This window comes from Zeus faber (assembly GCF_960531495.2).
Source record: "Zeus faber genome assembly, chromosome: 20".
NCBI classification, from domain to species: Eukaryota; Metazoa; Chordata; class Actinopteri; order Zeiformes; family Zeidae; genus Zeus; species Zeus faber.
Window position 1 is genome coordinate 3155001 of NC_137207.1, and position 144179 is coordinate 3299179.

The following is a 144179-nucleotide window of genomic DNA, read 5'->3' on the forward strand; positions in this document are numbered from 1 at the left end:
TCATTCAATGGCCTCTGAGGTAAAAGGGAGAAGTAATTCCTCTTGGGATGGGGAAAAAGTTCATCATTGATTCAGCTAATATGCGGTGAAAAACAGTTGTCTAAAATGTCTGAGGGGGAGATCACAAAAAAATCAGCAGGATGGATTTTATTTTGAACGCAGGGCCAGTCAAAAACACGCTTTATCAAGCACCTTTTTAGAAGCACAGGTCTTTGATTGATGCAGCAGAGTATCTTGCTTTGATTCAGCAATGCTGTGGTCTGCAGATGGATAATTTAGCGGCCAGGACTGCTAGAAGTAGTTTATAGAGTGTGTAAGTCATGATGTCTTTTTGTCAGCTATACAGTTTATTTCACAGCTTGAGTTGGAGTTTGGGATTGATACCTGTGGCAAAGCATATATGTAACTTTTACGAGTGAAATGCAAGTACTTTGCTGAAATGACGTGCAAAACCCAGTGTCAAATGAGTCTGCACTTCTCACAAGATCAAATGTTGCGAGGCTTGAACCTCGATGTGAGAACTAAATGTTAAAGCTCAAGAAAGCCCTCTCTCTCCTCTCAGGCCTCTCATTCTGGTGATCTATGATGTCCTCAAACTGATACAAAGTGTCCAATTCAGACAATTTGGCGGATTTCTTTTGTGGGAGGGTTTTTACGTCAATTGGACACAGCCACAATAATTCTGGATTTCTCCTCACATCCTCAGGCCTCTTTTTTTGCCAGTGTATAGTGGAAATATTCCTCTCGGTATATGCTGACAAAACCTCACTCTTTGGTTTACAGTGACTCACAGATTGCAACAGTGGAATCCACACGAGTTGCAATTATTTCATGTCTTTCACAAGTCAGCCTGCCATGTGAAAGTCTGCATAGGTGCAGTCAAAACCAAAGCCGCCATCTGCCGTTTGATTGCTGGTGGCTTTTGGTACAGGAAGCTGTCCACTGCCACCAGATTGACAGTGGGATTTTCCTCCTTGTGCCTTCAGGGAAGCACTGTTAAAATTGGAACCACTTAGTGTTGCCTGAAAATAGAGTGGTGATGCATACTCATCTGGAGTCCACGGAGTGGCCACAGCGGTCTTTTGTTATACACGATCAGCCACAACATTAAAACCCCTGACAGGTGGAGTGAATTATATATATCTATATCTATATCTATGTATAGATATAGATATATATATGCAGCAAGGGACCATATATATCTCTGATATATATATGCAGCAAAAGAACAGGCAGTTCTTAAAATTGATGTGTTGGAAGCAGGAAAAATGGACAAGTATAAAGATCTGAGCGACTTTGACAAGGGCCAAATTGTGATGGCTCGATGACTGGGTCAGAGCATCTCCAAAAGGGCAGGTCTTGTGGGGTGTTCCTGGTTTTCAGTGGTTAGTACCTACCAAAAGTGGGCCAAGGAAGGACAACTGGTGAACCGGCAACAGGATCATGGGCGCCCATGGGCTCATTGAGGTGATTGGGGAGTGAAGTCTAGCCCATCAGGTCTGATCCCACAGAAGAGCTTCTGTCGCAAAAATTGCTGAAAGAATTAATGCTCGCTATGATAGAAAGGTGTCAGAACACACAGTGCATCACAGTTTGCTGCGTATGAGGCTGCGTTGCTGCGGAGTGCCCATGCTTATCCCTGTCCACCGCCCAAAGCGGCTACAATGGCCATGTGAGCGTCAGAACTGGACCATGGAGTAATGGAAGAATGTGGCCTGGTCTGATGAATCACCTTTTCTTCTACATCATGTGGATGGCCGGGGTTAGGGTCTGATCCGATCAAGTATCTGTGGGATGTGCTTGAACAACAAGCCTGATTCATGGGGGCCCAACCTCACAACTTGCAGGACTAAACAGGACAGATACCACAGGACACCTTCAGAGGTCTTGTGGATTCCATGCCTTGACGGGTCAGAGCTGTTTTCATGGCACGAGGGGAAGCTACACAATATAAGTTGTTATTAGTGGTCGTTTTAATGTTGTGGCTGATCTGTGTATATATAGCAGACTGCAAAAGATGAAGATGGCCCTCAGAAGGTGCCATTTTTTGTTTCATTTTTTATGAAGAATGTATTCTCGTAGTGAATGTAATGTGTTGTGAACGGAACCAACCTCAATGAATTCCTTTAACTTTAAAGGGCTAGGAAAATAGTGAAAAAAGCCCAAATTCACCTTTTCCGCACAGCAACTTTAAGGTAACCTTTAACAAATCCTAACATGACATGGAGGTTTTAGATAACATTTGACAGTTTGTTCCTTTACTTGGTGTTCACATAAAGCTTCTGTTGTCTCTGTGGAGACTGGAATTTTTTTTTTTCTCCACCTCTCATTGACTTAAATTGTTTTCACAAACAGCCAATGAAAAAAGACATTGGTCATCACATGGCCATTTTTTCCAATTAGCTCCTAAAAAAGACCCAATATTTCATTAGGGGGAAAACTGACCTGCAGTGGTAGCTGAAAAGGCAGTGGGTAATCTTGGGAAAATCTTTATTTTTCACATAGCAACCACAGAATCTTCTGGTAAAAAAAGTGTCATCTGCGTATGGACTTATATGGAGGTGAGGAACATGCAGTCAAATATTCTAAAAATTGCTTTAAAAACATTTTACAGTGTATGTTGTACGCACATTGTGCCTGAACTGTAGACCAGGGGTGGTGGGACCTTTTTCCTATTTGAGGCCAGATTGCTACATCCAGTGTAGGATAGCAGGCCACGGACCTCTATGAAGTAACATACAATAATAAACACCTACTTGCATGGAATATCGGCTCTTCAGTATGACTTTTAAGCACCGACTTCTCCATACTCAATGTTCCCAAGTAAATTAATTCTAAAACTCAACGTACCCTGCCTCGTTCTATTGAAGCCAGTTGGGCCATTTGAATGTGGCAATTCATGAGAAAAATTTCCTTTTTTTTTTGTTTTTCTCAAGGTGAGGTTTCGTAATTTTGTTTAACAAATTGTTAAAACATGACTAGTTCCAAACACAAACAGAAATAAAAAATATCAAAGTAATACATCAAATCTAGAAAAGCCCACCCTTGTCGTAGAGATCGTCATCAGACCAGGTAGTTTTATTTCCTTTGAGACTAATTTAAACATAAACGTGAGGCAAAAACAAAGTAAAATGGTGCATATGTTTTCAAGGCAAACACTCGCGGTTGTATGTACTACGGGCATTGCATGTGGTGAAATTGTTGTGTGAGCATCCAGAATGTGACAGGATTCAGCAGGATTTATTTCTTTGTAAACCCTGAAAGAAGTATAGTTCCAAGTTTAAATGTGCTTTTGATCAGGAAAAACTGTGATGGTATTTTTCCTTAAAAAAAAAAAATCTATATATATATATATATTATTTGTACAGAAGCTTATAGATAACATTATTTGATAGCCCTGATGAATGAGTAATGTTACAGTGTTGGTCTATGAGCGGACAGTTATGAGTGTAAAGAAATGTTTCCTTTGAATCTGCCGAGCAGCTATGGTGCTTATTTATTATGAATCTACTCTATTATAATGAATAGACATTTCTAAAAAAATAAAAAAAAATAAAAAAGGTGACAAGATCTACCTGTTGGGACTCATGGGGCAAATGTAAATTTGTGCATTGTTCTGACCGGTCTAATTAATAACTTAAATCTAAAGCAAAATGTTGTTCTAACATATTGAAGACAGACACAAGTGACTCCAAGTGTATTTTCTTTAATTGTAGTACATGTTTTCTATTTTTTTTTTTTACATTTTTTTTCTGGCATCATCAGATCCCAGTGCATGTATTTTAGTAGTGCACTTTGTTGTTGGTTGCGCTTTTTTTTTTTTCTTCCTCCCCCGGAAGACGCAGAGCCCATGAATTCTTAATACTAGTTGCATGGCTGGATTCACTAGCAAATACAAACCAGCACCTTACATATAACAAGGTTTTTTTCATTTCATCTTTTTTACTTTTGTGTGCGTGTATTTATTAACATTACATTAGAACCTTGTTTATACGAACCCCACGGCAATGACTGAAGGATTACACATGAGAACTGCCCCTAAACCAGTCCAAGTGGTTAACATATGATCACGAGCATCCTCAGAAGCAAACCTCTGATTTGGCCGGGAAGTTGGTGTAATGCCTAGTATACAACAAAGTCGTCAAGAGCCAGAAACTCTTGTGATTGGTCCCGGACTAAAGAGGAGCCCATGTTGGTTTGATATTATCTTATAAGTCTTGGCTTCTATAGTGTACGCCAAAATCCCAAGATGTGCGACTCCCCCGTGATCTCCGTCCTTGCTAAATTCTATAGTGTGTGCACTAACAGGATTTTGGTGGGGGGGGGGGGGGGGTCCTTCAAACGCGTGATGCTGTGTTTTGAAAGTATTCAGGTGTATCCCTGCCATCAGTGAGGTTTGGATAAACGGGGCTCTGCTGTATCTGGCCTTACCACTCAACCGAAAACAAAATCTTCCGGCCACACCCGAGATGAAGAACTCTAGCCAGATTCGATCGGCGGGTAAGACTTAATTATGTAACGATATGACTATAAACAAGTCAGAGAAATTGATCTCACTCCTAAAAAAGAAAAACCCATGGATTGACAGTACCAAACATGTTTTTTCTCTATACCTTCAGGAGACAGTTAACATGGCTAGGCCCATCACTTAACTAGCACAATTTGTCGAAGGTATTGCACGCAAACTGTAAAAAAAAAAAAGAGGGGTAAAGGGAGGGAAAAATATATACACATATAACAATTCTCTTACTTCTAGGTTAAGTATACAGAATGTACAAAACTAGAGGTCTGCTAAAATGAACAATAGTACACCTTTGAAATAAATAAATAATGACATCTGTTATTCACACGATTTCAACAGCTAATTCTGTGGGTAACCGAGTAGCCTGTAGCCAATTTGACAGCTGCGTTCGTCCAATTTCATTTAAGAATTTTAGGCGCGGGTCGGTAAGTCAAAGCCTAACTTAAGATCAGAAGTGGGAAATGTTCTCATTTCAGAGGTGCGGTGCAGCGCAACGCGACAAACCTGATCGAATCATTCTGTCCGCTTGCAGGTGGGCTACGGAAATGAAGGGCACTTTGAAACAAGCTTCTCAGACTTTAGTTTGGCGTTTTAGAGTAGATGAAGATAAGGAGTCTGAAGAAAACTTTTGTAACCCGATTTCGTCACATTCCACCAGCTACACTACATTTCACCTAGTACTCTGCAGTACAAACTTGGGATTGAATTGTGACGCCTGTCTATACATCCACTGTAGAAAGATACAAAAGGATATTCCGAATGATTTCCTCTCTTTTGATTCATTTTCATGATATAAATGATTAATGGATTCATGTTGTGTTAAGCTGCGGTACCAATTAGGTTTGAGACTTTGATGGACGACCTTGACGCAACCGCCCATTTAATGACCATCCAACCTGACTTTGAAGAGTCCGATAGTGACACATTATACACCCTGTGAAAGACTTTATGGCCGATAAGGAAACAAAATAAAAATAATAAAAAATAAAAATAACAGTAGAAAAATATATAATACATTTGCGAGGACATCCGCCTCGTTGTGTGACGTTTTTTTTTTTGGTGTTTTTTTTGTTTTTAACGTGAAAACCTCGTTCTTTACCGACCCTCGAAAAACCCGTCGCACATAAAAGATACTTAAGCGAACAAAACCTCGACCAAAAAAAAAGAGGCACTTTCCTTTATCAAAAAAATAAAAATAAATAAAACTCATAATGGGGCTGTTATTGCATACAATATGAACTTGTTTGCCTTTTAGGAAGAAATCCTATAATTTTGTTGTGTTCAATTTCTTTTCTTTTTTTTTTTTAACTTTACAGTCTTGATTAATTGCACTAACGTCTTCCATAAATTGTTAAAAAAATTTGTCCGAGTTTTTTTTGTTTTTGTTTTTTTAAACACCGGAAATCTGCCCAATGGTTTTGTTATGCTGAAACAATCATACAATTGATAGCAAGGACATGGTTGACCTGACAAATAAGGAGGATTTTGTGACTGTGAAGCAGAAGTCTGGAAGTCTATCTGTGCCGCTCCATCGGGCCGCAAACAAAAACAAACCAAACAAACCACCAGCACAAAGCGCTATAGACATCACAACGCCTCACATTCTATTTATACCGTGATGGACTATACAGCTCTGCACAACTCTTACATTTCATGTCATTTAACAAAGAAAATAGTCCTAATCTATGACGATGGAGCGACGACCTACGATCAGCCAGCTTGCATAAAACACCTTAAATATGTGTCTGAAGTTTAACACTTGAGGGGATAAAAGAGCAAATGTCCATTTACAATGACATGATACACATGAATTGTCTTTTTTGTTCATTTTACACCATGACCAGTACACGCTTATGACAGCGTAATAATGAGCTTCCTGTTCTGTGTGAAGGAGAACAAAAAAAAAAAGAATCTTTTAAGGTTGAAACGTTTGCCCCATTGGACTGTGTCCCAGCAGGGTGAAGAGCTGCAGCACGATGGGAAGTTTCTCAAGAGTAAAACTTAAGACAAGGGGATGTGTAAGTGAAAACTTAAGGTCAAAACCAACTTAAGATGTTTTATGCAAGTGGGCCGCCCTCTTTCAGTCACACAGCTTAACGCGGAAACTAGAATATAAACAGTTAAAAAATACCATTTTCACATCAAAAGGAAACATATTGGAAAGTGGGAAATCTAACAGCATATGCAGATTACCAGCAGCCGTCAAAACTAAACTTAACACAAAGTAAAAAGAAAAAAAAAGTATAAAGGTTAATAATCTTTTTACAAGTAAGGAAATAGTAGTGATTCACAAGTAGTGAACTGTTTTCATTACACAATTGAATCTGAAGGATGTTAATCCAACTAAATACATGGTTTTAAAACTGTTTAAGACAAAATAAGCAAGAGAAAGTTTTCCAGGGGAGTAATATGATCAAGAATTAATAAAAAATAATTTCCAAATGGCTCACTGCAAATTAAAAAGATTTATTTTTATTTTACTCTACATTTATATGGTATGTTGTAAAAAGCCGTAGCTTTGAAGTGAACCGAACGACTTTATAAAGAGAAATAGATCACGTCCAAAGACTAACTAACAAATTGCAATATATTTATTAAATTTTTTCTTACTCGTCAGTTAATACCAAACCCGAAACATAGTATCAGAAAAGAAATAAGAAAAGGTTTGCATCGCAGGATTCAAAATGTAAAAAGAGATGCCACAATAAATTATAGTGAGAACGGAATCAAATGGAAAAAAAACAAGACCAAAAAAAAAACAAAACAAGACTAGAGGCGCAAAAAATAAAATAAAAAAATAAAAAATAATAATAATAATAAATAAAAATAAATAAAAATAAGTGTCTGTCCTTTCAGAGCAAAATAAGAAAATCCAAACATTAACCCAAACTGGCCTAGAAGCTACATCACAGAGATCGAGGGAATGGGGGGCGGGGTGGTTTAAAGAGCCAGTGTTGGGCTAGCGTGCTTGGCTTGAGCGTGGCCAAGGCTCAGACCCAGACCAGAGAGCTGTTGATAGTCATCTGCAGCGGCCCGGAGCACCGGTGGCCACAGCAGCGGCAGCACTGGCGCCCTCCAGGCCGCGGTCCGTGTTGGGGAGCGCGGCTGCGGTCGACAGGGAGGCACCGTCTTTGGCAGAGGAGGAGGAGGTGGAAAAGGAGGAGATCGGGGGGTGGTGTTGCCGGTGCTGCTGGGGGCTACGGCTCACTGCTGCACCTGCGCTATAAGAGACAGAGGCAGCCCGCCGGTGGTCAGGTGCGTTTGGAAGGAGAAGGAACAACAAAAAAAAAAAAAAACGCAGCAAAAAAGCAACAGAGATCTTGTAGAAAATTTGGCTTTACTCCAGTTCCAACATGGCATCAACTTGACTGAAAGTCTTCACCTTTCTTATGGAGAACCAGAAACCGCATGCAAAAAGCTCTAAATGTTTTGAAACCTTAACTTACGCAACACATAGCCAACGGGGCACGGGGCAACCCGGGAGCCAATGTTGCTAAGCAGCTGTCAAATTGTTGTTACTGGGACTTGAACTTTGAGTACGTGAATGTAAACAATAATTCCCGGCCCAAGCACTGAAAACACAAGGTCCTGTTGTTAGGTCCCTGTGGAGGTAGTAAACCAGACTCCTCCAGGGGGCAGTAAAGGATAAATCTGACCCGGTTAGTAGAACAACGACAACAACAGATTAACAACAATAATCATAAAACGGCTAGACAACTGTCAAGGTATGTCGTCTTGTACTTACTGCAGCGGAGAAAAGGTAAATAAATAGAAGGTGGAGTGTGCCGCAACTCAATTGCTCTTTGAGGCTCTGGGGAATTTTCTAGAAATACTTGTGTGTTAAGGAATATGTCAACTGGCATTTTTTGTATATAAGGGATAAGATAAATAAATACAAATATAAGGGATATGAGATAAAAAAAAAAATTGGGAGGCTCTATGACTTCCTAGTTCCTAATGTTGAGCGCTGTAGTGCCCCCTTCTGCGATGCTTGGTACTGCATGCTTGAGCTGTCCATATACTTACGCATGATATGTTTTTGCCCTTGAAGCTAAGTAAGCAAGTTATGAATATATAATAATGTAGTTACTGAGGTTAACACTGGGAGTTATATAGTCACCATCAATAAATATATTTACATTAAAGAATTGTGTGTATTCATTAGATGTGTGCTCGTTGCAAATTTACTATAACAGGTATTTTTCAACTGTCTTTCATTCATTGAAAATGGAAAATGTCGATAATTGATAAGCTGTGTACTAGAGAGTAGATATACTTGCATGGGACTTTTTGACCGGTTTCATAACTGAGTCAGAAGAAGGTTTCTCAGAAGTATGTGACTCAATTTGTGAAAGCAATTCAAGTTGTTCTCCACACAGACACAATCACAACCACAGAATCTTCCGGTAAAGGTGAGTTGCAGTATCTGCACTTATATCGAGGTTCATTCACAGATAAATGTTAACTCCCATATCGCAGCAAATAACTTGCAACCATTCCGTGATTTTATTTGTTGCATATTGCAGTTGCAACTGTACAAATTAAGAGATACAATTCACTGAAGACAAGTCTTTGGAGATTTTTTGAGACGGACACTATTTTGTCCGTCTCAAAAAATGTCCTCTTGGTTGGAACATGCAGACCTGCAGAACATAATATAGCTAGTTAGGCTTTGATATGTCAAAGCCCATAAATAGATATAGTTAATAAATATATATGTAACACTGTCTATACACCGATCAGCCACAACATTAAAACCACCTCCCCAATGTTGTGTAGCTCCCCCTTGTCCCATGAAATCAGTTGATCAGTGCATCCTGGTGCCATCTCTTCCCCAGGGGAGGGAGGGGGAGGGGGGGGGGGAGAGAGAGAGAGAGAGAGAGAGAGAGAGAGAGAGAGAGAGAGAGAGAGAGAGAGAGAGAGAGAGAGAGAGAGAGAGAGAGAGAGAGAGATCAGGTCAGCATGGCCACTCTGACCGGTCTGTGGCTACGCAGCCCCATACGCAGCAATGCAATGCACTGTGTGTTCTTTCTATCACAGCCAGCATTAACTTTTTCGGCAATTTGCTACAGTTGCTCTTCTGTGGGATCGGGCCAGACAGGTGAACCTTTGCTCCCCACGCGCATCATGACCCTGTCGCCGGTTCACCGGTTGTCCTCCCTTGGACTACTTTTGGTAGGTACTAACCACTGCATACCGGGGACACCCCACAAGACCTGCCATTTTGGAGATGCTCTGAACCACTTGTCTGGCCATGACAATTGTCAAAGTCGCTGAGATGCTTACACTCATGCCCATTTTTCCTGCTTCCAACACATCAACTTCAAGAACTGACTGTTCACTTGCTGCCTAATATATCCCACCCCTTGACAGGTGCCATTGGAACGAGATAAGCAATGTTATTCACTTCACCTGTCAGTGGTTATAATGTCGCTGATCAGTGTATATCTCAGTCTCATCCATCAAAGTCAACTAACCTAAAGAGGCAGGCTGTCCCCCAATCACTCCGTTCTTTGTCCTCTCCTCCCAGTCGAATACTTCTTTGTATATTAACCCTGAAATTGAAGAACAATGGTTTAACATTTGGCACATTGGTCTGCATTTAAGCTCAGTGAAAAGCTGCAGCAGAGTGGTAAGTTTCTCGATAGAAAAGCGTTGTTGTGCTTTGATCGGTTCTAAATTGATGAGAGCCAACATTTTCATCAGGTCTGGGTTGAAAAACGATGAAAAAAAGACTTGTGTCTGTTAAGAAGATATTAGTTGGTTGGATTATGCCTCAAAACTGCACCCAAAGAGCACATATCTATAATCTGTAATGAGGTTTATAGTCTTGCATTACGATTACGGATTAGTTTTGAAACAATGATAATCATGGATTATGGTTTTTTTTTCTATAAAATGTCACATTACTGTTAGAGTATGTTCATGTACACTAAGAAATGTATGACTATAATGAGAATTTACTGTTTTTGAAAAGGAGAATTAATGTGTCTTTAAAGTCTGAAGCGTTGACCCCCTGGACTGCACATAAGCAGATTGGAAATTCCTCAACACCAAGCCGTTCCAAGGCCTCGGGATGAAAAATAGCCAACCTATCCTTTAAGGATAATACTCCTCATGACCTTATGCAACACACTGAAAAGAAGCAATGCAGGTGCGACAGGCACAATACAGAACTTAAAATACTTAAGAGAAGAGATCCCCCTACCTTTCCACTCTTCGACTGTGTGCTCTCTCTCATCCAGTTGTTTGTCTATGATTAGGGGTGGTGGCTGTGGGGGGAGAGACAACAGAGCTGATGTGATTCATGCACAGTAGAACCTAATTTATCCAAACCCCGTGGGAAAGAAATGCCATATCGAATGGACCCTGGAGAATCGTGACACTGCAGTGGTCCTGGTATCGTGAAACCTCTGCTTTCAAATATGGGTCAACACACAAACCCTTATACATTTCACGGCATTTTTAGACGTAAGATTATGCTTAATGTCCTAATTTAGAGCTTGCAAGCAGAGAAACAACATGGTTTGTCATCTCCTTCTGAACCTAGAATGCAGACACTTTCTACCCATTTCTGCTGCCTTGGGGTGCATATGCTTTTGTGGCTGACTTTTGAAGCTACCACATTTGCATTCACAGCACCAGGGAGACCGCAGCAAACCAACGCAAAGCCTGACACTAGGAGTTATCTTCCCTCGGTTGGGTCAAACAGTGATTTTATTCACTTCTGCAGGGACAGATTAGGCTCTCCACACAAATCTGCAGTTGACAGGGCCGGATTGTCAATTCTGGGAAATCTCTACATGCTGGAGGGGAAAGGAGATAATGGCGAGACGAGATATGACTACAGGAGGCAGCAGAGGAGGGGATGTCCTGAATGCCCGCTGTTCCGCCATTCTCCCTGCTCCTTCTGTCTCTTGCTCCCCCGTCTGCCCACCTCCTCGCCTTGCTTAAACATTCCCTCCATCGCGTCAGATCTTGTAGCGATCAACATCTTCATCGCATGGCAGGCTTTCAACACTGCGCGGGCAGCAGCTGGGGGATTATCACCTCAAAGTTACCTGCACCTTTCATTGTCAGCTACTGTCAAAGTCAAGGCTCCAGCTCCAGGACCACATTGATGTGTAGCATGTTGATTACGGTACCACATTTAGGTCGATTCGACAAACTTTGTGGTTTTGGCAACATGTTCATCGTGGCATGTCTCTGCTTCAGGAAAGAGCTGAATTTTAAGAGCTCTTACAAATGAAAGATTCCTGGGAGAATCGCACATAGGAAGCACACTTAACCCTAACAACCATTATTGGGAAACAAGGCCCTGTTTTTCTTTTGTTTTTTTTGTTTTTTTAAACACAACTAAAATAACCAGGTACTGAAGTTGATGGCCATTTTGGCGACCATACCTCTTTTTGACTGCTTTTGGCTGCGAAGGCTAACAAATTGGTCGGCGAATTTGAATAATTTAATAATTGAATGATAATTGATAGGTAGATCATAGTTTGATTTTAGATCAGCTTTACTAATGATGCAAGGTAAATAATGATAGATGTAGGTTACTATATCTACATTCACAATGTGAATTAAACAAATTAAGGGTACATTCTGCACGCCTGACCAGGTCTGTAGCTTGTGAAGCTATCAGATCAGAGCCGTGACCTGGAAGGTTTGAAAGTGGTTAAGCAGTTATTATTGGCCATTTGGAGGCAAAAATTGATGCATTTGTTCCTGTAACTGCAGATAGCCTTACAGACATTATATTTCACATAAAATCCTCTTCTTGTCCCTGAGATATTGTCCCCATAAGACTGCTTAAAGAAGCCTTGGTTTCAGTTGGCCCTAGCATTTTGTGTATTATAAATAGTTCCCTCACCACTGGCTCAATGCCACCTGACTTTAAGCGTGCCCTCATCCAACCACTTCTTAAAAAACGCAATCTGGACCCCTTAGTTCTTTCAGACCAGTCTCCAAACTCTCATTCTTATCCAAAGTTTTGGGGAGAAAGTTGTGTAACTTAGTGACTACTTGAACACCATGTTTTCGGCCATGCCACAGCACAGAAACGGCTCAATTCAAAGTCACAAATGATATTATTTTAGCAGCTGATTCGAGACAATGCTCCATTTTAATCCTCCTTGAACTCAGTGCTGCATTTGACACAAGTGACCATGCCATCCTCATCCATAGCCTTAGAAGTTCCGTTGGCATATCGGGCTCTGCTCCTAGTGTTTTTTATCTTACTATCAGATAGACAGTTTTCAGTTAGTTTAGTTAATTTGGTTTCCACCTCGGCACAGATGAAGTGTGGTGTGGTGAAAAAGTTTCTATTCTCTGCCCCATATGATTCTCAATCTACATGCTTGAATTAGACCAGATTATCCGTAAACACAACATCAATTTCCACAGTCATCTATATGATACACAACTGTACATGCCGATGATTCTTGGGACTCTGGTTGCCTAACGGCTACCAAAGCATGTTTAGATGATTGGCACTGTTGGACGGCTCAAAACATTTTACAGTTAAACAATAGCAAATCTGAAGTCATTTTATTCAGCCATCCATCTTCCACTGCAATAATTCAACATAATCTGGGTGATTTAGCTGCTAACGAAAAGCCTAAGGCCAGAATTTTTTTTTTTTTTATTACAACTACAATACAAATGGTATGACTGAAATACAGTATGCCAGTTGTATTTCAATCATTTTCAAAGTCATTTTTTGTAACATTTGAAAAGCTGTTGTCCCAAATCTGATTGCCCAGGGCAACTATGCAACCATTTTCGAGACTTGATAACCTTGGCACGAATTAGAGATGGGACTGATCTGATCCAATATCGGTACTGACATCATTCACGAATCGAATATCGGACTGATGTTGCCGATCCAAATTCCATTCCATAGCCTGTGCTGGACCATGAACCCGCCATTTTATTTTGCTAATATACTTGCAAATGTTTAACCTGTAGAAGCGAATAGGAAGTGGCAGTTCGAGATGGGCAAACCGTCACTGATTGAAGCAGTCATTCAGGTAGGTTTATCCTCAAAATAAGATGCCATGATTCTGCCGTATATAATATGCACTGCCATAGAGGTACTGGTAGTTGCAGTGCTATTTCGTGCTGTGGCACACTGAAAGGATTAAAAACTACACGGATACGTCCTTCGGCTCGCCGGCTGTTTCCGGTTTAAAATCGAAATAATCCTACATCAACGTGGCCGTCATATTGGAACGGGAAAGACATGCCTGTAAACAAATACAAGTAAACAAGGAAGCTGCGGTGTCACGTTTACATTTCTTTAGCAATTTCAATGACTAGTACATCCAAGGGTTTATAATCTATGTGGCATATAAAAAAGTTTTGTAAAAAAAAAAAAAAAAAAAAAAAAAGGTTTTTCCTACACAACAGCCATTCCAATATGGCGGCGACATTGACGTATGATCCAAAGTCCAGATCTTGATCTTTTTTTTTCCTTTTCAAATATTCACTTTGAAAACCTACACCTGTTTGTATGTTAAGGTAGTTCAGCAGTTCGGCAGTTCAAGTAAATTTAATTTAAATTCATTGATTTTTGCTGTGTGGTTTACTACAGCCTCATGTAACCTAAAGGATAACACCAACAACAACAAACTAAAAAAAAGCTCTGTATCGGAATCAGTATCGGCACATACACTACTCACAAAAAGTTAGGGATATTTGGCTTTCGGGTGAAATTTATGGAAAATGTAAAAAGTTCACGCTACAGTGATATTATATCATGAAAGTAGGGCATTTAAGTAGAAGCGTGCAATGGTGATTTCCTCATCTCCAACAAGTAATTGAAACAAAAGCCAACAACAGTGGTGGGTTTACCACAACAAAAAATGTCAATGTCTCAATAACTTGTCATGTGCCCTTGAGCATCAATTACAGCTCTACAACGACGTCTTATACTGTTCACAAGTCAACTTATTCTCTGCTGAGGCCTGGCACCCCACTCTTCTTGAAGGGCGGCCCTCAGGTCATTGAGGTTCTGGGGTCCCTAATGATGCCACCTCGATGAGCTGGAGCATTGTCGTCCGTGAAGATGAAATTAGGCCTGTGTTGTTCATGCAGGGGCACAATGACTGGATTAATGATGTTATTCAGGTAGTATGGGCTTGTCACTGCACCATTCACAAAGTCTAGGGCAGTTCTGTATTGACTAGACACACCTGCCCACACTGTAACACCACCACCACCAAAGGCTCGTCTGGTGACAACAGTGGCTGATGCATAGCGCTCTCCTTGACATCTCCAACATCGTTGGCGGCCATCATTTCTGCTCAACGTGAAGCGACTTTCATCAGAGAACAGCACTGAGGCCCACTGGTCCCTCGTCCAGCGTAAATGCTCCCTGGCCCATGCAAGACGATGATGCCTGTGCCTGGTGGTGTGGTCAGGTACCCTTGCAGGTGGTCTAGCACGCAGACCACGCTGATGTCAACGGTTTCGAATGGTCTGACGTGACACTTGGGTGCCTCTCATCTCCCTTAAATGTGCCTGGAGTTGGGTGGCATTCATCATGCGGTTCCGCAGGGCACTGTTCACAATGAAGCGCTCATCAGTGTGGGAAGTGGCCAAAGGACGTCCACTTCTATGCTTTTCTGTGACTCTTCCAGTCTCTGTATCTCTGTTGCAAGCTGCTGATGACACTCTGTGACACTCTAAGCTCAGTGGCCACTTCCCTCTGGGAACATCCTGTTTGAAGCCTCGCAATGGCGAGGTACTGTTGATCGATTGTTAGGTGTCGTCTTGGTCTCATGATGTCAAAATGTGAACAGCATGATGAAGAGGACTGTTTAAATACCAATTCTAATTGAACCAGGAAATTTATTGGTCGATTCATGGATCAAACACCTGTTGTGAATTTTGCCGTTCAGCTCCTTGTTAGAGAACAGCAAGTTGTGCAACAAGTACTGAAACATTGAACAGTTGGACAAGTGCATTCAAAAGTTTAGAGAAGGTCAAATTAAGTTCACCTGTAAAGGTTATAGTGCATTTTAGGTTCATCCTGAAATTTCACCCGAAAGGCGAATATCCCTAACTTTTTGAGTAGTGTATATATATCGGATCTGAAAAACAGCGACTCTGTGCTTCTTTTAGCACAATTACTTGTGAAAGTTTGCATACATGGGTACGTACACACGTACACACACACACACACACACACACACACACACACACACACACACACACACACACACACACACACACACACACACACACACACACACACACACACACACACACACACACACACACACACACACAGAGAGACCAAGCAAGAAAGAGCCTCACACTTTAGAAGTGAAAAGGCAATCAAAGCATGAAAGCCCAATTTCACAACACTTACGGCCTCCACTTCAGTCGGGTCGTACCACACGTTGATGTAGGGGTGCTGAAGTGCCTCGTCGACCGAGATGCGTTTCGATGCATCTATTACCAGCATTTTAGAGAGCAGATCCCGGGCCTGGCTCGCTGCAAGGCACAGGTGAGCAAGATCGGGAAATTAGTGTGTGGAGTAGAGTGTTTACAACATAACACCCCGCACACCTTCCTACTCAGCCAAAGATGATGCAGCTCTTACCTTTTAGCTTGTTGTGCTCAGAGTCTGCAGGGAAGAGTACGTCGGGGAAGAGCTTCTCAAAGCTGTAGCCAGCGTAGCGCGGTCTGTTTTCCACGTAGGTCCTGACGGACTGGTTGAGCTTCATGAGGAACTCTTGCGAGGGTGTACCTAGCTGCTCAATCACCTTATTCCATTGGTCGATATCTTAAGGTTATGGCTTTCAGGAAAAAACAGCATCGTCCATGGCTTGGCATTTGGGACTTTGGGACATTTTAGGTGGGGTGGGGGGGTGAAAAACACTACTCATTTCACATCTTTTCTTTTGCCAGGTCTCTAATCTGGCCTTGTAACAGAACACTTCCACTCTGAAAACCATTTTCAATAAAGTTACCGTGGCAGATATTTATAAAGTAGAAAATGACATTGTTTACAGGACTGTAGTTACCCTAAAGTAGAACTCAGTGACAAGTGGAGTGGCTGGAAGGTCAGCACTAGGGATGGGCATGATTAGTCGGCTCGGGCAGAGATGTCAACTTCTGAGAAACTATTCATGATTAATAAGTGTAGCACACGCATCACAAGAAACGCCGGCTGAACTCTGATAAGTGAAGCACACAGAAGAATGTGCTTGCATGAGAGAATGGTGGGGGTGAGACAGAGCGAAAGTGTGGTGTTACTTATTATTTATTTATTATTTATTTGGTGTCTTTTACTCAATTTGAGAAAAGAGTAGAGTGTTCACTGTATGGGACGAAGCTGTCGTACCACGGTTCTACTACTGTGATGCAATTTTCACCATTTTTGTTTTGTCATCTCTGGTAGAACTTGTTTTTGTTTGGTCACTGTATCACTTGGCCTATTTGGAAAAATGAAAGAATAATTTTAAATAGCACCTGTTGTAGTTATATAATTTATGTACTGGTGGTGGTCTATGATGGGGGGGGTAATGTCCCGGCTAGTGGACTAATTGACTGAAATTCTTGTTAGTCGTCGACCACAAAAAAAAAAGATGCCCATCCCTAGATAGTACAGTAGAACCTAATTCATCCGAACCCAGTGGGAATGGCGGTTGTACGTGAGACTCAAATGTTCCTTAAACTAAAAGGTGATTTATATAAACTCTGCCAGAGAAAAAACATTGTATCCTACGTAATTTACTCATAGTACAACCCATGCATTACACTACACACTGTAAGGTTCAGATGAAAGGGGTGTCCACTGTACATATAGAATATTTTTTTCTCCAACCATGCCACACTGTGTGTAAGAAATCTAATTTAAACTTCTCTTTCTCAGAGCCTTATGACACAAAAAGTCACAGTTACGTTTGAGGAGCATATCAAAGAATATCGATATATTCTGACGAGACCCATTTTATTCTGAATAAAAGTGGCCAAATAGCTTCACATGTATGGATATATATAATCCCGTCTCAATGATATGGCTGGCCGGACAATATACTCACATCAGGGTTGAAACAAATGCGATTTGAAACATACTGAAGTTTTTAAACACATGTAAGGTGTGGCTGTACATTGTGAGTACTTCAGATGCCAGAAATCTCTAGGACTAACTAGAAAAACAAACAAACACATACACAATCACAGAGGTTTGAACATAAATGGACCTACTTGGGGAGACAAAACAAGCCTTGTTCACAACTTATCAACACCCATATTTTACCCCTAAATCTGTGGCCCCGAGGCCTTGCAGGAACACCCTCACACCTGATATGGAAAGGTTGCCCCCTCCCCCTTTAAGCAGTCAAAATCTGTTTCTCTTTTTTGGTAAATAACTCGTACTCAAAGATAAACCTATACACTGTAGTTGGCTGTCAAAAATATTACTGGAAGATGAACAGGTAAAAAATATTTTGTTATAATGGCTGCTTAATGATACCTAAACGCTACTTTTGGTGACTTTGAGGGAGAGTGGAGCATTACAACAGAATCCTGCTTCACAATCAACTGACTTTCCACTGATAACCTGACAAGTGCGTTAAGGTGTGAACAAGACGTCTTACTAGAGAGACGCTTGGAGGTTCGGGATGGAGGTCCAGCTTAAGGATACGATCAGTGCCTGGAAACAACACACTACCCCGGACCATTTCAGCCATGATGCAGCCAATAGACCAGACATCAACTGAAAAAATGAATTGACAACCAGCAAATTAGCATGCAGGACAAATAAAACAAATAAAGTAAAACAGAAAAAGGCGATCCAAGACAAAAACAGAAAAAGACAGCGATGCACACTGGGGTGGGTTTTTTGTGAAACACCACAACAGAAAAGACAGGGATTCCAAGCAGTGTTCAAAAGTGCCAAACCTCGGCCAGTGTCCCACAAGATTTCGCTATATCATCAAAATTCCTCACTGGAACCTAAACCGCTTTTCCACCGAGGCAAAGGAACTAAACAAGGAACCATTTTGGCCCTTCTGAAACTGGAACCTGAGCAGTTCTTCAAAGAGTTCTTGGTTGCCTTCCCACCACAACTACTGTAGTAACTGTGGAGATGATTCAAATCAGGAGGAGGCGATATGCAGCCGTTATGTTTCATTTATGTCATTTTGTCGTTGGTCCATCGGCCCTCATATTTCAGGTTCTGGCTTTGCAAAAGTAGCGAGGGGGAGCGAGTACCATGAGTACCAGAGTTTGATCAATCAGTGTTGTTCAGTAATATAATTCAGTAGTTTTTTGGGACCAGGGACCAAGTGGAACCAATTTCAGAAGTAGGCTCCTCCTATGGAGAAAGGTCTAAGTTCCTTAGTACCGGGAACCAAGTTCCTGTCTCTGAAGTGGTCCTGCAGGCGGAAAGCCCCTCTACTTATACAAGCCAGCGCAAAGTAATACAATTTCCTTTGATAATGCCAATTTATTCAAATGAGTGAGACAATGACAATCAAGACCTGTCCAAACATTTTTTTTTTAAATATACCAGCAGAAATGCAGAACAAGGGCTATATTCTTATATATTCTCAAGGCTATTAGGTGACATTATACAGCATTTGGTCAAATTTAGTAAAATATAGTCCATGGATCAAGTTTTATTATACATATATAATCATGTTTTACAATGAAATTATTTTAATACGGCAGAAATATTTCAGAATTGTGTTAAAAGTAAATCAATAAATAGCCCAAAGGAATTTTGTGAATACACATGGACGTGAACAGAGATTTATAAAGCCAAGTCGAGCTGTGTTTTGTTTCTTTTTCCCCTTTTTCTTGCATGACTGCCAGGTATCCATTCTATGAAGTCCCATTGAAAGCAGTCTAAGATATCAGAGCATATCTTACACTGCAGTGCACTTCTTGGTTATGATAGAGCAAACAATATTCAATTCTATTTCAGGTTTTGTACGTTTTTGTTTTTTTTAATGTATCAGGTGCGCCCCAGTGGGTGGGTAGGTGTAGAGTAATGTGCACGTTTGCGTGAGTGTGTGTGCACACATCGGAAGAGGTGGGCGGTTACAAGTTGAGGCGCAAGGCATATCCAAGAAATAGAATTTCCATAGCTGATCTCAGCACGTGATTGCTTCGCAATATTATGTTGGATGACATAATGGTTTGGACAGAAGATTAAAAATATATATATACAGTATATATATACAAAAGAAGGATGCTTTGAAAAAAAAAAAAAAAATGTTTGTAACATTAGAAAAACGCAAAATTCTGCTGCAAGCAGCTCAAGGATACAATCCCTTCCTGGAAAAAGGATTTTGTGGCGAACCATTTCTGCCATGATGCAGCCCACAGCCCAAATATCCACTACATAACACGCAGCATTGAGGGCAGGGAGGGAGAAGAGAATAAGCAAAAGAAATTCAACAAAGCAACAAGTCAGCAAGAAAAATGAAGAATCAGTGTTTTCTTTTTGAATTAGAGGACTTAACTTTTTTTTTTTTCTCCAATGTATCTGCCTATGAATGCCACCTGGTTTCCGCAAAGATGTTCAACTGGTCTCACAAGGTTTTAAAAAGCAAAAGAGTTTTCAAGGATGGATTCCCGGTGTCGGACAACCTCACTGAACACTTCACTATTTAGAAAGTTACCACTGCTTAAATTCGGCCCATGAGGCAAAGCAATTTCACTCCTGTTTTGTGAATACAATTTAATTTAAAAATGCATTTTGCAAATGCCACAGTCCAGCTAAATTGTAATGCTGGCCACAGTAGATTGCCAGCATTACGTTGCGCGAGTTCTTATTTCTATCAATAAAACTCAATAGAACCCTGAAAACCGAGACCGTTTGCCATCCTTTCTTTTTCCTGTATAACAGATAAAGACCAACTATATTGTGAGCTTCCCATTTTCGTTAAAGATTAAATGTGGAAAATCATTAAATTTGGCTGTATTTCAGCAGTGAGAAGCTGGAGCAGAGAGATGAGTTTCTCAATAGTAAATTCCGTGTGGCTGTGTGAGGAACAGTTATAAATGATGAGAAACATCATTTTAATAAGGCCTGGGTTGAAAAAAGGCAAACCTATCCTTTAAATAAAATGTATTCATGGTTCCATCCAGTACATGTCTACTGAAACTGTGAAGTGCCGCAGGCCAGAGTGCTGAGTGCAATTGCTGAAGCGTGCCTAAGTGACTAGATTCCTAGGGAGCTGGGTCTTTCAGACAAGCTCTTAACAATCTCGGGGGGCCGATGCTCAATTGAACATCAAAAACGCAAGCTGCAGCTGCTGGGCCACCAGGAGCTTGAAAAACAGGAAGTGTCCCACGATGCACCGCTTCCCCTCAGCGTGCGACCTTTAAGAGCTGAAGGGAGAGACGGAATGTGTGTGCACGCTTGGAGGGGTGGATTGTGAGAGGGTAGTATGTATGTAGATGAGGTGCTCTGAAAACGCCTCACTTGGAGGGGCATGCAGCAGGCCAAGGCAGCGCTAAAGTAGCTCCTCGTTGGTCAGTTCAAACCTGCATCCACGACTCACCATTTGCCTGGTAGCCCATGCCCAGGATGACCTCGGGGGCTCGGTAGTAGCGGGTGACAACATAGGGGGTCATCAGAAGGCCCGTCGCGGCCGTCCTGGCCAGGCCAAAGTCCAGGATCTTCAGCGTGCAGTCAGATTTCACCACAATATTACTGGGCTTCAGGTCCTGTGGGGGCAAACCGAACGCACAAAGGTTGCAAGTATCACCTGAACAAAATTTCCATTATTTGCACTTGTTGAGGTAAGTCACACACACACACACACACACACACACACACACACACACACACACACACACACACACACACACACACACACACACACACACACACACACACACACACACACACACACACACACACACACACACACCCCCCCCCCCCGCCCCCCTCAGGGGGTAGAGCTGGTGGTCTAGTAATCTAAAGGTTGCTGGTTCGATCCCAGGCTCCTCCTGCTAGCATGCTGTAGTGTCCTTGAGCAAGACACTCAACCCCTAATTGCTCCTGATGGCTGCTTCCGTTGGTGTTTGAATAATTGTAAGTCGCTTTGGATAAAAGCGCCTGCTAAATGTAATGTAATATATATATATACACACACACACACACACACACACACACACACACACACACACACACACTACTCACAAAAAGTTAGGGATATTTGGCTTTCGGGTGACATTTATGGAAAATGTAAAAACGCTTCATGAAAGTAGGGCACAACTTTTTACATTTTCCATAAATTTCACCCGGAAGCCAAATATCCCGAACTTTTTGTGAGTAGTGTAAACATATACACACACACACAGTATATATACATATACATACATATATACACACACATACACACATAACATATATATATATATATATAAAACACATCTTCTTCTTCGCAGTTTCACAACAATGGCTCTGTGTGTATAAAAGTGGTACGATTAAAAAGTTGAATTCTATCAAAACGGTTTCACATTGTGACTTCACATCACATGGAATATGGATGAATGATCATCACCTGGACTGTCGCTTTAAAGGAAACAATCGATCGGCGTTGTTCAGTGCTGTTCTGCATCTCGGTAAGTGAAGTGCGTTTCCCCATGTAATCTAACGGTAATATTTAACTAGGTTTAACATTTTTCAACTATTTATAAATCAAACTCGGTTTTGAAAATACGTTGAGAGATAAAAAAAACCACAAAGGAATACAAATCTGGAAAAAATCTAATTTTCCTTCAAGAAAGGTTATTTTAGATTTAAGAAATGCGCCAGATGGTGGCTTTTGCTGCGGTGGGACACACACACACACACACACACACACACACACACACACACACACACACACACACACACACACACACACACACACACACACACACACACACACACACACACACACACACACACACTTTTTAATTTAGAATTATATTAATTACAACTATTTAACCACTTAAAGACAAAAAATTCCCTGCGATTAAAAAATTATATTTACTCAAAATATCCTGACCAACACCTAACTAAGTTATCTCTATCGTTAAAATCCTCAATCATATGTTTCCATCCCCACACAAATCTTCTTGCTGTGAGGCAACGGTGCTAACCACTGAGCCATCACAATTGAGTGTGAACTGAAATGTCACGATCGTGACGGACTAGTTTGTAGTGTTTTCGTCAGTGTGTCCAGCCTGGGAGAACAGGCTGTTTTCTGTGGGTGCCCATTTTATGCTCTTGAACCACTGCTCTGACTGGCCGCTGTATCAGGGTGTTGTGCTGAGACAGGAGAGAGAGTTCCTGTCCTTCTATACTTGAACATGGCCACTTCTCAACTCAAAACACTGGTTATTCACTTTGGGACTTTGTTCAGGGCTACCAGTCAAAATGGCTCAAGGAATCGCCTGATCACCATTTAAATAATGAAACTATTGGACGAACAGGAGGAGTTTCAGATGACACGAGCAATTGTTACTTACAAAGGAGGGGAAAAACAGATACCATACGTCACCATTAAATCCCTGGAAGCCCAGGGTTGTAACTGCCAGTGCAGTAGGTATGACCCGTTCAACATTCAAGATGGTTAATTGCAGAAGGGAAAAACCTGACTGTTATCGGCATCACATCATCATCCACATTATCATATCTACACTCAGTGAAAACAAAATATGCAAATTGACTATGCTGAAGTCTAGGTGGCTTCAGTATGATGAGCGTACTTAAAAGGCCCAATCGGCAACATTAGCCAATTACCGACAAATGAAAAAAGTGAACCTTGAGAAGTGCTATACAAATACAATGTATTATTATTATTCGGTGTCCAGCCTCTAGGGTCTGCGCCGCTATCGTTTTTGGCATTTTTGGCTAGAACCCTATCGTTTTGGGGGTCCAGCCTGCAGGACCCCCATGCCATTGCTTGGATTTTTTTTTTTTTTTATCTCCTCTTTTTAAATCTCATTTAATTCTCAGTTTTTTCGGTATCTAGATAAAAGTTATAAAAGCAAAAAAAGATAAAACTATCTAGAACATGACAACCGCAGTACGCACAGACGTGGTTGAGGTCTCGTTAGAACCGGGATGTTTCAGACATCTCATCTTTCTTTTTTTTATCAAAATTGTTGTAGATTTGGAGCAGAAATGAGTGGAAAAACTGTCGCAAATTCATTAGTTTCAGGAAGGGCCGCATTTTGACATCATCTACAGTTATATAAGACTCTCTGCTTCGACTTATAAGGCTTAGACTCTCATTCCCATTCCCGTCCAGCGACTTGCGCCAGCCACTTGGACTGCATAGCGTTCACAGACAACCCACGTAGACAGACAACCCGATCAGGGGTCTAGATTAACGCTGTCCTGCCATCCCAGGGACGATCAAAAATGTGTTCAGGACGAACAGAGATCTCCCCCGGTACAAGAGTGATTTTTGTATGTATGCATCAGGCCACCAGGCCAAAAAAAAAAAAAAAGGTGCTAGAACTTTCCGGGTCAGTTGGTGGAGCAAGATGAGTTTGTGGAATGGAATACTTTGCAACAATTGGTTATACTGTATATGTGCAGGTTGTGGCTCCAGACTCCCATTCGCATCGTGCGAGGTGCGTGGTGAAGACTCCATCGCTCTATAGTCGTTACAAACTGTGCGTGTGTGTGTATCGTCTTATCTGCTTGATGTCAGCGGGGCTTTTCGTTTTTGATATTTTATCCTTTTTGCCCTTTTTGTAAATAAACCCATTCTCTTTACGTTAAAACCGGTGCTGTGTCCCTCCTTAATTTGCGGCATTCAAGGCAGTCTTAAAATGTAGGCGTCGAAAACAGTCAAAAACATCTTCTGTGTTTGTCTCATACAGGGAGCTCGCTTGCAGCTCCAGAGCAACAGGTCTGAATCGTATCCGTCTTATTTTAGTCCCAAAAGTTAAAAAAGTTGACGAAATGTCTGAGGGACATACAGTGATTAATCCATTTAAGTTGAACCGCCTTGTTGGGAACTTACACACGGAGTGATTTCTTCTACAGAGACACCTTGGGGCAGGACTATGTGGACTACAGGTATTAGACAGCCATATTCAAATTTTTAGGATAAAGTAATAAGCCGGTGCTGAGTTCGGAAAAATTGTATCCTGAAAATAGTAAATAGTCGAATAAAATAAGTCGACCAGTTTCATGAAATTGTAACCCATCGAAAAACGTAGACACAAAAAAACATTAATCCACAGAAACTTGTGACCACGTCGAGTCCACCCCAACTATGGGAATGAGTGATGCGTTCATGTACTAGGAACTCGTTGGAGAACTAGAACCTGTGAAATTGTAATTAGTCACAGAAACTATAATACGTACCAAACTTGACAAAATGGGCCTGGTATATTGCTGCCTGCAGCTATATTTATTATTATTATTATAATTATCATGTATCACATATATAAATGTGAGTATGTATGGCTAAAGGAAGCCATAGAAACTTTACCAACATTCCCAAATGTGACTGCTCCTCCTCCACAATGCTTCTTAAGCTGCGTTCATACATGCACTCTGGACAATGGCCAGATAATCAGGTCCGGACATTGGCCAGAGTTACCCTTTTACACATGTTGTTCCCAACCGGAAATTGTCCGTGTTAGACATGTTTACACCTACAGGAAATACACTTACCTTTTTTGCGGTTGATACTCCATGTATTTGGATGTAACATAAACTAATGAGTGGAAAGGAATATGCACGATGATCCACACAAAGGTAAATAACTGGCGCATGATAGAGACCTCATCAACACGGGTAATGTGGTAATGCCCAGATAATGTCCGGTCTAAATGATTCCGACATTTGCTTCAGCGTTGCAGTACAAGTGTGAAAGCAGCTTTAGTCTCTTCTTTAAAAAAAATGATGACTGTAACAGTACAATTATTGCTTCTTAATACTAATACTAAATACTGTAAGCTAATATTTACAAAGCGTGTTCAAAGCAATTAATGATGATTATATAACAGACCCAAGAGCACACTGTCAAACCTGACAGCAAGTGCTTTTGACTTCATTGGAGCATCTGTCATGTTATAGAGATGGAGAGAGAAATCGTGTCTTCGGGGACCGAGTTGATATGTTCACTGCCAGTGATTCTCTTCACTTATTTGCTGACAAGCCTTAAGTCAAGATGCCTTTCATGCTGTTTACAGGGTATCTAATCATGCAAAGGACAAAAGTAAGATATATTCAAGAAAGGTTTTGTGAATGAGGCCTGGTACTTTAGTCATTGAGCAGCTTAATTTAATCTTGAGAAGAAAAACACAACAGGTGACCCAAGTCTCAGGACAAAACTGTTAAAAAAAGAGACCAAAATCCGTAGTCTTAACTGGGTTGGAGAAGATGGGACACTTACTGATTCTCGACTGCAAAGCGCAAGGGAAAACTGCAAACTACACAGAGCGAATCAGGTCACCTTATGAGAGGTTTGTGTGCCGTGCTGACACAACAAGTGAAGCTCCGTCACCGTTAGGCCAAGTTAGTTCTGCTTGGCAAGACAAGGGAAGAATGTGTTCCGCTAATCTACCCCTCTGTCCCTCTGTGTTGGTGACTGACACAAGGATGAAAGTGTGCGTGTGTGAGGCTTAGAGAGAAAGACAGACACCGTACGTGTGGGAGTGTGTGTGAATGTATTTTAGGCCCGAGGCTACCTGCTGTGGAGTCGTGTGTGGGTATGTGTGTATGAGTTTTTATGTATTAGGCTTGGGCGATTGGACGAATGTAACCCACCGCAGCAAAAACAGCTATCTCGCGCATTTCTAAAATTGCCAGGAACAGCCAAATAAGTTGAAAAAACCTTTCTAGAAGGAAAATTAGATTCTTCCGGTTCCTTTGGGGTTTTTTTTTTAACCTCTCAACGTACTTTCAAAACCGAGTTTGATTTACAAATAGTAGATAAATGTTAAACCGTGGAATTTAATATTCCCTTTAGATTACATGGGGAAACACAGTTCACTTACCAATACGCTGAACAGCGCTGAACAACACAACAATCTATGGTTTCCTGTAAAGCATCCAGGTGAAGATCATTCCTCCATATTCCATGTGACGTTAAATCACAATGTGAAACCATAGATAGAGTTCAAACTTTAAATCATACTACCTATACACACACATACACGGAGACTATTGTGTAGGGGGCTGAACCAACGAAGAAGATAAGCTGACGTCACAAGACGAGTATCCTTCGGTTTCACTTGTCTGTAACAACTTTCATCTCCGTGTTGCTATGGATTACGAGAAGCGGGTGGCGGAAGATCTAAATCATATCGCGGACCTTAATCTGACCAATGCGATAGATCCAAGTCAGTGTAAGGAGCGTGTACCAGACTTTATTTTCCGCGATGATAGTCAGTTCTCCGACAGCGATGCTGAATCTGATACCGGCGTTAACCTGGACTTTGAGAACAAATACTGGATTTCAACATGAATGTGACGATGAGAACCACCGGAGACCGACGATACGCCCGTTGTTGTTGTTGTTGTTGTGCTGTTGAGGTTTGTGATGCAGATTATGACCAAGTAGCAACGCACAAGATTCTCAAGTTTACCTGCAAATGCGGCCAGAGGCGAAAAGAAACTGGCAGGCTTGACCAGGAATCATGTACAAAGATACTGGGTCCTCATTGTATCTATAGATCACGCTACATGTCTTAACAAAACAGGAAACAGACATGTTCATCACAGAAGAGGCAGCCCCAAACAGCCCTCAGAGTGTAGCTGAGGTAGGGTTGGGGTTAGCCCACATAACTCCAAGAACTTTGAAGATATTTGGCATACGCACATTTATATATTAAATGACACAACAAGGTTGATATACAGAGACTCATTATTGATACTCTACATTTTGTTGTGTTGTCCGCACTTTTAAACTCCTCAGTAATTCCACTTTTATAAAAGATGTATATTCTTAGCCTTATTAAAAACAAAAGATGTTGTGTGTCGATTACACTGTTCAACATTCCCTCAAAACACAAGACCAATGCGGAGATTGCCCCATTCAACAGGGTGTCAGTCATTTGCATTCTGGGAGCTGGCTGAATGAAGCCAAGTGTGGGGGAAAACTTTGAGGTGATTATCTCAGAAACACAGTTTGCCACACCCTTGTAATTAACAAGTCATAGCTTTAAAAATATTAGCTTGATCTGCACAAGTGACACCTTGTTTTGAAGCTCTGATTCTTCACTTTCAAATGATGCCACCAAATGTCCCTAAAGTCTGCGGTGGGTCGCAAAAATTTTTTTGGGGCGATTCTTTACGTGATGTTTGTCCCTTTATTTTGCTAAATTAATGGTCTGTTTCCTTGAGAATTCAAATCGGCAAATAATTAAGCTGTCTTTAAAACCTACTGTGTTGCCGCCGACATTGATATGCGTCGCTTTGGGTCATTTACTTCCTGGTGAAATCACATGCACTGTTTATTTTATTGGAAGGTCTTTGCTTTTGACCAACCATGTGGCTTTGATGTCACGATGAATGATGTCAGCCAATCAGAAACTCGATTTCTATCCATCACAGTCCACCAATCAGAGGAGAGTTTATTGGACAGATCCAGTCAGCTTAAAACCATGTGCAGATTCTGTTGACGCTTTAGACCAGCAAAAGTTTTGCCAGTTTCTCTTCGGCATGATGGTTGCAAAGAATTGCCAAGTGTGATGGAGACTTTCTACACCCATTGGATAGTACTTTGACAGACAAAGGCGACAAGGAGCAGGAGATTTATCCAAGCCCGATCAATGAGAATGGTTTGCAAAACAAACATATATTTACAGTACATACATACATACAGTATACATACATACATACATATAACGGCAATGTGTGCGTGTTGCATTATGTGTTGCAGCATTTAAGGCAATGTGAGGGCCCCAAAAATGCATCCCAGCTTATGTGCATGTACTGTACAGTATCTGTTTTTACTAAACCAGAGGATTAGCAAACTGGCTGACAAGCCAGTGAAGGCACAACTGCAAGAGCGTGTGTGGGTTTGTGTCAGTCTGACTCACCCGGTGTATGATGCCTGCGGCATGGAGGTGTTTAATGCCGCACAGCATCTGGTAGAGCAGATAGGAGAGCCTCTCGTGGTCCAGTTCCATCTGGATCACCTGGCAGAGGTTGGCATCCATCAGCTCCATCACCAGATACCTGCGGGCGCAGCCAGGAGGTGGGAAAGTCCAGTCACAGCTTAAGAGGCCGAAATAAGCCGTGAAGTTATTACATTACATTTAGCAGACGCTTTTATCCAAAGCGACTTACAATTATTCAAACACCGACGGACGCAGCCATCAGGAGCAATTAGTGGTTGAGTGTCTTGCTCAAGGACACTACAGCATGCTAGCAGGAGGAGCCTGGGATCAAACCAGCAACCTTTAGATTACAAGACGACCAGCTCTACCATCCCCATGGTAGCTCAGGTAGGTAGCTTATTGAGTTAATAAAGTGCTCACTGAACACTTTATTAATGTGAAACCACAACGACTTCAAGATTCCCGATCACAAGACAGAAAGTTGTGTAGTGTGAACAGTACAGCGATATAACGACTTTGAAAGTCATGTAGTGTGTCCATGGCCTTAGAGGGAGTTCCTTGTTCCTTTTGTTGTGATTGTTAATGACAGTAATGTACTGACAACATAACTTACCTTCACATTTGTAAATTCATTACTTGGTGTCCATATTTTAAAAAAGCACAAGTTATCTCCATAACTTTTTCTGTTAAAGAACTACTTCACTTTGTGACTTATTTTCTTTAAAATAAAACAGCACATTGTTATTTCTGTAAATTGTCCATTAGCAAAGTATTTCAGTCAGTGATACAGTTAAGATGTGTAGGTATGTGTTGCGTTGCATGTTGGTTTCAGTAGTGCCCCTAAATTTTTTGCTGGGTTAGCACTAGTGGAAAAGTTAGTCTGGAGACGTGAAAGGCTATGGCCTTAGTTACTGTGGAAGGACAATACATTTTACAGTTATTCCTGGAATGTTGATATTTTTCGTGCTTTCAAAATGAAGTTGCTTATAGCTAGCTTAGCTTACCTTTTGTTTACATTCTCACCACTTTGAAATGCACTCCCTGATACAGATCAGACATTTCAAAAGGATTTGTATTCTACTCAGAAATATGTATCACAGACAAAAAGAAAAGGAAAAATAAAAATTTCCACAGCAAGCACAGAGGGTAGTTGTCGATTGGTTGTCAGAGAAATAATTGTGATTAATAATCTAAATTCAACTGAACTGAAAAATCAGAATTTCCTTGACATATTGATGAAAACGTGTAATTATGAAATGTAATGATTTTGCAAAATAGTGTCAGTATATGGACATCATCGAGATAAGGAACACGTACAATTATATTAGGTTAGGCTTTGGCCGATTTATGATTAAATCATCTATCGGCGATCAACTCCGCATCGATCTTGATTGACATTGATGACACGTTTTTCTTCTCGCATGGAAAAATACGAGCACTGAAACGGTGTTAGTGCAGTAAACCATGTTCTGAAACTGGAGTGGAGAGGGAGAGAGAGAGGGGGAGAGGGAGAGAGAGAAAGAGGAGAGGCTCTCCCCCTCTCCGCTCAGAGCTGTCGAATAACCACTGGTGGTCTCACTTCCCCACTCTACAGTACCATACAGAGACTTTGAGGGGCAGGTCCTCAAAAAATAAAAATAAAAAAAAATTTAAAAAAAAGGCACATGGACCTGGTTCTAGGCATTTTGCCGCTCTGGATAAATGGAGCAGCACAGTGGAGCGCAGATCATGGGTGCCCCGATGGTAGGCCAGACGCCCGTGATGTGGGCTCAGCTGTGTGCACATTGCAGGTGCACCGAGGTTCCAAGTCGCCACCCATTAATTAAAAAATAAAATAAAATAAAAAAGCGCGCCTGATAAGAAATCTTGTGATTATAATATAGCAATATATAAAATAATGTCATAGAGAAAGACTTAGATTTATTTTGTTGCCTTAGTTTCTCACTTGTATGGAAAATGAAAAACGTAAACCTAACTAACCAAGATTTAGAGCAGAGTTTCTCCTCCAGGCAGCGGTGCACGCAGGCTCACGTCCCTTTCTTTTTATTCGAGATCTATTTATTTTTGTTTGTTTCCAACGTGTATGAAACAATATTTCCAAAACTCAACTCACGGACTGTCCAAGTTCTTACTCCGTACTGTTCCAGAAAAACGATGCACGTCTCTCTGTTGCTTAGTAAAAACTGGATGTTTTTGTCTACATACTTCACTTGTAAATACTAAATCCCGCACTTCTGGAACGGGGAGACTGCATTTGCCACATAACATGACGTTCTATGCGCTCGCGAACCACCAATGCATGTCTAAGCACACGGACAAAAACCTTTTTGTTTGTTTGAGTCGGCATCTCCCCTTGTGGCTACCATTTGGCTATTTTTTGTTTGCAATGCAGCTCCAATCAGGCGAACACACTGACGCATGCAATCAAATTCAAGCGCACACACGTGTTCTCAGCAACGAGCAAATTAATCACATCATGCTCCACAATGTTCCAAGCCATCACTTCTCACCACATCTCACCCGACCACGCTCTGCGAGTTGGGCCACACGGACACTCACACAGCCTACTTCTAAAGGCACTGAGCACACTGCTAAATACATCCCAGTGCTTCCTTTAATAAAAATCCACCTAAAAATGAGAATTCCAGATGTTTTAGCATGCACTAAAGGGAAAAGGAGGGGGGGCGTACCCATAAAAAACGTCAGTGTTTGACTTTATTTGATTAGCGCAACGTGTCCTCCATCCCTTCACTGTACAAGCTGTAGTCTTCGCTTTGGTAAAGGCTGTAGAAAATGTGGAATGGTCAAAATTCAGGGTCAACGATGTCACATTTTATGAGACACTGGGGTTTTACAAACCCGATAAGTAAAATAGCAGTAAAATACCGGAACTAATTCCACTTTGTGCCGCACATGTTGACACGGTCATTAACCTAATTCAAATATTAGAGTTGTATTTTCATTTTAATAACCATCAATTACCCATTAATTAATGCCATGGCAGCAGTAATATATTCCTCTTACATACAGTGTTTTGCAAAATCGGCTAGTTGGAAGATCTAATAGATTTATAGGTGCAGGCTGTAATAGCGAGCCATTGGGAGTGACTTCCATTGAGTAGAGTGTTTTGAGGTTTTCACCGGGAAGTCATCTCTCTATTAAATGCAAATTCAAGATATATTGAAAATGGTGTCTAAACTACATCTGGCCCATTTGCTTATCTATCAAGATAAAGAACAGTTTAAGAAGACTTAAAGAAGACATTTTACCTGGGCATTGCAATAGTCCCATGCCCTGTGATCGCCAATCACGAATGGAAGGGCATATGTGTTGAAGCATTCTGAAGCAAGATTAATGTAACTGCTACTAGCTCCAGAATTGTAAGGGTGTCGTATAGAGGCATTTTCATCAGTGTCAGCCTTCTAACTTGTATGTAGTGCTGACGGGCTGGATTCACCAAATCACAATGTATAGGAAATGAAAAATAAATCCTGTTTTTAGAATGTTTTAAAGAGTGGTTATAGTGTTTGCCTCCCATCCACAAGAAAACGGCATTTTAGATTGCTCGAAACAAAGCTTTTGGAAAACGCCTTCCAGGGTGGAAATTTATCAAAACTTGTTTTGATAAATTAGACAATTAAAACGGAGCTTCTTGAAAACGCTGACGTCAGGACCTCAACTTGTGTCAGAAACCTACGAGCAATGGCTGACAACCATTGTGTTGTTCGCCATGTCTCCATAAAAAGTTTAAAAGTCACTCCAACTTTAGGAATCTTACCCATTGAGTGTTGTGTATGAATATTATTATCACAGCACTCAAGAAGCTCAAGAAGCAAGAACACATGTTCTTCTGTGGTGATTGACATCATATTTTATGGCATAATTGCCCCCGTGCTGGCCTGGCATGCTCATGTGAGCGTAATGAGAAGATTTATGGGGGGGGGTTATATTTTCGAAAATATCCATATCCAATATCCAAACTGAATTAGAATAGCATCATTTAAAACTGAATGTAATATTATGAAATTGAATTCATTTGGTTTGACACGTATTTGATCCTCATGGAAAATTCCTTCAGTTCTCACAATTTAAATTCAGTTGTCATAATTCAAATTCAGTTCTTGAAATGTAGTTTCAGTTTACTGAGATACACACCCGGGTCATTGAGGAAGACCAAGGATCGGCGAGTTTCTCACATTTCTTGATGTAGTGTAATAAAATGTTTTGGATTGTATATTGTATCGTCTTATCTCTAAGCATAATTTTGAAATTAGAAGTGCAGTATTTCAAGCAAAATAAGCAGTATTTCAAAGTCATGATACATTTCAAGAGGAAAATAGTGTCAAAAAGTCAGTTTTGTGTCACATGTCATATTCATAGTGGAAAAAAATTATAAAAAAAATAAATTTACAGATAAACGATGGCATGTTTTTGTAAGACCAAGTCAAATTTGACAAAAAAAGGTATGTGATGGTATGAACTTGCATAGATGTTGGCGCTATTTTTGCACAGTGCAGGGTCTTTTACACCCAACATCTAGGCAATTTGGTTCCAGGAGTTGTAAAACATTTTGTCGTCTTTAAAATACGTTCTGGCTACATTATACAGATAAGGATTTCAAAGCACAACCTCCACAATGTTGCGTTTGAAAGCCTCTGTTTTGCTTATAGCTAATGACAATGCTATATGATGCCAGTTCTTGTTGCTGTTGTTGAATGAACCGGATTACAAAGTTGAACTCCGGTTCCACAATGCCTTTCAATTGTGACGCAAATAAACATGTGATATTTAGACCAATGCAGACAGAGCAACGAAAATGAATCTAATGCGAAATAAAATAATGTAGTAGTGACTTCAACATTAGCTAGATCTATGGAAAGTTCTGTAACACTGCCCTCTGCTATGTTAGAAACGTGCTGTACTGTAGATTGCGTTTACATACTTTTTAAGGCACAGGAGTCATAACTCTAAGTAGAGACTTAATGTATGCTAGATCACCCATTGTAAGAGCCAAAGTCCAGAAACCTTTGCTGCATTATTTTACAAGGCTTCCAGTGTTGCTATAGTTGGCCGGAGACAGATACTCACACGTCTTGGAACTCTTCCAACGTCTTCTGTGGTGTGAAGACATTTAATAAGCCGATTATCTGCACAAATGAAAAAGAACGACTGTTATTTTGCAGGTGCAAGAAGGAAAGGGAAGAGCTGCAATGAATGGAAAAAAAACATTTGTCAGCATTTGAAGATCACTATCATTGCATTCCTCAACTTCAGCTACTATGGCATAGCTGAAACAGGTTCAACACCTTGGTGACAGATTAATTGCACAGCTTTACAGCACATATGGCAAACTCAAGGCCCATCTGTCCTATGCAATTGTCTGCGTCTTATAATAATATTGGCTCTGTAATCTTCACATCTTCAATACAATTCCAAACACGCAACGGCCCCCCTCCACCCCCAAAATTAGACAGACCCGTACAGCAACTGAACTTCTCACATCGACTAAAATATAAATAATGATCTTGGTGTGACAGGATGAGCCCATGTGACATAATTGTTCTGACAATTCTTGTTGTTTTAATTGCACAATACTTGGTGTTTGGTGTACTTGGTGTGTTTTAAAACCAATTAGCCACAACATTAAAACCAGGTGAAGTGAATAACATTGCTCATCTTGTTCCTATGGCACCTGTCAAGGGGTGGGATATAGTATTGGGCAGCAAGTGAACAGTCAGGTCTTGAAGTTGACGTGTTGAAAGCATGAAAAATTAGCGAACGTAAGGATCTGAGCGACTCTGACAAGGACCAAATTGTGATGGCTGGGTCAGACCATCTCCAAAAAGGCAGATCTTGTGGGGTGTTCCTGGTATGCAGTGGTTAGTACCTACCAAAAGTGGTCCAAGGAAGAACAACTGGTGAACCAACAGGGTCATGGGCGCCCAACGCTCATTGATGCGCAAGGGGAATGAAGAAGGCTAGCTTGTCTGTTCTGATCCCATAGAAGAGCTGCAGCAAAAATTGCTGAAAGAGTTAATGCTGGCTAAAAGGAAAGAAAGGAATCAGAACACACAGTGAATCGCAACTTGCTGCGTAGACCCAGACTGGTCAAAGTGCCTATGCTGACCCCTGTCCACTGCGGAAAGTGCCTCTGATGGCCACGTGAGCGTCAGAACCGGAGCATGGAGCAATGGAGGAAGGTGGCCTGGTCTAATGAATCACATTTTCTTTTAAATCACGTGGATGGCCGGGTGCGTGTGCGTCGTTTATCTGGGGAAGAGATGGCACCAGGTTGCACTATGGTAAGAAGTTAAGCTGGAAGAGGCAGTGTGAAGTTCTGGGCAATGTTCTTCTGAGAAAACCTTGGGTCCTGGCATTCATGTGGGTGTTACTTTGACATGTACCACCTACCTATACATTGTTGCAGACCAAGTACACCCCTTCATGGCAACGGTACTCCCTGCTTGCAGTGGCCTCTTTCAGCATGATAATGCACCCTGCTACACTGCAAAACTTACTCAGGAATGTTTGAGGAACATGACAAAGTGTTCAAGGTGTTGACTTGGACTCCAAATTCCCCAGATCTCAATCTAATCATGCATCTGCGGGATGTGCTGGAATAACGAGCCCAATCCATGGGAGCCCCACCTAACAACTTACAGGACAGAAGGATCTACTGCTAACGTCTTGGTGCCAGATAGCACAGGACACCTTCAGAGGTCTTGTGGAGTCCATGCCTCCACAGGTCAGAGCTGTTTTGGTGGCACAAGGGGGAGCTACACAATATAAGTGGTGGTTTTAATGTTGTGGCTGTTGTGTGTGTATGTACTGTGTATATATATATATATATATATATATATATATATGAGGTTGACACCCCTGCTCTACAGCCTTCATCAAGAGATGTCACTCAACAAGGTATTTAAGGTAATGATACTCTTTTCGAGTAGCTATGCAAAAAACAAATAAAAGCATTGCAGATTTGCAAGATAATAACCTAATCAAAGACAAACATATATTTAATGCATCACATCACATTGAATGCATGTGTTATTGAGGCAATTTTGAGAGCTAAATACCCCCCGTACACAACTAGCTTCGATTTCCCATTCCATTCATTCATTATCATATATTCACATACGCATATTCATTTACATATACTAAGAAATATAAAGATGGTAAATATGTTCCAAAAGTTTGAGCTTCATAAAGGACTCTTGGCTATTCAGCCTGAGCTAGGGGTACTTGTTGCACTGGATACTTTGGTCCCTGAAGGCCTGAATGAGGACTTCAACATTAGACGTTTTGGGTTTACACTTGGGTGTTTTGTATTTGTATTTTCCCCCTGTGTTTAGACACATGATATTTTTTTAATAGACAGGGGTACCTCTAGTAGTCAGTTATAGATTATCACATGATTTACAATATATCATGGGTATAAAAGATGGCTAAGATGCCTTCAAACATAGAGTCGCCATCACTAAATAAAATCCTTTAAAAACTTAATCCTTTTGAGCTATGGTGTATTCAGAAATGGCCAGCGCATAAAGCATGTATCCCTTGAGTACACAAACCATAAACCTGCACAAGAACGGGGGAAAAATGAGTGCTTCACTTCATTTCGAACCAAGCCACAGAACCTACAGACATACAGCATGCGTGGAACGCAACTGAAAGCTGGCACAAATGGCTTACGTTCTTGTGGTTGACGCATTTCATGAGCACCAGTTCTCTGTAGGCCCGTTTGGCATGGGTCTGGTTCTGAAAGGGCCGGCTCAACTTCTTAATGGCGACATTCCTCTCTAGGTTATGGTCATACGCAGAACTGCAAAGGAAAAGTTTGATTAGTTTGATGACTGACGAACGGTTGAGGAGATTACAGTTAAACCTGATTTATCCGCCGTCATTCAGACTGAAAGATTAGCTTAACTTAAACCGGAGTGAATACAGATAGAAACTGTTCCTAAAGATTTATTTAAACTCCACTGAAACTCACAGAGTAGTCAGTCAGTCGCAGTTTTCCTGGGAGTTTTCCTTGCCCGGTGGAGGTTTAGACTAGTGGAGATGGTTGATTTCTATGTGAAATGTGGTTAAGTGATTAAGGCTTTTACTGTATGGTTTTACTTAATGTTATACTTTCCATGTGCCTATTGTTTAGCACAAGGTCAGAAATATTGTATGGTTATCGTATAACGGATAATTAAAAATAAAAATTACTTCTGCATTCAATTCACATTTTTTCCCCAATTTCACACTCACACTCTCACATTTCTCAGCTCTTCGGACTTACCAGACAATGCCCTGTGCTCCGGATCCAATAGGCCTAAGATTCTGGTAGCGCTTTAACACTGTAAAGGTGGAATCCCCAACATCTAAACTGTAGTACTCCTTTTCTCGTTTATTCCGATTCATGATGTCCATCACGTCGTAGATGAAAAAAACGTTACGTTTCGACATCCAAGTGGAGTTGTCCTCGTAATACCTGCGGAATGGAACATAAGCAGATGAAAATTAATATAAGTCAAAGGAAAAAGGAGGATAGTCTGTCAGCTCAGCCACAGACAGATTATTCAGCACTTTGAAATAATTGAGGTGAGGTGCAACAGCAAAACTAGACAATATGTTGCTATGGTGATGTACAAACCCCAATTCCAATTAAGTTGGGACGTTGTGTAAAATGTAAATTAAAACAGAATACAATGATTTGCAAATCCTTTTCAACCTATATTCAATTGCATACACTCATAACACAAGATATTTAATGTTCAAACTGATAAACTTTGTTTTTTTGAAAATATTTACTCATTTCGAATTTGATGCCTGCAACACGTTCCAAAAAAGCTGGGACAGGGGCATGTTTACCACTGTGTTACATCACCTTTCCTTTTAACAACACTCAATAAGCGTTTGGGAACTGAGGACACTAATTGTTGAAGTTTGTAGGTGGAATTCTTTCCCATTCTTGCTTGACGTACGACTTAGGTTGTTCAACAGTCCGTGGTCTCCGTTGTTGTATTTTGCGCTTCATAATGCACCACGCATTTTCAATGGGAGACAGGTCTGGACTGCAGGCAGCCCAGTCTAGTACCTGCACTCTTTTACTACGAAGCCACGCTGTTGTAACACATGGAGAATGTGGCTTGGCATTGTCTTGCTGAAATAAGCAGGGACGTCCCTGAAAAAGACGTTGTTTCGATGGCAGCATATGTTGCTCCAAAACCTGTATGTACCCTTCAGCTTTAATGGTGCCTTCACAGATGTGCAAGTTACCCATGCCATGGGCACTAACACACCCCCATACCATCACAGATGCTGGCTTTTGAACTTTGCGATGAAAACAATCTGGATGGTCCTTTTCCTCTTTGGCCCGGAGGACATAACGTCCATGATTTCCAAAAACAATTGGAAATGTGGACTCGTCAGACCACAGCACACTTTTCCACTTTGCGTCAGTCCATCTCAGATGAGCCTGGACCCAGAGAAGCTGGCGGCGTTTCTGTGTGTTGCTGATATATGGCTTTCACTTTGCATGGTAGAGTTTGAACTTGCACTTGTAGATGTAGCGACAAACTGTGTTAACTGACAATGGTTTTCCGAAGGGTTCCTGAGCCCACGTGGTAATATCCTTCACAGAATGATGTCGGTTTTTAAATGCAGTGCCACCTGAGGGATCGTAGGTCATGGGCATTCAACATTGATTTTCGGCCTTGCCGCTTACGGGCAGAGATTTCTCCAGATTCTCTGAATCTTATGATGAGATTATGGACTGTAGATGATGAAATCCCTAAATTCCTTGCAATTGTACGTTGAGAAACTTTGTTCTTCAACTGTTAGACTAATGGCTCATGCAGTTATTCACAAAGTGGTGAACCTCACCCCATCCTTGCTTGTGAAAAACTGAGCCTTTCGGGGATGCTCCTTTTATACCAAACTCACATGTTTCCAATTAACCCGTTCACCTGAGGAATTTTTCCAGTCTTTTGTTGCCCCTGTCCCAGCTTTTTTGGAACGTGTCGCAGGCATCAAATTCAAAATGAGTGAATATTTGCAAAAAAATAAAAATAAAGTTTATCAGTTTGAAAATTAAATATCTTGTCTTTGTAGTGTATTCAATTGAATATAGGTTGAAAAAGATTTGCAAATCATTGTATTCTGTTTTTAATTTACATTTTACACAACGTCCAAACTTCATTGGAATTGGGGTTTGTACAAACGTATAAAAGTTATAACTTCAGACCTGCCAACCTTGGGAAAATATTTTGAGTACCACAGTAGTGTAAGAGGGAGTCTCCGTGGTGTTTGAGTTACTGCAGCTAAATGACTCCATCAGTTATTTACACCGTAGTCTTTTCTTAACAAGGCTAATCACATCGCGTTCAAGCTACTATGGCTAAATATATACAGTATACAAATTCATATCATTATGATATACCCCTTTGAAATGCATCATCCGGTAAAGTTACCAAACATGTTTACCAACTAGCGACGCACCGATAGCAATTTTCTTGGCTGATTCCTACGTCCGATTTTTTATTTCCAAGTCTGACTGCACATTCAGATTACCAATCTGCTGTATGTCTATGACAAATACATCACGCAATCTGATCATGCTCACGTGATAGGACAGCTGCACATACAGACTACCTCTGCAATTTTCAGTTACCACAGTAGTGAGATTGTTCAAGAAACCAGTTTGAGATGATTTGAGCTCTGTGATGGTGCATGATCCTGCTGGAACTAGCCATCAGAAGATGGGTACATTGTGCTCATAAAGGGATGGACATGGTCAGCAACAATACTCAGGTATTCTGAGGCATTTAAACAATGCTCAATTGGTACTAAGGGGCCCAAAGTGTGCCAAGAAAATATCCCCCACACCATTACACCAACAGCCTGACACAAGGCAGGATGGATCCATGCTTTCATGTTGTAAACGCCAAATTCTGAGCCTACCATGACCCTACCATCTGAATGTCGCAGCTGAAATCGAGACTCATCAGACCAGGCAACATTTTTCCAATCTTCTATTGTCCATTTTTGGTGAGCCTGTGCGAATTGTAGCCTCAGTTTCCTGTTCTTAGCTGACAGGAGTGGCACCCGGTGTGGTCTTCTGCTGCTGTAGCCCATCTGCTTCAAGGTTCGACGTGTTGTGCGTTCAGAGATGGTATTCTGCATACCTTGGTTGTAACGAGTGTTTATTTGAGTTTCTTTCTTTCTATCGTCTCAAACCAGTCTGCCCATTCTTCTCTGACCTCTGATATCAACAAAGCAATTTCATCCACACTGCCGCTCACTGGATATTTCTTCTTTTTCAGACCATTCTCTGTAAATCCCAGTAGGTCAGCAGTTTCTGAAATACTCAGACCAGCCTGTCTGGCACCAACAACCGTGCCACTTTCAAAGTCACTTAAATCCCCTTTCTTCCCCATTCTGATGCTGGGTTTGAACTTCAGCAAGTCATCCTCCCCATGCAATGAGTTGCTGCCATGTGATTGGCTGATTAGCTATTTGTGTTAACAAGCAATTGAACAGGTGTACCTAATAAAGTGGCCGGTGAGTGTATAGTAGTTAAATGTTTATGTTTAGCTTGTTGTCTTTGTTTCAGCTGTATGTCTAGTCCATGTAAGTACATTAAGAGTAATGAAAAAAATACCCGTCAAATTCTTTGTATGTATGTGCACGTACTTGGCGAATAAAGCTGATTCTGATTGTTCTGAATATTTAACACAGGTCTTGATCATTAAGCAAATCCCACAGCAACTCTAAACAGTTTAAATAGGAAGCAACACTAACGGCAGGCCGCACAGCACCCTTAAGCTGCGCCAACACGTCCAGTGAACTTCTACCGTGAAACTGTAACTCCATGGTTCACGCGTACGTATTGAACCGTAGGGGGCGTACCGAACGGTTCGATAACATACCGTGTACCGTTGCATCCATAATAAAGACTGGGCATGTCTGTGCAGTGCTCGGTGGTGGTAGTAAAAGATTATCACTGTGCATGTATGCATGGAATAATGGTAGGCTGAGGGTGCCGGGCAAACGTATGAAGGGGGCTCTTCTAGGAAACTAGAACTCACTGTTGAACCTTCTAAAGTTGTAGTGGGCATAATTCAATTAAGAATCTGCGAAAAAAAAAAGGGTGCCCACTCAATAGCCAGAGTGAAATAGTGCACTGGTCCTTGCGGTGGTTGTTGCAGCTTGGTTGCCCACCCAACCATTTGGAACTGGTTTATGGAGATGTATTATGGCAGTTGACTTGAGACACCCTCCTTAAGCATAGCAATGCCTAATTATCTCCCTAATTATCAGCACAACCGTCCCATTTGAGATTGGTACCTGTGTATTAGCATCCACTATTCGTTATTCGATCTTTCATGAGTCAACTTATTGTACATCGCTTTAAACAACAGCATCTGCTAAATGACATAATGTAATTTAATGTAACTAACAGAGGCCAAATAGTCTGCACCTGAATTGAAGATGTATCGGTCACAATAACTGCAAATTAATATAATGTGTTCAGGGAAACAGTCTGAGAACTAATGGCAGCATATGCCAAGTATGGACCAACTGCATGAGCTAAGAGGCTCAGTGGTCAAGTTGAACCTCACCAACAGGGATAAATGGACACTTAACAGGATAGTGGATGATTATGAATGCCATATAATGGAATGTGCTATACTTTATTTTGTCCACTTTATAGAGTGACTTGTTAGGTTGTAATCCATACTGAACCGTGAGCCCTATAAACTCAATACGAATTTGTGTATCCTTTCACCCCTAATCGCTAGGTGTGAAGTCCTGGGTGGTTTCAGTTGCACAGAAATGCTAGGAGCGACCAAAGTGAAACCTTCAAAGTGCCTTAAACAAAGAATGCAGGTGGCATGGCTCACGTTTCCCAATTGCTGTTTTTTTTGGATGCTGCATATGAATCAGCCCACAGAGAGTGAATGAGTCAGAGTGAAAGTGCATGAAAGAGAACAAGTAAGAACGAGAGATCAGGAAAGCAAGCTGGATCTGATGTGGCTTTTAAAAGACAAATCATTAGTTAAATTTGGAACACTGCACTGAGGAGATTGCCTCTTCAATGATAACTGCACATTTTCTCAGAGGGTGACAAAAGATGCCCCCCGTCCCCCAGCGTCCCCTTCTGTCGATTACGCTCTGGTTGGAGCGGATTTCACTGTGACTGCACACCAGGATCACCTTTTTCTATTCCCCTTTTCTTAAATTGTTAAAAGGCTCAACAATAGCTATCAGTAGCAGGCATTAAGCAAATCTAGCCACTGGGGGTGCACAAGCCAGTGTATCATCAGTGCCGGTCCCAAGCACGGATGAATAGAGGGTTGCGTCAGGAAGGGCGTAAAAACCATGCCAAATCAAACATGCGGATAACAAATCGGATATCCCTACCGGATTGGTCGAGGCCCGGGTTAACAACGACCACCAGGATGCCGTTAGCCAACAGGGTGCCAGTGGAAATTGTGCTACTGACGCCCAGAGAAGAAGAAGAGGGGAAGGCGTGTCTGGAGACAGCAGGAGAGGAAGAAGGGTAGGAGAGTAGAGTTGAGAGTAGGAACTTTGAACCCTTCATAGTTGGCACTAGGAAGGGTAATGATGGAGAGAAGAAGGGTAGATGTACTATGTGTACAAGAGACCAGGTGAAGGGAGAGTAAGGCCAGGAGTATCGGAGCCGGGTACAAACTGTTCTACCATGGAGTGGATGGCAGGAGAATTGGGGTAGAGATTCTTGAAGGAAGTCTTGAAGGAAGAATGTCAAGAGTGTTTTGGAGGTGACGAGAGTGTCAGACAGAGTGATGAGCATGAAGCTGGAAATTGATGGAGTGATAATGAATGTGGTCAGTGCATATGCTCCCCAAATTCGGTGAGATGGAAGAGAAAGAATAATTCTTTAGTGAGTTGGATGTAGTGGTGGAGAGCGTCCCCAAGGGAGAGAGAGTGGTCATTGGAGCAGATCTCAATGGGCATGTTGGCAAAGGGATCAGAGACATAGGTGACGAGAAGGTGATGGGTAGGTATGGTGTCAAGGAGAGGAATGTGGAAGGACAGATGGTGGTGGATTTCGCCAAAAGGATGGAATGGGCTGCTATATGGGCTGAATACGTATTTCAAGAAGAGGGAGGAACACAGGGTGATATACAAGAGTGGAGGAAGGTGCATACAGGTGGACTACATCATATGCAGGAGGTGCAATCTGAAAGAGATTAGTGACTGCAAAGTGGTGGTAGGGGAGTGTGTTGCTAGGCAGCATCAGATGGTGGTCTGTAGGATGACTCTGGCAGCCAAGAAGGGGAAGAGAGTGAAAGAAGAGCCAAAGATATAATGGTGAAGGTTGAAAAAGGAGGAGTGCTGCAAGCAATTTATGGAAGAGGTAAGGCAGGCAATAGGTGGGAATGAACAGTTACCAGATGACTGGGAAACAACTGCAGAAGTGGTGAGGGAGACGGCCAAGAAGGTACTCCATGTATCATGCGGGAAGAGGAAGGAAGACAAGGACTCTTGATGGTGGAATGAGGAAGTACAGGACAGCATAGAGCAAAAGAGGTTGGCTGAGAAGAAATGGGATGTCAGAGAGATGAAGAAAGTAGACAGGAGTACAAGCTGATGCGGCACAAGGCGAAGAGGGAAGTGGCAAAGGCAAGGAAAAAGGCATACAACAGGTTGTATGAGAGGTTGGACAGTAAGGAAGGAGAAAAGGACTTGTACCGATTGGCAAGACAAAGCGACCAAGCTGGGAAGAATGTACAGCAGGTTAGGGTGATGAAGGATAATGATGGGAATGTGATGACTAGTGAGGAGAGTGTGTTGAGAAGATGGAAAGAGTACTTTGAAGAGTTGATGAATGAAGAAAAGAGAGGGAGAGAAGAGTGGATGATGTTGGGATAGTGGATCAAGAAGTGCAGCAAATTAGCAAGGACAAGGTGAGAACAGCATTAAAGAAGATGAAGAGTGGAAAGGCAGTTGGCCCAGATGACATATCTGGGGAAGTATGGAAATGTTTAGGTGAGATGGAAGTGGTGTTCCTAACGAGACTGTTTAACACCATCCTGAGAAGGGAGAGGATGCCAGAGGAGTGGAGAAGAAGTGTACTGATACCCATCTTAAAGAATAAGGGAGACGCACAGAGCTGTAGTAACTAAAGGGGAATAAAGTTGATCAGCCACAGCATGAAGCCATGGGAAAGGGTAGTGGAGGCTTGGTTAAGACGAGAGGTGGGGATCAGCAAGCAGGAGTATGGTTTCATGCCAGGAAAGAGTACTACAGATGCAATGTTAGCCATAAGAATGCTGATGGAAAAGTACAGGAAAGGCCAGAGGGATTGCACTGCGTCTTTGTGGATTTAGAGAAAGCATATGATAGGGTGCCGATGGAGGAAGTGTGGTATTGCATGAGGAAGTCGGGGATGGCAGAGAAGTAAGAAGGTTGGTACAGGATATGTATGAGGGCAGTCAGACAGTAGTAAGGTGTGCAGTGGGCGTGACAAAGGCATTCAAAGTGGAGGTGGGATTGCATCAAGCATCAGCTCTGAGCCCTTTCTTGTTTGCAATGGTGATGGACAGGTTAACAGATGTCTCCAGGGACTATGATGTTCACGGATGACATTTTGATCTGCAGCGAGAGTAGGGAGCAGGTTGAGGAGAGCCTAGAGAAATAGAGGCATGCATTAGAGAGAAGAGGAATGAAAGTCAGCAGGAGTAAGACAGAATACATGTGCCTGAATGGGAGGGAGGGCGGCAAAATGCTGAGAATGCAAGGAGTAGAGGTGGAGAATGCGAATGAGTTAAAGTACTTGGGGTCGACCATCCAAAGCAGTGGAGAATGCAGGAGGGAGGTGAAGAAGAGAGTACAGGCAGGGTGGAGTGGGTGGAGAAGAGTGTCCGGAGTGATCTGTGACAGAAGGGTTCCAGCAAGGTCAGAAGGTCTACAGGACGGTAGTGAGACCAGCTATCATGTACGGTTTAGAGGCTGTGGCACTGACAAAAAGGCAGGTGGCTGAACCGGGGGTGGCTTGGGCACCCCCGGTGCCCAAGCCACCCCCGGTTGCCATTGAGATGGTTTGGGCACGTGTGTAGGAGAGATGAGAGTTACATTGGAGAAGGATGTTGAGGATGGAGCTGCCAGGCAAGAGGAAAAGAGGAAGGCCAAAGAGAAGGTTTATAGATGTGGTGAGGGAGGACATGCAGGCGGTTGGTGTAGGGGAGGAAGATGCACAGAACAGAAGGTATTGAAGGTAGATGATCCGCTGTGGCGACCCCTAACGGGAGCAGCCAAAGGAAGAAGAAGAGAAGAAGCAGGCATAAAGCAAAGACATCGCAAGCTGACCTTCACTCAGCACTCTGACGGGTCTGGGTCTCCGCAGCAAGTTGCAATGCACTGCGTACATTATGTACATCATATCCAGCATTAACTTTTTCAGCAATTCGTGCTACAGTAGCTCTTCTGTGGGATCGGACCAGACGAGCTAGACTTCGCCCCCCCCACACATCAATGAGGCATCAGGCACCCATGACCCTATTGCCAGATCACTGGTAGGTACAAACCACTGCATACTGGATCACCCCACAAGACCTGCTGTTTTGAAGATGCTCTGACCCAATTGTCTAGCCATCACAATTGGGCCCTTGTTGCTCAGTTGTCCTTATGCTTGCCCATTATTCTTGCTTCCAACACATTAACTTCAAGAACTGACTGTTCACTTGCTGCCTAATATATCCCACCCCTTGACAGATGCAAATGGAACGAGATGATCAATGTTATTCACTTCACCTGTCAGTGGTTTTAATGTTGTGGCTGATTGGTGTTTAATATAATATATATGTTATTATACCTTTCAACAAGCTGCTACTAGTAAATCATTACATATTGTTACTGTAGACTACTTGCTTCTTTTTTACTCATGACTCTGTGCTCCTGCAGTAACACTGACGTCCACACAGTAGCATCCTTGCTAAAGCTGTACCTCCGAGAGCTGCCCTAAACGGTCGTTCCCTTCTCTAAATAAGAAGACTTCCTCAACAGTGCACAGCTGTTGGCTAAAGATGAAGAAGAGGTATACATGATGCAGCTGTTTTGATCGACGTGTACGCACTTTGTACGTTTCCAAAGCAATAAATGTGAAATGTCCGTCATCTCCAGGACATCCAGGAGCTTGGAAAGCAAGTCAACACAACTCAACCTCTACCTAATTACAATTTCCTCAAGTACATATGCAAGTAAGCGCCGCCGCCGTTTGCTTTTCTGCATTGAATTGGCGCTGTATCTCTGGCGCTGATACACATTATGCCTTGTACCATATGATTTTAATTGAAAAATTCTTTCTATTCCTTAGGTTCCTGGACAAGGTTCAGTCCCATTGTAATGAGAACAAAATGAGCGTCCGAAACCTTTCCACGGCATTTGGGCCAAATATCCTCTGACCCAACATGGAATATCCAGGAGCTATCATGGAAGGTGCAAAAAACGTGTATGAATTTAGTCATGTAAAAATAATCACTCAAATTGTTTTATTCATAAAAAATAAGATAAGAATAAAACAAACAAATAAAAACTACCAAAATCTGTAAAATAATTGTTACTTTTAGGAGACTAATGATGCATGAGACTAACAGTCCTGTCCTGAAGCCATTCAAATTTGAATGTCCACACTCTAACCCAATTAGTTTTGACTTATTAGACTTATTTTGTCACCAAAAATGTGAGTTTGTTCTTTGATAACGCAGTGGCGGACGGCAGAGAGTTTTTTTTAAGGAGGAAAATATTTTCACATCATGTATAGGATCCCACACGTCCAAAATGATCTATGCCTGCATGCCTAATTCAACATGTATTCCACCCCTTGACAGGTGCCAGGTGCCATGGAAAGAGATCAGCAATGGTATTCACTTCACCTGTCAGTGGTTATAATGTTGAGGCTAATCCGTGTAATTCAGCGTTTCCGTTATCCAGTTATTGCCAGTTTTGGACCGGGAAAATCTGTTCAAGTCCGAAATATTTAAATCTCTCCAGTCTGGTGAAAATAATGCCTTCAAAGCACAATTTGAATAAGTGCTGGATGGATCATTTAGATCAAATAAATTCCGCGGATCTGCTCATTTCCGCGCTCGGCAAGTTGCAACGGAAGTCAATCAGTTTGGACGATCTAAAGCTGACCGTTCACCTCTGACCAATCATGTTTGTCGATATAGAACTAATCCCCGCCCGCTCCCTTGTGTACAGGTTGCACTTGTAAACACAGTAGTGACACACACACAGAGAGGAGACAGAGCCGCAGCATCTAGAACTCTGAGGAGAAGCAGAAAGACGATGTGTCGTTGTGACACTTACACATCCATAGTTTTGGCTTTTTTTGGACATTTAAGTTCTGACCCAAAGCAGACGGTAAATAATTATTGTGTAAAATATGTTGAAGGGACAGAACACCACAAACTATTATTTATTTAGACCTACTTGTCATATTAATTTTGTTTATAATCCAAATTTTATTTCAGTGAATTGTTAATTGAAGCGGATGCGCCTGTTACTAATTGTCCACTAATAATACTCATCATTTTTATTTATTTATTTAAAAAATGGCGTTACCTGACAGGACTGACAGATTTTATTTTGAATATTCAATAAAAATTATTATACATCTACATGCCTTGATGATTTCTTTCTCTATATAGCCTGCTTAACAATTGATTTGAAGCTCAATAAACACAGATAATATTTGACCAGAATTTCTCCCGTTTGTCCGGGAAATTGAAATCTTCCAGGACAAGTTGACCGGCACCAATTTTTTCTTACGAAAACTCTGGTGAAATTGCTAGGCAGCTTGGGTCAAATTGAGCACCCCTATCTCTCTTTCTTCTAGAAACAAGAACTGCATATTGCGAAATATAGTCAAGTGCTATATTATCCTCGGCAAGCTACTCATGCTTGCAGAGTTGGAGATCAGAATGTGACTTCCCTTATAATTTACGTTGGGTGCCATTTGTATTAGGCCTCTGTTTTCTGCTGAGCCAGGCAACATTTATTGTGAGATCTTGGTACGCAAATAAATGTTGTGTAGCTCCTCCACCAGGCTGGATATTAAATTAAAAATGCAAGATATGTATGTGATACAAAATAATGGCACCTTGCTTTAAAGGTTTTGCCTGTCGATCCTAGCTATCCACAGATCTCGCAGCTCTTCACTCTTTGAAGCCTCACATCTGCGGACTGTAGGTCTGGCATAGAACTAACCCCAGGGATTTTATTGCAGTCACGTTTACTGCTTGCAACCATAGACACCACAGTAAATCATCTTCCTAACAAATCGAAATGATTGATAAAGGTACTGTTAGTGAAATAACATAGATAGTATAACGTCTCAAATATTTATACAATCAATATGTTTGAATTTAAAGCAGCACTTGGCGCCCCTACATTTTCTAAGTGCATTTACCACTGTCGTAAAACTCGGTCCGGTGTCCGAAAATAAATGATTTTATCGAACAAATTTGAACCTTTTCGGTAACGTTTCAAAAAAAGTCAATGTTACAAACGTAAATTTAATGTACACCTAAGTAATAGCACCCCTTGGACCTCACCGCTTTAGCAAGCACGGTCCACGGAGCCGCAGGGAAAGACAGCGTGGGTAGGGACAGGACCCCCTTCTACCGGTTTAGGTACCAGATGTGCTCAGCCTGGCAGATCGGCTCACACGCGCAGGTCAGCGGATGAAACACACTGTGGCGCAATGAAAGTGAGGGCCAGCATGCGCTGCCTGACATGCGGGTGCCGGGCCCATCTTACCGGCCACACACACACACACACACACACACACGTTTTTTTGGCGTTGTGGCCAATGAAATGTGGCCTCTGCATTTAACCCATCCTGGCTTGTCCTTCCTCCGAGGAACCAAGTGTCCATCGCTGGTCATTGACATGGCCATTTTGACCAGTAAGTTTATAATTGATCCTTTATTTATTTTAACACACACACACACACACACACACACACACACACACACACACACACACACACACATATATATAATATACAGTGGGGCAAAAAAGTATTTAGTCAGCCACCAATTGTGCAAGTTCTCCCACTTAAAAAGATGAGAGAGGCCTGTTATTTTCATCATAGGTACACCTCAACTATGAGAGACAAAATGAGAAAAAAAAATCCAGAAAATCATTGTCTGATTTTTAAAGAATTAATTGTAAATTATGGTGGAAAATAAGTATTTGGTCAATAACAAAATGTCATCTCAATACTTTGTTATATACCCTTTGTTTGCAATGACAGAGGTCAAACGTTTTCTGTAAGTCTTCACAAGGCTTTCACACACTGTTGCTGGTATTTTGGCCCATTCCTCCATGCAGATCTCCTCTAGAGCAGTGATGTTTTGGGGCTGTCGCTGGGCAACATGGACTTTCAACCCCCTCCAAAGATTTTCTATGGGGTTGAGATCTGGAGACTGGCTAGGCCACTCCAGGACCTTGAAATGCTTGACCTTGAAGCCACTCCTTCGTTGCCCGGGCTGTGTGTTTGGGATCATTGACATGCTGAAAGACCCAGCCTTGTTTCATCTTCAATGCCCTTGCTGATGGAAGGAGGTTTTCACTCAAAATCTCACGATACATGGCCCCATTCATTCTTTCCTTTACACAGAAAAAGAGCCCCAAAGCATGATGTTTCCACCCCGATGCTTCACAGTAGGTATGGTATTCTTTGGATGCAACTCAGCTATCTTTCTCCTCCAAACACGACAAGTTGAGTTTTTACCAAAAAGTTCTATTTTGGTTTCATCTGACCATATGACATTCTCCCAATCCTCTTCTGGATCATCCAAATGCTCTCTAGCAAACTTCAGACGGGCCTGGACATGTACTGGCTTAAGCAGGGGGACACGTCTGGCATTGCAGGATTTGAGTCCCTGGCGGCGTAGTGTGTTACTGATGGTAGCCTTTGTTACTTTGGTCCCAGCTCTCTGCAGGTCATTCACTAGGCCCCCCCGTGTGGTTCTGGGATGTTTGCTCACCGTTCTTGTGATCATTTTGACCCCACGGGGTGAGATCTTGCATGGAGCCCCAAATCGAGGGACATTATCAGTGGTCTTGTATGTCCATTTTCTAATAATTGCTCCCACAGTTGATTTCTTCACAACAAGCTGCTTACCTATTGCAGATTCAGTCTTCTCAGCCTGGTGCAGGTCTACAATTTTGTTTCTGGTGTCCTTTGACAGCTCTTTGGTCTTGGCCATAGTGGAGTTTGGAGTGTGACTGTTTGAGGTTGTGGACAGGTGTGTTTTATACTGATAACAAGTTCAAACAGGTGCCATTAATATAGGTAACGAGTGGAGAACAGAGGAGCCTCTTAAAGAAAAAGTTACAGGTCTGTGAAAGCCAGTAATCTTGCTTGTTTGTAGGTGACCAAATACTTATTTTACCGAGGAATTTACCAATTAATTCATTAAAAATCCTACAATGTGATTTCCTGAATTCTTTCCCCCCATTCTGTCTCTCATAGTCGAAGTGTACCTATGATGAAAATTACAGGCCTCTCTCAACTTTTTAAGTGGGAGAGCTTGCACAATTCGTGGCTGACTAAATACCTTTTTGCCCCACTGTATACACACACACACACACACACACACACACACACACACACACACACACACACACACACACACACACACACACACACACACACACACACACACACACACACACACACACACACTTGAACCTTATCGGTAACCTTTCAATAAAATTCAATGTAACAAACGCAAATATAAGGTACACCTAGGTTAGAGAGCGCGCACACACACACACACACACACACACACACACACACACACACAGTCATTGAGGTTCTGGGGTACAGAGTTACGAGCCTCTACACGGCGACTCAGCTGATCCCATAGGTTTTCTATGGGATTCAGGTCTGGAGAAAATGCAGGCCAGTCCATTTGAGGTACCCCAGTCTCCAGCAGCCGTTCCCTAATGATGTGACCTCAATGAGCTGGAGCATTGTCGTCCATGAAGATGAAATTAGGCCTGTGTTGTTCATGCAGGGGCACAATGACTGGATTAATGATGTTATTCAGGTACTATGGGCTTGTCACTGTACCATTCATAAAGTGTAGGGCAGTTCTGTATTGACTAGACACACCTGCCCACACTGTAACACCACCACCACCAAAGGCTCGTCTGGTGACAACAGTGGCTGATGCATAGCGTTCTCCTTGACATCTCCAACATCGTTGGCGGCAATCATTTCTGCCCAACGTGAAGCGACTTTCATCAGAGAACAGCACTGAGGCCACTGGTCCCTCATCCAGCGTAAATGCTCCCTGGCCCATGCAAGACGATGATGCCTGTTCCTGGTGGTGTGGTCAGGTCGTCTAGCACGCAGACCACGCTGATGTAAATGGTTTCGAATGGTCTGACGTGACACTTGGGTGCCTTTCATCTCCCTTAAATGTGCCTGGAGTTGGGTGGCATTCATCATCCGGTTCCGCAGGGCACTGTTCACAATGAAGCGCTCATCAGTGTGGGATGTGGCCAAAGGACGTCCACTTCTATGCCTTTCTGTGACTCTTCCAGTCTCTCTGTATCTCTGTTGCAAGCTGCTGATGACACTCTGTGACACTCTAAGCTCAGTGGCCACTTCCCTCTGAGAACATCCTGTTTGAAGCCTCACAATGGCGAGGTACTGTTGATCGATTGTTAGGTGTTGTCTTGGTCTCATGATGTCAAAACGTGAACAGCATGACGAAGAGGACTGTTTAAATACCAATTCTAATTGAACCAGGAAATGTATTGGTCGATTCATGGATCAAACACCTGTTGTGCATTTTGCCGTTCAGCTCCTTGTTAGAGAACAGCAAGTTGTGCAACAAGTACTGAAACATTGAACAGTTGGACATGTGCATTCAAAAGTTTAGAGAAGGTCAAATTAAGTTCACCCGTAAAGGTTATAGTGCATTTTAGGTTCATCCTGAAATTTCACCCGAAAGCTTTATATATATATATATATATATATATATATATATATATATATATATATATATATATATATATATATATATATATGAGCCAAACATCAAGGAAGTGACATGGTGCCGTAAAGCGTAAGACTTTTCCCACGGTTTCGTACCCGAACACAGAAGTTACATTGTGCAAGAACAGGCGTTGGGGAGGTGTGGGTGGGAATGAAAGAGGTTCCATCCTCCATATTACAAGTCAGTGTACCATCAAAATTATTTTGAAGCTGTTATTTTAAGGTAAAAAAAAAAAAAAAAAAGATAAAGTGTTGCTTTAACGATGAATTTAAATTTGAACTCGAACCGTTATGTTCTGTTTGAATTCAAAATTGGCGCGCAGCAGCATTTTTGAAGCAGTTAGTAGGTAGCTAGTAGGTTGAAGTAGTGCAGTTGTTTTTTTTGTGGCACGGTGGCCCAGTGCATTGCACTGCTGCCTCACAGCAAGAAGGTCCTGGGTTGGATTCACACATCACCATCGTCTGACCAGCGATGGACACTTGGTTCCTCGGAGGAAGGACAAGCCAGGATGGGTTAAATGCAGAGGCCACATTTCACTGGCCACCACGCCAAAAAAACGTGTGTGTGTATAGATATCTATATATATATGCATATGTTGTAGTGTGGTCATGTGACAAATAAAGATTCTTAATTCTCTTAATATTAACCCATTACATGCACTATTGCCCTCTCAGTAAACAAGGTTCTTTACAAACTCTTTGATCATAATCTCTGAACCACCCACCCATCAAGCACTGTGTGACAGTATTTTGGCTCTATACAATGTAGTTTGCAAAATATGCAAGGAAAATGTATGTAAAGAAAATGCTGTTTGATGACTTGATTTGATGAAAGCATTATTACCACCATTACTACCATTGTTAATATATTACCACAACATTGAAACTGACAAGTCGGCAATAGAAGAGCAGCACTGGATCTCAATTAAGTAAATAGACTTATAATAACGGCAAATAATAAACAATTTCCATTGTTTACACCTCATTTTTGTGAGTTTTTAAACTTTTAAAAACTGTGATGTAAAAGGAACATTCATTGACACCAGATAATTTTTGCTGCTGTTCACAAAATAGGCCGGTATGTTGTATTGAATTTTGATCTCTGATCATGTTTTGGCTATGTCAGACGGCTATACTGACCTCCTGCTGTGCAGAGTGACCAACCCTGCTAGTATATGGTAAAAATAATCTACTTAAGTCATATTTATTTTCTTTTAAACAGGCACTACATGAATAGAGTTGAACTTTTTTTTCCGGTTCATTCCATTGTTATGAATACAATTCACGTTGCGTTTTCCTGACAGTCTTCTGGGAATTTCTTTACAGTATACTGCCTACTTAAGGGGGGACCTGTTATGAAAAACTCACTTTTTCTGTGCTTGTGCACATACATTTGGGTCTCTGATGGACACAAACTACAAACTGTGAAATAAGACAACCCAATCACTGTGAGCTGTCAATTTCAGAAAACGTGGTGAAATAAGCCGTTCAGATTTGCAACCCTTATCTACGTCATTCAGGGCTTCAGTAGAATTACAACCCCCCTACATCTGAGAGTAACTCCACCCACGGCTGGAGCGCCACCGGACCCGCTAGCATTGAAGCTAAGAGCTAAGCATGGAAGTGCTCTGTTGTTGACTGCAGAGACTAGCACCAACTGTCCATGACAAAACTGCAGACGAGGGATATGTAAGTATTAAGGATGTTAATAATTAACCGTATAACCATCAAACGACAATAGGAATTTTGATTGATTAATACTATCAGTTAAAAAATAATAAATAAATAAGTAAAACATAAATAAATAAAAAACAAACGGCGACACGCGCAACTAGGGCTGTGATGATTACCACAGGGTTGAGCTCATTCCCGTCATCACTGCAAATAATAAAATAAAATATATACTTTTTGTATTTCATTTTTCTTGCTGGTGAAAGTTAAAGCAGGATATGAAATATAATCACAATACAGGTACTCCTTATTTAAAGACCTACCTGTTGAACGACCGTTCCGACTTACGACCAGCTCTCCAACCAGTCTGTATTGTACGCTACAGGGCGTCTTAGTGTCAAGCATCTCATTGCGCATTTCCGTTCTCAGTCTAGCTCCTGCAGTCTGTCAGTATTCACTACACTAGTGTTCACAATCTCCAAGACTGAAATAACGATAAGGGGACGGGTCCTCGCTTATTGACCAATTCGCTTAACGACCTGGTCGCAGGAACGGAACTGTCGATAAGTAAGGAGAACCTGTATTCATTGTTTAGTTATCATCATTGACTGTCGTCTATCCTATGTTCTGGAGAAAAAAAAAACTTTCAGTTGCTCCGCTCGTCACTGAGGCCAGAAAAAGATTTTAGTGGACGGACAAGATGAAAACAGTGAAAATTGAGTACAAATACAATGGGCCCCTGAGTAAAGCTCAAACCCCATTGGTTCAAAGCCATTTCTAAAGCTTTGGGACTCCAGCGAACCACAGTGAGAGCCATTATCCACAAATGGCGAAAACAAGGAACAGTGGTGAACCTTCCCAGGAGTGGCCAGCCAACCAAAATTACCCCAAGAGCGCAGTGACAACTCATCCAAAGGTCACAAAAGACCCCACAACAACATCCAAAGAACTGCAGGCCTCACTTGCCTTAAGGTCAGCGTTCATGACTCCACCATAAGAAAGAGACTGGGGAAAAAAATGGCCTGCGTGGCAGAGTTCCAAGACGAAAACCACTGCTGAGCAAAAAGAACATAAAGGCTCGTCTCAGTTTTGCCAGAAAACATCTTGATGATCCCCAAGACTTTTGGGAAAATACTCTATGGACTGACGAGACAAAAGTTGAACTTTTTGGAAAGTGTGTGTGTCCCATTACATCTGGTGTAAAAGTAACACTGCATTTCAGAAAAGGAACATCATACCAACAGTAAAATATGGTGGTGGTGGTAGTGTGATGGTCTGGGGCTGTTTTGCTGCTTCAGGACCTGGAAGACTCGCTGTGGTAAATGAAACCATGAATTCTGCTGTCTACCAAAAAATCCTGAAGTAGAATGTCCGGCCATCTGTTCCTGGCCTCAAGCTGAAGCGCACTTGGGTTCTGCAGCAGAACAATGATCCAAAACACACCAGCAAGTCCACCTTGGACTTGCTGGTGTGGCTTAAGAACAACAAAATTAAGACTTTGGAGTGGCCTAGTCAAAGTCCTGACCTGAATCCGATTGAGATTGGACCATCTTTTCCCCTCAGAACTGCCTTAATTCTTCATGGCATAGATTCAACAAGATGTTGAAAACATTCCTCAGAGATTTTGGTCAATATCGACATGATAGCATCACGCAGTTGCTGCAGATTTGTTGGCTGCACATCCATGATGCCAATCTCCCGTTCCATCACATCCCAAAGGTGCTCTATTTGATTGAATCTGGTGACTGTGGAGGGCATTGGAGTACCGTGAACTCATTGTCATGTTCAAGAAACCAGTTTGAGATGATTTGAGCTTTGTGACATGGTGCATGATCCTGCTGGAAGTATCCATCAGAAGATGGGTCCACTGTGCTCTTAAAGGGATGGACATGGTCAGCAACAATACTCAGGTATGCTGTGGCATTTAAATCATGCTCAATTGGTACTAAGGGGCCTAAAGTGTGCCAAGAAAATATCTCCCAAATCATTACACCACCACCACCAGCCTGAACCCTTGATACAAAGGCAGGATGGATCCATGCTTTGATGTTGTTTACGTCAAATTCTGACCCTACTATGACCCTACCATCTGAATGTCGCAGCTGAAATCGAGACTCATCAGACCAGGCAATGTTTTTCCAATCTTCTATTGTCCATTTTTGGTGAGCCTGTGCGAATTGTAGCCCCAGTTTCCTGTTCTTAGCTGGCAGGAGTGACACCCGGTGTGGTCTTCTGCTGCTGTAGCCCATCTGCTTCAAGATTCGACGTGTTGTGCGTTCAGAGATGGTATTCTGCATACCTTGGTTGTAACAAGTGGTTATTTGAGTTACTGTTGCCTTTCTATCATCTCGAACCAGTCTGCCCATTCTCCTCTGACCTCTGACATCAACAAGGCATCCACACAGCTGCCGCTCACTGGATAATTTCTAATTTTTGGACCAGTCTCTGTAAACCCCCAGAGATGGTTGTGCGTGAAAATCTCAGTAGGTCAGCGGTTTCTGAAATACTCACACCAACCCGTCTGGCACAACAACCATGCAACGTTCAAAGTCACTTAAATCCTCTTTCTTCCTGAACGACAACTATCCAGCAAGAGTGTGGTAGAAGCTGAGCTCACTGTCTTGAATCGAAGAATCCCTGTCTTGTAGGAATGAGATTGCATAGAGGTATAAATCTGGAACATAGTTTTAATATGATAAATTGCGCAGACCTATTCTACAGTCTGGGGAACTGTTTTAAATTACATTTAGCAGGTGGTGTCAATCCTCGTCTATGGGGTGTGTTTCACCCAGCTTTCACCAGCATGCAGACATTGTGCCTTACGGCAGCTTTCAGCGGGTCCTAGGGCAGGACGAATCCAGTCTTGGTTTTGGCATATGTTGCATTTCAAATCATTACGAAAAACATAACTAATGAAACCACTGGCTTAAGAATTGTTTAAGGGGGCTACAGTAAAATTGGAAGGAATTATCTACAGACTACTACCTCTTGATGCCATGTGTTGTAAGTACAGAGTGCTGCACCAATGACAAAATGACTGATTATTGTGGGACTGGTCACAGAATATGCCCCTGAAATTACAATACTGTGTGATTATTCCAACGGTGGGAACTCAGTGGGGTTTATGCAATATGAAATATATGGCTGCTTATCATTGTGAAAATGTACTAGTAGTACTAGTACTAATTTCTTGACTTTAATATCTGTTCCCAAACAATACCAGCAATACCGAAGTAAAAAAAAAAAAAAATCCTTAAATCGGCTTCGAAAATCACATAATGTGGCCCTAGATTTAGAGTGGTTCCACACTCCATACTAAGAATGCAGTTCAGTTGATACATAAATGGACAAAATGTTGATAACCAGGCCTAGTAAAATATATCTTGAACCCTAGCTATGCCATCATTTTATTTAGGCTCTTCAGGCCAACAAGCTATGAATGACCAGTGTTGACAGTCCCACCAGCAAAGGATGTTGCCGACATTTTCTTTTCACTGAGGCCTGCTGGGAAAGGAAACTTAACCCTGACAATGCTAAAGCAGATCTTTGTTCTTTATGCATTGATTGTTAGTAGATCTGTGGTGCAGTATTCATACAACATACTCAAGGTCGAATCTTTCCTGATCACCTTCAGGTTTTGGTGCAGCCGGAGAGAGAGAGCAATTGGACCTGTGGGGTGACCTTAGCGTTCTTCTTGGCCTGTTGTTTAGAAAACCCTGCAAAGCCAGATGCATCACAAAGTGGCGCCAGCAATATGCGACATGGTGTGGGAGAAGTGCTGCCAAATGCCAATGCAACACATCTCTGGGAGATAATATTTTAGTCTGCCTGCAAACAAGGGCACACAAGCATACCTAAATACACACAAACACAGACACATCTTTCATATGCACACAATACACAATCTAAATATGAAAAATGATCTTCACCACCCGCTCAGGTATGTATGTAAATGATAGACATAGTGATTTCACACAATCACAATTCATGAGGTAATGATATTTGATTTGATTAATAAATCATTCCGGGCAGGGCTATGAACAATCCTATTAGATACTCACATGGGCTACTCCACAGATAAAGATGGTCATTCTACATTTCAAAGAAAAGCTGGCAAAATGCAAACAAACACATGTGCAACCATACTGTGAATGATAGAGATTCACATTGTCATCATGAATATCATCATCAACACCACCACAGATGCGCTGGAGTGCATGGATGACGTCAAGTCAGACAGGAATCAGCTATTATTCACATCACGACAAGACACCTGCTTCACACCGTGTCACATTAACACACCGAAACACAGTTAGCGGACGAAACCAGCACATAACTGTAATCCGCCCCATCCATCCATCCATCTTTTTTTTTTAATGGTGATCTGATGATCTCTAACAATATAAACCATCACCCACCCACCACTCACTTTTTACAGTCTGCAAAAGATGGTACATTTCCAATGCTGTGGAGAGCTTGCTGAAGAGGGGGTGGAAAAGGGTTGCATAAGTGCAGCCCTGTGTTATAAACATGGACACTGGACATACAAAAATATTTGATGGTGGATTTTTTTTTTTTGCATATATTTTTACCTACATATTTCTTTGTGCAAATATTCAACAACATACATTTATTTTTTTTCTGATTTAGATCCTCATTTTATTTTATCTTGGACACGTATCACTACATGTGACGAGAAATAAATGTTGAATCATGGATTACAGCAGCCACACTCCGGCTGCCTTTTTTTTTTTACGGTCACTTAGGCCGAAGTAGTCCGCCCTGTCGTGGGAAATTAACTAAATTACACCTATATATGGCCGATACTAGTCAACGGTGACACGTCCTATTTATTTTTATTTACTAAAGAGTAATAGTCATAACATCGCTCTCACCCTCTATGGTGGAATGGCGGAGGTGGTTCCACCGGAGTCCGTCCAGCCGCAGTGCCCCCTCCCCTCAGTCCCTTACAGTGTTTCCGGTGAGGTTAAAAGATGAATAAATAATTCGATAAATAAATTAATCATTCAATCAATCAATCAATCCGCCGCATTTGTTGTTTTGGTTGCTGTGGACGCGACGATCAGTTCGACCCGGTGAAGCCTTAACGAGCCCGGAGAAGCGCAACAACAACCACTACATCCACAGCGCAGGCTAATCTGCGCGCTTCCGCGACACGGGCGGTTTCTGCCGTTTCATACCGACGTCGACAGCCTCCTCCTTCCTCTTTTTCTCTGTTGTTTTTCCTGTGGCTCACATGGTTTCGCAGAGCATTACCGCCACCAGCGGAGGGAAGTGGGTGGTGTTCGTGCTCCTTCCTCGATGCTTCTTCCTTTTCGATGGCGACGTGACGTCCTCTAGCGGACCACGACAAGTGGTAGATCTCTTCAAACAAAAGAAACATCTTTGAATCTTTTTTTTTTAATGATTCATTAATTCATTAAAAAAAATATATATAATTTATCCCCGTGGAGGAACGCATGATTAATTCACTAAAAATGTAAAAAATGTACAGCTGACCATGCTATCTACTGAGCAGCGTTGAAGAAAAATATATGTTATATAAAAAATATAAATATATAATATGATAAAATATATATGAAAAAAAAACATATTATATATTTTTTCTCATATTTGACATATTTTTTTACTGGCACTTTATGAGGAACAGCCATTCAATGTATTTGCGTGTACATTTGCGCTCCAACATATGTAATCTCTGTGGTGGCGTCCGCCTTTCCCGGAAATAATTTAAAGGTCATGGGAGGCGCAAGAACACTGATATTGATGAAAATTCACAACAACAAAAAACAACCTAATGTCCCCACCACCTCAAGGTGATCAAGAAAAACACAAAACCAATCAATCAGAAGTAAGCATACTTTCAATAAAGGAAAGTTACCATGTTAGAACACGGACAGGGGTGAAATAGGATGTTTTAAAAGATGGGTTGAAAAGTCACAAATTACAATTCTGAGATTTGTAGGGTAATTTACCCAACACAGATGATTTTATGGATTACCACTTTAAAATGGAGATCTATGGTTCTAATGTTATCATGTTAATTTCTTCTTCTTCTTTTTCTTACTCTTCAGTGAGCCTATAGTAAAAAATATATGAATTGTTCTGAAGTATTCAGACTGGCATGTATTTTTATGTCATTATATAATTAAATATAGCTGCAGGCAGCAATACACTGGGTCCAATATAGTTGTGTTAGGTACGTAATACATTTCTGCAAAGGTTCTGTGTAACTTAGCACAAATTACAATTTTCTGAGTTGACATTGAACACTGCATAGTTTTTTTTCCCTTGTTGTTCCATAACTTTATTCAAGGTTTTCTGAAATTTGTTTGGTCTTTTCTTTAACACGAGTGTAATTAACCTCTAACGATGGATGTTCTCTCCACTCCTTTACTGACTGGCAATGCAACTTAGTAGGGTCGCACTAAGGAAAACCTGTCATGATTGAGGGATGCTCCGAGTCCACCGTGTCCACTGCAAGGTCAGGGTGAAGGGACACTGTTCTTATGTAGATTTAATGTTTTGGAAATAAATATTGTATAAATAAAGACGTCTTTACTTTAAATGAAGTACCTTATTTCTCATGTTTTTTTCCAATCACTTACGTCTGGACCAATTACCAATCACTTATGTCACTGAATATTCCTCTTGTGTGGTTTGGTTTAAATGTCTATCAACAATGGTGTTTCAGCAATTACAATCATTCCTGGATCATGCAGTTCAGACAAAAATGAAAGGAAAAGTTCCTCCAAAGGTTCTTTGAATTTCCTATGCCTTCTGTGACCGATTATAGATTTCAGGGTTTTATAAAACCCAGCATTAGTTGCAGTTTTCCGAGTTTCCATTAAACGCAGCATCAACACAAGTTTTCTGTCTACGTGTAGCAGCTGCTATGCAGTGGGCAAGGCGCAAGTGGTGGGATGCCAATGACTAACTTCGGATGATGATGTCACAAAGTGCCCCACTCCTCAAACTAATCAAATCGCGCCAACGTTCTTTTACTTCCGGTAAAATTACAACAGTTTTTTTACTAGTTTCTACTCCAAATGTACATCAATATTGACCAAATTCGAATGACAAGACATCTGGAATGTCCCATTTCTAACGAGGCCCCAATCATGTCCGTGCATACTGCATTTGCCGTGTTCCAGATACTTTCAGCCACTCTCCTCTTAAAAAAAACCCCCAAATGACATTGCACCAACATGAGATTTGTTAAAAAGTATCACCTTACGTGTGTATTCCGTTACACACAATTTATTTGGTTATATGTCACCTAGAGCATTGCAAACATAGGCCTTAAACGTCGTTACTCCACACGTCACACCGACTAGCCCGGACCTCGCTGCCTACAGGTATATTTATCATTATTATTGCCAATAATAATTATTCGTGTCCCTCGATGTGTTTTTTCGATAAATCTTCATTTTATTTATATATTTTTTGTTTTGTTTTGTTTATATTGCTGTCTAGTAAAACCAGCATTTCGGAAGCTGGGGAAATCAATTATTTCTAATTGTTTTCAGCCCTTTATGCACGTTAATTTAAGTCCAAAAAAAGAGTTCGATTATACCACAGCGCAAGCCTAGATGGTGGGCGGGTTGGGTGGTTTTGCCGCCCCATCTGCCGTCAACCCCGCCACAGAAATCCAATTAAGGTCTTACTGTTCCCCCGTCTTAAAATAGGGTGTGTGTGTGTGTGTGGGGGGGGGCGCGCCATTATTAACACCCAGGAGCCGCCGGAGAAACGATGGCGCTGACAGTTGATATCATGACAGCGGGTTAGCGCACACTGACATGAGCGCGGGGTGATGTCGCCGACGAAAAGCCGTCGTGACTCGGAGGGTCGGGAGGCCGGTGAAATGGAAGGAGATGCGCAACGAAGGAGGAAGGAATAAAGTGCTGTAGGATATTCCGAAGTCACATAAGAGGGATTTTCTTTCGATAACGGATGAAATAAGGTAGGGGAAATAAACCGGCCCATTTTAATTATTATTATTATTATTATTATTATTATTATTATTATTATTATTATTATTATTATTATTATTATTATTAATAATAATAATAATAATAATAATAATAATAAGAAGAAGAAGAAGAAGAAGAAGAAGAAGGGGAAGAAGAATGACAACACCTATATATACACATATACGTGTATATTACACACACACACACACACATACATATATATATATATGTGTGTATATATATATATATATATATATATATATCCTCCCATCTACTCATTATCATGTACGGTGCAACATATCAAACTAAAATATTTTGTGTCTGTGATTATATGTAAGAATGTATACGAGTAATAACCGGGAGCCACCACTATCACAGACCGATTTCACCACCGTGTCCAAATCCTCCATCTGCTTCCTCCACGCAATGAATAGAAAAAACAACCTATATATGAATCCACAGTTTTTCTTGAAGCCATTTGAGTGGTATGTCCTAGAGAAAACAGCTTCTACCAGCTTCCCGATAGTGTGGTGAAGTTTGTAAACGACTCAAAACAGTCCGTCAGGGCCACCGTCGTGGCATGTGTGAAAAGGTGCAAGAGAGCAAAACGCTCCAGCAAAATTGATGTAGCTGCATGCGTGAATAGTGAAACTCACTAACACGCAGATAGCGGAAGGGGAGGAAAATGCCAACTGAAATAGTCGCCACATGGCTTTATACCAAAAACCTACATCTGGTGAGTGAGATAAATCAAACACAGACCGGTTACAATACGCCCACTTAAGTGTTGCTTGGACAGAAGTGTCACCCCAAATACTTATGACGTCTAACCATAGATGAGACACAGACTATAAAATAAAATACGGCTAAAATAAAACCACAATGTGCGCAAAATGTGCCACGACTGCTCCCTCAGAGGACATGCCCACTCCTCACGACACCACTGCCTACCAGGCCACCAATACAGGTAGATTAGGTCTGTCACGTCAAGAAGCCACATGGCTGATTTGGTTGGGTGAAGTTAACCAATGAAAAAACAGATATTTATTTTGACACCCCTTTCAGCCAATAATTTGTTAGACCACAAGTCTTAAGGGAATGTATACTTAAACATAGCCTATTTTTTTTTATTGTTTTGAGGACTCGCAATGGAAAAAGTGTTGACGGAAAAAGACTTGGCACTGAATTTGACTCAGTTTCGTGTTGCGTGGCCAGTTACATTCAGCTGACATAGAAAAAACCGATAGATAACACATGCAGATATTATTAGGTCAGTCGTTTACGTCCATCATGAGATCAGGGCTGATACCTTTGTTGCAGTGTGAGTATTTGCATTCTAGGTCCTACCGTGATAAATCTTGCCTCCTGTTTTTCACATGTTTGTCAATGGTAATATGCTGGATTTGGTCTCCTTCTAGTGGGAGAAAAAATTAAGAGACTAGAAATCCACTGAATAAATGTACCAGAATTCAGTGAAGGACTGGAGCGGTAGCCTGAGCAAAAAAAAAATGTTCAGTAGCTTTTATTAGAAGTAACAGTCTTTTTGTCTTTTGGGTTTTTTTTTTGTTTTTTTGGGGGTTTTTTTTGCTCTTGTAAAAAATTGCGTTATTTGTGCAATTTTTGTTCATTTGCACAATTTTGGTTTGTCAAAATAAATGCAAAGGGTCTCTGTCCCTGCCACTCATCTTAATTATTTGAGATTGATTTATGTCATATTGGGAGGAGCGACAGTGTGAAAAATGAAAGCCAGAGGCCTGACACGGCAAAGAAAGAAAATCCTCCTGGCTCACCGAAAGCCAATTACAACAGCACTGGGACAGACTGTGAAAGACAGGTCAACACCTAACACTCAAAAAAAACGGGTGGAATTGAAAGAGAGAGAGAGAGAGAGAGAGAGAGAGAGAGCAACTGATCTCATGGATATCAGAACACAAACCCTTTAAATCAGTTATTCAATAATATACTATAGTATAATGTTTAGTAGTGTAGTACAGTGCGGTACAGTACAGTGTAGTGTTGTATTACATAGTGTAGTGTAGTAGAGTGTAGTGCAGTATAATATTTAATAGTATAGGTATAGGCTAGTGTAATACAGTACAGTGTAGTAGTGTAGTATAATGTTTATTAGTATAGGTATAGGCTAGTGTAGTGCAGTATAATGTTTAATAGTATAGGTATAGGCTAGTGTAATACAGTACAGTAAAATGCTCAGGCTCACCTGGTAGCATGCACCAAGGCTAAGTCCTTGCCGCAGCAGCCTGGGTTCGATGGGCAAGAGTTTGCTGCATGTCATCCCCTCTCTATCTCACTGTCTCACTGTCCAATAAAGCATGAAAATGTCAAAAAAAATATCTTTATAAAAAAAAAGTTTATTCTATAGTATAGCACAGTATATTATGGCATAGCGTAGTGTATAGTACATCTAATCTAATCAAATACAGTCCAGTCCATTTGGGTCCAGTCCGGTCGAGTTTAGTCGAGTCCAGTGCCATTGAGATGTGTTCCGTTCTGTTCAGTTTAGTTCAGATGACTTTATCTGACATGAACACCAGTGAACACCAGTGAGGCAATAAAGCCATAGTAATGTGAAGAGCCAGTGAAAAACACAGTAGGAGAACAAAGGACTGTGTATAATGACACGTTGCCACAAAATTGATCAACAGCAAGAAGTGACAGTTGAAATAAATTGTCTCTCTCTGTTTCAAAAAAGGTTTTATTGGTTGAATCTCCTGAAGGACTCTTTTTCTATTGAAAAATTCAGCAAACTTTTCGTGTGTGTGTGTGTGTGTGTGTGTGTGTGTGTGTGTGTGTGTGTGTCTGAGCAGTATGGGTACATTTGTGACCCTGGCAGAGGTGCTGGAAGCTCGGGGGTCACCGCTGGAGGAAGAGGAGGTCTGGTGTCTTCTTCTTGCCAGCGCCAAAGCCTTGATGGAGATCTCCAGCAAAGGTAAAGGTGGTTAAAAGCCCTTTTCAAAACATTGTGGCACAAACCAAAAACATCTAAATCTTTATTGCGCCGACGACTGAATGCCCTAATCAACTGCCGAAAAATGGCAATGTCAGAAAGGGCATATGTTGCTTTAACTCTGATAATATTAAAGTTTTTAAACCATAAAAAAGGGTTATCAATCAATCAATCAATAATCAATTAAAATTTGTTTACAGTACATGTGCAATCAGTTGGAGGGTTTTCACACCGCTCGAGAAGCTAATTAGATAACATGAGCTAATTAGCTAAGCTAATCAGTTTACACCAACAGTTGCACTCAGGGCCAGATTACCCAGGCATTCCATTGGGCAATCACACAGGGATCCTCCCCATTTCGGGGGCCATACGCAGGGTTAATCCGGGCCTGGTGGCACCCACAGAGAATTTTTTTATTTTGTGGCCTGGCACCCACAGAGAATTTTTTCATTTTATGCCATGGACGTGGACAGTTATCCTCAAATATATAAAAAATAGGATCAGATCTAACAATTTAGTTCGTTTAGTAAGTTTGCCAGAAGTTGGAGGTAAAATAACATCGGGTCAATATCTGAAACTTCAACTTCAACTTGGTCTTCAGGCACAGGCCCAGGTAAAATGTGCAGCGTGTTGAGTCCAGGCTCGGTGCTGCTGTCTGCTAGTGGGAGTCTGGCCTTCAAGAGCTGCGCCAGGTCTGAAGATGTGGCCTCCTTCACAGCCCCGGAGGTCCAGTATGGACACGCCGCCTCTATCAGGATCGCCACAGAAAAGGTCAATAGATCATAACCCCGGGAAGTGTTATACAAGCAGGATGATATGTTGTTTGAATATCGATATCGTCACATGAGGCTAGATATTGTCTGGGATTTTGGTAATATCACAATATCACAATTTATTTAACGGTTGTCTTTAAGGCTGCGTTACAGTAAGGTAATGCAGTGTTTTTCTGAATTTCACAGACCGTAAGCTGTTCTTTTCAATGCTTCAACCTGTTTGGTTATAATATCCACATTAAATCATGATTTTTTCCCAAATAATCCTTGTGTGTGAATGTCTTATGAAACCACCAATAGTCATCGATATTGAGGTATTCGTCAGAAAACATTGTGATATTTAATTTGGTCAATATTGCCCGGCCCTAAACAACTTTTTATAATGGAGAAGTTTATTCTTAAGTTGTACAGTTCCACGGAAAAGATCTTAATTCCCTTGTCCGTTTTTGTTTTCTATAAATATGGATTGTGCAGCCTTGCAAATCACGTAGATTATAGAGATTTAAGATTATGATTTCTTTTTTTTATTCAGATGGTTGTGTATTCCCTTGGGATGACGCTCTATTGGTGTGTTGATTACCAGCTACCTCCAAACCAGGTACCTTATTCCACTGTTCTCCATTCTGTGTGCATTTTTTTTATGTGACAATGAAATTGTCTTAGCCTTCTATCTATCTATCTATCTATCTATCTATCTATCTATCTATCTCTGTCATGCCCAAATGCTGTTTTCCCTGGCAGCCTGTCCAGCTAACAAGCGAGCTGGACACCTTGCTACTGAGCATGTGTGAGGACGTGGTGCTGAGACGTTCTGACCTTCTGACTGTACTGGAGACCTGTGAGGTGCACCACAAGGACTCTCTGCTGCCCCCTCCTGAGAGGCTTGTCAGACAGCTAGTAGAGGACGTCTTCAGGGACTCGGTGAGTCATCAGTCGTTCAATAGACCACTCAATAGACGGTGTTTTGCAAAGAAGTCTTCTTCTTTTTCTTTCGGCTGCTCCCGTTAGGGGTCGCCACAGAATCTGCCTCCAATATCTTCTGCTCTGCACATATTCCTCCCTTACACCAACCGCCTGCATGTCCTCCCTCACCACATCCATAAACCTTCTTTTGGCCTTCCTCTTTTCCTCTTGCCTGGCAGCTCCATCCTCAGCATCCTTCTCCCAATGTAACTCTCATCTCTCCTACACACGTGTCCAAACCATCTCAATCTGGCCTCTCTCACTTTCCCACCAAACTGTCCAACCTGAGCTGTCCCTCTAATGTACTCATTCCTAGTCCTGTTCATCCTTGTCACTAGAAATAGTGGGCAGAAAACCTTTATGGATGCTTTCCTGAGGGAGGGGGGGCAACAACAACAAAAACAACAATAACAACAACAACAACAGTAAACCATTTTCTTTGAAGTGAAGTTGCCTGTTTTCTCATTGCACATAAAGGTGAATTTAAGATATTGAAGAGTGCAAACTCAAAATCATGTTTTACTAACAAATGATGGTTGTTCATTATCAATTTTCAAGCAGTGTCATCAAACAGAACAGCAAAATTGTGAAATCTAAAATTAGAAATCAAGTTTATAGTATATAGAGTTTTAACAGTATTGATTTTCATGTTTTTTTTGACTACCACCAGAGGAGGATACAATATACCGTCATATTAATCGTTAAAATTCCTCATGCAATCAAAAACCATTACACATAAACATATACATCTAAACTATTTAAAAGGGAGTAATGGCAATGTGTGGGGTTATTGAGTTTTTCTATAGCGGAGACAGAATAACAGTAACAGTTTGGTTTAAAATGGTTTTCCACAGTATCAGTGTAATTAAGGTTAAGGGAAAATAATAAATTCCACCTCAGCTTTGTGGAGCAGTGGTCAGTAGAACTTTGGTGGTGTGTTTTTTGTAATGCTGACAACACATATTTTCCTTCCCCTGACCTCCATAAGTGTTGTCTTTACAGGTAGACCATGTGTCCATGTGTGCTGAAACTGGAACACAACTGACAGACCGCAGTCAGATGGTCAGGGACAGACTGCATGGTATGCTATCTATCGAGTAACTTTTTGCAAGCCTCTGTCTAGGACTGTAGTGATCATTGACGAGGTGGGTGTACTTTATATTAGGCTTGATATTAGGCTTCGATGTGAGTATGATAGATGGGTTAAATTGGAGATGGACGCTGGTGGATGCCATCCACCTGTCTGTCGTGGATAAATAAGTAAGATATTAAAGGGGTCCGAGCGGCCAAGTGAGGCGCAGTTTGTGAAATCCAAGTTCCACCGGTGGCCATTTGATCTTTGTTGTCCTTTTTGTTTCCAGGAGGTTCCCATAACCACTCCACCTGGACAGGGCGGAGGAAGTTTTCCAGAACCTTCTCAGGGGCCTCTTACGCAACAGAAACCACAGGGTATGGACCAGAGCTGGCAGCAGAAGGAAAGCGGTGGATGGTCATTTCATTCCATTGGGGGGTCAATCGTAACTCTGCCAACCATGTGGACCAATGGCAGACAGGGCGGAGTCTGGGAGTGATAATTAGAAAAATTGCCAATCAGTGGTCATTGAACTGGTGAATAGTTGTTTTTCCACACTGTATGCCAAAATATACTGTATACTGCATGTCAAAATATAGTTCCAATGAGTGTGCCTTAAAAAGTTTTTCCCAAAGATCCCTTTTCTGAAGATAGGTTTTGGTTTACAAAAATTGCAATGCAGTGAATGTTATTCTAACTAGCTGTCATATTATCAACCCCTGGTGACTTAAATATCAATACATGTCTAAATCAGCTAATTTATCTTCTTTCACTTCGCCAAGAGCGAAGAATTTGGCTCCCCATCAGAACTGAAAATGTTTTATTTTTATCTTCTAGAATTTCCCCGAGAAGTCGACACCAAGAGAATTACGGCAGCTGGCAGAAGTTGTCTCGCACCCCCTGTAGTCCATACCAGGATGGAGGTTGCCATGCCAATAAACTAGCCCTTGACCATTTTGAGTCCACAATGAGTCTCAATGACAAGAACCCCAAGGTGAATCAGTACATTATATTACATGTCAATGATAATAAACAATAGCTATTTTACACTGATTACAGCATTATATCGGTATGCTTTGAGGTGTTACCATTTGCAGAACTATTGATTATTGTCACACAAAATGTCGATATTGAGCAAACAATGCAGCTTTACCTTGTAACATCTGAACAAACTTTTGTATAATACATAGGGCTGTGACGGTATGAATTTTTTCTTAACGCAGTGAAAAAGAAAGTATCACTGCAGAATTTTTTTTTAGTCAGTGTGCATTACAATAACATGATAAAAAAAGATGGAAGCTTTCAAAAATGTCATATTTTTTACATGACGAGCAATTATAAATAAGGGAAATCATAAACAATTTTTTTATGTGTGAAGCGTCCGTGTTCAGACACGGAGGCGAACGCGGTTCTCCGTGCGCTCAGATTGCGGAGAGACCACCGTTCCTCCAAATAAAATAAGAATGGGGAGGCGCAACAGAGCCGTTCCCCCATGCACACTGCGCATTGAACCTTCCATTCGCATTGAACAGCTGAATCCGATTCGACTGATAAAATTCAGAGCGGGTACAGCCCTAGAAATAATTATTGATATTCGCACACACACAAAAGAAATCCGCCATATGTTTAATGGACTGTCCCTCCCCTCATGTGCGGCGCAGAAAGCTCAAGTGATGAGCGGAGCGTCTCAAAAGTTTTGTCTTCAAGAAGCCCTTGAACACAAGTGCAAGACAGTCAATGATAAAAGTACATATATATAGTATATACTATATATATTATTTGCAGTGATGATGGTAATGAGCTTGTCACGTCACCGGGGTATTGCTTTTGCTATTGTTATTATCACAAATTGTAAATCCCTAATTGTACAAATGTAGTAAAGCCATGAGAGCCCAAACCCTTACAGGTGTGTGCCAAGGCAGAAGGTGCAGAGCAGAACAGATGGTTTTCCCAACCTCAAAATGTTGACTTTTTTCTTTAAATCAAAACAGCACATTGTTATTTCTGTAAATTGTATATTTATTACGAAAGCATTTATCAGTAATACAGTTAAGAAGAAAAGAATATGAATCTGCTGCCTTACATATCGATTTCAGTGGTGCTCCTACATTTTGTGCTGGTGCTCCTAAAATGTTCATGAGGGGGCACCAGTGCTACTAGTTTGAAACATTAGTCTGGAGCCCTACTCAATGTAGTTAGAAGTAGTGAGAAGCCGTGAAACCAGATTGAAGAGGGTCCGAGCCACCATTTAATTAAATCACTTTAATTAACATCAACATTTCTACCATTTTATAAACTGCCAAAATATTATCAACAGTCAAGAATAGTCACTGAAAATTCCATTGAACCAGAGGCGGTTATACCCGTCTAGATACTACCCGTCTAGACAGCAACACAGTGTCACTTTTGAGCTAAATTTATCTCAGACTTTAGGTTTTAGCCTTGACTTATAGAAGTATCTTCAAAATCTTTTCAACCCCCATAAATCTGTGAGATCTACAGCATCGATCCAAAGCTGCACATGTTGCCTTTTCTTGCGGTGTGATTTCCTTGTAGCTTGTAGTAATAGTGTGTTAGTGGCTTTAAAGTAAACAAGGTCCTTCTAATATGCCTTTTATATTTATCTGCTCCAGGAAATGGGCCCTGAATTCTTTAGAATGTTAGATGAGCCTCTGGTTGTCTTGGAGCTCCCAGGATCTATTGTGGTGAGTTCTTCTTAAATTAAAATACATATTTTTTTCTGAGAGTCGTTTCCAATTGCTAGACGCCATATTGGCCATATTGGGTATTATGTCCCTGTTGTCACAACTAAATCAGCCATATAATATGTAATTTAACATGCAATAACTTGTTGACCACCTATAATGGATCCTTGCACCCTGTTTGGTTTTGACAAACCTGCCATCTATCTAATCCAATCCAAAAAAAACACCTTTATTCCTTCCATATATAAAAAAATATATTGTTCAATACAATGTCGAAACTGAGTTTCTCATTTTCTTTGCAGTCAAAGAAAGGGAAGTCTCCCTCTACTCAGCGAGAGCTGAGTGTGGTGATGCCAAATGGCCAGAACATCCTGGTCAAGTGTGAGGTCAAGTCTAGAGCGGGAGACGTTTTCGACATGATAGTGGCTCACTCAAACCTCGTGGAACACTTCTACTTTGGCCTGGCTTACATTGACGGTAACAGAACTGTGAAGTTTTGCTTCTTCTATCTTTTGAGCGAGGGAGTAAGATGGATCAGCAAGTGCTGTACATTTCAGTGACTGAATGACTGTCTGTTTGATGTTGTTATCTCTATGTTTGCCTGACTCGTTGATTGAAGGAATTATTGACTTCAGGCTTGTTTGACTGACTGTGGCCTATCTGACTTAAACGGGGTACACACTACAAGATAATAAAGCAGATTTTGGCCCTGATTTCCCCCCTTCTGACAACCGTGAGCAAAGTCCAGATTTTTGATGGTTCTAAAGATTATCATGCTAGATTATCCTGTGGTGTGAGGTATGTTACAAGTGTTTTTTACTTCCCTCGATCTGCTCGTAAGTCTGCCCCAATGGCAAATCGGAAATATGTTCAATATTTGCGATCCGATATCCTGTAGTACGGAATGGAACCCTGAGAACAGCCGAGGACGTGGTCTGTGGATTGTCATGTGGGAAAGACCGTTAGCCAATCTGGAGCCAAGCTGACTTATACAGAAGAAGTCATACACACCACAGCATGGCAGCAAATGCCAAACGCTACGAAGCATGAAGCTAGCCTGTTGTCTGCCATGTTTGTTTACTCTAGTTAGTCACGTTTTATTGTGCAAGATTTCCACTTTTGAGAGTCGGGGTTCTCTACACCTTGTCCATGTCATATCTTGTGTGGAAACGCGCAATTAGGACTCGTTGCACTTAAGGCGCTATAACAACCAAACTGTTAAATATATCGTGATATGTCGTTATGTGTGGGATCTCTCACATTTTAAACAACTGTTAAGATTTGAAAAATCTTGTAGTGTGGCCCAGGCTTTACTAGTAGCCCACCTGACTGGCTGCCCATGTAGCAAACCATCTGCTTCACACTCTCAAAATGACAGTGTGCTGAAGTTGCAAATTTGGTTCCTTGTTTGTCTTGCTAAAGTTATGCCAATTCCAAAGCTGGCCCAGCATGGCATTTTCCTGCAAGATTTTACATACATTGGCCCAATGGCATTTTGCTTGGGCAAACCATATACTGTATGTATTGGCCCAACATAATGAGACAATGATGTGATTTATGGATTTAATTATTGTGCAAAATTGCAGCAATAGCTAAGTGTATTTTTGGTCGGCAATGTCAGTGTGAAGCCACAGGGTTAGGGTTATTGCATTGCACCCACAGGGTTAGGGCATTGGACCAAGCAAATAATAGGTCAAAGTGGGTCGAATGTCGATTTGCTACCTGGGTAAATGAAAAGCGTAGATGGTAGAGGAAAATACTGTACCTAAGTGGAATTATTTCTGTTCCTGTTAGTTTAAACTTGTCTTTCTTTCATTTCTCTTTTTTTTTTGGCAGATAATGAGTTTTTCTTCCTCGACAATGACACCCAGATTTCCAAAGTCGCTCCAGACATTTGGAAAAAAGTGCCTACAGCCAGCTGTGTTCTTTTCTTTCGGGTGAAGTTTTTCATCACTGACGTTTCTTCGCTTTTGTAAGTATGTCGCCTTCTCTTCAATGCACTATTTTCTTCTTTACAAATTACAAGAAAAAATAGAAAAACTCCTAATATTTCTGCTGTCTTTTCCACCAGGCACAAGTTGACACGTCACCAATACTACCTGCAGCTTAGGAAGGACCTTTTGGAGGACAGGCTGTCTTGCCATGAGGAAACTGCTCTTTACCTTGGTGCTTTGGCGCTGCAGGCAGAGTACGGAGACTACATACCTGAGGTACAGACCTTTCTTTAGAGATCAACAACTAGTTGTGGAATTACTATTCCATTTTTTTATAATGTACTTTTTTCTATTTCATCCATTAGAAGTTACAAACAATGATTTTATCATCCTTTTAAAACGTGAAGTCACCAGAGTTTTATTTCCATATGCCATTAGCCAGCGGTGGGAAAAAGTGCTATACTAAAAAAGAAGTATAAGCGCCCTAAAAAACAGTACTCTGGAGAGGGAGGGGAGTCCCCATCCAACATTCTACTCAAGTAAATGTATTAAAGAACTTTATATTGAACAAAGTCGTCTGTCAACAGTGAAAGTACTGGTTTGTCATGGCCTCTGCTAGCAGCCACTGCTGGCTTGATTGAACTTACCAGTGAATTCAAAGTGTAAATATAAAACGTATCAAATCTAAATCTAATTCTGTGACGTGCTTTCTCCTGTGTACAGGTGGGCGGTAAAAACTACTATCGGCCTGACCAGTATGCCTCCAAGAGCGTGATGGAGAAACGTGCCTTGCCTTACATATGTGGGGAGCTGCTACGATTACATGCCAACAACGCCCAGATGCTTACTGACGAATCAGAGCTCGAGTTCCTTAAGGTGGGCGATAGCTTATTGTTCACCCCATTGACATATGGGGTGCACAACATTTACATATGTGCTGTAGAGCCACTCCAACTCTGCACATTGTGTTAACAAGAGACTAGTTGATCAAACATGAATACATAATTAAGCCATTTCCTGTGTTACACCAACAGGAACTTTCCTCACACCTGTTAAAGCCATCGCAAGCTTGGAAACAAGGATATTTCCGGTCAACATTTAACAGAGTAGTGTTATGTAGACTCTGTCGATCCCCATTTGGGGATTCACTTAAGAACGAAGAACAAATCTTTAATCTTTAATCGTCACACACCACACCACACTACAACACATGCACGCACATGCTTTGGATGGTGGCCGGTGAAATTAGGCCTCTGCGTTTAACCCATCCTGGCTTGTCCTTCCTCCGGGGGCACAGCCAGGAGCAGTGGGCAGCATTCGTGGACGCGCCCGGGGACCTGGTGATGAGTGTCCATCGCTGGTCAGACGATGATGTGTGCATGTTTTTAGTAGGGGTCCTTACTGACGTTAGGTGGAGGAAACCCCATGTGAGCACGGGGAGAACACGCAAGCTCTACACAGAAAGGCTCCTATTTTGGGAGATAACCCGCCCGGAGCACGGTGCCAACAGCGCCTCAGGTGGGAATCGAACCCACAACCTTCTTGCTGTGAGGCAGCAGTGCAATGAGCGTGGTGCGGGGAGACGAAAGTCAGAGTTTGTTCACATCAAGCCCCATTTACTTGAATTTTGTACGAATTTGTTTGGTTTGTTTATTGTTATATCGCTTAGTTCAATGTTGCCTTCAAGGCTGCATCACAGTAAAATAATACAGATTTTATGAACTACATACTATAGTCCTACTACTGGGTCATGCTATCTACATTAATAATGATTGTTTCTCAAATATTTATTGTGCGTAAATATCTCATGAGCGCACTAAAACATCATCATATTATCGATAGCAGGGTATTCGTCCAAAGATAGTGTGATAACTGATTTTGTCAATATTGCCCATCCCTGGTTACACTGCAATGATCAATCGGTTTAGCTTTTCATCATGATTTAACATTTAAGGCACTTTTTTAACCCTGAATTCAGGAAATGTAGGACATTTTGTTTCTCTTTCGTCAAACCAACGCTTTTGTGTGGTACTTAACTCCACTAGGTCAGTCAGCACCTTCCTGAATACGGAGTGCTGTTCCACCGTGTGATGCGCGAGAAGAGGCTCGTAGAAGGGGAGATCATCCTTGGGATCTGTGCCAAAGGGGTCATTGTCTACGAAGTCAAAGACGGACACCGGTCCACCAGTCAGACATTCTACTGGAGGGAGACCGCCACCATCTCCTCGAACGTGAGTCATGGAAGGTGATTGAGGAAGAGATGATAATGTTGGATTTCATGGAATTCACTTGACGTACCTTCTGCCTACCATCCACCCACCGCAGAAGCGGAGGTTTATGATTGAGTGCCGCGGCAGCAAGAAGAAGTACACCTTCGTCACTGAAAGATCGAAGATAGCCAAATACCTGTGCAACCTTTGCTCTGCTCAGCACAAATTTAATAACGAGATGAACTCTCGCCAGCTGAACCACTGCCTAGTCTCAGGTCAGTCAAATGACCAGTATCGTCATATCTTATCACCTAGGAAGCCTGCCCCTGTGTACGTTGTTTACCTTCTTTGAAGAACTACCGTCTTCAGGTGTCACCTTTTCCTGCAATTATTTTGTTATCTAATTTGTTCTCTCAATGATCTTCAATTTGTAATGCAGCCAATCTAGCAAAGCATTACTTTGATACAATGATTGTATTTGTCTAAAAGCAATGAGAAAAGTCTAATGAAATTACTTATATCAGGCGCTTTATACTTATTTTTTCTACAATTGTAATCTATGTGTAGCCTAGAAAGCTGAAGCTTTTTCTGAGAAAAAGATAGAATTTTGCGATTACAGTCAAGCATTCTGAGTTTAATGTCAGAATCCTGAGAATAAAGTCAGCATTCTGAGAAAGAAATTCTCAGAAAACAATTCACTGAATTCTAAGTTGTCAGAATTAACTAAAATTCTGAAATATAGACTCAGAATTTTGACTTTTCACTTTCATCTTCCTAGAATTCTGATGTTATTCTCTGAATTTTAGATCCTTTTTCTCACGATTATGAGATTAAACTCAGAATTCTGGATTTTTATCAGAATTCTGAGATCAATTTCAGAACTCAAATAATTTTGTTCTCATGGAAATATATATATATATTTTTATGTGACCATAATCCACTTCAATTAAAACCTGATGTTCGACAGTAAGACATCCTATATATCTTTCTTTATGTTCCAGAGGACAATCTTGTCCAATATGCAACTATCTGCCGTGGGCAGAGTGGTCGGCTCAGGTCCTTCTCATGTTCGGAGACACCACAGGATGACAGTGGTTTGACCACACCTAAGGACGACTCCGTGACCAAAATTTGCGACGACATCGCTGCCAGGATTGAGACTCGCATCAGGCAGCAGCGCCGAAGCCCTTACGAGCAGAGGTAGTTTATTTTTCTTCCACTTGCACACACTTGTATAGTGTGCGTTTCATAATCATCAAAATTACCTGTGATATTTTTGCATGTGATTAGACCAGTGGGTTTCTAGTGGTGGGCGTAGGTACTGCAAGGGGTCAGCCAATTCTTTGTTTTATGTCAAAAATATTTTTGTGAAAAATCGAAAATTATATTTTAGACAAAAAAAATTAGTAAACTCCAACCATTAACACTAGATCAGCAGCATTTCTTTTTTTCAGTAATAAGCTGACGCTGACCTGCACTGATGGGTCATCATCATTTTTTGTTTCCTTCAAGTAGGAAATTAAGGAAAACAAATACATCCAAATCTAAAATGAAAACAGAGATGGAGACATGGTGCCAGTGAGGCCAAAATAGACCAGGTGCATATATTTAGTGGAGCAGAACACCATGCCTGGGACGCAAGTTGACAAGGCACTCAGGCGTCTGGTGGACATTGTGCTTGGGCTGAAAAGGCCCGTGGATTAGACAAAATGTTTTATGTACTTTAAGTATGCCGCAAATGATGGATAGATACATCGTTAGTTACTTCGTTGATCCCTACTTTCTTGATTGATATTGGAAATTGCAATATCCCAGCAGCTTACATGAAAACAATGATGTTGGAATATCTTCCATTTGACTTGAAACTCCCAAACTCCACTTTCATCTTTGTTTCCCAGTGTCCCGTGTCTTCCCTACCTTCCTGTGGTTTTACTCTCTGCAGTTACATGTATTCCTCTACTCCAGCAGTTGCTCCAGTAGCCAGCATAGTAGCACAGGGATGCGATCACCAGCCTGTTCTCAGAAGAGTGGATCAGAGGCTCTATATAGTTCCCCAGCTGCCCGAGGTGAACACACACACACAACACACACACACACACACACACACACTATCAGCACCAGTAAGTGGAATTTTTTGTTTTGTCTTTCATTGTATTGATTCGTGACAGCAGGCTGTGCATTTTGTCTGGCAGACACCCAGACAAAACTAGCATCGTCAGAGAGAGAGGTCATATGCGTTTTCCTGAAGAAAGACCCGAAGCTGGGCCTCGGTAAGCTGGTCGAACTCGTAGATGGATTTCCAACACTGCATCCGAGATGGCATATTAGTGTACTATTTAGCACGTCGAATTAGTCTTGAGTATATCCAAAACCATAGTATAAATCAAATAGTACATCTGGTGAAGTCTCGTGTGCAGTCCTTCCAGTGTCCTGGAAGATATGTAGCATGTAGTACACCAGTCCGCAAAGGGAACGTTACAAAAGATTGTACATTAAAAATGTAATGCAAAAGAATATATGTTTTAATGTATAATGATAAAAAATCTCACTTGGAGATAATATAATAAAAACACAGAGAATGGGTGTCGCCTTTTCTCCAGGAGTTGTGATCGTGGGCGAGGACACCGTCGGCCGGTATGATCTTGGCATCTTCGTGGCCTCCATTGTACCCGGTGGACCAGCAGATAAGGACGGACGCATCCGACCAGGTAGAGGAAGTTGTTCACTGGTGTTACTGCAGACCCCAGGTGGGGGGGTCATTGACGGTAGAGGATGAAATGGAAAAAAAGCTTGTCATGGTGTTCTGTTTAGAACATTAGGGCCACAGTGATTGCACCAGCCCCTCACGGCGCGCTGTCTTTGTGTGCACCTTTTACCTTTTAGGCGGCCGTCTGATATCCCTGAACAACACCAGTCTGGAGGGGGTAACCTTTAGTGAGGCGGCAGAGGTGATGCAGAACAGCCCAGAGGAGGTCCAGCTCATCATCTCCCAGCCCAAAGGTAGCCCCTAATCCTACCCCAACGCACTGTCAAAAACTAAATTCTAATGCATGCATGTTCCCATTTTTTTGAATCACCCAAAGACTTTGAGGTAGAAAACAGTCATTGGGACTCATTCATTGTTTTGTTCCTGTGAAAAGAGCACCAAAAACAACCCAAGTTGGACTTTATGAAACCGGCGACGTCCCTTGATTTTGTGTGTTCTTTAAGTGTTCTGTTAACTGTCCTGTTAAGTGATGAAAGCTCCTCAACTGGATGTGTGTCCCGGTTCATGTTTATTTGCATAGATAGACACCCTTTTAATTCCATAAAACACATTTAACCAATTAGGCCATGGATGGCGAGACATTGAACAAACAGAATGTCAGGAGTTATTAATATCTGATCTCCCATTCCTTACTGAATCTCTAAAAAAAAACAACTGCTTTAAAAACCCATTCATCGCAACGACTGTCAGCGTGGTGGAAATTCAACAAACTCAAGTGGTCACTATCTCCAAACAAATTCACTCAAATTTTTCTGATTAAAAACAAACCAATAATCTTCATGTCTTGGAAACTACAAGGAATTAACCATTTGGAACACATTTTTAAAGACAAATCACTTACATCTGTAACGGGTGTGGTAAGGACCCAATTGCAGCACAAAGACAGGCAGGGATATTTGGTAATGTCTTTTATTTGTAGAGCGGACGGAAGACAGGCGGAGGGGCAGGCAGGATACGTGGTCGGAGTGAGGCAGAGTCGGTAGCGGGTTTTCAGTCCGGAGAACGCTGGAGAGTCTGGTGCAAGCATCGAAGACAATCTGGCAATGGGTGACTGGTGAGAGAGGCATATATAGTGGTTAGATTACAGATCGGGAACAGCTTTGTGTGCAGGTGAATGGAGTTGGATTAATGAGACAGGTAAGGAGGGGGAGGGGAAGGTAGATGAAGGCGGAGATCATGACAATATCCTTCCCAACCCTAATCCAAAGGTATAAATATATATATATAATATTGGTGGTCAACGTCGCCTACAATTCCTTCTACTGAGCACTCTCTAAAAGTTAAAATCAAATTAACAAACAACACCCGACAACCACGTCCAGTGATTGAACATCTTACTCTTATAGGCAATTTAAAGAATCCCTTTTGCAGAATATACAAACTCTTTTTTTGTCATTCAAGTCATTCGGTTCATTCTCCCAAAAGATTTGAATCATTCTGGAACTTCACCACAAAGCACCTACAAAGCAGGTTGAAGCCGTTTTCTCTGTTATATGTCCTAAATTAAAACAGTGGATTGATATAAAAGGTTTTTTTTGGTTTGATTTGGTTTCACAAGGTGCAATTGGTCTGTGATAGTTGCGGCTCCAGGTTATTACTTGTATAAATTCTTATATACAATTAAAGACACTAAATCATTTTATTTAATATATATTTTTTCTGATAAATCAGTGCATCCGGTGTGGCTCACTTTCGTGATCGTGTGACTCACTGCTGTATTGTGGCTTTTGCGGCACCTGCAAGGGAGCTGTGCCCTTGGTGGGTGCCTGCGGCTGGCTTCCTTGTGTTGGTTTGGGGTGCGTTTGCAGGTTTGGGGCTCGGTCAAGGGGGGGATGTGGATTGTGGGGCTGGGTCCTGGCCCCTCTTTGCGTGGCCTTCCATGTCCCATGAAGGGGGGTGGCCCGTAGTGCCGGGGCTGGTTGGATGTTCTATGTGGTCTCCTTCGGACGGGCGGACTACCATCGTCGCAGCTGGCTGTCCGCTGTCCTCGCTCTCTGGCGCTGTCGGTGAGCGGGGCACTTGTCGCTTGGGGGCTGGGCTGTGGGTGGGGGGCTGTTTGCCGTTGCGCCACCGGATGCTTTCCAGGGCCCCCTGGAGGCTGCTTACCGTCGTCGGCATGGTTTGCGGTGTGGGAGGCGGTTATGGGCTCCCACTCCAGTGGAGGGGCCACATATCTGGTGGGCATTGGCAGGGGAGGGAGGTGGCTGACGTTGGGTTGTCCTGAGCCATTCGCACTCGGCTACCACATCCGCTCTCTGGGACTGGTTTATGCTCCTCGGGGCCATGCGTGGGTGTTGCTCGGTGGGCTTCCTGCTTCTCTGGGGGCTTAGGGGTCTTCTGTGGCTGCAGATCATGGTGCTCGAAGCTTTCCTGCGGTCGTGGAGTACATATGTGTCCCACCACAGCACAAACCGCCATTTCGTGCATTTATCAAATGGCCAGGAGCAGCCAAATAAGTTGAAAAAACCTTTCTTGAGGGAAAATGCGATTTTTCCAGATTTGTGTTCCTTTGTGTTTTTTTTTATCTCTCAACGAATTTTCAAAACCGAGTTTGATTTATAAAAAGTTGAAAAATGTTAAACCGTGGAGTTAAATTTTCCATTATTATTACATGGGGAAACGCAGTTCACTTACCGAGACGCAGAACAGCACTGAACAACGGCGATCTATCGTTTCCTTTAAAGCGAGCGTCCAGGTGAAGATCATTCTTTCATATTCCATGTGTTGTGAAGTCACAATGTGAAACCATTTTGATAGAATTCAACCATTAAATCATACTACTTTACACACACGGAGCCATTGTTGTTAAACGGCTAAGAAGAAGAACCCTTCGCGTCATGCATCTACGTCACTTCCTTAAGCAGACGGTTAAAGCGCAGCACGGGGGTGTTTCAGTCTCATTTGTCTGTGGTCTGTGAAAACTTTCTTCTCCGTATCGTTATGGATTACGCGAAGCAGGTGCCAGAATCATATTTTGGACCTTAATCTGACAAGTGCAATAGATCCAATTCAGTGTTAGCAGCGCGTACTGGACTTAGTTTTCCGCAATGATAGTCAGTTCTCCCACAGCCATGCAGAATCTGATATTATCCCGGACTTGGAGAACATTTCAAACAGCGGATTTCAAACTTAATGTGACGATGAAACTGAATATTTTCAAGAACCACCGGAGGAGACCGACGATACGTCCGTTGTTGTTACAACTGAAGAAGTTGATGACATGATGAAGTCCGTTGAGGTTGATGACCGATTTTCAGATTTCAGCTTTTCCGAGACTCATAATATAGATAGACTCTACATTTTGTTGTGTTGTCCGTACTTTTAAACTCTAAAATAATATCACTTTATAAAACATGTATATTCCTACTGTTAACTAAAAGCTTTTTTAAAAACAAAATTTGTTGTGTTGTTGAGCTGTTCCTGATTGGCCCATTCAGCAGAATGTTAAGAGCCATGAGGCTTTGTTTGTCTGCCAACCCTATTTGCATCCTGGGAGCTGGCTGAATAAACCTGGTGTGGGTAAAACTTTGGAGGTGATTATCTCAGAAACACGGTTTGCCACACCCTTGTCATTAACAAGTCATAGCTTTAAAAATATTTTCTTGATTTTCACAAGTGACACCTTTTTTGGAAGCTCTGATTCTCTTGAAAAAACTTGAAAGCCGCCAAATGACCCTAAAGTACGTGGTGGATCACATATACGGCTGCAGGGCCTTTTCCGCTGCTTGGAGGCACTACAATATAATTCCGACCTCATACACCAGAACCAATTGGGACAAGTCCTGTGCACTCACTGGTGGACACATCATACACACACACACACACACACACACACACACACACACACACACACACACTCACTCCCTCCTTTACGGCCATAGCTATTACATGCCGAATATTACATGCCAAATTGCTTTTCCAATTTTCCTAGACTTAATTAATTATGTTTTGTCGCTACATGTTTTCGTCTGATGTTTCTATGGTTTTCCAGGTACACGTTGTTTTTGTTTCTATGTTTATTTGTCTCACCCGTGGTAATTCTCCCCCTTTTGGAGTAGTGATGATAATTTGTTGTTTGTAGACCAAAACTTGGTGAGATCATTCTCCAAAGAGGGGGATTAGTGGCGGTCTTGTGTAACAAAAAAGCTGTGCTCTGGTCATCCCACAAGTCATCCACAGGACATAGTTATCGTAAGCAGTTCTTGATGATTAAAGAATGAATAAAGAGTGGCATTGCAGGTTGAGAAGTTGAACTCATTAACAGTTGAACAAATTAACTCTGCCCTCAATGCAAAGCATTCAAATACTCTCTGTTGTTTGCCAAGCATGCTTAAGGTACAGGTTAATAAAAAAATACCGTAAAAAAAAATGGTATCCCAAAAAGACTAAAGAAGATAAGAGAATCGTTCTCAACACAGTTCCCGGAGACGGTCTCTCTCGTTCCAAGTGAATAAAAGCAAATACATCATTGCTGTCGGGTTTGACAGTGTGTTCTGTGGTCTTTATAAATGGTCATTATTCACTTTGAACAAAATCTGTTGATATGGTTATAATCAGTAGCCTATTAGGTCTTAAAATGTTCTGAAACATGCTGTCGGTAATATGAGGTTTGGCACAGGGCCGAACCTCATATTGCCAAAAGAATAAGATCCACTGACTGACATTTCTTCTTTTGACTTTGTTTCAAAATCAGCCACCACGACCCCCAACAATGTGTCCTCTCCCATGCTGAGAAACCACGACCCTCAGCACAGAAGACTGGCAAACGACAGTCGCTCTGGCTCAGACAGTTTGGATGAAGTCATTTCCGTCATGATGACGCCAAAGCCTGCCAACAGGCTGCATGTCCCCCCCAATGTCCGTATTCACAATGCACAGGTAACACTAACCCAAGGATTCATTTTAGCCTCATCCGAGTGAGAAAGGAGGTGGTACTGACCATTGTCTCTGTGATCTGGAAGGACGGCTGTTCTCTGTCTTCCTCTCTGAACTGTGTGAGACCGGAGCAGATAAGTGTGGAGCTGAGGAAGAAGGGAGGAAGCCTTGGCATCAGCATATCTGTAAGTCGGCAGGCAGATAAGTCTATAAGCAGCGTCTCACTCACTCAGGGTATAGTGGGCTAACTGGGATGTGTGACCTTTTCAAGACTCTTCTAAATGGAAAACAGTCTGAGAAATAATTTAGGATAGAAAAAAACAAACACATTTTAGTCCAATGCCAATTTACCCACAACGCACATTGAAATGTAGTGTGGGGGTCGTGGTCGTGTCTCTGTCGCAATGTAGTTTGAATGTTATTCTCCCTTGTAAGTCGCTTTGGATAAAAGCGTCTGCTAAATGACTAAATGACTAAATGTAAATGTAAATGTAAATGTAGTGAATACAGTTTTTTGTTTTTATTCTGCAAATGCAAATATCTTTAAATATCTCCTGATTTCTAAGCAGTTTCTTCAACAGGGAAAGAGAAAATGGTCAACATATTATTAAATATATTGATTTTTACCATTATTGCACAGAACAAACATATAGAGAAGTGAACATTAACATATGAACTCACACTAAGACACACACACACACACACACACACACACACACAGACACACACATACTACGTGAACACAAACAATTTGTATGCCTTGAGATGTATTGTACAATTGTCAGATGCTAGCTTTAGGGTCAATATTACAAGCAGTTATTCAAAACCTACTGTCAAAGAAGGCAAAGAAGGTTGGAGATTAAAATATAAGATACATGCAACCTTTGACGACGATTATAGGTAGAGAAATCAAACTCTGTTTCCACCCCTTCCACAACTGTTGCGACCTGGCCACAGCAGGTGTGCATTCTTTTGTTTGCATCCATCAAATCTATCTTTTTTTTTTTTTTTTTTTTTTTTTCTCGACATCTGGCTGCCTCGTTCCTCTCTATCCTCTGATCCCTGCTCATGCAGTGTTTCTCCATCACGTCAATGTCTGATGGATTTCTACTCTGGCTTAGCTGGCGTCTGTTTGGCCTTCTGTTTGTCACGTGTTACAGGGCTTTAAAGCACTGTGATTTTTTACATGGTTCCTTTTAACTAACCTTGTATTTTTTGTTCAATGCAGTGTTTCGGCTGTGGGAAATTTCCAGATACAATGTACAGGGAGTGCAGTACAATCTAGTTTATCTGAACCTCTGAACCTCACGTATATGAACGTACAGTTCAAGCAAAGCAGCTATCATACTGTGAGTTGATTATGTAGGATATTCCATACTCCATTTGTTCCAGTGGAGTTTACATTAACCACTTGTATTGATTGACAGCTGTAACAAAAACAAGTACAATACATAGGAAATGCACCATGAACATCTGCATATTGACTCCTACTGCATCTGTGCTTTGCGTGCAGCAGGCGATTGAGACGTTTGTCCCCAAAGCCAGGATGCCACAGTATTGCAGGGTGGTGTGGATGTTATACCCAGGGACAACACAGAGCCTCACACACACACACACACACACACACACACACACACACACACACACACACACACACACACACACACACACACACACACACACACACACACACACACACACACACACACACACACACACACACACAACACACACAACACACACATATACTAATGCAAATCTAATCCCGGTGAATCCCGGGATTTACTGATTTAATACCCTTGGTTGTAATTTCAAAATCTGGGTATAATATTTAGAGTGATGAAGCCCGTGGTCGTTAGATCTCAAAACTTGTGAGCTTCTTTATTTGGATTAGATAATCTCACAGTTGTTAACGTATTAGGTGCATTTTGTAGAAAATTTGAATGTACGTGTTTCTTACCAGGATATAAAAATCCATGTACAGTCACTTACTCACTCACTTTTACCGGAAGCTTCTTTGACCGCTTTAAAGAATTTTGCTTTTTTCCCACTCTCCATTGACTTGGCTGCAGTAAACCCGGTCTCAAAAACATAAAATAGATTTGCAACGTGTAACAAGTCTATCAAATATAACCCCATAGCACAGTGGAGGCTATATATTATCAATAAAGGGAGTATCTTTTAATGTGTGTTCCTCAGACTAGCCTAGACAAACTAGAATCCACAAGTCAATAATTGATTAGTCAATAATTGGGTGCCTACATCCACCACACAGCATAGTAATTTTTTCAGTATATTTGCGTGCAATGTTTCAATCTGCTTCATAGTGAAAAACTTTTTTTTTATAACACTTTATTTTTTAATATGAAATTGTTAGTTAATTATGAAAACTGACTCGATTTCACTTCTAGCTTTTTGTTTTTTTAACACAGGACTTTTAAATGAAGGGAATTTAGACTCTTCCCATTTGGTGATGGCATAAAAAAACAGATGCTTGACTGACTGAGTGACTTTCTGTTGACACTATTATAGATGATTTTCGATAAATTTTATATACATAATGATACATGCGGTTTACCGTTGTCCTGTGAGAAATTTAATCAAAGATTTACACAGAACATTGGTAGTGAGTTTACCACAGCTGAGTACAGCCGTAGCAGTAGGTCATTAGGTCAGATCAGATCAGATTAACCTTTGCGGTCTGGGGGGATTAGAGAGAGGGGCTGAGGGAGTTTACGCTGGCCATTCTCTCACTTCACCCTGCAGGATAACTTTAAATCGGGGTTAGGGTTAGAAATCTGCGTCCCCCAACCACAAACACATTTCTGCAAAATAAATCCATGAATCAAACCAGATAAAAAGTTCTTGCAATAAGATCAAAATCTTATGTTAAAAATCACCTTATACTTTTATATAACAGTCTGCAGAATTTTCTATTCTCTAAATAAGAAAATAATTATGTCTTGAAATGTCTTGTTTCAGTGTGCAGAGCATCCAATTCTGCTATTCTCTTTAAAAAGGGACTTATTTTAGCCATTTTTAGGATTTTTTAAGATAGTTTAATAAATGTTTTTGTCAAAGACAGCTGAATAATTGATATACACAATTCTTGGCCATATATATATAAATGTTTCTATTGTTTTGTTCATTTGCACTTTTTATCTGAAATGACATCCACCAAATGTTATATTTAAATAGTTTCCCTTTCTCTTCCATATTTTATTTTTATTTTAATTTTTGAAAAATCTCTACTTGGTTCAAATCACTTTGAGAGGTGAGCCTGAGAGGCTTAAATCACAGTTGCAAACTGTCACTGATGTGTGCGTCGTCTGGGTCTTCAGGGCGGCGTCAACACAAACCTTCCTCATGGCGGAATCTACATCAACAGCCTGGTTCCTGGAGGGGCGGCTGAGAGGGACGGACGCATACAGACAGGTAGAACTTAAACTCCATCTGGCAGTAGTGGACTGTGCATTTCAGAGCTTTAGGCCTTCAGTCGGTGTGATTGTGAGATGTGTGATTTTGAGATGGTCTTACAGGAGGTAAGACCATCTCAAAATCACACGACCATATCACCATATACAGTATACACGCCTACAGCCGTGCACAACTAGCTCATGTTATCAAGCCACAGTTCCAAAAAACCAAAAAGCCAAACTAAAGCTAAACATATCATTTTATAATATGCTTACCTGCATTACTGTATGTATGTGAATACTGTTGTTTTAAAGCACTTTGAAACATAAAAAAAGTGCTATAAATTAAGGTGTATTATTATAACATCCCAGCTGGGCCTATGAGCCAAACGTTCTTGAAAACACTTGATATGAATTAATATCAAGTGGTCATGCTGTAAAATACATAATATTTTTATTGGGAGCACACGTCTTTTCATTATTAGAGAGCACAAGTTGCGCTCCATATTCATATACCCTATTTCTATTGATAACCGCAGTATATGCATGTGTAATAGCCTTTCTATTTACTGTTGCATTAAAAAATAATTCCAGCTTACCTATTTCACTTGCCTGATGATTGCCTTCCAGATAATTAAAAAAATGTGCTTCCCAGTAATAACACAGAGAAAGTTATTTTAAAGTTAAAGTGTGTTTTGTTCAGATGCTGAGATTTGAGATCCTTGTCATACATGTCTGTATTGAACAAGTTCCAGCTGACTCCGCAAACCGCTGATTTAAAAAAACAAAACTTAAAAAGTAGCCCAATTCCACGGCAAAGCTGCAGACCTGGCAACCCTGCTGGCATCAGCGAAGGCTTTGTGAGGCATACCTACGGTGGCTATTCGACGCAGAACTATAAAGCATTCTGACGCTGTGATAGTTTGGAAGAATCTACCCACCAGCTACAAATGAAAATCTAATTAACTAACTAGTCTGTCAGTCCAAAATCAGGCCCCCATTCACTCAGACAGCAGAGGGATTCAGAGGAGATTCTGAAGGCCTTGGAGGAGGAGTCTAGAATTCATTTTCCACCTGGCGTAGCGGAGAAACAAAGCTGATTGGATAACATTTTTTCAGGCTAGTAAATCCTTCCCGACCCAAGCATCTGTAGCGCACGGAACGTAATGAGAGATATTAGATTGACCACACAACATTTTATTTTATTGATAATTAAGAAATATTTTCTTCATTCTGACAAATTGTCCTGGATGTCTACCTGCCTCTCACTCTTCACCTTGATATATTTGTGTTTGTGTGTGCATGTGTGTCTGGGGTGGCGATACAGGTGACAGACTTCTGGAGGTAGATGGGATCACGTTTGATGGTTTCACATACCAGCATGCTGTGGAATGTCTAACTAAAACTAAAGAGGTAAACATCGAAACAAGACATACATACAGTATTTTGGAAATGCTATCTAATCCTAGAGGTGGATATTCCGTGGCACAGAGAGCAAAATTATTTAATTTGTTCATTTAATCATCGCTCAGCTATCGCCACAAATCACCCACCTCTCTTCCCTTGTTCAGGGACTGCCTACTTAAGCCACTCCAACCCCACACTCTCTTTCTCTCTGCACCCCCCCACACTCCAGACGGTTACTTTAGTTCTGGAGAGGGAGCCTATAAGCCTGCCCAGGGTGTGGCTGAGTCCCGACACAGGAAGCACTCTGTCCCCTAAAAGTGCCAGCCCAGCCACCAGCCAGCTGAGGAACAACAGCTGTCCCGCCATCGTCACTACCCTCTACGACAGGCCCAGAGACTACCGCTTCATAACAGACGGTAGGAGGAGGTTAATAAGTCGGTCCCAGTCTGCTTTTGTGATTAGCGTGGCCCAAAATGATTGAATTTGCAGTGGGTTTTTCTCAAGAATTACTCAAATTAGCTAGAAGCCAGGCAGGAAGTTTTGGTTGTGGTCATTTTGGTAGAAGTTAAGGTATGTCCATTGCATTGGCCAAAATTGCAATTTGTTGAATTTGCCTGAATTCTTGCAATAGGGTTAAATGGTGTGGCTCTGGTCATGTTTGTGAGTGTGTGGTATTGAGGGACTCAGAAGGCTTAGAAAGCAGAAACATCAATCACTTCTGCCGAGTATTTCACAAGCAAGGTAAGGTGACTGTCCTTACTGTGCCAACTATGTTGCCAACTACTCTGTACTAAATCCAAAATTCTGAGCGTTCCTCCCTAAATCTAGCCAACTGTCACTGAAATTGAGTCACTGCGAACTCAAACAGTGGAGGTGTGTGTGTGTGTGTGTGTGTGTGTGTGTGTGTGTGTGTGTGTGTGTGTGTGTGTGTGTGTGTGTGTGTGTGTGTGTGTGTGTGTGTGTGTGTGTGTGTGTGTGTGTGTGTGTGTGTGTGGCGAGAAATAACCTCAGTGTGTTCATCTATGGTGTGGGAGATGCTCACCATGAAATGTCAAGGTGTAGACAGCAGATTCCTCCTGCCTCAAGGTATGACCAAGTACAGTATGACCATAGTGTTATTCCCAACGCATTCTTGACACATCCGATCCCCATTTACCGTCCGAATTGGAAATATGTTAAACTAATGGCTAATACTGTGGTAAAACAATTCTCTTCCAAAGCAATGTGTAGACTTCTGTGTCTGAGAAAACATACAGTAGAGACAGAGTAATTTTATTGATGACTATACTTACTTATACTCACCTGAACTTGGCCACAATTGAGCATCTGCAGCACTATGTGTTCTCGCCGAATGCGGCACTGTGCCTCCTCTTGACACACTGTAACTCAGACTTTTTGCCTGGCTCATAAAACTATGGTTGCATAATCAAGGGAGGCAATGCAGATCAAATACAACTCAAGAGTCAGTGAGTGCACAGCCTGCTTCTTGCCTCAGCATGTTTTCATAGACATCTCAGAGTGGCCTGGTGAGGTGGAATAAGAGAACATTCATGATCAAGCTGTCATGAAGAAGAAAACGTCTACCATCATGGAGGAAAAGTTGTTTTTGGGGCGTCCAGTGCATCCTCAGTGGTCTTCGCCTAGGTGTCTTCTTTGATACCGTTGAAAACACGAGACAACTGATTAATTCAGGAGAACAAAACAAGAAAACAAAAAAAACTAACAGAGCAAAGCGAAGACATAAGCTATAAAACAAACAAAGCAAGAGTGTAATTCACTGACTCTTCTAGTCATCATGATCCCGTCGTGCCTGACCGGCCTCATGAAATCTATTGACACTTAATCTTTCAGGCCTATTGAGTGGGCAAACAGTGGATAGTTCTCTGATCCTGTGCTTTGTGACAGAGCAGTTTCAGGGGAGGAACTTGCCGCGTAGACAGAATGATGCAGGAGCGCCGCTGGTCACAACCCTGTACTGATCCCCTACAACCTTCATTTGGTGAGCAAATAAACTCAGTGCAATCAGTTTCATACCGATTGAACTGGTCTCTGGCTTCTCAAATCAGTGCCTATCAACATTAACCCATGGGTTTGGGATTATGTCACTACAACTGTCACGCTAAGTACCTCGTGGTGGAGGAAGAAGCATGAGGAAACCTGCCGTAAGCTGCTGCGTGCTTTGATAGCCAAACTACCAAGGTCTTTATCGGAATATGTCTCTGCCTGGGAACAGAGGTGTATAGTGAACTTTTAGACAACTCCTTCCTCCTTTACTTTCCTTGCCACCCCTCCCAGCTCCCACAACCCATCTGCTCCACCTCCTTCAACCTTTCACCTTGACCCTGACCTTCCCCTGCTTAACTTCTGTCTTGAGTCCTGCGTCACGTCCTGTCATCCTCTTACCCCTGACGGCCTGTAATTTACTGCTTATACGACTGAAGAAAGAACAACAAAGTCAGTAAAGTTCGTACAGAGAGAGAGAGAGAGAGAGAGAGAGAGAGAGAGGTTTGATCCCCCTTGGGCATGGAACAATCCCCATATCGAGGTGCAGTATACAAACACAAAAACAACAACAAAAAACAAACCAAAATAACAACCAAAAACAACACATCTAAAAATAAAATCAACATGCGTCCGGGTATGGTGTATTGCACAGCGTATGAGCACAAGAGCATGTAAGAATAGAGAGTCTATGTAATGAAGCAGATGCAGCAAAATAAAACACAATAGTCTTGGCGTTATATGTGGGCATCAGAAAAACCTGGTCGGGAAAAACCTCTGTGAGGAAAACCCAGATGACGCGTCCAGGGAAAAAGATGTCCTCATAACAAGGCGAAGAAGCTACAGGACGGATGGTCAACGAATGGTCAGTACTGCAGCAGGGGTTCCAGTGGGTACTGCATCTTCACATGCATCCACATCTTACCCTTAGGCACCATGCTTATAACGGACACTTCAACCCAAGGTTCTGTCCTCCAAGTGCTCACAGCCATTGGTCAATCATCCTGTCCAAGGTCGCAGTATCAAGGTCGTCATTTCCCGGGATAGCAGACAAAAGCAGGGGATCAGTTTCCGCCATCATAGCCATTTGCTGCACCCCCACAGCCATCAAAATCATAGCATGGATGATCGAAGCCACACAATACCCAACCAACATAAGCACAACGAAGACCACTAAGAGAACGAGTCCACCCTGAGCCAGAATTGCTCCCCATTTGCTGAGTTTAATTTTGCTTAATATCATAAGGAACAACGAGGTGCCTCGTGCTCCATAAATCCTCCTGAAGGGGTGCCACGGTCCAGCTGTGCTGTGTGGAGCCGAGATCCTAATGCAGAGTGTGGGTGCAAACTACTTAGCTTTGGCTGAAGATGGTTCGGGTTCGCTGTCCGGTTCAGTTCCTGGGGTGGTCTCATCGAGGGTAGACACTTGGGCCGGGGGGTGCTAGCGCCTTGACCTACGCTGGCTTCTGCATCTTCTTCTTTGATGAGAGGGGGCAGAAAGAGGTTCTGCTGGAGTATTCGGGAACCAGTCATCAGTGGGGCTGGCTCATCGTCCGCTTCGGGAGCATCGTTGAGCTGGAGTGTGAACTGCATTTTTCCTGACAGCGGGGGTATTGTTACCGGGGCTTGGAATGCAGGCTGAGCCGGACGAGATGGTTTTTCCGCGTATGGCGGGGGAGCCATGGGTATGGAGGTGCCTTCCTCGTCTATCAATGGGGCCATGGTTCCTTCTTCTCGTTTCAGCCGATTGTCAAACATTTGGAGCACTGAGCGATGCTGGGTGAAGTACTTCTGCATATTGGGGTTCTTGGCTTTCTCAGTTTGCTTGGCGTTAATTGCCTGGCTCACGGCTTTCATCATGGTGGGGTTTGCTGAGCCATGGATTGGCCAGGTTAGCTCGGGAAGCGACGGTCCATCCATTTGGTCCACTTAGAGGTGGTGGTGGTTTTGATGTACTTCGTCAACTTGAAAACAGAAAAACAGAAACAGTCTTTATTCGTCACACAACACACCACACTACAACACATGCTTGCACACACACACACATGCACATGCTTTGATGGTGGCCGGTGAAATGGTTCCTCTGCGTTTAACCCATCCTGGCTTGTCCTTCCTCCGGGGGCACAGCCAGGAGCAGTGGGCAGCATACGTGGACGTGCCCGGGGACCAGGTGATAAGTGTCCATCGCTGGTCAGATGATGATGGGTGCATGTTTTTGGTGGGGGTCCTTACTGACGTGAGGTGGAGGAAACCCCATGTGAGCACGGGGAGAACATGCAAACTCCACACAGAAAGGCTCCTTTTTGGGAGATAACCCGCCGGTGGTGGAAAGTAAGTCAGTCATGGTCAGGTTGTGTGGTCGTCGAGTCTGGGTGTCGTGAGGCAGAGCTAAGTGGTTAGCCTTGGCTAGGTTTTAGCAATGTGTGTGGGTGGGGTTCGCTATCTCTTACTTGTGTATTCCCTGTGTGGGGATACGTGTAAAGACAAAGTGTCTGTATCCAGCTAAATGTAGAATGGTGTTAGTATCAGGTCACACACACACTATTGACGTCACAACCATACTATGTCATGACCAGGGCAAGGAGAGACCCAAACGCACGACACGGGTAGACGGGAGGCAGACAAAGGATGTTTATTAGCCCACACGGTGGAGCTGGCCGGGGGGACCCGGTCAGGTAGGGATGGAGCAGGGCTCGGCAGGGATGATGATGACCGGGAGGAGGGGTCCAGGATCCGGGTGGAAAGACGGGGAACCGGGCTGGATGGAGAAGGATGGACAGCCTTGGTCGACGAGCGGAGACAAGTGGGTAAACCAGGCTGGCTGGAGATGGATGGACAGACTGGGTCGACGAAAGGAGACAAGCAGGTAAGGGGAAGACGAAACAAAGAGACATAAACTAGGGACTTGAAACAAGCACTAGGAGCTAGGAACTTCGAATGGAGCCAGTAGCTGTACAACTCGGGTAAGCTAGTTGACGGTCTGGCAAAGAATGACTGGGAAGCTGGAGACTAAATACTGCAGGTAATAGATCCCAGGTGTGTGCAATTGGCTCAAGGAGGGAGCTGCAGATGGGGCAAGAGCGGTGGGAGTGGCGCTGGGAGGCCGTGGGCCTAACATACTAAAAGCTATACGGAAACAGCTTCCGCATTCCTTCTCACTCTGCTTCAGCTCTCCGAAGGTGATACTCTCTTATCTCCTCCCCTGACAATGCTCGTGGTGGAGCAGACAAACACAGCAATATTTCAAACTCTTTTATTGCTCTAGTTCACAACCTTCTGTCTACTGTTTGCGCTTTCACCACAACCGTATATTTTACTCAAACTACACTGCTCAAAAATATAAAGGGAACACTTAAACAACACATCCTAGATCTCGATGAATGAAATATTCCAGTTGAAAATCTTTGTTCATTACATAGTGGAATGCGTTAAGAACAAAATAACATAAGAATGATCAATGGAAATCAAAATCATTAACCCATGGAGGTCTGGATTCAGAATCATACTCAAAATAAAAGTGGAAAAATCAGATCACAGGCTGATCTACCTTCTGTGGAAATTCCTCAAGACAATTCAAAATGAGGCTCAGTAGTATGTGTGGCCTCCACGTGCCTGTATGCACTCCATACAACGTCTGGGCATGCTCCTGATGAGACGATGGATGTTCTCCTGAGGGATCTCCTCCCAGACCTGGATCAGGGCCTGAGGATGGGTCTAAGGATCTCATCCCGGTACCTAATGGCAGTCAGGATACCTCTGGCTAGCACATGGAGGTCTGTGTGACCCTCCAAGGATATGCCTTCCCAGACCATCACTGACCAGCCGCCAAACCGGTCATGCTGGAGGATGTTGCAGGCAGCAGAACGTTCTCCACGGCGTCTCCAGACTCTGTCACGTCTGTCACATGTGCTCAGTGTGAACCTGCTTTCATCCGTGAAGAGCACAGGGCGCCAGTGGCACATCTGCCAATCCTGGTGTTCTCTGGCAAATGCCAATCGGTTTTGCACGGTGTTGGGCTGTGAGCACAGGCCCTACTTGTGGATGTTGGGCCCTCATACCACCCTCATGGAGTCTGTTTCTGACAGTTTGAACAGAAACATACACATTAGTGGCCTGCTGGAGGTCATTTTGTAGGGCTCTGGCAGGGCTCCTCCTGTTCCTCCTTGCACAAAGGAGCAGATAGCGGACCTGCGGCTGGGTTGTTGTCCTCCAACGGCCCCCTCCACGTCTCCAGGTGTACTGGCCTGTCTCCTGGTATCTCCTCCATGCTCTTGACACTGTGCTGTGAGACACAGCAAACCTTCTTGCCACAGCGTGCATTGATGTGCAATCCTGGATGAGCTGCACTACCTGAGCAACTTCTACCTCTACCTCTAGTGGTGAGGGCACTGGCAAAATGCAAAAACGACCAAAAATCTGCCAGAAAAGATGAGGACAGGGAAATGGTCTGTGGCCACCACCTGCAGAACCATTCCTTTATGGGGTTGTCTTGCTCATTTCCTCTCATTTCCACCTGTTGTCTGTTCAATTTGCACAACAGCAGATTAAATGGATTCACAATCAGTGTTGCTTTCTAACTGGAAAGGTTCATATCCCTGAAGTGTGATTGACTTGGAGTTACATTGTAATGATTGTGTTCCCATTTGACTTACACGGATGGTAACGTGGCCCCGCGGTTCTAGTTGTTCATCCACTATATCAATAGCAGTAACAATTCTATCTTTAACACCATCGTCCTTTATAATTGTTGGCCTCTCCTGACCAGAGTTGGATCACAATCCTTTGATGCTAATGTGCCCGTTTTCTATTAATTACTGTCTTTTTTAATTCAATCCACAGTCGTTTTATTGAAAACCCTTTGTCTTGTCATCAATTATGAATTACAAATTTGACAAACTGACCTAATTCAGAACTTAGGTTCAGACAGAAGGCATGTGTTCCCAAAGACACATATTGTCAACAGCTCCTGACAGTCCAGCGTTTCTAAAACAGACTTTTATGAAAATGGCTCGACTCACCGATTTTTCCTAGTTTTGTTGTTGGCTGACTGGGCGGCAGACCCAGTCAGCCAACCGTCCGAGGACGGCGGCACCTCCTGGCTTGCTCGCCAGATGACAGCCTGAAAATGTACTGCCTATATGACTGAGGAAAGAACAAACAAAGTCAGTAAAGTTTGTACAGTACTTACGTAGTTTTATTACAACAGGTACAACAATAGTGCACTCTGGTCTGATACCAAGGTATGAGCACCCCCCAGTGGAAAACTACTGGAAGGGCAGCATACAGAGTCAAGTGGAAAAGTAGTGGAAGGATGGCACATAGAATGAGTGAAAATGTACAGAGTTGTACAATATGAAAACCGAAAGTTATTGAATTATGGACTACGAGGGGGGGGGGGTGGACAGAGAGGGGTAGATAGAGAAGGAGTGGGAGGGAGAGAGAGGGGGAGAAGTTTGACCGAAGCTCGTAAAATAGACTTTACCACGCTCTGCTGACAACTCTCCAGACACAGTATTACCATTGTCAGTCTTTAATAGTAAAAGCTGGTAACGGTAACTTTTGAAAACAAAAGTTCTAAGGTGACCTCCAGCTGATTTTATTTCCTACCATTTTCCCTCCAAGAAGAAAATGGGGGTGTTGTTAGTCATAGAACATTACACTGTGGCGATCAGTGATAAACTGAACGGATCGGATTCTCACTGACACTACTAGATAATGTTGGCTAGAATGTGAACTGGAAATGGAGAGTGACATGGAAATCCACTCAAAATAAAGCGACCCAGGTAGAGGATATCTACCCATCACGTATCAACTTTCAGGTTAACGCTTGTCTTGAATGTTGTAACAGGGTTATTTGTGCAGGGCTGGATGGTTGGAACAAGTTGAAAACCGATGTTTCCTCGTGATAACAGTGGAACATTTAACACTGTGTTTTTCTTTTATTTTCCCTACTTTTACATAGCCCTTAATTCACAGCCGGCCTTAGCTAACAGGGCATCATAGGCAAAATTTTATGGTGCCCCCTTGTGACCCAAAATATATGCTTTCAATGCACCTCTAGTAATTTACTTGGCTATAAAGTCAAACGTTACGGGAACATAAGGAAAACCGCAACTATAAATAATGTCACATAGAGTATTTTATTTTTATTCAACCTCGATTAATCCAGACAGGTTTAATTTAAATAATAACTCAATAAATGTGTAAGGCTATAAAAAGCTATATAAATAAGTAAATTAAAACAAATATCAGGCAGAAATATACCACATAATTTTACAAAAAAAGAAGAAGAAGAAGGTTTAAAAAAAAAGAGCCGACCTTTCAGTACAATCTTGTGTGTGTCAATACATGCTTATCATTGTACAATATTTGCATAATTAATCCCAGAATGCATCACACGATATTTACATAATATAAAAAAAATATTCATTACACTTTGTTTTTGCGAATACATTAGTACAGCGAGTACATACACACATACATAATTTATTGTCATCATTACACTGAAATATCATGTTGACTGTTTCTTAGTGGCATTTTTTTTTGGAACTAATTGTACAAAACCTAACATAAGTTAAAAAAAGATCCTTTACACAAGCTGCAAGCAGTTTCCTCACCAATTTATATGTTGGTGGCAGTGTACATTATGGGCTTATTGCACAGTTGAACAACAGGGGAGCTTTGTGCACCCCCTAGAGCATTTTGCACCCTGAGTGTTTGCCTACATTCCTATGATTCAAGATTCAAGAGGTTTATTTGTCACATACATACGTTCATACATATATGCAGTGAAATGTCTTTGCAACGCACCCGGAGATTCTGCACAATTAGTTCTTAACCGAACATAATAGCTAACCTAATTCCTCCCTAGCCAACTAACTCAAACTAACTGATTCCTAAAACGTAATGCAATTAGTGAATAGAATAATATAAATAAAATAAAATTAAAATAAAATAAGACTCAAAAAGATACTACAAAGTGGGGGTACAAAATAGAAAGGAATAGAGGTATGTATATGGCATAGGCTATTTGTAAATACAGATATGTGCAGTAAAGTGCATGCCAATAAAGTGTGTATGGAGATATACAGTACAGTATACAACAGTACGACACAGCAATACAGAAATAGTCTGCATTAATAGCCTGGGAAAGGCTATTTGGGTTGTAGCGGGTGTGTTGTAGTGGTTGTAGTGGGATCGTGACTTTCATGGTACTTCCATGCTTTGGTGTGATCAGAGGTGGTATTTTGTTTCAGAAATGTTGAGAACCGCTGCGGCAGGGGTTGGCCAGGCCGGTTATAATGCCATCTGTCATCATGAAGTGTTTCGAGAGGCTGATTAAGGATTATATCCGCGCCTCCCTCCCCCGCACCTTGGACCCGTTGCAGTTCGCGTACCGGCAGAACAGATCCACGGATGACGCGGTCTCCCAGGCACTGCACACCACGCTCACGCACCTGGATGGCCAGAAGGGGGCCACACATGACTGTGTGGCCAGGTCCAGCTCCAACACCATCATCAAGTTTGCTGACGACACCGTGGTCGTGGGCCTGATCACCGACTGCGATGAGAAGGCCTACCGCGAGGAGGTGGCTGACCTGTCACTCTGGTGCCAGGACAACAGCCTCCACCTGAACGTCAGCAAAACCAAGGAGCTGATTGTGGACTTAAGGCGTGGATCACAATCGAGGACGCACGCGCCCTTGTGGATTAATGGGACTTCTGTCGATAAGGTGAGCAGCTTCAGATACCTGGGAGTCCACATCACAGAGGACTTAACATGGACTGTACACACGGACACTCTGGTGAGAAAGGCGAGGCAGCGTCTCTACCACCTCAGGCAGCTGAGGAAATTCCGGGTCTCGGTGAGGATCCTCAAGTCCTTCTACTCTGGAGCAGTGGAGAGCATCCTGACAGGCAACATCACTGCCTGGTTTGGGAACTGTACTGCCCAGGACAGGCGGGCCCTGCAGAGGGTGGTGCGTTCAGCTGAACGTACCACTGGAACTACCCTCCCCCCCTTGCAGGAGTTATACACCAGGAGGTGTAGTAGCAGAGCCCGTAGGATCATGAAGGATCCTCATCACCCCAACAACGGACTGTTTCAGCTGCTGCGTCAGGCAAGCGCCTCCGCAGTCACACAGCGAGAACAGAGAGACTGAGACGGAGTTTCTTCCCTCAAGCCATCAGAACTGTCAATGCTGACCTCACCAGGGGTCCTAACTGAGCCATACACTAGGCTCCACTACCTACTGTACTGTATGTAGCATACTGTACCGCATACTGTGTCACTGTTCAGGGTTGTTCGTGATGTCGTATTGCTGCGCCGTACTGTTGTATACTGTGCTGTATTATCCCAAACACTACCTCACACTATTCACATTCACATGCCACTTTAATTCACATGGCACTTTAAATGCACATATCTGTATATACATAGCCATATTCCTTCAACCTATTCCATTTTATTTCCATTTATTTTTTATTGTATTTTATTCTATTTATTTTTTATCTTATTCTATAAGTATTCCACTTACTGTATTACGTTTTAGGAGTCAGTTAGTCGGTCTATTAGAAAGGAATTTTCTACTTTTTATTTTATTTTATTTTTGTACTTTTTCCTAGGACTTATTGTGTGCTATCACCGGGTGCGTTGCATTACATTTCACTGCATATATGTATGGAAGTATGTATATGTATGTGACAAATAAAAATCTTGAATCTTGAATCTTGAAATCTATTGGATTCAATGCTGTTTCTGTGGGACACCCCCATTTTTCCCAGGAGAAAACATGAAAAGGAAGGAAAGTGAGAATAATGATGTCATTTCAATCCACTTTAATAGTATTTCAATCGATTTTGGATGACCTGACTATATTTTAATTCTAGTTTTAGTTCAGAGAAAAGATTTTAATGCAATGTCAGTTGTCATTTACGATAATAACCCTGCACTGTTCCTCTTACTTCCTCTAATCTCTCTCCAGACAACACCCAGGAGGTGACACTGAAGAAGAGCGTGAAAGGCCTGGGCTTCAGCTTCATCATGTGTGAGTTGCACCCCATGGGGAAGGGCTCGGGCAGCCTGGTGCGCATAAAGAAGCTCTTCCCTGGCCAGCCTGCCATGGAGAGTGGGAGAATACAGGAAGGCGACGTCATTCTGGCCATCAATGGCCAGCCCCTTAAGGAGCTGCTCTATCCGGTAACCAGCAGTTCCTTACATGTCTGAAGTCGATAGATTATACTGTATGTACTGTATGGTGGTCCGAAAATGAAATAATATGAATACTTTTGCTGGCCATGTTGACAACTTCAGTCGGTTTCTGTTCCCCACATTGAGGTTGCCAAGCTAAATAATCAGTCTAAAGCAGTGATCCTCAACATGGGGCCCTTCAAGAGGTTCCAGGGGGATCCCCAGCAAAATGATTAGTTCAACTTCACCATTATTTAGTTAAAAAGACAGAACCACTGGAGAATAATAATGACTAATGGCTGTTTTGATTCTGGTTTCACTGTTATCTCTTTAACTATAGTAGTTTATAGACCAGTGGTCTTCAACCAGAGGTACTGCAGGGGTTCCATCAATTATTTTAAATGTCAAAATTATTGTTGTGAAAATGTAAAAACGTATTTTAGAAAGACAAATAATATTGCATAAACTCCGACCATACTCCGACCATTAACACTAGAAGAGCAGTGTTTTCATGTCAGTAATTAGCTGAAAGTGAGCTGATTCGCAGCTTCTGCTTCAGTTACAGTATGGTATGTTCATAAACCTCAGATTAACATACTTTCTGTAACGTACTGTGTCCTTGACGTACATAACTGGTGCTTGGCTGTAAATGGGTTGTAGTATTGTATTGATATTAGACGGCATGTAAAAACCCTTTTTCAGATTTTTGAAAACTATATTTTATTAGTGAAAACGGAGAAAGGGTGTATTTTTTTCAACACAGGCCATTTAAGTCAAGGTCTGGATAAATAAAAACTACTGTACTAATAGTAGTCAAACCTGGACTTGATTATAATAAAAAGCCTAAACAGCATTTCAAACCCTATTTGTATTTAAAATATATTTGTGAAAACAAGAAAAAGGTTGATTTCACTGTACTTTTTCCATTAGTAGACCAGTCATGCTCCAGTCATGTTCCATGACTGGTCTACTAATGGAAATAAATATAAGTCTACAATAAAACACACAGGAACCGAAAGCATCATAACTGAGTATATAAATAGTTTAATAAGGCATTATAATTGTGCTAATATATGTCTTCAAATGCAAGGGGTCCTTAGGCTGAACATTTTTAATGACCTTAGTATAGACAATTGTGGACGTTTGGACTAAATCATATCTATCTCCCTTTGTCCCGCAGACAGTACTACAGCTGTTCAGGAACACATCAACCGAAGTGCAGCTGACCCTCTGCCGACCTGCCCCAGGTACCCTGTATTGTACCCGGTATTGTACCCTGTATTGTATTTGTATAATTCGTTTGTAGCCAAACAAATCTTATAAATGACTTGGGAGTCGGGAGCCCCTCCGGCAAAAGTGTGGGTGATCCAGATCTACTCACAAACTGGAGATAATGACTGAGGATTAAATGAGAGTCCAAGGAATAATAGGCCAATGCATGCCTGTTTGTCATAATTATCATAAATATATGTTACTGATTTACTCTTTGCATCAAATACGTTTGACAAAATGAAGTGATTCTTGTGAGATTTCCATTCTCCACCCAGAGTCAAACCAACTCCTCTGACGCATTCATTGTTCAGGAAGTTATACCGACTGAATCAAACGAACCAACAGTCAGAAAATGGAAACAATTTTTTTTACTGAGTGACTCGTCAAGAACCAAATCCCACAAAAGTGTGGAACCTTTTGTCACTACGAACAGTCCTCACTTTAAGAATAAAACTTGATCTGCTGGAGCTGCTGTTCTGTCTGGAACTGATGAATGGGATGAATAAGTGCGGCGCTGCCATTTTGATCCTGCAACACAAGAGCTCATTTCTTTTTTTTTATCTTTAAGTGGAATTTGAAAAATGTCTGATCATTCAACAGATTTTGTGGAAATGAAAATCACAGTAATCCACCAGGTGTAGTACTGGTGACTAGGAGTACAGGTCTGAAAATACACGACTCACACAGACACAAAAACAGTTCTTAAAATCAAGCGGTTTATTTAAACTCTGCCAGAAACTAACATGAATATCTTGTACGTTATTATCGTGACATGACCAAGATGTTCTTAAAATTTGCCACTTTTCTTCATAACCAGAGAAACAAACCTCTGAACGCACAAATACATTTATGTAAGTAATACCAATTGAAAAAGAAATGTCCTCATGTTTGCTTCTTCTCAGGAATCCTTCCGCTCATTGAACAGTTCACTGGAACATAAGAAGATGGACACCAACACTGACAGCAGCAGCAAACACCAGCGTGCCAGCTGAGGCTCAGGAGGCCGCGCTGTAATCCTGACAAGCAAGTGGGGAAGTGACGGAAAGGCCTCGCTCTCCGGCAAAGAGATGACACTCAAATCCTTTACTCTGAGGCCTTCAACGCCGCAGTGTGGTAAGTATCGTTTCGCCCACTTTGCGATCAAGGATTTCATCCAACGATTGTCTGTTTCAGCAATGCATTCTGATTCTGAATCTGAGGAGGATAGGGTAGGAGAACTGGATCTCGTGGAGAAACCAGGGGGGGTGGGGGGGGGGGGGTTCCTTATTTCTGTAAATAAGGAACTGCTGGTTACCGGATAGAGCGGCTCCTTAAGGGGCTGGCCTCTGATGGCCAGAATGACGTCGCCTTCCTGTATCCTCCCACTCTCAGACATTTCGCACTTAGAAATTTTTTTTTTTTAAGATCATTTTGTGTGCCTCTTTTTTTGTTTCCTGGACCCCCATTTAGAATGAAATGGAAACCGGTCTCGGGTCAGGAGGTCAGGCTGGAGTCTGCCGACGGACCTCTGGAATAATGACATTTTGTGGACAACAAGGTACGAAAGGCAATAGAATTATTTTTGATCGATTGTATTGGTGATGTAGCAAATGCAAAACACTGCAGGAGTTCAGCAGGAACGTGAAACAACTGCTGCATATCAACTATTATTCTAAGGCAGGGGTCGGGAACCTATGGCTCTTTCAATGACGGTATATGGCTCGCAGACAATTTAAAGCTAAAATTTTTCATCACTATTAACAAGTAATAAATAATTATTCTGTGTTATTTTAAAGTAAAACAGGTAAGAGAAATTTCAATTTTGAAAACAAAATTCAAAATATAAATGTGGCGGACAAAGGGACGTAGTCAAGCACCGGCTGCGGACCACAGAAAGACTCCGGCGCGCCTTTTACTTGGCGCCCTGCCCCTCCCGGGTCTCTGCTCAGGCGCAACTTGTGGGAGTCTCTGCCTACGGGTAAGGGTTTAGGGAGGGAGACGGAGTCTTTCTGGCCCTGGTGCGTGAAAATTTAGAGATACAGACTTAGCCAGTGACCCCACTTAAAATTTTGATCTCCAGCAACTAGCTGGCTTTAAGTCCAATCTCCTGTAGTCATTCAAAGGGCGTTTTAGAGAATTTCTTGAGCGCTCTATTCTTTTAAAATTCATCACTCATCCACACAAGTGTGCAGTGGACAAAGCCGACCGACATGCATCCCTGGGGTCTGCATCAGAAACTTTGAGCTAGAAGTTGCTGACCTGAAGGCTTCAGACATTTAGGTAAGTAAGTTCAAGTCACAATTGAGAGTTGGAAAGACTTGCGCGACAGCGAACAGAGCTGGCAAGTGAACACAAGTGGACAGAAATTGAAAAAACTTCAATATGTGTGTGACAAATAATCTCTTGAACTTGAACTTGAACCCGAAGACCAGATGATTCTTAAAACTTTGAACGAGCTTCCCGTCACACACCACACAATGCAGCATGTGAATATTGCCGTATTGACCATGTCTGGTTCTACATACGCATGTGAGCAGTCTTTCTGGCATCTGAGAAACATTAAGAGAAAGCTACGCTCACGTTTAACTGATGGAAGCCCCAACGCCTGCATGAAGCTTAACCTCACTACGTATGAACCAGACTACAAGGCCATCAGCAAAACCATGCAGCCCCAGAAGTCGCATTAATGGTAAAAAGTATTTCATTTATTATTGGTTAGCTACAGTCTAACAACAATATTATTAACAAGAATAAAGAGACTTTTATTATATATAGCGCTTTTTTAAGTACTCAGAGATGTGTTATATGTTAAAAATGTATGCCTTACTTAAAAAATGCACGCATTAAGTTGCATCCAATTTTATTAAATATTATATGCCTCACAAAAAAATACATTTTGAAATATTTGGCTTTTATGGCTCTCCCAGCCAAAAAGGTTCACGACCCCTGTTCTAAGGTCTTGTCTTTGCGGTCTTTACCTGTAATGGCCACAAGGTGGCAGCGCAGGGCTTCACACGTCTCACAGCAGATTGAGCCGCTTCATCTAGGGTTCTGTTATAACTTTATCTCTCTTCTTAATTTAAAGAAATTGTTGTTTTGTTTTGTTTTGTTTTTACTTCCCGCATAGGAAAATCCAAAAAGAAAGCAGGACATTATCTTTGATGATCGGAGTATTTTCCGAAGTGCACGGAGTGACGGAGGGGAAAATGAGCGGAAAAGACAATGAGGAAGAGAACCTACTTTTGTATTAATAAACTTCTGTAATCTGTAAGCGCTCGAGCTTTCGTTTTGACAATAAAACTAAATATCCAGTATCCACTTTTTTCATTCCATCAAACTCCATAGACGTTCTGCAAATGTGGCCGTTGCCCGTTCTAGTTTTATTGTGCAACTCAAGATTCCCCGGCCTTACTCAAGTGTACCTATATCTACTGTAGAAACAAGTTTAACATGACCCTAGTTGCGTTATGAGTTATGAGCCAAAAAGAATGCAGGAAATTCCACCGTTTAATGTACTTTATGTTCAAAACTGGATTCCCACCCACCCCTCATTTAATATACACGTAAACATGGCACTACCCGTCCCTCTACTGACACATTGTATATTCCAGTGTGCGCACACACACACACACACACACACATACAGATACACAGCTCCAGGGGTTAGGAGCCAGTAAACGTGCCTCATAAATTAGGGTCCCTGTAATTTTATTTTTTTTGAAGCAGTGCATCTGGATCCCATCAGAGCTTGTGTTCCTTTAGCAAATCATACCAAATGTTTCTAATTACTCCAAGCCCCCCCAACAGTAGAGCCGGCACGAGGCTGGAATCTCGTGTGTGTGTGTGTGTGTGTGTGTGTGTGTGTGTGTGTTTGTGTGTGTGTGTGTGAGAGAGCGTACATGGCTAGTGCATGCATGCGCGAATGTGGGCTCATTTAAGTTTGGGGGGGTTGAGTACATGCGATTGGATGTATTCAACACGCATGGTTTGTTCTTAGGCACACGAATACACACACACACACACACACACACACACACACACAGCAAACACGCCACTGTTTATTCAAGAGGACTCTTTAACAAAGACGAACGTTGTAGATTTGACTCCAGTGACCTCTGACCTCTGATCACTGTGTTTTGGCCATGACTGAAAGTGCGTGTTCAACTTGGGGTCTCTTTGGGGTCTCTTTTGGGGGGGCCGCGAGATGGTTTTTTTGTTTTTGTTTTTTTTGGGGGGGGGGGGGGGGGGTTGATCACGTGGTGTGGTGCCAAGTCGGGATGGTGGGATCAAAGGTTGATTTAACAAATACTCCTAAGATTGAAGTAAGGTTAAGTATTGGGAGATTGTAATATATAAATGAGTGAGTCAAAATGAAGACTTAAAGAGAAGAAAAGAAACGTAAAAAATGTAGTGTGCGCGATGTCGCCCCCCCGTTGGTTTCTGAAGAGACTGATTTGAAGCCTCGAGTTTGGGTTAAGGCTTAGCACGTTTTAAGGCTTAGCACGCTTAGCGTTTTGTCAGCATGTAGTGTGGAGCAGAAGAGCAGAAGAAGGAAGAAACCATCGAACGCCCAGGAAGACTGCTCAATCAAAACAACCACCACCATCATGAAGTTATTTTTCAAAAACATCTGTCATTGACTTTGAATGGAAATGCCGTAGGAAAACACGAGGGCCATTTGTTTGTATTTTTGAGCAATTGAGGAGCGGTTTCGCGGACACAGATTAGGCCTAATCTAAGACTATATCACACTTTTAATCTGGACTAACTGAAACGGTCTCTCTCAGCCATGGTTTACAACAGTCTCCGACTTGCCCTCGGATTAATAGTTGGAAGATTATAGTTAATCTAGGTCTAAGTAGGTCTAAAGTTCTCAAATGAAACCTGGCCAGAGGCAGGTTTATCTTTTGGATTAATGGACGTGGGCCTCCAGGTCGACCTTGAATATAGAGGAAATGGATGATAAGGACTAAGACCAGCACCAAGACCCGGATTCAAGGAGCCGACTAGTCCTTCATTACCTTAGTCTAGGACTTCCTTGTCTAGAACTAAATAATCTTAAGCGACGTCTCAGAAGGGCATTTTTAAATTTTGGATTCATTTAAATAGGATTAGCTTAGTGCTGATCGGTGTTGGAATCATTACTCAAAAAAAGTAATGGATTGCACATTACTTGCTACTTTATAAAGGTAATGCATTATTTTACTTAATAACTCCCTATTGAAAGTTATGGTGGTACCTCTCGTTATATAAGTTTTACGTTACTCCACAACATCGCCTGAAATGCATTGCCACGTAATTCCCAGTTAACAATATAACGTTAAAGCTTATATATGCCCACATATCAGCACAAATCCCTATGCTACAGCAATAAGGAGGACACACACAAGATCTTTCTTTTATGCTCTTTAATATACAAAGCCGTTGGTAAAATACAGTCGAAAGAGCACTTCACAGAAAGATGTCGTGGAGTGAACGAGGCTCATGTGCATGCCTAGGAGAATCAAGGCAGCAATGACACTAGGCCTCAAAATAAAACTATATCAATATAATCAACAATATATCAGAGGTCGGCCATCCCAACACCGCCTAGTACAAATAAATGTTAAGTGCATCAAGAAAATATATCAATAAATAAAACAATTATAAGAGGCTGGCCTTCCTAACACCTTTAGAGTAACATAGATTTAAAAGGAAAAAAGCATGGCACATAGACCTATATATGCATTTAACAGTCCGAACACAAAACCTTGACTAGGCCACCTTATTTGAATTTTTTTTCCACCCCTCAAAAGTTGTCGACTGATCTGCCATTTTTGTCCTATCGACTGCACGAGCCAAAGTCACATGAGTGGTGAAAACGAAAAGCCAATAAATTTGCACGGTTTAAAGCTGACCTTTCACCTCTAACCAATGAGGTTTGTCAAAAGAAGCCCAGCCCCCTCCCTCCCAGGGAGGTTGAATGAGCATCTCGTGGATGCAGATGTAGAACTTATGCAGTAACGCCTTACATTACTTGTTACAGACACATGTAATGTGATTACAGTAAATCTGTGAAACAGTCCCTCATGGGTTTTTTTTATGGGGTTTTCACCAATCTTAGTCAAAGTTAAAAATTCCAATCTATTGTCACTTTTAGCCTTTTCTGAAAAGTTTGGTCACCATATTCCCCTTCACTTTCCATTATGGATGCTTGCAGCAGCCCCATGTTGGTAAGAATTTGCTTTTTTATGGCTGGTTGCCATGGTGTCGCTAATATGTTACATTCAGTTACTAACCGCACTAGCCTATTTATATCACTCAAAAATGGGAAATAAAGATACTAGAGGAGAGGTGGCCTTTAAAGCAAAGAGGTAGAGCCTTACCTCCTGTATAAAACTGTGTCACATACTCCCCAGAAGGAAAGAAGGGGGGAAAAAAGAATGTTCCATTAGTTGTAACTCAAACCAAGATTCCTTTCCACCCAAGTCTGCAGTATGGCAAACAATGTGTGGCACTGAAATCTGCCACACATTGCTTCAGAAATGGGGCAACATGGGTAGACAAATGCCCCCGCTGATGGTGTTTGGCTGCGCGGTACATCGGGAACGCTTCACTTTTTCCACTGCTGAGGTTTAGTCTAAAGCTTTTGATGTGAACGTGTGGCTCGTTGCCATTTCACCAAATTAAATTGATTGCGCTAATGTACAACGTGGTCGCTGGTTGGAATTAAACCGCCTTTGATTTTCGAGGAAGTGGCCGCGAGTACAACGCGTCAGGCTAGGCGGCGTTGACGCCAATGAGAGTCCCGAATTGGGGACTTTTACTTGAGCGGGACAAAGGATACCTCCAATCGTAATTAAATGTCCATAATAAAAATAAATCAATATATTAAAAAATTACAAAAATTACAAATACATAAATAATAAATTAACTAATAAAAAGTGATTAATGATTCAATAAATAATATATCATTTATGTATCCATGGAAGGCTGATGTTAGCTAAAAAAAAAAAAAATCATTCCAATCCAAAATGTGTTTGGTTTTGTTCTATGACAAAGTAAAAAGATATCCAACCCTGCCATTGCAGTGCCACGTTTGGATTCGGAGATCATTCCCAATCTAAATTGAATAAAATCTGTTAAAATGTGTTGTTTTTTATGTATTTAATCTTGTAAATTCTTGTGCTGATGTTTTCCATATATAAATTAAATATGCAAAAAATATGCAAAAACAATTTTTTCCAATTGTTTAATAACAACTTAGCCCTCCCTTCTGAAGTTGAAGAAAATCTCCTATGCATCAGTTTGAATGTCGTTCAGTCCAGCACAAAACAAAACGAATAAATCGGATAATCATGCTGGATTGTACACGATTCAATAGATTTATTTTTGTGACTATGAGCACAATAAAGAGTGATACCGGTTGATTTATTTATTAATCCCTGAGTGAGGAATTAAGGGCAGACAATACAAAAAAAAACATTTGTTTGACAGAAAGAGGGTGAAAACTTCTGTCTGCATTTATGCCACAGTACAAAGAATAACACCATCCAGCTGCTTTAATAACATTTTGGAGTGTGTGAGGTCTTCCCCAACGGGATCTGCTCCTCTCGACACTCAGGGGAGGAATTCAACAACTCTTTCAACGGAAAACTTCATTCCCAACGTCCCCCTCTGCTCCGTGAAAGCCAAACAACCTGCGGAGCTTACGGACGCTTACAGAGTGCAGCGTTAACATATTCGAGTAGCAATTGCTCCACTGTGGCCTCTCAGCAGACCGGAATGAAGGATTTACTTCAACTTTGACCCTCTGATGGTTCATTTGCAGAGCCTTGTGGATTTCTCTGGGTTTCAAGAAAAGTTTTTTTCCCAAATGCCCCACTTTACACTGTTTAAACTATGCAAATTCGGATATGCCAAATGCAACCACAGTCTTGCTTTCTTGGCCACAGTGCTGCTTTACTGGCAAAAATCAGGGTCAGACCCTCCGCAATAAGGTGGTTGAATGAGGAAAAAGCGTATCTCTTTGGGTCAGGGGTAGAAAGAGTAGGTAACTATAATTTTCTGTATGGATAGCTTAATTACTTTTCAACAAGACCTTGGAACTTGACATTGAATAATAAATGCCATAGGAAAACACAACAAGTTTCAACTTTAAATTATTTAAACTAGATCACACTTTTAATCTGGACTCATTGAAATCTTGTGATTTAAAATAACCTTCGACTAAAAAATCTGCTTTCCTGAAAGAAGATTAAAGCTAATCTAGGTCTAAATAAAGTCTTAATTTTAGATTAATGGGTGTGGCCTCCAGGTCCACCTTGACAACAGAGGAAATGGATTATCTGGACCAGCACCAACACCAGACAGAAGACTGCTAACTAGTCCTTCATCACCTTAGTCTCGGACTTCCTAGTGTAGAACAAATTAATCTTAAGTGAAGCAACGTCTTAGAAAGGCATTTTTAAATTCTGGATTAATTTAAGTAATATTAATTTAAGTACTTAACGCCATCTGCATTGATTGACTGATTAAAGCCTACAAGAAGGGTAACTATAATTTTGAGCAGCATTGGAAGAATTACTCAGACCTTTTACTTAAGTTAAAGTACAAAGCTAGTTAAAGTGATCTATATCCATCTATAATTATAAAGTCTATCTATAATTAGTTCTTTGTCAGTATTTACTTCCATGTGAAGATAAAGTACAGATACTTGAAAATTGTACTTTATCACAGGACTTGCTGACATGCACTTTTTTACTGTCCACTACTGATTTGCCACAGCAAATCAGTGGTACCCAGCCACATATTCCATATGAATGGGGAATGTCCGCTCCTTACAGATGATGTGGATATTTATTTAAGACACACCAGTAGTACTGGCAAGCATGGGGATATAAGGCACAGGTGCATGTGATCACTCAGATTTTTTGATCTCCGCTGAGCAGTCCAAGATGTGGGTCAAAGCAGAAATGTACAAGAAAACAACGACAGAAATTAAAACAAGGGATCTACATACTAGACAGACCGACAGTTATATCCACTGCACTGTGCAGGTGAGAGCTGGTGTGGGCCTCCTCTCGGGATTGCTTTTGCCTCTCGTTTGTGGGTTATCGAGGCTTTGGCAGTCATCCAGCCCACCAAAGGAGTATTGTGTGGCGGTGCCTGCTGTTGCACTCAGGTATATTCCACAGGTATTGTGGAATCCGGCATTGACGACGTGAAGTAGCGGGGTGCGCTGAGTAAGCCAGGGTCAGCCTTTTGCATGAACTGCTTTATCATGCCAGCCCGAACTAGGAAGGCAAGGTGCCTGCTGTTTAAAGGCCAGCCATTTCCAGCTCCCTTAGCTCCAAGGGGGCGGAGCTTAGGGGCACGGCTCAGGAGTGAGATTAAACCCCGCCCCCACCCCTCCATCCTTCAGGATGAACGGGGCAGGGAGAGCGGCAGAGCTGTATCCCCTGGCTGCAGATATAGAGGAAGAGGAAGAAGATGAAGATGTCGATGCAGAATCTTTGCTCCCAGATACAGATGAGGAGGTTCTCCCCTCTGTTCAGCCATAGGCAGATCCAGAGGAGGAAGGCGGGGATCACAGCACACAACTGAGCCACCTCAATAGGGCTCTGGTGGAAAGGGCTTCTCGGGCCCTCTGTATCGACCCCTTTGACGAGGCTGGGGTTGCTAGGCCAGCCCTCTTTTCCGTGCCCCTCCTTCACGATTTTGAGAAAGTGGTTCAGGGACAGCTGGAGAATCCCCCTCCCAGGCCACACGACTCTCCCTAGATGACAGGATGCTTGCTGCCGCTAGAAACCGGGAGAACATCTGCTGGGCCAGTTACCCCCAGTAAATCAGGCTATAGAAGCTCTGATTTCAGCACCGAAGTCCATCCTGGGCATAGCGGGCACCCCCAGTAGGAACTCTAAGGTGATAGATGCCTTGCTGGCTAAGATGCACAAAGCCATGGCGGCCCAGGTGCAGCTATCTAACACAGGGGTATCCCCTCGCTATATTAGCAGCAGCTTACGCAGGACGTAGGGGAGGATCACAGCCCTCAACTTATGGAGGAGCTGAGGAAGGCTCATAAAGGAGCAGGCAGAGGCGGCTGGTAAGGATATGGCGGCTCATCAACCAGAGAGCCGCCATATCCTTACCAGCCGCCTCTGCCTGCTCCTTTATGAGCCTTCCTCAGCTCCTCCATAAGTGGTTGTCTTTTTTTTGTTTTAGCAATGGGCCTTCCACACGGTTGTGAAGACCCTGCAGGGAGCATGGGCTCCATCTACGAGGGCAGTTTACTCATACCGTTGGAGGATGTTTGAGTCAAGTGTGGGGCGAACCAAGCGAACCCACTCACGTATGGGTCTCAGGGGATCCTGTGTTTCCTGCGGGATCAGTTGGATAAGGGAAAGGCTTTGTTGAAGTGCAGGCTTTCTGAGGATTGTAGTATCCTCTTTGCATGGTTTTTGAAGGGTGCCCTGAGACTCAGAGCTCATGTTAGAGCCCCTATAAGTCCACCTTAGGAACTGGAAGAACTGAAGGCTCTGCGGCGCACGTGTGGATGGGTTTTTTTATACCTGCTACTCGTTAGCCCAACCAACGAGCGTCAGGTGTGGCTGCTCAAGCCATCCCATCCACCACAAACCCCCAACACCAAACTGAGGCCAGGAAGAATTCCTGCACTTAGCCTGATTGCTGCTGCTGTGAGTCGTTTGAGGGTTGGTGCTGGGGCCGGCTGTTGAACCACTGGTGGCTTCAGGGCGTCTTCGGGCAAAACTTCTGTGTCCCTTCCCCATGCCAGAATCCCTGTTCAGGTGCCAGTGTGGCAGTTTAGCCACCATACGCCACCCAAGTGGTTTCAGGGCCCTCCGGCACAGAGACATAGACAACAGGGGGTTGTTAACACCAGTTTATTGTAGAGCGAAAGCTAGGTGGAATTAGCCAGGAGCAGATTGAACATGTCATGACACAGCCTCCTTTTCTAAGTGTGTGTGTGGATGGGTTTTTTAAACCTGCCGCTTGTTAGCCCAACCAACGAGTGGGTGGCTGCTCAAGCCATCCCATCCACCATACATTGTAACTGTGGTTCTCTCAGTGAAGAGACTCCACCTGGAGGTCGCTTGGAATCAGGTGTCGATCAGGAAAAACCAGAGTGATCATGAACACCTGGGCCTTATATACCCGTGCGTGCCAGTACTACTGGTGTGTCTAAAATAATTATCCACGTCATCTGTCAGGTGGGGACATGCCCCATACATATGGAATATGTAGCTGGGTGGAGAGTCTCTTCACTCAGAGAACCACGGTTACAATGTAACCCACAGTTAAAGATTTTATACTTCTGATTAAAATGTTTATACTTTTGATAAAAATGTGTACTTTTACTTTTCATACCTCGTACATTTTGCTGATAATACTTACATACTTTTACTAAAGTAAGGTTTTGAATGAAGGACTTTTACTTGTAGTGGTGTATTAGTACTTTTACTTCAGTAAAGGATCTCAATACTTCTTCCACCACTGGACATTGGTTTGTCAGCGCACAACAGACAGTGACAATCTCTTATCCAAAAAAGTGGCTTCCTCATCTTCACAAAGAAGTATCATATTGATTGGTATGGTTCTTTTTAAGATGTTATACTTGTGATAAACATTTCCAGTCAAATGAGGTTCTAAAATGCTTAGCAGAAAATGTGGCAAGCAGGATAAAGCATCCTCGTGTGCTCCCTCCTCAGTGCGTAGCTGACCACTTTCTCCAGCCTGGTGGGCCCTCGTCTTAGCTCCTTGTAGTGTGTTTTTCCTGAGCTGCTCCCGCTTACTTCGTCTTGCAGAGCGTGCAGTATCTGTGTCTGCAATGTCTGTGTGGCCCAGATGTAGGGATGGTGCCAGTCTGGGTCAGTCTCCATCATCTCATATGCAGGTTCATCTGTAATGGCATGAAAGACATTTAGTAGCAGGCTACATAACATCGGACAATTCCATGACATTTTACGGTCATAGCAAGACCAGATTAACCCGTTTCTGATGCCTTCCCAGTGTGTCAGTCGTTAAACGTTTCTAGTGTGGCCAATCCAAAATGGATATAATGTTAACGCTAGCTACCTTAGAAGACAGAAAATCAGTGCATTTAGTAGCGTTATTTAAATGACAAATCCCTCTTACTTACCTTTTTGAAAATGCACAGAGCAAACCACCCTTAACAGAGATATCTTGGTCAAAGTGATGTTTTTGCGTCTCACAGCTGAAAAACAGGCAATCTGACACGTCTTTGTTTATGTCCTTTACCTGCTGTCCATAGCCTTTTTTCGAGGTGGGAAACCAAAAAAATATTGCCTCATGGTCAACTTTTCTAACTTTTCTGTCGTGGGACTTATTATTGCAGCTTTTCACACAACACCGTACCATTTCACAAATAAAAGGAAGCAAACGCAAAGACAATGCCCCGTTGACAGAATGCCTTATGAATAACCTTGCATGCCTCATTGGCCACGTTCACTCAAGGGGAGTAAGAAAGGAAACTTTCAGCTTTACAAGTCTTCACTTAATTCCAGTCTTCATGAACATTACTATACAGCAACATAACTGAAGACATTATCCACTGCACCTGGCTCTGCCTCTCTGCGTAGAGTGCAACCAAGATTAATAACCTGCCCCCACAACACAAGAACATTGGTTCCGCTATGGAAATATAAGACAGGTCCCTTTAGACATAATTTGGAATTATATTTATGTGAATAAACAAAACATTTTTTTATTAAATTGTAAATTATTCTTTTATTAAAATGTAAATTATTCTAATATTAAAACGTAAATTATGAAATTAACTTAAACTGTAGAACTGACTCTGATGGCAGCTACAGGGAGCAGTCAGTTATTTTTTTTCAGTCTATTTACTTTGTCCTTCAACTCAGGGCCACAAATCAGAGTCCACAAATCTTTTGAGCTCCAATGTGAAGTTTTCTCGGGTCCCTTCAGTGTAATCAAAGTTTCGTTTTAAATTTGGGTGGGGGGGCCCTCTCCAAATTTAAAATGATAGTTGCAAGTTATTCTGATATTACGTAGTATTTGTAGTAGTTGGCACTCACATGCATAAAAAAATATTTTCACAACTGCCATGAGAGGGCAAAAGCATTTGTTTTTATGGCACTTCATCCATATATATTTATCATTCATACAAGGAAGTTAGAAGTTAGTCAGTAAGAGATGAGAGGAGTTGAGGAGAAGTTACACTCTAAAACGCGGGCCGTCTTATAAAGTGTTACCACTTTGTTTAACCTCAAGGCTGTCGCTACTTTGCGACACACATTGCATACGTGCTCCGATTTATTAAGCACAATATGAATAATTAAATCAGCTTGAGCACAGCTGAATTTTATGAATGCAAAAATTACCTTACGTCAAGGACTTTTAGGTGTCTGCACCGCTCTGGGTGGAGCAACTCAGACTGACTGTATTCTCACATTTTTCATATATATATATATATATATATATATATATATACACACACACAGGCCTAGTCTTTCAGCACCTTTTCCTGAGGAGAACCATCTGTGTGTCGGATCAGAGGCCCATGGAGAGGGGAGCTTTGTTGTCTTGTCTTCATTGAGGTTTGAATAGTGGGGCACTTAAAGGCCAAGAGTTGAGGTTGTGGAACTAAACCCCCCTCCCCAAAAAAATAAACAGGATCACACATCCCAAACAACCCCCAGATTTCCATTACATGGAAAACGAGACTTAGCTGAGCCTGAGGTGTGGTTGGTAAGGCATGTATTCCATTCCTCCAAAGGCCATTAATTTCAGCCATCTATCAGGGCTGAGTTTATCGTAACTGGAGCTGTATTTTATAATCGACCGGGGAACGAGACCGTGTATTTCCCTAACAACGAGAATGAAATATAAAATATCGATGGATTTCTTGTGGCAAAGGAAAAACTGCACACATTGGCTTCTATTGCCAAGAAATGTTGTTGAAACCCTTGTTCCATCATTGTACTGTAGCTGCCAGAAGTTAATTTGACCAATATTATATACTAATTACTGATGTAAAGTATGGCTCTTTTTGGAAATTCGGCTCTTAGCCAGTGACTCAGTAAAAAGATTTTTTACATTTTCAGGCTCTTCGTTCGTTTGATTCAGTTGGTCTAATGAGTCACAAGAGTCGGTTCAGCTTTAAGTTGTGAATGGAATTCTTACAAGAATCATTCAGTACGGTCCAAATTATTTATTTAGGAAGAATGCAAAGTGTAAATCATTCATATTCTATATGAATTACGTCAAATGCCTTCACACCTGTGTGGCTCCAGCCACGGTAGAGAGTCACGACCGAACTACTCTTTTGCTGGAGTGACTCATGACTCCCGAGTCATTAAAAAGATTTGTTCCCTACCAACGAATCGTCTTGCATCACTCGTATTAATGTCGCCAGAATTAAGAAGATTGTCTGAAGACTCTCTTCTACATAGTTTAAAAGGAACTGTATTTGAAAGTGGAAGTATCAGATGTATGCGTAAGGCCTACACTTTCAAGGTCACTTCCAGATGCCATCTCCCTATGAGCTGTTAAGCATGGATTGACTTGCACTGTTTTTGCTGCAGTGACGCCTCAATTTCCCTCCGGAGATTACTAAAGTGTTATTTTTATCTTATCTTACTTTATCTTCAATCACGTTGTAGATACTATATCTCACGCGGCCCTTGGTAAATGTTCCGGTCAAGTATGGGATAAGAATGTCGGTCCTCCACAGGACTGAAGGGAAGTTTCCCACAAAGCAGCCCAGTGCAGGGACCCTAAACTTTGTGTGTTAACGGACTAAATGTACTGTACTGTTGGATCAAACACGCTCCACTGCTGCTACATGGTGTGTGTCGTCATCCTTCCAGCCGCCCAGGGCATGGGAAAATGGGTGAAGGAAATTAATCAAGGTATTGTTTTTACAGTATAGAAAGGAAGGTCTTTGGTGGGGTTTCGCTCACTAAAAGAATCTAAATGTATATAAAAATTGCGTGCATTATTCAGGTGTGCAATTGTGCATACTGAATGACCTTTGTGTCTAAAACTTCTACCGGGGAACGCTCTAATGCTATTTATAACTCTACTTTTATGGGCACAGTTTAAGTACTTTTCAGCATGCATCGATGCCGGGCTGGAAAGGAAGAGAGTTATTTTACTCAAATACTGTACTCAAATACTGTACTTTGAGTGTATTTGTACTCATCTCTCTCACTTATCCTGTTTATCTCACATTTCTTCTTTCTCTTTCTTTTGTTCGCTCTTTTGCTTTCTCTTTCTCAACCAACTGAGCAGAGGCTCCAGAATAAACACACCTAACGTGGACCCTCCACCGTGCTCCAGCAGTTAATGTCAGTCTCTGTGAAATGTGGTGATGTGACCGTGTGGCCCCCGAGACACGTTTTACAAGCACCGCTTCCTGCACCCTCACCCGCCTCACCTCAAGTCCTGCTGCCGCTCCTGGAGTGCATCTGCAAAGCTAAAGATGGCAACACCAAGAGATTTATGGATTTATGTAGATTTGGTATTCATGTTTTCAGGTTTATGCTTGTCTTGAATGTCTTAAAGGAAACGTTCCCACCCCAATGCAAGTGATGGGGGACAAATCCACAATCTGTGTTCTGTGCAAAAAGTCACTCCAGACTTCAGGTAAAGCTAACAAGATGTTACAGCAGGCTGACTTTGCAAATTCGAAGAATAATCATGAAAGGCCAAATGGCATTACTAGGTACTAATAGTACCAAGTACTATCAGTACCTCAGGGGTGTTATTTACTGGGGGTGTTACTGTATTTACTGTCTTCCACTCCTCTCCCTTGCTTATGCACACCAGGTGATGAGCATTACAAAGGTCATACTTAGTGAATACAACAGCTCTTGGAGAAGTTCAATAGTAAAGAAGATTGAAGGCTAGTCAATAGGGAAAATGGAATTGACTAACCTGTCTATACTCTAATGTGGATACATCTATGCACTTGCACACCTCCATAAACCCTCAGGGTGAATAAGATGACAAATTATCACAATTGCATTTTAAACCACTCTTAAACCAGAATAAATGGATGCGTCAATATACAATGTACAAATTGGTACAAGGTGCATCCTACATATAGATGCATTGCAAATGCAGTAAACGAAAGTGCTCATGCATGAAAACAATTTTGTCTTGACCTGCATGTCAAACTCTTGGTTGCAACATATTGTTCTAGAAACATAATATTAAAATATTTACATCATGAATAGTTCCAGACAAACTCTGTGGTAAATTATTTTTTTTCTCTACTTATTGTTCTCTTTAGTGAGTATCAGTTTTTTGTTCTTCTTAACCCAAAACCGCAAACTCATATAAATAGCTCAACACAAGCCATTTAACCCTTTCAAATGCCTACACGCACAGCCCTGTCCACTGGACAGGATCTGTACCGCTTGACAAATTACTGGGAAACCTAGTGGTGCCACCTGCTCCTGTCTGTCCAAATCCTCCTGTGGGTGAACCACTCGAGCATGATTGTGTCTACCCACTACCAAAATCAAAGTCTGATAACCAGTCTCTGTTGAGAATAATGTGTAGTCGTGCTTGTTTTTGTTTTTTTTGCAAAGGCTATTACTCTTCACAAGATCACTGCCCCAACTGTCACCTAGGTCTTACTCAAGTTCTTTGCAACATTTGGAATGCCTTAAGTAGTACGAGTAGTACAAACTGACCAGGGAACTAACATTCTATCAACGGTTTTTAAACAAATGCTGCATTCTCTTTTTTAAACCTGTGCTGTCAGCATGGTAGCTATACAACACAGAGTATTTGTATGCTATTGCATTTAGGACAGAGTAAATCTGCAAGTGGAGTTCAACTTCTCAACCTGCAATGCAACTCTTTATTAATTCTTTAATCAATAACAACTGCTGCAATAAGTCTGTCCTGTGGATGACCTGTGGGATGACAAGTACACAGCTTTTTGTTACACAGAACCACCACCAATCGCCCTCTTTGGAGAACGATGTTACCATGTTTTGGTCTTTGAACAACTAATACCCTATTCCAAGAGGGGTAAAATCAAACAAACAGACAAATAAACCAAACAATATGTACAAGGTAAAACAAACGTCAGATGACAACATAGACAAAACATAGTTAATTAAGTCCAGGAAAACTGGAACAGCAATTGGACATGTGGCCTCTTCCTGTCAGAGTTATGCAGTAAATGAGGGAGGGAAGGAGAGGGATGTAACCAGGAGGGTGTTGAGGGTGTGTTTAAAACAGGGGTGCCCAATAGGTCGATCGTAGTGTGGGTAGATCGCGTGCCAATCAAATAATTTTTTTTAGATGTTAGCCTATCATCCATCCTCCATTTGGCATTTGCCACTTGATTTATGTACAAGAAGACCAGTCTAATGTTGCTTACAACTTTGTTCATTGGGTTACAATCACAACTACTTAGATCTCCTCTCTTCTAACACATGGGTCACCAGGTACAAAACGCATGAGCTACTGCAAAACTTTAGCCAGCTAAGTGACCTAGTTAGCCCTATTATATCTACTAAAGAAGGGATATAAAAAATGAGTGGGGGAGCCGGACCAAGTAAGAAACCAAAAGCTTACCACTTCCATGTGGAATGGGAGGAGGACTTTTTTTTTCACCATGTCATACTCAAAGTGTGTTTGTCTGATCTGTCAATCTACTGTTGCTATTCCAAAAAAGGGAAATGTGGAAAGGCACTTTCGAAAAACACTGATTTCCCGCCGAAGAGCGAGCTGAGGAAGAGAAAGTTGACTGAACTGAAATCACAGTTAATCAAACAGTAGTGATTTTTCACACAGCTGAACCCAAAAGCAAAGGCAGCCACCGAAGCATCGTTTCGGGTGAGTCACGCCATCATTAAGCGTAAGAAGTCCTTCCAAGATGGAGAGATGGTGAAAGAGGCCTTTGTTGAAGCAGCTAACTCATTGTTTCGAGATTTTAAAAATAAACCAGAAATATTGTCTTCAATCAAAGCTCTTTAGCTATCAAGAAGTACAGTTTTACGGTGCTGTGAAGTAATGGGCGATGATTTGACACAGCAGCTTTGGAAGGACATCGTAGACTGTGAGTGTTTCTCATTGCAAGTCGACGAGTATACGGATATAAGTGATACAGCACAATTGTGCATTTTTATTCAGCTGGTGTTTGCAGATATGACTGCAAAAGAGGAGCTCTTAACAATACCGCCCACGAAAGAATACACGCGAGGACATTTTTCAGTCTTTCAAAAACGTTATCGACAAAACCCTATCCTCCAGTGTGTAAATTGATGTCAATCACCACGGACGGTGCACCCGCTTTGGTGGGTCGCTTGAATGGATTTATTACCGAGTGCAGGGAGGTCGATGCTTTCCCTGACTTCCTTAACTACCACTGCATAATATACCAACAAGCATTATGTGCAAAAATGCTAAACATGAAAGAGATAATGGATGTGGCAATGAAAATCTCCTGTTCTATTCGAGTAAGATCTCTTCAAAGACAGCTTTTCCGTGCACGTCTGGAGGAGGCTAACTGCAACTACTCTGACCTTTTGCTACACACTGACGTGAGATGGCTTAGTAGGGTGAAATTCCTGCAGAGATTTCGAGAGCTCTGTCCGGAGATAAAGGAGTTTCTCCTTGTCAGTAAAAATGCAGAATACAAGCAACTTGTAATGACGATCAGTGGCTGCTAGACTTAGCATTTTTAACTGATCTGACCAACATGTTGAATGAGCATAATTTACAGCTGCAAGGAAAAGACAAAACCGTGGTCAACATGATCAGTTCAGTTAATGCCTTTAAACTAAAAATGCATCTTCTGTCCTCAAAGCTGCAGCACCATGATTTGGGGAACTTTCAAAACCTTGCATCAGAGCCCGAGACCCTGTGTAGCACCCACTTGAGAGTGGGCGCTACGTAGAGCAGATTGAAAACAGTCTGTCAGACTTTGACAAAAGGTTTCAAGACTTTGCTTTACTCGAACCAATGGCTACATTTATGTGCTACCCATTAAGGGAAGATATTGAGGTTGATTCACTCGCATCAAAAATTGCAACACTGTTTCACCCGAACTCGTCTGCAGTGGAGGATGAGATGTTGACAGTACAGGCTGACATTCAGCTCAAGTCCAGGGCTCATGGACAGTTTTAGAACTTACTCACAGAGGTAAAGCACCCAAATATGAGGAAATGTGCTACCTCATTGACTCCATTATTTGCTCTACTTATTTATGCGAGTCAGCCTTTTCCCACATGAATATTATAAAGTCCAAATACCATTCCACCATGACGGATGATCATTTGGAAGCCTGCTTGCTGCTGGCTACCAGCAGCTACTGTCCGGACTATGCAACCCTGGCCAGCCCCATTCAATGAAAGTCATCAGAGTAAGGTAGTGACCATAAATGTATTTAATTGTATTGTGCCGTAAAGGTTCATGCGGTGATGCAAGCCAACATATATTGTATATATAAAGTATACTCAGTATCTTCTTCTTCTTCTTTCGGCTGCTCCAGGTGGTATACATATAGTATATATATATATAAATAAAAATATTTAGCATTTTTTAATGCAGGTAGATCATTTTGACCTGGTCATTTTAAAAGTAGCTCGCAAGCCAAAAAAGTGTGGGCACCCCTGGTTAAAACCATGTGCTGGTGGTGTGTGTGTGTGTGTGTGTGTGTGTGTGTGTGTGTGTGTGTGTGTGTGTGTGTGTGTGTGTGTGTGTGTGTGTGTGTGTGTCATCGGTGTACGGGACTTGTCCCAATTGGTTCTGGAGTATAAGGTCGGTATTATATCGTAGCGCCTCCAAGCAGCAGAAAAGGCCCCGAACCCTGAGTCCCGCGGCCATATAGACACCCCACGAACGCAGGAAAGCTCAGAGCACCCTGCCCTGCAGCCACAGAACACTCCTCAGCCCCCAGAGAAGCCGGAAGCTCGCGGAACAACACCCACGCCCCGCCCCAAGGAGCATAAACCAGTCCCAGAGAGCAGGAGGAGACCCTGCACCCGTGAGGTGCGCACATACAGCCCACCTCCACGTGCAGGTACAGGCGCAGACACCAGGCACGGATCGCAGGCCCGGGGCCGAGTCCCGCGGCCAAGTCCCGCGCCGACCGACCGACCCCCCCCCCGAACTGCCCGCCCAACCCTGATGCCCACCAGCGGCCCACGCAAAGGCGAGGCCCGCCTTTGTGGGCCCTGGGGGCACCTGCCGCAGAGAAGCCACACAGCGGGAGCAAAGGTCGACCGTCACCCCCCCCGCCCAACCCACACCCACGACAGCCAGCAGCCTCCAAGGGGCCTCCAAGGGGCCTCCAAGGGGGTGCACGGCAACCCAGCAGCGCTCTCAGCAGCCTTCCCCCCGGGTTGCAGCACGCCAGTAACCACCCGACACCAGACGCAAGCCACCAGGACCCAAACTCAGCCAGTTTAATTGCAGTTAAACGTGCTGGGTGTGGGGGTGCAAGGCCCGCGCTTCCTATTGGTGAATCATCTGCACAAGTCTGAAGACAGACTTTTGGTCCTGTTGCCCACTCCAGGCTCTGCCCTCACAGTGCCTTTCTCTGGTCCGTATATGCTCAAAACATAGTGAATCATACTCTCCAGGCTTGGGCCGATATTCAATATTGAATATCGCGATATTTGCCACCATATGAAATATTTTCACAGTATCTAAATATCCGTCTGTCTGTCCATCCCTCCATCCATCTGTCTGTCCGTCCATCCATTTGTCCGCAGACAAAGCTCACTTGCGTGATCAAAGAGGATGTATGTGGACAAAATGCGCACAACAGCAAGGAAGCAGATGGAGGATTTGGACAGGACAGACTGCAGCATGTCATTCGCTCTGCTTAGAAGGTGATTGGCTGCAATCTACCATCTCTCCAGGACCTGCACACCTCAAGGACCTTGAGTACTCGTCGGAGACCCCGTCCATCTCCACGTCCTCCGCTAAATGGGCCACGGGATCATCATCGGAGTAGTTGGAGACCCCGTCCATCTCCTCGTCCTCCGCTAAATGGGCCACGTCCTCATCGTAGCAGGGACCCCCAGGGTCGACATCCTCCGGCTCTGAAACATCGCTGGAGGATGCAGACAATAGAGGTGGTGGGGTCTGCGGTCGGGAGGGTAGACCCGGTCTGGAGGGCTGGTCAGGATGGCGCTGATGGAACTTCCTGATAAGGGTGTGGTCCAGAATGTGCCTCGCAGGGATCCAGGACCACTCCTCCGGGCCGTAACCTTCCCAATCCACCAGGTACTGCAGGCCTCTCCCACGCCGGCGGGAACGTAGGAGGTGGCGGACAGAGAAGGCAGGACCCCCGTCAATGAAGAGTGGGGGAGGCGGGGGAGGCGCCAAGGGGACCAGAGCACTCTCCTGGACTGGCTTGACCTTGGACATGTGGAAGGTGGGATGGACGCGCATGGACCTGGGGAGCTTGAGCCGCACTGCCACCGGGTTGACGACCTTCTCGATCTTGAATGGGCCGATGAACCGAGGAGCCAGCTTCTTAGAGTCCACCTTCATGGGGAGGTCCCGGGTGGAGAGCCAGACCTTCTGGCCCGGCTGGTACTGCGGCGACAGTTGGCGGCAGAGGCGTTGCGGCCAGCGGCTCGGAGGAGGGCAGCCCAGGCCCGGGTCCAGGTCCTGCGACAGCAGCGGATGAAGGCCTGGACGGACGGGCAGGAAGTCTCCCTCTCAAGGGCCGGGAACAGAGGCGGTTGGAAGCTGTAGGCGCACTTGAAGGAAGAGAGGCCTGTGGCCGACTGGTCAGGGTGTTGTGGGCAGATTCCACCCACAAAAGCTGCTCAGACCAGGACGGCGGGTGTTGAGACGTCATTCAGCGCAGGGCCGTCTCCATCTCTTGGTTCTTCTGCTCCGTTTGGCCGTTGGACTGGGGGTGGTACCCTGAGGACAGGCTGACCAGGTGGCCCCCAGGAGCGAACAGAACTCCCTCCAGAAGACCGAGGCGAACTGGGGACCCCGGTCGGATACCACATCTACCGGGATGCCATGGAGGCGGAAGACGTGATACAACAGTAGCTTGGCGGTGCCCTTGGCCGAAGGGAGCTTCGGTAGAGGCACAAAGTGAGCCATCTTGCTGAACCGCTTGACGTTGCCGCTGTTGCCGCTAGACGGTGGCAGACCGGTGACGAAGTGCAAGGAGATGTGAGACCAGGGGCGATGAGGAACCGGCAGTGGGTGTAGGAGACCGGCAGGAGCAAGAAGGGAGCGTTTGTGCTGGTTACAGGTGGGGCAGGCATTGACGAACCCACCAGAAGCGACGCTGGACGACCTTCGTCAGCTGGATCCCCGGGTGGCAGGTGAGTCAGGAGTTGTGGGCCCACTGAAGAACCTCGGACCGGAGGTCAGGCAGGACGAACAGACAATCGGGCGGACATGCGCTGGGTCCAGGTTGGTCCTGGGCGGCGGCTCTGACCTTCTCTTCCACCTCCCAGGTGAGTGTCGCAAGTAGACGGGAGGACGGTAGAATGGTGTCAGGGTCAGCAGCGTCTTCCTCCTCCTCCTGGAACTGCCGGGACAGGGCGTCAGGTTTGACATTGCGTGACCCCGGCCGATAGGAGAGGGAGAAATTGAACCTGGTAAGGAAGAGCGCCCAACGGGCCTGACGGGAGTTCAGTCTCCTGGCGGACTGAGTATACTCCTGGTTCTTGTGGTCAGTCCACACCAGGAACGGAAGCTGGGTTCCCTCTAGCCAGTGTCGCCACTCCTCCAGGGCCAATTTGACGGCGAGAAGCTCCCTATTCCCGATGTCATAGCTCCTCTCGGCCGGGGTCAAACGCCTGGAGAAGAAGGCGCAGGGATGAACAGCTCCAACTCCCACGTCGGAGGCGTCCACTTCAAATGCTGTTCATTGATTATAGTTCAGCTTTCAACACCATAGTCCCCACCAGACTGGCTGTCAAGCTGATGGAGCTCGGATTGAATGGTCCGCTGTGCACCTGGATCCTGGACTTCCTCACAGGCCGCCCCCAGGTGGTCAAGGTGGGGAAGTACATGTCAAGTTCCCTCACCCTGAACACAGGATCCCCCCAGGGCTGCGTCCTCAGCCCCCTACTGTACTCCCTGTACACACATGACTGTGTGGCCAGGTCCAGCTCCAACACCATCATCAAGTTTGCTGACGACTCCGTGGTCGTGGGCCTGATCACTGACTTACGATGAGAAGGCCTACCGCGAGGAGGTGGCTGACCTGTCATTCTGGTGCCAGGACAACAGCCTACACCTGAACGTCAGCAAAACCAAGGAGCTGATTGTGGACTTTAGGCGTTGATCACAATCGAGGACGCACGCGCCCTTGTGGATTAAATGGACTTCTGTCGATAGGGTGAGCAGCTTCAGATATCTGGGAGTCCACATCACAGAGGACTTAACATGGACTGTTCATACAGACACTCTGGTGAGAAAGGCGAGGCAGCGTCTCTACCACCTCAGGCAGCTGAGGAAATTCCGGGTCTCGGTGAGGATCCTCAAGTCCTTCTACTCTGGAGCAGTGGAGAGCATCCTGACAGGCAACATCACTGCCTGGTTTGGGAGCTGTACTGCTCAGGACAGGCGGGCCCTGCAGAGGGTGGTGCGTTCAGCTGAACGTACCACTGGAACTACCCTCCCCCCCTTGCAGGAGCTATACACCAGGAGGTGTAGTAGCAGAGCCTGTAGGATCATGAAGGATCCTCATCACCCCAACAACGGACTGTTTCAGCTGCTGCGGTCAGGCAAGCACCTCCGCAGTCACACAGCGAGAACAGAGAGACTGAGACAGAGTTTTTTCCCGCACGCCATTAACAGTCAACCAATAAAATTACACAGGGCCCACGCGACAGACGTATCCCGCCTGCTCCCTGCCTGTCTTCCGTCTGCTCTACAAATAAAAGACATTACCAAATATCCCTGCCTGTCTTTGTGCTGCAATTGGGTCCTAACCACACCCGTTACAGTACAATCTGGCCAACAATAGACCCAGCACACAACCCCGAGTTTCTGGCAGGCCTGGGAAGGGTGGAGTCACAGCTCCAACACCAGGAGGCTGTCCTAGGCTCCACCCCAGCGGACGCTTGGCTAGCAGCAGCTAGCCAGGAGCAAGGGCTCGCCACGCTAGCCGCCCAGGTTCAGCAGCTGGGATGGCACGCAGGACTCCCATCCCAGAATAGCCCCTGTGGTCCAGTCGAGGTGTGGGTTGTGACGCCAGAGCCAGGGGAACCCCAGGAGGAGAGGGTGACGAGGTGAGTGCAGGATGCAGAACTTTATCGTCTCGTGGTGGTTGCCGGATAGGAGCATGCGGATGGGCACCGTCTGATGGGTGACTGTCCCCAGGAGGCGGCCATCCAGGGCAGGGGCAGGAACCGGAGAAGGCAGGAGAACTCAACCAACACCCAGCTGCCGTGCTAGGTTATCGTCGATGATGTTAACATCGGAACCAGAGTCAATAAGTATGGCGAGGAAATGTGAGCATTGGGGCAGCAGCAGCCGGGCCTGACACAGGGGGCGTGGGTTGGAGGAGGGTTTGGAGGTGTGGCTCACCAGGACCTCCTCCCCCACTGGCGAGCCCGGCCTTTTACCGGACACCTGGAGATGTAGTGTCCGGCTAGACCGCAGTAGGGACAAAGGTTCCCCACTTGGCGTCTCTCCTTCTCCTCCGGGGTAAGGCTGGCCCGGACAACCTGCATGGGAGGGGCCTCATTCTTGGGTTGACAGGCTGGAAGAGCTGGCGGCCCGGAGAAACCTGGGAGACGTGTTGCTGGGCGGCGCTCCACTTGGCTCCGACGCCTCTCTCGCTGCCAGCCCTGGATGCGTCGGTCAATACGGGAAGCAAGCTCAATGATGCCATTGAGAGAGGTGGGCAGGTCGTGGGAAACTAGCTCTTTCTTCACATACTCTGCTAATCCCATCAGGAATGCGTCAATCCCGGCTGTCGGGTTCCACTCACTCAGTCGAGCCTGGGTGCGGCAGTCGATCGCGTAATCGACCACGGAGTGGGACCCTTGACTGAGACCCAGGAGACCACCAGTAGCATCGGGACCCCGTGATGTAACCCCGAACACCTTGCGGAGCTCGGCGGCGAAGGCGTGGAAGGAGGAGCAGGCTGGTGTGCGTCGTTCCCACTCGGCCGTTCCCCATAGCCGAGCGCGACCCATCAGGTGATTTACGGCGAACGCCACCCTGGCATCCTCAAAGGCGAAGGTGTGGGGCTGCAGAGCGAAGAGGATGGAACTGTTTGTGATGAACGGACTACAGCCGTCTCCGTCTCCAGCGTAGCGTTCTGGAACCCCCACCCGGGGCTCCAGGGGGTACCCAGGCTGGGCCGGTGCTGGTGGAGGCGGGTCCGGGGAAACGGGTGGCGGGCTGAACTGACCGAGAGCGATGGCGAGCTGCTGAACCTGGGCGGCTAGCGTGGCGAGCCCTTGCTCCTGGCTAGCTGCTGCTAGCCGAGCGTCCGCTGGGGTGGAGGCTAGGACAGCCTCCTGGTGTTGGAGCTGTGACTCCACCCTTCCCAGGCCTGCCAGAAACTCGGGGTTGTGTGCTGGGTCTATTGTTGGCCAGATTGTACTGTAACGGGTGTGGTTAGGACCCAATTGCAGCACAAAGACAGGCAGGGATATTTGGTAATGTCTTTTATTTGTAGAGCAGACGGAAGACAGGCAGGGAGCAGGCAGGATACGTCTGTCGCGTGGGCCCTGTGTAATTTTATTGGTTGACTGTTAATATTAGTATGCTAATTTATGCATGTTGACCTGTAATATGGGGGTGTGCTTCATGGACTATTTGGGACAGTGGGATAAATGTTTTTGCTGGTGGGTAGTTTTCCATATGGTTAGGCGCTAATCAGCACGACCCAGCTGATGACAACGAGACACAGCTGTTGCCAATGGGCAAGGACAGCGGACAACAACCGATTGGTTACTTCGTAAACGGACGGTAAATAAGAGAGGCCGATTGGAACTCAAGACAGGGTTCCCCGCGAGCCGCCAGGGGAGGACGAGTTCACCGCAAGCCACTGGGATCGGCTACTCGGTGTTGACACGGACGCGACGTCGGACTGTTCCGGCCCGGTTCTCTGCAGCGCGTTGACGGAGAAGACGAGGCGACGAAAGACATATGTTCTGCGATCTCAAACACTTCCTAAAGGAACGGTGACTTCTGGAATCCAGCGCTTTTGTGTGAGTGGGCCGCCCCATCAATGAAATGGGAAGGCTCAGCGATCGATCCCCTCCTGGAATCCCAAGAGTGACGTCAGCCCTACGTGGGACTTCGGGCCATTCCCATGCCAACGCCCCGCCTGCTGTCAAATTAAAAGTCCTGGCTGCTTGGGATTGACTCAACTTAGGAGCCCCGCAACTGGTGAACGTTCTGCCAGTTCTGCGGTGACCATTGGCGGATCCCACTTTGCCTTGCTTGTGTCCTTAATTTCGGTCGGGAGGGACCCCGACCGAACGGACGATTTATCTTCCTGTCTGTTTGTGCCCTTAGTATTTTGTACCTTGTGGTAACCTGCCAAAGTGTTAGATTTGGGGGTAGGCCTTAGGCAGGCCACCAGTAAGGTTAGTGCTTACTTACGCGTGCGGCTAGTGTGCTGGTTTGTGGCAGTTCAGTCACAAGCTAACGTTTGCTGTGAATGCATTTTTATACAGTTTGCCGTGAATGCATTTTTATACAGTTTGCCGTGAATGCATTTTTATACAGTGTGCTGTTTCGTAAGCCCCGTGCATATATTTGCTGTAATTTAGACCCAGACTGCTGTGTGGTTGTCATCGGCTCTAGGCCCCCTTATCCAGTGCAATTGGTGGAGTTATTTTAATGGGTGAATTGTAATAAAATAACTTCTTAATTGGCGCTCGCTGCCTCTGTGTTGTGGTGTGTCCTGGGATTTCCTGCATTAACTGGGTTGTCCTTAAGACTTCGCGACACGTCGTCGGACAGGCAGGTTTGATAACAAGGAGTGCAGACAGAAGACAGGTGGGGGGGCAGGCAGGGTACGTGGTCGGAGCGAGGCAGAGTCGGTAGCGGGGAATCAGTCCGGAGAACGCTGGAGTCTGGTGCAAGCATCGAAGACAATCTGGCAATGGGTGACTAGTGAGAGAGGCATATATAGTGGTTAGATTACAGATCGGGAACAGCTGTGTGCGCAGGTGAATGGAGTTGGACTAATGGGACAGGTAAGGAGAGAGAGGGGAAGGTAGATGAAGGCAGAGATCATGACACAAACTATTGAAACACTTCCCTCTGGCAGGAGGCTGTGGTCCAACAAGGTCAAAAACTCTCGCCACAAGAAGAGTTTCTTCCCGTCTGCAACTGGCCTCATCAATAAGCATTAAGTTACGCCTCCAGGTTATTACTTGCATTAGTAAAATTATATTATAACAAAACAAAGTCATGCTTTGACTGTGAGACTCACGCACATCAATCAGTTCACGTGCTCACACGCCACACCTCGTATTTCTCACGCTGAGAATCCCAAAATAAGTATAATTGCTTAATTTTTTTAATTCTACGTATATATTTTCTTACTCGCGCTTGCTTGGTGCCTGTCACTGTTTGTGTGGTGAACGGAAGATCCTTTCCGCACGCACGTTACGTGAATGCCCATGTGCAACTTTCAAGTTCCTCCGTACCTGCTGCCTCCTTTTTGTTTGATATTGGTTATTTTGTGTTCCATCCCTTTTACCCCTAGACACTTTAAAAATGTTGCAAGAATCATCTTGTATTAATAGCATAACAATATGCTATTAAGAACACAGATTGATATAGATTGGAGTAGCATTGTTTCAAGTTATTATTGATCTCCCAGGGGTTCAAAGTGCAAGCCCCAATTTGGCTGAGGAGGCTGTTGAGCCTTTCCAGAGTAGGGGTCACTACCACGGGTAAAGAGATGGGATAGAGTGTGCATGTATTCATTGGGTCCATGATTAATTGGAATGTCATTTGTTTTCTCCACCAGGTGCGTTGTATATCATTTCTTTGTGTCACTGTATTTATGCTATTTAGAGAGGACAGGCAAGATGGTGATTTTCTAGGTCTGGAGGAGTAGTGGGATTCAGGGCTGAGTGACATTTTGGGTGTCCTTCCATTCTGTGTCAAAATGAAGACATTTAACAGAGGAGAGTGAACTTTCTGCTCTGGTTTTCACTTATCTTGTGCTCTGAGGTGGGTATGGTGGTGTCTCATTGAGACTGACAGACTGTCTCTCGTGGAGAGACGCTTAGAAAAAGATGGTGTGATTTTATTTTAGCTTTGGATGCATTTGTTTGCCTTTCGTTCCTACTTGAACAAAACAAAACCTGTGTACTTGTGCCATGTCATGCATGTCTCTCCATGGTTCCCTTTAACTTTACTGGGGCACTTAATTGGTATGGGACTTTATTTTGGCTTTACTTCTAAATAACAAATCCTGCTCTTCGGTAAAAGGGAGACTTTCAGCCGTTCCACCCTGCTTTCGAGATGGTCGTGCAGGCACTGCCAGCCCATGGCCTCAGCTGTACTGTAGCTGTGACAGCAGTGATGGTGATTTTAGGCATGTTTGCAGCTGCTTGGCCATAGAAGCCCATTTCATGAAGCTCTCAACCAGCAGCCCTTGTGCTGAGGTTGCTTTCATAGGCTGTTTAGAACTCTGTAGTGATTGTTTCAACCGATAGGACCGACTATGTGTGGCCTACCACTTTGCGGCTGAGCTGTTGCTCCTAGGCAAACTCACAGTTGACCGGGGCAGGTCTAGCAAGGCAGGAATTTGACTGATTTAACTGATTTGTGGAAAGGTGGCATCCGAGGACAGTGCCAAATTGAAAGTTACTAAGTCGACTGCAAATGTTTGTCTAAGCCGGAGATTGCATGGCTTGATTTTTATCAAACTGTGGGTGGGTGAAATAGCCAAACCCATTAATGAGAAAAGGTGTCCACAGATGTGTGTGTGTGTGTGTGTGTGTGTGTGTGTGTGTGTGTGTGTGTGTGTGTGTGTGTGTTCATTACAATAATTATCATGTCTGTAATTTTTGTAACAAATACATCTCAACTGAAATTAGATATAAGCCGTCAACTAGAAAACATTGCTCCGTTTTTAGGAAAGCCAAAGAAAATAGAGCAGTGAGTTTACTATTTCAGTTGGTGGGTGGGTGGAAGTTTGTCTCTGCGTGTGTGTGTGTGTGTGTGTGTGTGTGTGTGTGTGTGTGTGTGTGTGTGTGTGTGTGTGTGTGTGTGTGTGTGTGTGTGTGTGTGTGTGTTGTACATGCCCCATCAGAGCTAAATACTGCATCCGTAAAGATTGTATTTGTATTCCCATTATCAAAGCAGACAGACCATCAGACAGAAAACACTAAACTCTTTCAATTACTATGTGTAGACGTATTAGACTGTGTGTGTGTGTATTTTGCACTTAAATGTGAATATGCAGAAAGTATTTCTTTGCACTATACAGTACCCTTTGTAAGTGACTTTTGTGTCTGTCAGCATGTACATAATGCAATTGTGTGTCCGGAAACTCAACTGGAACTTGAAACATTTATCCTGGTTCACCGACCGAGGGCAATACTCTTCCATCGCTCGCATGGGAGAACTCAATCACTGTTTAAGAGTTCTGACCCAAAAAAGGGTTTCAGGTGTCTCAGTGCTGTCATGGCAAGAAGTTAGTGCACGACAGTCGAACTAGGTATGACTTCATGTGTATCTTCTATCACTATGAAAATACCGTTGATGCAGATGATGTATAGATAGGGGGCATGTGTATTTGCTAAAAATAATCACGCAAGTAAAGCATAACTGGTATTTCCCTTTGCATGATAAAATGTTCAATAACGACGGATCTTGGACTAGGTTTCATTTAACTATATATTTAGATCTACCCTACAAAACATCATTGGGAGCTCAGCAGCAGGGTTGGGGATTGGGGACGGTGTCTGGGGCACGCAGGACACCATGTCTGTCACTTTCCCCACTCTCAGTCCTATTTCAACCCCAAACCAAGACGCGTAACATGTCTCTAAAACAGGCATCAAAGAAAAAGCTCCAAATCCGCTTAGTGACTCACTGTACTCTGAAAGCTGTATGTACCTTGGTCTACATATACTATAGGCGTTTGGGGTTTTGTCATGTGTATGTGAAAATGTACTTAATTACTACTATGAGATGGACAGACAAGTTGGACAGACTTTATGATTGATAGATAGCATCAGTCAGAAAAACACATATAGACAGACAAACAGACGGACACAGACAGTCTTTACATTGTTCGCAGAGCAGTGAAGCTCGGTAGGATGTGAGTGTTGTGCTTCCATTGGTGAAGGCCGCTCAATCAATACCCACTCACCGGCCAACACAAACACCGAGGCTTTAGGAGGAGAGGCCACACCCCCCCTCCACTCTTCATCGGAGGAGCAGCTGTGGAGATGGTGTCCACCAGTAAATACCTGGGTCTGCACATCTCCAACGACCTCACGTGGGCCACCAACACAGCCAGCATCATATAGAAGGCCCACCAATGCCTGTACTTTTTGAGGAGGCTCAAAACGTGCTGGCCTCAGCCCTGCTGTCCTGACCTCTTTTTACCGGTGTGTGGTGGAGAGCATACAGACATCCTCCATCACTGTTTGGTATGGGAACTGCTCTGTGGCTGACAGGATGGCGCTGCAACGAGTGGTTAAATCTGCTCAAAGAATAACCGACAACAGCCCCAATTCCTTGGAGGACATTTATGTCAGCAGGTGCAGAAGCAGAATGTCATGTGTCGTGAAGGACCCCACTCACCCGGCACACAAACTGTTCACCCGACTCCCCTCAGGCAGAAGGCTGTGCAGCCTCAAAGCCGGAACAACAGGGCGAAAGTTGCAGCTTCTTCCCAGAGGCTGTGAGGCTTATGAACTCCCTGACTTAAAGTCTGTCCACTGCACTTTTTAATGCTGCTACTGTATGCGGCTGTTTTTTTTTTCATGCACTATAAATGTATTTCAGTTTTGTAGCTTTTACATTGCAAATGTTATTTATTCTATACACTGCTGTACCTGGGTAGCGAATTTCATTCCTTCATGTTTTTAGCATGTTTGAATGACAATAAACTGAACTGAACTGAACAATGAATCCGCAAATGGTTACTCCAGTTCCATCACCTAACCGCATGCTCGCAATAGTAAATGTGTCCACTATCTGTGGTGCCTTTTTTTTTTCTTTACCTGTGGTGTCAGCTGGCTGGGCATACAACGCAGGGTATTTGTATGCAATTGCATCCAAGACAGAGCCAATCTGCAAGTGGAGATCAACTTATCACGAGAACAGCTTAAAATTACTGTTTTGGATGACCTGTGGAATGACCAGAGCACAGCATTTTCGTTATGCATTAATAGCCACCACCACTCCCCCTCTTTGGAGAATGACCTTACTATGTTTCTATCTGTTAAACAACTAATCATCATCACTTCTCCGAGAGGGTGATAAGACAAGCGAATCAAAGAAACTGCAAGAATATTTCAAGCCTAAAGCACTGCAGCTACAGAAGAACTCTCCCACAGAGAGACGAAGAACCCACAGAGCAACACCCATGCATGCCTCCAAGGTGCGAAAACCAGTCCCCAAAAGCACAAGATGAACCTCCACCCCTGAAGCACACATATACACAATGCATAAGACTCAACGGCAGTAGAATGGGGACCGTAGACGGCAAGCACAGACCACAGGCCCGGAGCTAGGTCCGTGATGGCAGACCAACAAACCGCCAGAAAGGCGAGCAGGTGGGCCCCATGCCCACCCACACCCGAAGCAAAGGCGAGGCCTGCCATACCGCAGAAAGAAACGCAACCGAATACTCGGCACAGGCTCCCCACAGCAACATCCCCCCAGTACCACCACCTGGCATTAGGGGCAGACGCCAGGACCCAAGCACTGCCAGCCCACCCGTGGCACCTTTCCCTGATTTGACACAAATCCACATGAAGCAATTAAGTCAGCAATTAGAGTGATCTTTACCACACTTTTTTAAATAAACATTAAAAAAATATATCGAAACACCTAAAAAACATGTCTTTCCAAGTTATTTGTTGGCACACTGAATTTTATATATATATTTGTTCATATTGTACAATGCATATGCTAAATGCTCAGTGTAATCCGAAGGATCTGGTTGAAATTGTTGAAACTTGTTGAATAAATGGGAACCATACTCACAATTATAGAGGTTACTTGGTGCTGGAAAGAAAAGTGAATTCCTGTCAAATGTTCAAAATCATGATGATAATAGCACAAATTTCCAATAGTCTGTGACTTCCCAGCTTCAGAAATGAAGTGTGGCTAACCCGGACAGAATAAGGTTCGTTAAGGTTCCCACACAAATGTGTTATCGTTTTATGAATCATTTTAACTGATAGAAATATCTAATTGAATCAGTTTTGCAGGGGCGTGGGTGGGCGTGGCGGTCCTGCCAGCCCACCCAACACCCCGCTTGGGCGGGGTGTCGGTCTGTCGCCGTGGGGCCGTGATCCGGGACCTAATTAATTGTTTTTCAATACATGTTGTCGTCCAATGTTCATGTTTTTGTGTAAATGTTGTTTGTTTCTATGTTTATTTATCTCACCGTGGTGATTCTCCCCCTCTTGGAGTAGTGATCAGTTGTTTATAGACCCAAACATGATAAATAGTTCTCCAAAGAGGGGGTTTGGTGGCAGTTCTCTATAACCAAAAACTGTGCTCTTATCATTCTACAGGTCGTCCGCAGTTCTTAATGATTTAAAAATTAATAGTGTTGCATTGCAGGTTGAGAACTTGAACTCCACTTGAAGACTTACTCTGTCCTGGATGCAATGGCATACAAATACTCTGTGTTGTATGCCCAGCATGCTGACAGCACAGGTTAAGAAAAAAAAAATTGCGAATCAATAATTTAACTGAGGCTGCAGACAGTCAGCAGGGGGTCTCTGACTAAACTGTACATGCAAGCAGTGTTTTTTTTGAGGCCCCAGTGCCTGCTTGGGTGGGCCATGAGGGCCACTCTAAATGGCTGTTCTCCATGCCGCTGGCAACCCCTTCTCGCTTACAGAGATACATTCACACAAGCATGCACCAACACATTGACGCTCACACACAGGAAAAAATAAGACAACTATGTACGCTCGTATATAAACACACACACTTAATGTACACACATAATGCATACATACAGTATATACAAGCATATATTTGTGAATGCTCTCTTTCTCACACATACAGATACACAGCCTCATACTCCCTGCTGTTTAGCAAAAACAAACTGCTCAAAATATGGTGTTTGTCTTCTGAATTAATGCTCACATTCCAACAAGCCACATTTGGTTGGCCTGACCACCGCTGTCATATTGACACTTGGACGTCCAGTTTGTTTGGACGCTCTTTTGCATTTATTATGAATTGAGGCTTTATGGCAGAGCCAACTCCATACAATGTGTTTTAAAGGCCCTACCACGAACAAGAATGGCGGGACAACCCCAACTAGTTGGCCCCACGACTTGGGAGTGAAAGGATCACTACAGTGGTAACCATTGTTAAACACCCCTACGGACGTTAATACCATCCATAGTCCTGAAGATTTGTTGCTTGGTTATTAAGGAGTATAATCAAATTAAATTAGCGTAGTGAGAGCTAAAACTCTATCAACCCTAGATTAAAGTGTGATGTTTGAGAGAAGGAAATCACAATTGTTGCTGAATGTAAGGACTGAATGTAAAAAAGGTAATGTCAGATGTGAATAGAAACGTTTAGTAGAAGTAGAAGAAGAAGAATCTTTATTCATCACACACATAGTAGAGGTTTAAGAGAGGATTGATAACATTTAGGTGATCACTTAGGTATTTTTAGGTATACCTTAAAAAGGGAGTGCACAACACTATTTCTGCTTGCATTAAATACAGTATATATATATATATACATATATATTTAAACACACACATATATACAGTATACATATACAGTATATAAACACACACACACACACATATATATGTATGTATATGTATAATAATATATATATATTATATATTGAATATATTGCGATGGATATATATTGCGATGTACAGTATATATTGTAGCATTCCGCTCAAGTCCAGTGCATTTATACACACATCAATAAACACAGTTTGAACATTTCGATCAGGGTTGCTACACTGCTGCCCCCTTACAAAGTCCCTTGTCCCAAGGGATCAAACAAAGTTTCTGAGATGACCTGGGGCCCGTCTCAGTCTCTGGGGTTGTGATCCTGGTATTGGCAAAGTCGACTCGGTCTGGTGATTGGGGCCACCCCACTGTCTACCAAGGACCATGGGTGGATGTGGTGGTGTGCATAGGGGACACAGACAGTAAATCTAGAGAATTTGGCGCAGCTCCTCCTCCTCAGGCTATACACTCAAACCAGCTCTCCAGCCTTGAAGTGCCTACCTGTGGCCCTCACATCATAATTGATTTTCTGTCTCATACCTGCCTTCCCCAGCTGGTCTCGGACAAGTGGAGTCCTGCACAGCAGACCTGTAGGCCATGGGGACCAGAGGAAAGTGTGTGTTCCAGTCCCATTGGTGCTCTGTGGTGAGGATGGCCAGTTTCTGCGCTAAGGTTCTATTAAACCGTTCTACAAGACAATCACTCTGGGGATGCAGGGCTGGGTCCGAGTCTTATGCATGCCCAGACGCTTACACATTGAGGCAAGTTCCTTTGCTGGTCACTGTGGATAGTATCCTTCGCTCCGAACCTACTGAACATGCCTTCCCTCAACCACAGTCTCTGCCTCCTTGTCTGGCACCGCATATGCCTCAGGCTTGTAAAGTAGTTGTAAAGTAGTCCCTGGGGGCCAGGACATACAGTTGCCCTTATCAGCGAGGGGAAACTAGCCCATGACATCCACTGCTACTCTTTTCATCGCGGGGCCCCCAAGACCAGCTGCTGAAGCTGGTCATGGAACTGACCTGGGCAGCACAGAGGTCATAGCGGCCATAAAACTCTTCAACATCCCTTTTGAACTGTCCCCAGTAGAACCCCTGGCGAAGGGTTTTGGAGACCGATACCATGAGAGGATTTGAGCATGGCCTCTCTCAGTTCTCTGGGGATCACCGCCTGCCACCTTCCCTCTCCTGTAGCTGGCTTCTTCCAGGCCTTAGGCAGCACCCTTCACTCACCCGCAGAGCCTCAAACTTTTCCCACAGACCCTTAGTTGCTGTTGAACTCCCCGCCACCCCGTCCCAAGTGGCCTCTGTCCAGACTCCATCCCACTGCTGCACGGGTGTAGCTCTACCTCCTGCTGGTTGTGCTCTCCACTGAGCTGTGCCAATCACCTGCATCTCCCGACAGACCGGCCCACTCCCTCGTAGATTTGGCATAACTCCTCCTCTTCCCGGAGCTCTCTCTCCCACATCTCTTTCCACTCACAGTATCGGCACCCATCTGGAGCCCAGGGACATCGGGACAGGGCATCGGCATTAGAATGGCCAGCCCCGGCCCTATGCACCACTGTGAAGACATAAGACTGCAGCCAAGTGCCTTACTGCTATCACCACGGCCAGAAGCTCTCGAAGAGTGTAAACAGATTGAGCGGTGCTCAGCCTTGTTGAAAGCTTTGCTGAAGTACGCCACCACTCTCTCTCCTGCTGGCCCTGTCTGAGCCAGCACCGCACCGATGCCGTTGGCGTCAGTATCCAGGATAAACGGCAAGGTGGGGGCATGGGGGAGTGAGTTTGGAGGACTGTGAGAGAAAATGCAGATGATCAAAGCATTGATCATCTGCATTTTCTTGCAGTCTGCATTTTCCTGCAGTTGAACCTGTGTCCATAAGGGCTGTGAATGGTGCACCAGCCAGGGTGATGGGGATGTGGTAGAAATCCCCAACATGGGTCCAACCGACCACAATCACGGACTCTGCAGTGTCATCTGCTTCGGGGGGGAGTAGAGCCCAGCTCCACCGTCTGTGCTGTTGGGCTCTTGCTGTGAGTGATGGGGCGGCATGGGACACAAGGCCAGGGGTCCCTAGCGTCCCGTCTATATGGGCCCCAAGCCATTTCCCTGGTACCTGTTTCAGACACTGCCTGAGAAGATGGCCGAGTTGGCCACACCCCCAACAGACCACGGGGCGTTGGCGAGGATGTGTCCCACTGCAAGGTGATTGCAGTGACACTGCATGGATCAGTTCAGTTATTTCCGTCACCCATGCAGGCTTCTCTTGAACTTGTCAGTTGTCCACTGAAGTTCTCACTATAGGACTGCTTTCTCTCACACTGCTCACTACAGCTCCAGCTCCCACAACTTCCTTTTCCAGAGCCAGCTCCAATGCCTCTTGCAGGGTACGGGGTTGTGTCAGCTGGGTCTGGATGCATAGCTCCCTGGGGGTTATGGCTTGCACAAAATGGTCCCTGGAGAGCTCACTTTGCAGTGTGGGGGGCAAGTGGGCACATGCCCTACTTGACAGGGCACACCCGTAGCGGCTCTCCCGATTGTCTGCGTCTACTACACAGTTCAGAGTGCAGGAGACCAGGTTGTTCACACAGTCCAAATCTCCTCTGCAAAGCGGCCCCAACCAAAGCCCCATAGGCACTTCTTTCCTCTGGGCTAAGTAGCAACAAGCATGCTAATGCATCATCCGTAAGGCACAACGGCAACTGCAGAGCTTTATTGTCCTCACACCAGCCCATTGTTGGAAGCAGCTAGTAGACAGGTAGTCATCCAGTAATATACCAGGGATGACATTAACTGTCACTTCATCGCCACCAAATATGCCATTATTAAATTATACACTGGGTATTACAGTACCATGAATTTGTATGTATTTCATAAATGTAAATTGACAGCCTGTAATTCAAAGGCCTACAAAAAAATGCATATACTGTAATCCCAGTTTTGATTTTCTTTCATTGCGCGGCCTTTTGGCCCTATTAATTAGTGCATGCGGCTTAATTTTTTTTACAGAAACATACTGTATAAACTAAGGGCGTAACTTTGGTTTGAGAAGTGGGGGGGACTCGGGTGGGGGGCTGGGGGCATCGAACACAGTGCTTGTTCCGATATATAAGGAAACAGAGTAAAATAAAATTACTTCTAAAAGAAAAACACACTGTTCTGGCACACCGATCACAGGCCGTGGACAGAGTCATTACTGTCAGAGAGGGAGTGATCAGGGCTCAGAGGTGCGAATCTTTAACATTATATAGTTATGTTTACAATGATATATTGTGGGGGACAACTCTCTCTTTTTCCCCCTGTGCCCCCGTAATTTCCGATTCGTTTTGTCACTGTTTTCGTTTTCCCAAGACAAAAATACAGTTTGGTATGATCCCGTCCCCAATGGACTGTTAAAAATAAATAAATAAAAACTTTCTGAATGGTTGACTCCATGTTCAGCCATGCGAGTCTTACTAGAAGGAGGGATCTGGGTTACAATGGGAGGAATGGGGGGTTAACAAGCGGTACGACATCTGGTCAAAGTAAATCTTTACAAGCCAGAAACAGAGGGACGGATGGGGGTTAAAGAGATGGAGCTAGAAGGAGGGCACCTTTACGTGACAGCTGCATGACCTCTCGGAGAGGTCATGCAGCTGAAAGTTGGATGTTTTTTAAAAGGAAGCACCCCCAGCTCATTTCTTCTCAATGTAACCTTCTCCTGGAAATTTGGCTAAAAAAGTAATCCGAGTTGAGATCACTTGTTGTTGTGCAAACAGAGAAAACTAAGCCTGGGTTCTGTACTTGCGGGTGTGTCTTATGCCTGCGCATGGGAGTGGGTTGTATGGGTGCGCTTCAGGGGTGGAGGGTCATTTCATGCTCTCTGAGACTGGTTTGTTCACCTCGGGTCATGCATGGGTGTTGCTCTGCGGGTTCCGGCTTCTCTGTCGGTTGGGGGGGTCTTCTTTGGCTGCGGTGCATTGGGCTTGGAGTGTTCTTGCAGTCTTGGGGTGTCTGTACAGCTGCAGCGCTCATGTGTGGCTTCAAGGCCTTGTATGGTATTTAACATGGTATTTATTTATTTATTTACTTACTTACCGACTTACTTATGTTATTGTTATATTATTATTATTTATTTTTTTAACCTGTGCTGTCAGCATGCTGGGCATACAACAAAGAGTATTTGTATGCCATTGCATCTAGGACAGAGTTAGTCTGCAAGTGGAGTTCAAGTTCTCAACCTGCAATGCAACTCTTTATTAATTCTTAAATCATCAAGAACTGCTGCAATAACTCTGTCCTGTGGATGACCTGTAGAATGACAAGAGCACAGTTTTTGGTTACAGTGAACCACCACCCTTCTTTGGAGAGCTATTTATCATGTTTGGGTCTATAAACAACTGATCACTACTCCAAGAGGGGGAGAAAAACCACAAGTGAGATAAATTAACATAGAACCAAACAACATTTACACAAAAACATAAACATTGGACGACAACATGTATTGAAAAATAGTTGATTAGGCCCAGGAAAACTGGAACTACAACTGGTCACGTGGCCTCTTCCTGTCATAGTTATGGCAGTAAATGAGGGAGGAAAGCGGAGGAATGCAACCAGGAGGGTGCTGGGGTGCACTCGAAGCAGGTGTGGTGGTATGTGCATGTGTGTGTGTGATGGGACTGCCTGTATGTGTTAGGGTTAGGGTTAGGTGTCCACTGTTGAGCGTACATGACTTATCCAAATTGGTTCTGGTGTCTAAGGTCGGTATTATGTCGTGGCGTCTCCAAGCAGCGGAAAGGGCCCTGAAGCCTCCCGAGATCCGCAGCGTCGAGTGCCCATCAACGTAGCAGAGTGTGCCCAGCACCTGGATGTTAGCCCCCCCCACCCCTGCCGATGCCAGCAGGCCACCAGATATATGGGCCCTCCACCACCGCGCAGCGCAGCCGCCCAGCAGGAGTAAAAAGCCGATAGCCACCCCCCACACCCCAACCCACACCCACAACAACCGACCCGCCAGTGACCCACCACCTCGGAAAACCCCAGTGCTCATTGTGTGTGGTTGGCTATTGCAGTTAAAATTGCGGGGTAGGGGGTGCGAGTCCTTCAGGCAAGTTGAACCTGAAGGACTCGCACCCCTCCTTCCCCGCAGACCCTAGTCTGGTGGAATCTTGTTCGGAGTAGGATTGGTGTGCGAGTGTACAGTATGTGTTCTAAGCTAATATGAGTGTGATTACAATTTCGGGATGGACGAGAAGCATGCTGGGGCTGGAGTGTGACAGGCAAGATGGCAGCCGCCTGCTGCATCCCCACCAACATAGCTTGCACCCCACCCATCCTGCAAGCCCTAGGCCTATTGTGTGGTGTATGTGTGAGTGTGAGTTTTGGCACTGGGAGAGATAGGCGAAGCGGGACCAGATCGACGTAGAGGCGCAGCAAGCCGGGGAGCAACCACGTGGACCCCCTCCCTCCGGACCCGACCGTGCTCTAGCATGCCCACATCCTGTACCTGGTGTCACCCAACCTACAGCGATCAGCCACGGGCGCAGAGCAGCCCCGTCAGGCCCCTGCTCAGACCCCAGCTGCGAGCATGCGGACCACAGAACAGAGGGCGGCAGACGGCACCCCTACCCACAGCCCCCCAGCGACGAGCGCCCGCGCACCGAGAGCGCCAGAGGACAGGTACCCCGTCAGCCCGGTATGACGACAGGAGACCGCACCCACCAAAGGAGGCCACATGCGGTTCAGGACCCCAATTGACAGGACCAGATGGAACGCCTGACCAGCCCCATGGACATTCAGCTAGCAAACTAGCTGTGTTTGAGAGACCCCTCTACAAGCCTAAGAAGCTTTGTGGAGGAAAAGCAGTCAAATTTGGCGATAATGGTGTCATTTCCATGGCTTCCTTTAGCCTTCGCTATTTGTCCCTAATTGTAACTGATTGTGTAAAGTTTTCTGCATTGTCTGAGTTTTGGAAAGGGTTTAGGAGAACCCTTGGCAGGCTTGGTTACTTTAAGAAGAATTGATATCCATTTAAACCCCTTGTATTGCTGTAATAGAGTGTGCCTACTCAAGTCAGCCAACCTACCCTGTTAAAATTTTAAAAAGCTTGCCCTAAGAGCAGCTGAGAAACGTGCCATGGCAAATCACCTGCAACATGTATTCATTCTCTCCATACTCATTCTGTACATACTAGCTTTCTGGAATTGATAGATGACTAGTGTATAAATGTTGCTGCAAACTGGAAAACGTGATGAATTCTGGGAATGTATGATTTATTTATTTATTTATCTATTTATTGAAGTTGCTTTGCTTTGCGCCTGGATGAATTTCCCTCAGGAAAATAAATGTTGTGTTTCACATTCAAAAGTTTCTGGCCATTAAAACCGTTCAAGCTTGTCTTACCACATACTGGTCAGGAGCACTAAATTATCGTTGAAAAAAAATAATTTTCACCGTAATACGAGCGCACGCTGCGTTAAAGTTTATTTTTCTTAACAGTTGGCAAGCGTGGTAGAGCTGAGACTGTTCTTCTCAAATTAAATCTGAAAAGTCAGAGCGCAGTGACCCAGAAGAGTGCTGAAGATGCTTTCAGATTTGAAAATATACATACAATAAACATACATGCTAACATATTTCTAAAAAAATAAAAAATAAATACCTTGCAATGTTCTTGCTTATACTGACAAAGTGTGTGTAGGTGGTTGTGTGTATATTACAGAAAACAACTAAAGTGAACTCTAAATGCCTCCCTGTGCTGTTCTCAAATTTCAGGCACTAATTGTGTTGTTTAAGTTGTGGGTTGGGGTTAGGTTGTGGTGAGCCCCGCCTGTCCGACAGTCCAAACAAGTCGAAACGAATGCATATCTGCCTTGTGTCTATTTGTTTTCAACCCGTCCGCGCGCTCTTAAGCGTGCATCCTCTGCATCGGTGCAGAAGTGAGTGCAAACAACCAAATGGCATGCGTGTGCTTGCATGCATCTGTGAAAGTTAAACCTTTAAACTCCCGATGCACCTCGCTCTCAACTCCCCTCCAGCAAAGTGTGTGGCTTTCATCTGCGTGACTTTGTTACTTTGAAATGAGCACGTTCGAAAAACAGCTTTCCCCAAAGAGAGTTCACTCTTGATCAAAAGGTTACAGTGGTTGACCCGTTTGACTGCTAAGGTGATACGATTCTGTCTCTCTCCATATTATAGCAATCTGTGAAAATTTGTATTGTGCGACTAGTTCATTTCAATACGGAGGCCAAATGAAGCCACTTTCACTTCCTGCTTTCCTCTTCAATTTTCCCGGCAATGGAAAGTAAGGGTATGGTTAAGGTCCCTGTAAAGTTAATTCAGTGATTTGTTTCTCAACACATTATACATGTTAGTAATTGTTGAATTGTGAAAGAGTTTCTCACCATTTTTGTGATCCGGATTTTTTGGGTGGGGCTAAATCAGGACTCCATGACATGGAGCGGTCATACTTAAGATGGCCCCTTTGTGGCATACTGGGCATTTTCCTGGTGGGCCGACACACCTTGGGGCCCATATAATTTTTAATAAAAATAAATAAAAAATAAAAAATTGTACAACGGCCGGACCCACCCTCCACACCGCGATCAGACTGACTTCTAGCCCCCCCCACCGCTAGGCCATCTGGGTCAAAAATGCCATGGTCACTGCCATGGTCACCCAGTCCAGCCCTGCCTTCAACTAACACTATATGGACCACGTCGGAATCTGAGCAAGTGAAATAAGCTCAGCTAACAGCCCAGAGTTTGGGATAAAACTCTGTTTTGGGAATAAACACCTGGAGTAAAAGGAATTTCCACTCGGCTGTGGGCTCCCGTGCCCCTAGTACACACTGCAGTGCTTCTGCACTACAGCAGACAGCTATCTAATTAGACCAAAGGCAGAGTGAGCCGTAATATAAAATATATTAATATAAAATGCAGAGACACGGCAGTTAAGCACTGTTGCAGTGTCATGCAACATGAGAAACAGAAAAAAAAACTATTCTTCTAGAAACTCAGCCTTAGCCAAAACTTACTATGTAACCCATGAAACACAACACTTCCAGTTTGTCATTTGTCCTTCTGCGTTAGCCGTAGACCACTTGGAAGAGGCGCCGCTATCAACAACAGGAAACCACTGTATTTTAATGATTTAGCTTTTTCACTTGATTTTCCACACTGGCAGATGAGGGGAATTCCCTATTGAAAAGCCACCGCTAAAAGCAGAACACGTGTAATTAAATGGTTTTATTTCACAGTGGTGGACTGGAGTTGAGTGGTGCGTGTGTCAGCTTGGATAATCATAAACCACTTTTTGCCAAGTACTGAGACCGACTACTTTTGGTGCTAAAATCATCATTATTTGTAAAATGTTGATGACTGTGGAATGGATGTACTGCAGAAGGAAGTGCCTTAGGCAAACATTATATAGTTGTATAATGTAGAGAAAAATATTGAGGGTGGCGAGCACATCCTAGATGTTCAGAAAGTAAGTCAGAGATGTGAGAAAATATGACTTAAACGACAAATGCAATGAACTTTGTACCTGTGTATTTGCTTTGCCTTCTGGACTAGCCAAGGCTAGTGTGATGGACATGACTTAAGGACATAAAAGTGTCTGAAGGAACCCTAAATACCTCACCAAACGCTTTGTGGGAGAAGCACTTTCAATGGGTTAAGGGAACGGGGAGGGAATTTGGGTGTGTGCGCGAACATGCTAACTGCACACAGGAAGGCCCCAGTTGGGTTCTAACCCAGAGCTGTACCCTAGAACCCTCTTTCTCATGAGTAAACAATGCTAACCACTGAGCCCCCAGGGCCCCCATTGACTGGTTACTTGGAAGCTCAATAGAACACAATGAGAAAAGTATTCTTGTTATTGCACATAATGTGTCCCCGGATATATATTTATACGCAGGGGTTGAAATGGGGTTGGACGCTTGGGATATATAAATAAATGGGAGATATTTGTGGAGGTGTGTTCTGGCCCAGGGCCAGGGAATGAGAGAAGGGAGGCAGGCGGAGGCAAAACAGCACTAGTTGGCATGTATTTATGAAATGATCAAACAAAAAGGTAGCTCGCGGGCCGAAGGGAAAATCATAGGCTCGCTGGCAGATAGGCTGAGAGACCAGAATGTCGACGCTTATGCGCACTGCCGGTGTACCGTCTCCGGTCCGCTGTGCTTAGGGCTCGTGTTGCCTGGTCCGGTCGCGTGTCCAGCAAACACGCACCTTTTTCACTGCGGGGAAAAACAAGATGAGGTGATGGTGGCTCAGGAGGTAGAGCTGGTCGTCTAGTAATCTAAAGGTTGCTGGTTTGATCCCAGGCTCCTCCTGCTAGCATGCTGTAGTGTCCTGAGCAAGACACTTAACCCCTAATTGCTCCTGATGGCTGCGCTCGTCGGTGTTTGAATAATTGTAAGTCGCTTTGGATAAAAGCTTCTGCTAAATGTAATATCTAAATTACTTCCTTGTCCAGGATCAGACGATTGATTCGCCCAATCCCCAGTAATTGAGCAGCCCCCAGATGGGAGTCTGCAGCTGTGCCTTGACCACACCCCCTTAGCTCGCCACAATATTGAATAGGTTCCCTTGCTGACATCGCTATATTTTTCTATATGGGCCTTCCGGAATGTATCAAACTCACTGAAAACTTTGAGGAATCCCACAAAATTCCCCATTGTCAGAGCAACCAAAGGGTTTTTCTGTACTGCCTTGTAATTACGGTGCGTATCAGTGGTGGTCATTTATGTTTGATCTGCAGTTTGGCCTTGCATTATCTCTTTTAAGTGTTGTTTCAACAAAGTCTGCATGTCATATTTCACCAACACCCTGCAGCCATAACATTACTCACTGTACCATACACCTGAGAGCTGCCAAGAACAACCGCAGCTTTTTACTGCCGACCGCTGAGCGGTGCAGGAATTAAAGGAACCTTAAAAGCAACCAGCTTTTGACCAGACAGTCTGGTGAACCTTGGCTTCTTTGGTTCTGGCTGGATGGGGGCCACCCAAACGTTAGCTGCGGCTCTCCTGAGACGGTGGAAAGAGTCCATTCCCGGACGGCTGCCAGCGGCGATCTCACTGGGCTTCAGGGTATTATTTATGAAACGCACACACACACACACACACACACACACACACACACACACACACACACACACACACACACACACAACTCACACACACAACTCACACACACAACTCACACACACACCCACACACACTTATGGTTTGCATTCGCAGAAAAGAGAGCTAATTTAACACTAATCAGAATATCAATGTTTGGCTTCGAGGCAATTTGGAATGGCACAGGTCAGCCATGTGGATCCTACCTATTCCGAAGTCGAACAAATATGTAATCTCATGGACGGCTTAAATAGACAAAATGCACACAAACTTGGCCAAGACACACACAGTCACACAGCACAGATACGGTAGCTCACTTGCTTGGTGGTCTGATTGGCAGTGACCGCAATGCATTGTAGGTAAGCGAATCATCTACAGGGCAGAAGTTCTCACTCGGTAAAATGGACCACCTCAAATTACCACCTCAAAGAGAAGGAACAATTTCCAAAAAATGTTCAAGTTGTCTGTGCCAACCGCATGCGCACGCTCATGTGCGCGCGCACGCGCACACACACACACACACACACATACACACACGGTCATTTAAGACAGACAGTGATGAATTGAAAATGGAAAGCCCCGGCTGTATTGAAGCACAGATGCCTGCGAAGCTCTTCAAGGACGGGTCGTCGCAGCACGCAGAGAACACTTGTTTTTCCAATGGCAACTTGAATAAGCTGTGCTGCCTGTGTGAATTAGATTACTGGAAAGTCATTCAGACGGTTGATTAAGATCCTAAAGGTCGTAAAGCTGCGCGGATTCGTGGCGACGCGGGTTCGGTGTCATGTGAGGAGATATCAAAAGACCCCAATGTCTGGGATAGTATTTAAGGAATTTGGGTTTAAAGTCCAAACTAGCGCAGATGTGGTCCACTTAAGACCCGCCAGATGCATGCAGCCCTTTGCCTGTGCACATGCAGTTCTTCTATTATTCTTTTGTCTACTCTAAAGCAAAACACCCCCTGGTGTTCTAACCAAAGCTGTTGACTTAAAGGATGGCTTTGCCATTTTTCAACCCAGGCCTTGAAAATGAAAACGTCGCTTCTGTTCATAACACAGTCTAAGCCCTTTTTTTTTTGAAAGCCTATAAAAAAAAAATCCCCACTGGACTGCATTTAAGCACAGTGAGAAGCTGCATGGGAACAATATATTTTTCCAATAGTAAAGCATTTAGTTTGTGCAGTGAATTGTTATAAATTATGGGAACCAACATTATGATAAGGCCTGGGTTAAAAAACAGCCAACATCATAAACAACCCAAGTGGCGTTTCCAGGGACCACCGGCAAAGAGACACAAACAATGGGGTTGTAGACACACCAGTTTCTTGTAGAAAGTGGGCTAGGTGGAATAAGCCCAGGAGCAGGTGGAG

The 144179-nt window shown here is 43.2% G+C and overlaps 2 protein-coding genes across 2 annotated transcripts; one reads left to right on the forward strand and one right to left on the reverse strand.

Annotated features, from left to right (window-relative positions):
• Positions 1-7299: 7299 nt before the first annotated feature.
• On the reverse strand, positions 7300-58428 carry mapk8b (mitogen-activated protein kinase 8b). Its single transcript, XM_080021375.1, has 12 exons — positions 58196-58428; positions 36861-37052; positions 36266-36395; positions 33659-33717; positions 28550-28688; positions 21049-21214; positions 18180-18251; positions 16131-16313; positions 15897-16021; positions 10731-10794; positions 10000-10077; positions 7300-7738 (listed from the first exon to the last, which is right to left on the reverse strand). The coding sequence occupies exons 2-12, from the start codon at positions 37025-37027 to the stop codon at positions 7542-7544; spliced, it is 1380 nt and encodes a 459-aa protein (XP_079877501.1). The 5' UTR covers positions 37028-37052; positions 58196-58428; the 3' UTR covers positions 7300-7541.
• A 2718-nt stretch (positions 58429-61146) lies between these two features.
• frmpd2 (FERM and PDZ domain containing 2) lies at positions 61147-99784 on the forward strand (the record flags this gene model as incomplete). Its single annotated transcript, XM_080021902.1, has 28 exons — positions 61147-61284; positions 64120-64247; positions 64873-65030; positions 65565-65630; positions 65774-65953; positions 66998-67076; positions 67357-67444; positions 67905-68061; positions 69701-69772; positions 70075-70249; positions 71609-71744; positions 71844-71982; positions 72430-72582; positions 73752-73937; positions 74032-74191; positions 74918-75116; positions 75882-75982; positions 76109-76186; positions 76517-76624; positions 76800-76916; positions 81377-81561; positions 81645-81743; positions 84900-84993; positions 86302-86387; positions 86611-86797; positions 97367-97581; positions 98753-98819; positions 99747-99784. The coding sequence occupies exons 2-28, from the start codon at positions 64121-64123 to the stop codon at positions 99782-99784; spliced, it is 3450 nt and encodes a 1149-aa protein (XP_079878028.1). The 5' UTR covers positions 61147-61284; position 64120.
• Between the last annotated feature and the right edge of the window lie 44395 nt (positions 99785-144179).

What these genes read in the sequence shown, in the direction of transcription:
- mapk8b (XM_080021375.1), bottom strand. Translation starts at nt 37,027, where the DNA reads ATGTCGAAACGTAACGTTTTTTTCATCTACGACGTGATGGACATCATG. An exon ending in AATGCGTCAACCACAAGAAC is followed by an intron (nt 33,718 to 36,265) that starts GTAAGCCATTTG and finishes TCATTTGTGCAG; the next exon opens with ATAATCGGCTTATTAAATGT. An exon ending in GGGACAGCCTGCCTCTTTAG is followed by an intron (nt 7,739 to 9,999) that starts GTTAGTTGACTT and finishes CTTATAGCGCAG; the next exon opens with GTGCAGCAGTGAGCCGTAGC.